General features: G+C 40.6%; 5 protein-coding genes across 6 annotated transcripts; 2 read left to right on the top strand and 3 right to left on the bottom strand.

The window, feature by feature from the left end:
- Nucleotides 1–5,016: 5,016 nt before the first annotated feature.
- spmip11 (sperm microtubule inner protein 11) lies at nucleotides 5,017–7,726 on the bottom strand. The gene is made up of 4 exons (XM_033630183.2): nucleotides 7,535–7,726; nucleotides 5,460–5,630; nucleotides 5,230–5,353; nucleotides 5,017–5,148 (listed from the first exon to the last, which is right to left on the bottom strand). Exons 1-4 carry the CDS (start codon nucleotides 7,623–7,625, stop codon nucleotides 5,100–5,102), a joined length of 435 nt encoding a protein of 144 aa, XP_033486074.1. The 5' UTR covers nucleotides 7,626–7,726; the 3' UTR covers nucleotides 5,017–5,099.
- Nucleotides 7,727–14,016: 6,290 nt separating this feature from the next.
- LOC117258731 (glucose-6-phosphate 1-dehydrogenase) lies at nucleotides 14,017–30,679 on the top strand. Of its 2 annotated transcripts, none has more exons than XM_033629843.2 (13): nucleotides 14,017–14,088; nucleotides 16,501–16,625; nucleotides 19,757–19,794; nucleotides 19,912–20,020; nucleotides 21,523–21,740; nucleotides 23,669–23,827; nucleotides 24,609–24,734; nucleotides 26,045–26,138; nucleotides 26,254–26,440; nucleotides 26,539–26,774; nucleotides 26,932–27,008; nucleotides 29,398–29,490; nucleotides 29,577–30,679. In XM_033629843.2, the coding sequence occupies exons 1-13, from the start codon at nucleotides 14,067–14,069 to the stop codon at nucleotides 29,665–29,667; spliced, it is 1,575 nt and encodes a 524-aa protein (XP_033485734.1). In that variant the 5' UTR covers nucleotides 14,017–14,066; the 3' UTR covers nucleotides 29,668–30,679. The 2 variants fall into 2 exon arrangements, with proteins under 2 accessions (XP_033485734.1, XP_033485735.1); XM_033629844.2 differs by lacking the exon at nucleotides 14,017–14,088 and adding an exon at nucleotides 14,132–14,287.
- A 3,903-nt stretch (nucleotides 30,680–34,582) lies between these two features.
- On the bottom strand, nucleotides 34,583–44,552 carry LOC117258704 (glycerol-3-phosphate dehydrogenase [NAD(+)], cytoplasmic). Its single transcript, XM_033629805.2, has 8 exons — nucleotides 44,400–44,552; nucleotides 41,256–41,433; nucleotides 41,012–41,152; nucleotides 40,710–40,848; nucleotides 39,472–39,584; nucleotides 37,260–37,496; nucleotides 35,777–35,883; nucleotides 34,583–35,671 (listed from the first exon to the last, which is right to left on the bottom strand). Exons 1-8 carry the CDS (start codon nucleotides 44,441–44,443, stop codon nucleotides 35,575–35,577), a joined length of 1,056 nt encoding a protein of 351 aa, XP_033485696.1. The 5' UTR covers nucleotides 44,444–44,552; the 3' UTR covers nucleotides 34,583–35,574.
- Nucleotides 44,553–50,452: 5,900 nt separating this feature from the next.
- On the bottom strand, nucleotides 50,453–128,828 carry LOC117258040 (acid-sensing ion channel 1-like). The gene is made up of 10 exons (XM_033628505.2): nucleotides 127,655–128,828; nucleotides 118,880–119,075; nucleotides 60,176–60,326; nucleotides 59,841–59,968; nucleotides 58,148–58,298; nucleotides 57,988–58,044; nucleotides 57,683–57,836; nucleotides 57,213–57,304; nucleotides 57,041–57,120; nucleotides 50,453–55,693 (listed from the first exon to the last, which is right to left on the bottom strand). Exons 1-10 carry the CDS (start codon nucleotides 128,014–128,016, stop codon nucleotides 55,574–55,576), a joined length of 1,491 nt encoding a protein of 496 aa, XP_033484396.1. The 5' UTR covers nucleotides 128,017–128,828; the 3' UTR covers nucleotides 50,453–55,573.
- Nucleotides 128,829–135,248: 6,420 nt separating this feature from the next.
- spryd4 (SPRY domain containing 4) lies at nucleotides 135,249–138,458 on the top strand. The gene is made up of 2 exons (XM_033628506.2): nucleotides 135,249–135,418; nucleotides 137,476–138,458. Exons 1-2 carry the CDS (start codon nucleotides 135,283–135,285, stop codon nucleotides 138,015–138,017), a joined length of 678 nt encoding a protein of 225 aa, XP_033484397.1. The 5' UTR covers nucleotides 135,249–135,282; the 3' UTR covers nucleotides 138,018–138,458.
- Nucleotides 138,459–139,481: the final 1,023 nt, after the last annotated feature.

Here is a 139,481-nt window from a genome sequence, read left to right as displayed (position 1 = left end):
TTAACCTCTAAACAAAATTACTAAAGACGACTAAGGATGTTATAAGATGGTGATATCTGAAATCTATATTTTTATCTGTGAGGAGCAGAAGTAGCTCCAGCTGGGATTAGGATCCTCTTCATCCTCATTTCATGTCAGATTTATTTCTTAGAGCTTGAGCAGCCAGTGTGCAGCTGATCTGCTGTTACAGTATCGTGTCATCGACTGCTCCTTCCCTTTCAGAGAAGTATTTTTTGGTGCAAACGGAAATGAAGGAACTTAGATCCAGAGCCATCGGGGGGGAAACCTCGGATTTCATCGCAGTGGTACCACACAGCCTGATTCTTCTATGAAGAAGAAATAGATGAAGGAAAGAAATATATATTGATTTTGACTGAATACTGTGCTTTGTAATCCTGAAGGGGCATAACTATTTTCACTGTGAGGTTTTTATGATACAACAAAAACTGCTTTCTTGCCAAACATAACCGCTTTGAAGCATGTCTGATTGTGGTATCCTGTTTTCATTTCTGTTTGTTTTAACGTAGGGTATTTTGTATCACTTCTGTATCCATCATTTGTATATTCTTAATGTTGTTGTTATTATTATTATTATTATTATTATTATGATGATGATTCTGATTAATTATTATGCTTATTATGATGATTCCATTCCAGTGAAAAAGGATCAAAGACCAGCACGCTTTCTTGTAAAATGCCAGTTGTTAAAAGCTCAAGCTCACTGGTACCAACTGATCAACTGCAGCCAATGAATTCTGCTGTTCAACTCTGATGTACAATACAGTATTTCAGCTGGCGATAGGTGTGATCATGTATAGTAAGTAATAACCATTAGCTGCCTTTGCAGCAGAGCCCGAGGGGTGTATGCTCACATAAGCATAGCAGTAAACACACACATATACAGATGATTCACTGTGCTTTTTTTATTTATGCCACTACTGCAGTATTGTAAATCTCAGTCAGGCTTTAAGGTGACCTCTCCCTCCCACACATTCACTTCTCAGTAGTAACAAATGACATCTCTGGTGTTACACCATGTGAAACGGATAGAATTAATAAACTCACACATATATTTCCTGTATTATTTCCCCCCGACTCAGTGGAAGTACTAATAGCTGAGTTTGATTGCCTTAAGTTAAACTAAATGAATCATAGAATAACACTGAACAGGAACAGTGCCTGCTTGCCCTGTCTGGACTGCTGATGTTTGGATGGAGAGAAAGGGATAAGGGCTCGTTGAGAATAATTCCCAGTGAACATCGTCGCAACAGTCTCGGTTTCTTCGGCTTAAACTTCTCTAATCGGGAGAATCAGCTCTGATTTAGCTCTTCCGCCACACTCAACACTGGCAACCAACAGTTGATCATGTTTGTACCAAAGCCAGCTCACGCAGCCTTGTGCTATTGGTTCCCTCCCATGCGATGATATTAGGCCTCGGGGCGTGGTGGGAGCACCAGAGGACAGTAATGTAATGGAGATCACCAACTATCAAGTGAACTGTGACCAATGAAGAGTGATTCATATAAGCAAAGGGTTTATAGAACGGACATGAGTTTATAAAAATGTGCATTGTATGTATTCTATTTCTATTGGCTGTCCATAGACTTGTGTTGATTGTTAACTCTTGGGATGTTTCGGGGGGAACAGGAGAGGGGAGGAGGGTTGTCCCCCATACTACTGAAACAGTGTTTTGCTCAGGCCTGATGAATCCTTCCGTATTTGTTTTTGTTTTATTTGTATTTTCCCTGAGTTGGAGGAGTTGAAAGGGGAGTGTTTTGCAAAGCTGAAGGACAAGAAGAGTTGAGGACTATGACAAAGAGAAAAATAACATTTCCCCTTGAAGAAAAAAATAAAAAAAATCAATGGCTGTTTTGTGTGTTCATATATTCATTAATGTTGTTAGATGTACTGCTGATATGTTTTTATAGGAACAGGCCCATCATAAATAACGCAATAACTTTATTCCTCATATTTACAGGACAAGTTAGTGGTTTACCTCCTAATATAAACGTACTTAAAGGAACAGTGTATAAAATTTAGGAGGACATTTAGTGACATCTAGCGGTGAGGATTGCAGATTGCAACCAGCTGAAACTTGTCCCATGTGCCAAGCGTGAACTCCTGGTCAGGATTCCTTCAGTGTTAATTATTCAGGTTTTTACCGGGAGCCGAATTACTTGCTGAGGTCTCTTCCTCTCCAAAGCAAACCGACCAGGTGATTTCAACCGGTAAAAATGCTGAATGAAGCAGTTTCATGTTACAAAATCAGCATTTCACAAATGCTGTTTGGCACATGTCATAGGGGCCATTTGCCCAGCACCTGGTCTTGTGTGCTAACTACTTTCTCTGATAACTTGGTGTGTGCTCTGCTTTTTGTTGATCCAGACATTCAGGAGGTTTTTACCAGGAGCCAAATTATCCAAATAGGTCTTGTGCTCCCCAAAACAAACAAGCAAGGTTAATAAAATCAGTAAAGACACAGAATAAAGCAGTTTCATGAATGAATGGGAAATGGTCCTATCTACAGACAGTGTTTGGTTTGTCTGTTCTGGGCTACAGTAGAAACATGGTGGTGCAACATGGCCATTTCTGTGGACAAGGACCTGCTCCCTATGTTGATAGATACGACCCATTTCTAAAGTAACAGAAACACGATTCTTATTTTCAGGAGATACGAACTAATAAAAAGCATACTTTGATTCAATTTCAGCAAATATATCCCTGGAAATCCTGCACACTGGACCTTTAGGAATCATCCGGTTACTCAAGATAATCCACAGACCTTGTTGTCAGCAGTACATGTAGCAATCTTCTTTCAACCAAACTACACCCACCAACTGAATCACTGCACAGAAGGAAGCTTCTGCTAAGCTGTAACATTAGCTAGCACAGTGGTGCTAGGTGAGCTAGCAGTTGTTGCACACTTCCTTCTGCGCAGTGCTTCAGTTGGTGGGTGTATTTCGGTAGATAGAAAATAGTTCCAACAGAAACTGCTCACAACAAGGTCTGTGGATTATCTTGAGTAACGGGGTTGAGATTTCTGGAAAAAAGAGTTTGAGCTTTGAGCACCCCAGGCTGAGTGCTGCCTTCTGTTATATCCAAGAGAAGGCAGACATCTCTACGGCAAATATCTCCAGCACTTGGCAACTCACACCAAAACAATTCAGACTGATAAATAGTGCTACAGGTAAGAGGAAACAACTGTAGTTTTGATTTGGGGGTGAACTGTCCCTTTAATAATTATATCATTATACTGAATATCCAGTGACCCTGTAAACAAATGTATTCTTCAAGTTAGATGACAGTAATTGTAAGAAACATAAGATTCCCTGTTCACTAGTCTCCAGTTTTACTGCAAAAGAAACAGACCTCATAATAACATGTACGTGTTTTTTGGCAGGGTCACCACCTTGTTTGGACTTATGGAGGGTTGGACTACATGCCACATTAATGGACCACCAACACAAGGATGCTGTCACTGGTGGAAGTCCCCTGAGACCAAACCAAATCAATGGTGTTCAACTGCAGAGCTGCAGGACCAGCAGTACCACAGATATACATGTGTCACTTTGCACCATCTACAGGCAAGTTATGGTAAGTAACAGCCTTTGGTGTTTGACACACTAATCTGACATTTCTGTTGTTCTGAATGAAGCCTATGAAGTACTTTTTGGGACATTTTATGCCTTTTGAAGGGTGAGGGTTAGTATTCAAATCCAGCTTGATCACCTTTGACTTCTTGTGTTACCTTGATGACGTGAGAAAACGAGCCTGTGTTCTTAATGACCTCCTCAGAATTCATTCCTTCTGCACTGAAATATCAGTGGCAGATTTCTTCAGGAAGAATTATGTAACATTGTTTTTGCTGCTGAGTGATGAAATGTTCCTGAACAGCTCAACGTTTCTCGATTCCTGTGTGAGCAACCATCTGCAAACAGTGTTATGTTTCCTAATTTAGAAAATCAGGACACCTGCTGTGACTCTAGTAAAGACCTCCTCATGGCCCAGTTACTAAACTCTGTTTTCAACTAATCACATGCAGACCAGTATCATCCAAAATTCAGACGTAATTATTTTTACTTCCTCTAGAGGGCACTAGGATCTCACTCTCTCTATGAACCAGTCCATTAGTGCCTTTGAACCTGCAGAAGAGAGGTGGTACGATGACTTTTTATCTTATGATGCAAAATATAAATGCAGAAATCAGTTTTGAATTTTTTGGGGAACTTTTTTTTTTGCTTGTTTAATACAGACATTTTTATCCCATTCAGCAGCCGTAGAGATATGTGTAACGTTTCCACATTTAAATGTCTTAAAGTGATTACACCTGTGTTCTATATTTTGTTGAGTTGTGCAATCACATTTTCCCAAAAGTATCCAACAACAATCAAACCCAGAGAAATCAAGGACACGATCTAATTGTGTGTAATTGTTGCTATCGCCTGACAGTGGCATCATATCCCCTCTGTGCATGCACATGAAGCTGTCATACATTGAGTTTTTAACCAGTTTAGAACCAAAATTTTACAATACGCTTCTTATATCTTGATCATTTTTAACTATATACATTGTACACATGAATGATTTTAGTTATCAGATGTCTGGATCTGAAATTATCAGAGAAACAAGCACAGATTTTTAACACGAAACTGCTTTATTTTGTGTTTTTACCTGTTTAAATCACCTGGTCTGTTTGTTTTCGAGAGGAAGAGACCTCTGCTGATAATTCAGCTCTTGGTAAAAATCTCCTGAACACTGAACACTGAAGAAATCCTAACTGAGAGAAACTAACTGCAATGAAGTTATTCCTCTGTTTGTTATTGTTTTGGCTGAGAGACCCCTAACGACAGAAAATATTGTACATTTAAATGTTTTGTATATTGACACCTTCAGACTTCCTTTATAAAAGTTGTGAGCTAAAGAGGTTGAAACCTATATTTCCAGAGAAACTACCATAAAAAACTACATTAAAAAAAAACATTAGTGAGAGGCAAAAAGTGGATCTACTGTCATCTACTGCCTCTGGTGTGTGTGTGTGTGTGTGTGTGTGTGTGTGTGTGTGTGTGTGTGTGTGATAACTGAAGACAAAGGGCTGTTGGTCAGAACAGGCTGAACTCTGGGTCTGTCGCTGACATTTTTTCAACAAACCTGTGAAAGCAACAGTTGGATTAAGCTCACAGAGATCTATTATAAAAAAAATACAATATTGAATATGGAGGTTTTGCCTACTTTGTCATCTCACTGTTCTTTTGGGGAAACCGTTTGGCTTGGGTCCATGGTTCAGGACTCCTGGACGTCACCCATCCGTACTGCTGGTTGTCTGTCAGAGGCATTATGTACAGCTGGTCAGGGGCTAGAGAAGAGAGGAGACAGACACCTATCACCAGGAGTACATCCGTGATTTGGATCCAATACAGTCCATCAGACCCTTAATGTGTAGTTTTTCCATGTCTACTTACATCTGGGTGTTTGAACCCGTTTGACCATCTCTTTGTATCGCTCATGACTCCCATGGTGTATGTCAGTGCTGCAGGGAAAAGGCTGGTAGTAAACGTTGCATGTGTCAGTACATCTGAGGGATCCCTGTTGTTCTTGAAGAGATGATCCCGCTCTGTTGCTCATCCCACCGTCTGTAAAGCAATATGTTACTTCAGTATAAAAAGATCATTATTTTGATTATTTTAATAAATCTGTGGCTATTACAAAAGATACAAGAAACTAATTTTAAAACTTGTGTGCTAGTATTTTACCATGCTTGAGATTTTATAAAAATACTAAAATACTGTATTTTTTATACAGTATTAAGGCCCTAAAAGACATGCATTTGAACACAACATCCTAATATTGGATGGGTTTATGTATGGTAACACCAAATACAGAAAGGTTTTGTGCATTGGAATAGTTGCAGAAGTTCATTAAAGTTATATGGATTCAGCTGGATTATTTCCTCTCCCTTTAAAGCTCCACTATATGATGACTCTTGTGATTGTTTTTATGAACTTGTTTTCTTGCCCTACACATGTAGCTCTTGTATTTATTCGTGGAAGAAGTATCCGTATCTTTTACTGAAGCAGAAATACAAAAGTCTTGGTAAAAGATCAGGATCCGGGTACAGATCCAGGGTTTTCTCCTTAAGTTTGACACTTAAGGCTCTTTAGCTGAGGGACCTACACAGTTGCGCAGAATCCCTTAAAAGATTTCCTATGTTAAGGAAATCAAGGAGATCGTTTGATTGTTTACAGTCGTTACAAAGTTGGCTTATAGTTAGAGAAAAAATGGTGGAAGAAAAGAAGACAAGAAAACCATATTGGTCAAAGGAGGAAAAGATTATACTTCTGGAGGAATACAATCATAGAAATCACAAACTACAAAGTAAATTTGATCCCCAAATACTAGAAAACAGAAAACGATTGTAGGAAGAAATTGCAACAAAAATTAATTCAGTCAAATCTAAAGTGTAAAATCAAAAGCGTATTCACTGGGTTGTCCTGGACGCAGAACACTTTTCTCTGGGTGTGTTTAGTTTTTCCATTTATCACCATAAACTTGGTCATGTTGCAGCTAAGATAGAGTCAGGGGTACCTAAGTTTTATTTTACCTTGCTTTGGCTGCTACAGTCTTGTCTAAATATTTTAGTGAATACTGTCAGGAAACCTTAAGGGGAAGCCTTAGGTGTGTTTTGTGCAACCAATTTTATTTTGAGGAAACCTTAACTAGGACTTAAAGGAAAATCTTAACAGAAGGTGTTTTGTGCAGCTCGTCCCAGGTCTTTTTCTCTATCCATGAAGAGGAGTTCATCCAGATACCAGAGAAGGAGGAAAGCCAGCAAGTCCATGCACTGATATCATGTTATTGGATTTTATGCAGTGATGCATATGTCTACATCACTTAAATGTGGCAGCTAGTAAAGGTGGGGGCTACTTATAATTAGCCTTAAATACTGCTGGGTAGTTTAATTTTATTTGTATATCATAATTTATTTTTTGTAAAGCTGCAAAGTAATTAGTTACTACAAGTATCAAATAAATGCAGTGGAGTAACAAGTACAATATTTGCAGTGGAGTACGCACAGGGTGACATACAATTGAAATACTCCTCAAAATTGTACAGTAACGTTAACTACTCCAGTAAATATACTTTTCTGAGTCGACCACTGCTTTTCATGCTGCTTGCTCTCTTGAAAAAGATATTAAGACTAAATAAAGTTAAATATTACAAGGTTAATTTTATTTGAGGTGTTCACATGTTGTAAAGGTCCATCCAGGGCAACTAACAGCAACTTGCTAGCTCATATTAGCAAACATTAACTAGCTGGACTGTCCTGTTTAGGCTACTAGTTAACGTTAGCTACATGTAGCTTGGTATTATTAAAACCTGCAGACTTTTGAGGGATTGAATAAGTGTTCCTGTCAGCTATCAACAAGCTAAATGCTCTTTTTTTCACTGTGGGTGTAGCTAAAGGTTAGCAAGGTGAAATATAAGTTAACCGACAAACGGTCAGTGACGAGCTAAGGGAGAGTCCAGCTCCTCTTACCCCGGGGATGAGACGCTGCTCTGGGACTCACTCTCAGTTTATCGCCCACTGGGTTCTGATAGCCCAGGTGTGTTAAACCGAAGAAGGCCATGGTGCCGGAGATCCGATAAACGAGATTATAACAGTCGAGACAGAGACAGACACACCAGAAACAGTGAGACAGACAGCCTGTAAATAAATCACAACTTTTGGTTTAGGTGTAACCGTGGCAACAAGCCCCGCCCACCGCGGTGTCTCGAGGGAACTGTTGAAAACTCAAGACAAACCAACTTATTTATATATTTAAATATATTTATTTTAATGTAATGTAATTTAATTTATTTTTATTTTACTTTATTTTAATTTGTTTGTTTTATTTTATTTTATTTTGTTGTATTTTATTTTATTCTATTTATCAGTGTATAACAGTTTCAATACAATGCATGTAGTGGTCAATACATTCATGACCAAAAATTACAAATTAAACTAATGTGACAAACAAGAACAAACTTCATAGATGTTATCATACAAGACCAGACAATAAATAAATGAATGAATAAATAAATAAATAAATAAATAAATAAAATACACACGAGTATACACACACACATACACACACACACACATTTTATTTATTTATTTTTTACTTTATGACAAACAAATCAAGGCACATTTTCAAGTCCTGCTCATCAAATACAAAATGAGGAAAATAAAACAACAAATGAAAAATACAAAAATAAAATATATACTAATAAAAGAAAAACAGGGCACCATCAAACCATTTAATTAAACTGAAATTAAAAAAAAACACATTTAATGTTTTTAAACCATACAGAGCAAAAGATATAGTCAATCCAAAGTGGGGTTTTTTCCCAGCTTACACTACCATTACTATAGCAACCCAATCAAACGTGACAGCTTATGCTATCGCTGATTTTACTTACAGTATCTCACATAAGTGAGTACATCCCTCCCATTTTTGGAAATATTTTATTATATCTTTTCATGGGACAACACCATAGAAATGACACTTTGATATAACTTAAAGTAGTCAGTGTACAGCTTGTATAGTAGTATAGATTTACCTTCCTCTGAAAATTACTCAAAACACAGCCATCAACATCTAAACAGCTGGCAACATAAGTGAATACACCCTACAGTGAACATGTCCAAATTGTGCCTAAAGTGTCAATATTTTATGTGCCAACCATTATTATCTAGCACTGCCTTAACCCTTTTGGGCATGGAATTCACCAGAGCTCACAGGTTGCTTCAGGACTCCTCTGCCACAGCAGGTGGATGTGAAGACACCTTGCACTCCTCCACCTTCAGCATGAGGACACCCCACAGGTGCACAGGTGAGTTTAGGGCTGGATACATACTTGGCCAGTCCATCACCTTCACCTTCAGCTTCCTCAGTAAGGCAGTTGTCATCTACTAGGTGTGTTTTGAGTCATTGTCATGTTGGAAAACTTGATAATGAAAACAGTGGACAGTTGTCTTGGTGCTCTTTCAGCATGTGTGGCACCTTGGTGAAGAGCACCAAGACAACTGTCCCTTGCTTACAGTCAAGTATAGTGGTGGCAGCATCATGGTTTGGGGCTGCATGAGTGCTGCCGGCTCTGGGGAGCTCGGTTCATTTAGGAAAACATGAATTCCAAGCAGAGCATGATCGCCCCTCTTCGGAAACTGAGCCGCAATGCAGTTTTCCAACATGATAATGACCCAGAACACACCTAGAAGATGACAACTGCCCTGCTGAGGAAGCTGAAGGTGAAGGTCATGGACTGGCCAAGTATGTATCCAGCCCTAAACTCACCTGTGCACCTGTGGGGCATCCTCAAGCTGAAGGTGGAGGAGCGCAAGGTGTCTTCACATCCATCTGCTCCATGATGTCATCATGGAGGAGTGGGAGAGGATTCCTGAAGCAACCTGTGAGCTCTGGTGAATTCCATGCCCAAAAGGGTTAAGGCAGTGCTAGATAATAATGGTTGGCACACAAAATATTGACACTTTAGGCACAATTTGGACATGTTCACTGTGGGGTGTACTCACTTATGTTGCCAGCTGTTTAGATGTTGATGGCTGTGTTTTGAGTAATTTTCAGAGGAAGGTAAATCTATACTACTATACAAGCTGTACACTGACTACTTTAAGTTATATCAAAGTGTCATTTCTATAGTGTTGTCCCATAAAAAGATATAATGAATTATTTGCAAAAATGGGAGAGGTGTATGTCATGGCTGCCACTTGGAAATCTTACCCTTAATGTGAATAATTAATGTGATGTGTAATGCGATGTAGCCTGGCCGGTTTATTACAGCTGAGGATTGAGTTCACAAGCTGGTTTGAACAGTTAAGGACACCAACATGGCTGTAGCTACAGGTTAAAGCAACATTATGCAAAAAAAAAGAAAAGCTCCTGCCTTGGGTTGAGGAATCAGTTGGTTGTTTCAAACAGGTGTCTGTTGATGAAAATGATGATATAGTGCCTGAAATGGGTAACAGTGTTGTCTTTTTCTGAGGGATCAGCACACAGTTAAAGTAAATGATGGAAAGGGACAATTAAGAAACAATCAGAGGGCCTGTAATCACTACATTTGACTATTAACCTCCGAGTTACACCCCTGGCTGTGAAGACTATTTTTACTGACAGACAAATGTCGCTCCTTTCAAGTCTGTATGCTTTCTGTTTTATAAGGGTTACATTCAGGAATATTTTTGTATGGGGTTTCTGGACTTCCTGATCAGTGGTGCACAGCTACGCTAACTTCTCTTACAACAGTTGTTCCCAACCTAATCGTCAGTTGTCTTCTGTTACACATAATGATTTCTATTTTCCAGATTTTTCTCCAAATTTTTGTTCTTTTCTTGTTAAAATACACAATACTTTCAGCCTCTCAGGACTATATATTCTCCAAATGCAACAATCTGACAGGGAAGCCAGTAAGGCTGAGAGTCACTGTGTTAGCTGAACATGATAAACTACAATAAAGGTGAAATTAGGGTCATGTGATCAGGTATTATTTTACCCCCTCTTAAAAAACACAATGTGTTTTCTTTGACACTGTAGTATTTTAAGTACATATTCTAGCAAGAAGTACAGCCCAGCCTTGACTTGTGTATACATGCAACCCCTCGTATCTCCTGAATGCTGCTGATTGAAGGGGGAAGCAGCAACTGAGCAAACGTGGATCTTCACCAGACAGGTACAACATATATTTCCACATCAACTCAAACCCTGCAGCAACTCATGTTACAACACCGCCCCAGCTGCACACGGAAATACATTTCCATTTCCTCATTCTTGTCACTGTACCTCTAAGTTTGCTTTACAGAAGATGTGTATCATAGAGTTTATGTTGTTCATCTCTGACAAACCATCTGTGTCTGTCGTCATCAGAAGAAAACAGAAGGAAATGTGCCTGCAAATCCACAAAAGCTTTATCTGACTCTAGTCAAGATTTTGTATATGTTGACTTTAGATCATTACAAATCTATCTCAGTACAATTCTCACCTGCCCTTAAGTACATTCAAAGAGTTATTGGTCCTTGTAACTGTTCCCCCTGTCCATACTAGTTGTGAAGGAATCCCTCCTAACGTCCCTCTGCTGCAACTGCCAAAAGAACCTCTGTCTAAACACAAAGAAGGGATTTTGTCACTTTATGTAAAACACCCTCAGGGTCTGATTAGCTCAGATTACCGAGGCCTCATATTAGTGTCAGCTGAACTTGAATAGGCATTTTTACACAGAATGGATGAGTCACACTAAGAGGGCATCACTTTACAGTCAGTATCAACAGGAGGAATCATTACAGCGCCCTATAACTCTTGCTTTCAGTGTACATTTGAGGCTGTAGGTATACAGTTTTTCAAACCAACAAAGATTCTACCACTACTACCTGTAGAGTGCTGCAGAAATGAATCCTAAAAAGAGATGAGCTTTAGCATTCCAGGTTCCCTCATCCCAGTGTCAGGAGTTTTTTTGAATGGGTTTGGTTGGATGCCTAAAATAAGGTCTGTGGTTGACACATGCTTAAGAGACTTTCTCTTTTTCTACTATGACATAAAATACATCAGTAAATGCCCCACACATGAATTCAGAAGCTTTTGTGTGTCTTAAAAAAGGGAGTTGCTAACAAGTGGCTAAATGAGACTACAGGATGACATCACGCTGAACAGGTGGTCATGAAGTCATGTGACCAGTGTAGACTGTTTATAACCTGATGTTAGCTTTTAACTTCTGGCAATTGCATCAATGTTTCAAAAATCATAAAAGAGGTTTTTTATTTGTCATGAATATCTTGCTGAGCAAAACATGTAAGTATCAGAAACTTTTGTTTGCCACAGAAGTTATTTTCTGCATTAACCAAATTTTCGTGGAGGGAACCAGGGCAATGCTAACTTCCGTGTTAGCCTACAAATAAAAATCAACCCTGCTGCACTTCATATCCTGCATAAACAAAGCCTGATATATCATGTTCCTCTGTGTCATAGAGCTCCATCCATCAATCAAAACATATAAAAAGGAAACATCTGTGAATTGCAATTTGTTGGTCTTTTTAATCTTTATCCTCCTGAGACCCAAACTTTTTTTTTTGGTATGCATTTTTTATTTCTCCTCGCTATTTGAGATCAGTAGGATCCGATAAGTATAAAAACCTAAACACTGTCAACAGTAATAAAGTCCCAGTGTCTTCAAACGAGTACTTACTAATTAAGTGTCTTAGCTTCTTACTGTTGCTATAATTAATCAAATTTGCCGCCATATCAAACTACAAACATTATTAATCACAAATAAACAAGTTTCAACAATAAAATGTGATCAGCTTTTGGACCTTGTCCACTTTTGTGTCGGGATCAGCTGCAGACACAACTAATGGCACATCAAGTGTCCACGAACAACGACAACAGGTCTAAGTTAAAGGATAACTTCAGTATTTTTCAACCTGGGCTCTATTTCCCCATGTGTATGTGTGCATATGATTCATAGATACAACTCGTTTTAAAATTGGCTCAGGGGGCGTCAGTGGCTTAGTGGTAGAGCAGGCGCCCCATGTACAAGTCTGTTGCCACAGCGGCCCGGGTTCAACTCCAGCCTGTGGCCCTTTGCTGCATGTCACTTCCTCTCTCTCTCTCTCTCCCCCTTTCACACTTGTCTGTCCTATCATTAAAGGCTGAAAATGCCCCCAAAAAATATCTTTAAAAAAAAAAAATTGGTTCAGTATTGAGGGAGGCGGATGCAGCTGGCAGCCGCGAAACGAGCTAAAACGGTAACGGGGGCAAATGCGTCCCGTATAAGTTAGCGCATTAAAAGTGCTTTTTTTTGCCACTGACCAGATGCTGAGCGCCGCTCAGAGTGGCGCTGGTTGTCCTGGAGAACAGTTGAGAGTTTTACTGCATCGATTGTAAACAATGGTTCGTGTTTGTCCTTATCCGAATTGCAAGAACAGAATGTCGCGCAGCTTTCATAGGCTGCCTTTGTTGGACAGCGAGATGCTGAAGTTGTGGCTAGTTGTGCTACAAATGGATGCTAACACTCCTGTCCAGACCCTGTGTCTTGCAGACCATCAGGTCTGCAGTGCTCATTTCTCCCAAGATGACTACTGCCAGCCGAAGAAGAGAAGACATCCAATCCTGAAACACCTCTTCCTCAAGTAAACGGCTGTCCCATGAATAGAGAGAGCTACAGACACAGTGGAGCAAAGCTCTTGTGAGATGACGTCACACAGCCCAGAGGTAAGGGAAACGTTTAGTATGTTATTTACAGAGATAACACTGGTGACCTGAACCGGTCAGTGGCAAAAAAAAAGCACTTTTAATGCGCAAACTTATACGGGACGCATTTGCCCCCGTTACCGTTTTAGCTTGTTTCGCGGCTCCCGGTTGCATCCGCCTCCCTCAATACTGAACCAATTTTAAAACGAGTTGTACTTATGAATCATACGCACACATACACATGGGGAAATAGAGCCCAGGTTGAAACATACCAAAGTTATCCTTTAAGTAGAATGAAGTATAGTGTCAAGTAAACCCAAAATGTGATGTGCACGTATGAGGACACAGTGTCTCAGAGTCAGGACTCAGGATTGCACAAACCCTAAGTGTGCCTTGGACTGCTTTTGAAAGACTTTGAAAAACTTGCATTTTATACTTTTTTGATTTAGAGTATACTTCACTTATGCAATGAGCCCTTCACAAGATGGAGTAAAGGATCAGAATACTTTTTCCACCACTGGATACAGATGATCACGAGCATTTTCCTTTAAAACAGACTCAAAACTGTATGAACCTATAATTTTTTTAAGTACTTTTTATGTGTTTATTATCAAATGGAAAGGAGTCACAAACTGAGAGATTGTAGGTTTTAAATAAAGAAAAGAAAAAGTTATTATTTTTTGTTTGTTTCCTTCCTCATTCCTCACTTTGTTTCCTCATACTCTTCCTCATTGTTGTGTTCCGGTGTTCATTATGGGCGCTGTGCGTGAGGGGGTGCGTACAGTTAAACCACGCCCACCTGCAGACTCCGTGACGTCACTGGACTCGACAGTGATGGGAACTCGAGCGAGCGCTGGTGAGTTTCTCCCAAACCAATAAAAATCTCTCGGTTTCTTCGTTGTCACTTGAACAGGGAAGTAACACTAGTAGGCAGGGCTCACACACACAGCCTCCACTATTGTCTGCTGTGAGTGTGTGTGTAAAGGCTGTACCCTGTCGTCGGGTTTGGTCCAGGGTTTAACCGCCGGGTTTATCTCCTCTCGTTAACGGACTTTGTGAGTAGCAGCACCTTTGTGGCGCTAACTTTACCGTTGGTTACATGTAGCTTTGTTAGCTAGGTGCTGTTTGCTAGCTGCTGTGAAGCGGCAGTTTGCTGCTTGTCAAGTCATGTTGGCACAACAGCCTGTGAAGCTAAGGGCTGAAGACAGGGCGGTTTTAGTGTTAGTTAGCCCAGTGTGCATGCAGCGAGGATAAAAGCTGCTGTAGCTCAGTTTAAAAGTAGCATTATGTGAGATGTTTCACCCTGTATGTTGGTGGCTAACTGTCCATGAGCAACAAAATGTCAGCCCGTGTTATCTTGATGTGTTAGCCGAACGTATCCAGCTTTATCACGGCGCTCTGCAGTAATGTTTAGCCCTCTAAATACAGGGTTTAGTGGAGGATTTGACTAATATCATTATGGTTTGTTGTGGGTCAGGCCGGGTCTGGGAGCTAGTGACCATCTGACAGAAATCCACGTGCTTTTCCTCTGAGTGTTGTTGTTTTATGGCAGTGATGGCATGTGTCTGTAACCTGTCATGACTGTGTGCAGCAACCAGTCAGATGCTGATAAAATATGCTGGTGGCTGCTAGGTTTGCTCCACTCATCAACCAAAATGAAAATCTGTGTTGATCTGTGAGTGGCTGTAGATTTTGGGCACCATCATCAGCCACAGTGGCAGGTAGACAAAAAGTTAATTTCTATCTCTGAATATTTGTTAATTGTCATAGAGCTTGTCAGAAGCTTGTCATTCACCACATTAAATGAGTCACAAGGAAATCTAAGTCTCAGATCTGTTGCTCCTTATCTATGGATCTTGGGTAATGGAGGAAGTAGAGGACCAGTGCCAGTGGCTGTTCCTGTTACAGCCCATTTAGAAAAAAATCACAAGTGCTTTACATCACAGCTGACCCTTTTTTAACAGTCATGCTGTGTTTCAGGTTTCAAGGCTTTTGTCATATGCACAATAACAACAGGGGAGCAGATGTTGGCAGTTAAATTCTTACTCTCAGGCTCACTTCAATGATGCTACTTCAAAATGTTTAAAAAAATATAATAAAAACATGCAAGTTAAACAGATACAAGATATAAGGCATAAAACATAATGTATAAGGTAAATACAGGAATGAAATATTTATTTAAAAAATGAAATAAAATATAATACTTCGTCTTCAGGCATGCATTGGTTTACATTGTAGTGATGCCACTAACTATTTTTTTTTTATTATTTCTTCCGATTGTTTTCTCAATTAATTTCTTTGTGTATAATATATCAGAAAATGGTAAAAAAAAAAAAAAAAAAAAGAAAGAAAAAGAAAGTCCATACCAATTTTCTCAAGTTTTTTCCAGAATGGAAAAGATTTTCAGTTTACAATCGTAAAAGAATAAGGAAACCAGCAAATATTCATGTATATGAAGCTGGAACCAGAGAACTTTGGTATTTTTTTTCTTAAGAGAAAAAAAAAGACTTAAAAACAATTAATTTCTGTTCAATCGACTAATCATTGCAGATCCAGGTAAATCAGTTAATAATAAGTAAATTATCATTTTTTTGATTAATCACTTAAATAAAAAAATCGGCAGTGTATTTATGTCTTTAAAATATCAGAAAATGTTTTTTAAACCCAAAAATATTCAATTCACAATTTTGTAAAACAGAGAAAAGCTGCAAATACTCAAACTTGTGAGGCTAAAACCAGGAATTTTTGTTGCTTGAAAAATAAACACTGAAATGATGAATCAGTCATCAAAATCTTTGATGCTTTATTTGTTGCCTTGTCTGTCATTTAACTGATTGATCTTTTAATCTAAGCAGCATTCAGTTTTTATTAAATCACTACAACCTTTATTAGGATGTTAACTGATTTTCATAATGTACAGAAGTAAATAGAAATCAATGGCTCCCTTGAACAGAAGGAAAGATGTATCCAAAACACTAAAACTGTTAAACATGTATTTGACAAAGGTCAGCCAAAATATTACTAAAACTTCACATTGTTGTAATTGTTATTATTGTATGCAACATAGTCCCTCCGCCAGCCAAATGTTTGTTAGCTTCCTGTTGTGTTACGTATTAATTGTTAAGCAGGCCTGGAGGAACTGGTAAATACCTGTTAGGTAGGATGCATTCTGTATTTGTCTTCTTAACCTTTGACCTTTGGGTTAACATGTAAAAGAATATTGTTAAATGTCTCTTTTTTTTGGACTTTTATTTTGTCTGCCCTTTAGAGAAGATGACGTCAAACATCCCCCTCTCTCGCTCGGAGGTTTTTGGGGAGCTGAGGAAGGAGCTGCATGATGACAAAGAGTTCCATCAGTCCGACGCTCATGTCTTCATCATCATGGGAGCCTCGGTGAGGGGAGGGTTGTAAAAATTGTAACTGATAATGCAAAGTACACTTGAGAATGAAATGAAAGAGCCAATGGTATGGATGACACAAACTGTAATACATGAATCAGAAAATGATTCAGCATGTAAGTTTCTCTGTGTTCCCTTATCATTATATTTGGCATATTTACAGTGCAGGTCACTGAGGCAAGAATGGTTGGCCATAATTACACAGAATGTGTGTTGAAATCTTTAAAAGTACTGCAGTAATTGCACACGATGTGTGTGATTTGAGGAAATGTTGAAACTGATTTCACCGAGCTTCTGCAAACAAGCACTCAAACATCCAAGCTTTCGAAAGCCTTAAATTGAGACAGTGGAACCCTTAAGGTTCCTCTTTGCTTATCGTTTCAATAGTGTGCGATACCTTTGACTGGCTTAAGACCTTACTTTGTATAATCAGAAACATAATTGTGTTTATTTAATGAATAAAACACATCCCTCCAGTTGTGTGTGACTGCTTTGCTTAACTGGAAACAGTAGAGAACTAGAAAAGTGCTCTCAGTTGAGTGCAAGTCTGCCAGGCAGCCACCTGAGCTGATTGCAATACTGGCAATATCAGCAGATGCACACGTTTTAGAGGCTAATAAAAATACACGCCTTGTCCATTTTTGACAAAGTTGTTGCATATTGCACGGAGCAGGTGCATTTCCTGATAACAGGCACTGTATGTGAAATAAAGATTCAACATAATTATGAGGGTGAATGTACTTTTAATGACTAAAACAAAACCACAAATTGTTGATCCATGTCATAACTGGACCTTGGACTGTATTTACTTTGTGTGTAGGCTACGGCACAACAAAGGAGGAATAATAAACAATACGTACAACTAAAAGAGATACAGAAAAAAAAACATTTAACTGCCTACTTACTTACTTAAGGTAGGAACACAAATATTAATGAAAAATGACCATAAAAAATCCCAAAATCTGTCAGGCAAAACCCTCCACTTCTAAAATGCTCCCAGTATAGGCTACTATGACATATGTGGCGAACAGAACAAAACTGGAGAGCACAGAGAGCTGTCCCTCCCGACTCCTTTACAGTTAAGATGGCGGAGAAGCTAAAAAAACAGGAACTGTTGGGTATGGAATTAATCTGCCGATGCTGTGGTTCAAAATAAGACCAAACTTTTCTATGGATGTCAGTTTTTGAGCCATGATAGAGGGTAAGGCTTCTTGTTTTTAGCCTAGCCGATTTCTGAAAAACTTGTGCCTCCCATTGGCCAGTTAAAAGCAATGAGGAGTCAGCGGTCTGTGACGATATAAAATTTTTCAACAATTGTGAATCATCACAACTACGAGAGATCCTTGAGCAAATAGTGAGAAATGTGCACACAAAATATTAGGCTGAATGGTCCAGTAGTTTGCAAGATTAGCTGCAGACAGTTGTACAGTACAGTTTACAGTAGTAAAATCAATTCAGTTATTTCTTGAAAATTATTGGTGATGCACATGCCTCATCTTAATCAAAGTTCATTTCTTTTACTGCTACAATAAACTGAATAATAAGTCGATCCACCGCAGTAATTTCAAAAGAAATTACCCTTTTCACTGCTTCACTGTTTCCTCATACTAGTCAGGTGTGAAGTTCAGGAACTAAAACCATTTCAGGCTTTCTGAAACTTTATAGACTTATTTCCTCATTTCTTTTTTTACATAATGTGTCTCTTTTTGCCTTCTCCTTTTCTACCAGGGCTGCAGTCTATCCAAATGTGTCTTTTCTCTTTCATTTGTTTCTTTAATTTAAATAAGAGATGCCTATCAGAATCATAAATGAAAACATTTTACAGAAACATGGCTGTATGTATGAGAAAATGTAAATGCTTTCACTGCTCAAACCATATTTTCTGCAAAATATGTTTCCAAAAGAACCACTTTCTTATCTTTTTTTGTCATCATTTGTGCGACACAGATGGTGTTGGTTTTGTTTTTTTGAACATGTAGCCAGGCTACAGTCATTTACTGGCTGTGTCCCTCTTTCTCTTGCACTGTTTGCTCTGGGGAAAAGAGAGTGTGGCGCTGTTGCTGATTTTTGCAGTGTCACTGACTGTCAGCGTTTTTCTTTCAGTGTGATACACAGCCAGGTCAGTGGGAAGGGCTGGGCTTTGTGCAGTCTCACTCTGGTTGTACTGGTTTCATTGATAGGTGTGCATGTGTGTGTGTAGTTGCAGCTGATTAAATGGGCTTGCTGCAAGCTTTTATTTTTTAAAACAGCTCTTTCATTTGAATACATACAGTCATGCCAAATTTTAAAAACAGTTACTTACCGCTACTAATTCAACAGTGAGAGCTGTTCAGCTTCATGATGATACAAAAGGTTTGTTTAACGGGTTTGTCCTTTGCTTCGGTTAGAGGACATTGTGCGTGGCACCAGATTAAATGAATGACCAACTTCTTATCTAAAGTGTGACATTAAAGACACATTTCTGCTCAGTATATTTCACTTAGAGTTATTTATAACACACAATCTTAAACAAAGACGCAGGGTTATAACTTGAGTTGAACTCCCAGCTGAGGAATAGTGTCTTAAGGGGAGACGTCAGATTGTGATTTAGGCCACAGGATACTGTTATGGGAATTACTTTTAATTAAGTTGACTGCTAATGTCCCTTGTTGTCCTTTGTATTGATTTGAGGTTTACCTCAGGTCATTTTTTATTTCTGAGCTCCTTCTCACAATGTCACACTGTCTACATGGCCTTGTGTTGTCTTGTTAAACGTGTCAAACACTGTCAGAAGCTGAATCTGTTAGCTGTCATAGTTAAAGCACTAAGCAACAGGTTCTTCAGCATGATTTACAGAACAGCGTTATTGTCTCCACTCTGTGTGTTGGGGGTTGGCACTTGATCTCAATGGGATTACCACTAAGGTTGCGCAATTCTTAAATAAGCCAAAGCAGCCTTCTTACCTGTTGCCAGATGGAGTGACCTGCAGCATCTTGTGTCATGGAAAATAATTACCACTCTGGCAGTGCACTGGATAAATAAGCTGCACAGTAACTCCAAAACACAGCGTCAGCACTTAATGATTGTGTTTGTGACCTGTATTTTTGAGGTGGAATCATATTTCTGACTGTGTGTTTGCATCTGCAGGGGGATCTGGCTAAGAAGAAAATCTACCCAACTCTATGGTGAGTGAACTTCTGACCCGGCTGAAAGGCTTTTATATCAGTAACACAGCAAAGGCTGAGGAAAGATCTGGACTGGGGCCTCTGAGGTTTGAACCATATGTTCCTCTGCTCTCTCAGGTGGTTGTACAGAGACGGCCTCCTCCCTGAGCAGACATATTTTGTTGGGTTTGCTCGCTCTGACTTGACAGTTGATGCCATCCGGAAGAACTGCATGCCTTACCTGAAGGTAAAACTTGGTCTTTGAGATTTTGACAGATTAAATATCAGACTGATTTTTATTACTATTATTATTTTGGAGGGCAGATGGAGGCATTCACAGCAGATAGTAGCAAACTAATATACAAACACTAGGTAAATAAAAACATCTCAAAGCAAGAAAATAGTGTGCTCATCCATCCATCATTCCTCCATCCCATCCCCTCCGCTCCTCTTCCCTCTGCCAGTGGCTTAATCTGTAAAGTGTTGAACCTACGGAGAATTATCACCTTAATCTGCAGCTCCACCTAGCTTTACGGAGCTTTATAGTGAGATTCAGCTCATTGTTTAGCTGTCTGGCCAGCAACTTTACTAGTTTGGTTAACAGCAAGCAGCTTTATTCAGCCAAAATGGTCTAAAAAGTTTACAGAGGAAGGATGTATTAAAAGGCCTTTATTGTAGTGGCTAAATTATAAAAGAGCCAACATGTTTGGACCACTGCAGGTCTTCATCAGGGCTTTAAAAAATGTCATGTCAACTTAAAAGGTGACTGTGTCAGTGTTGTTTTTGGCCCCCAATGTGGACAAAAAAAAATATCACTTATTGCAGGTTAACACTACGAGCCTGTCTTGGGTGATCCATCACAAGTGGACAGCTTTGTCAGTTCACACCTGGCATTACACTGTGTCCTCACAGGCGTCTCAAGTGAGCACTCGTGATCAGATCTCTTCCCCGCTCTGTATGCAAATAAACATGTAGACTACATCATATGTGTTTGCAAAGGCCATTTGTGTTGAGATGAGATAAGCCAGTGCACCCTGATGTCCCTCTGCCTCATTACCCACCACTAGGAGACTGTTGTCGTTTGAGTGTGAGCCCCATGGCAGGGACAGTTGGTGAGAGTCAGCCCGCACACACACAGTGAGAGGGCTAACTGTTGGCATCATGGCTAGTGCAACCAGACAGTATTAATGGTATAATGACAGAGCTGGGCTGTTTTGGTGTTGGTGTGAGTTTGTGCTAAACAGGCAGATATTGATCTGAGTGTTTGCTGGGAAAAGAGTAGCTCTGGAGTCCGTCCTTCAGCGATGCATCTGGGTAACTACACCAACAGAAAATGTGTTATCTAACATGGGGTTGTATCAGCAAGTACGTCAGCTGAGTCCTTAAATGTGGCCCAGGACACATTAACGTACACACTGCTGAAAGAATGTGGGCATATACATCCCAGACCACATTTGGAGGTGGTGGCAATTGGATCTCAAGAAGCATTCAGGACACATGGGTGCATTCACACCTGTATTTAGAGCTGTCCACTCATGATCCGATCACCCTAGATGCATGTTAATACCACATACAAACCGAGCCTAAGTCGGCTCCTACACAGAAACTCAGCAAATCTTTCCATCCCATATTTCATGTATCGTCTAGTCCTCAGTTCCCGGTGCCTCCGGATAAAACACACATGCGCTGCATCTTTAAACATCCTCTTTAAATCCATTCATGTGTAAATGCTCCCCCTCTCTGACCCAGGTGACGGATAAAGACGCAGAGCGCTTGTCAGCCTTCTTCAGCAGGAACACATACATCAGTGGTAAATATGCAGATGACAGTTCCTTCTCCAAACTCAATACACACATCCTATCTCTGCCCGGAGGACCCGAGGCAAACCGTCTCTTCTACCTGGCGCTGCCGCCCACCGTCTACCACGATGTTACCAAGAACATCAGGCACTGCTGTATGAGCACAAAGTCAGTACACGTCTCTTACTAGCTGCTGCTTTGTCACAATGTTGTCTTGTTGTTTTGTGCAGTGTGTCAAAACCTTGTTTTTTTTTATAAAGCTTTATTGTTATTGCATTTTAGTGAACACAAGGAAATCCCTCTGACAGAATGTGTTTATAGTCTCTACATCACGTAAGATAGCACGAGTAACATGGTTCATAGGTGCGAATTTTTGTGACAAAAATGAGTGTATGTGACACCTAAGGGAAATCTTTTCAGTCACATTATATATAAAGACCACATCTGAAATGCGTTACGGGGGTAATTATAATGAATTATAATGCTTTTCTTTCCCTTTCTTGCTTTACATACGACCTCAGTGTTCAACTGTCTGGGGTCTCCGGTTTTGCTCTTCATAATGTGCCACACATTTTCAGTAGGAATCAAGTCTCAACTGCAGGCCAGTCCAGTACTAGCACTCTTTTGCTATGAAGTCATGCTAATACAACACGCACAGAATGTGGCTTGGCATTGTCTTGCTGGGATAAGCACGAACGTCTCTGAAAAAGACTTTGTCTGGATGGCAGCATATGTTGCTCTAAAACCTGTAGGGACCTTTCAGCATTAACAGAGCCTTTACAGATGTGCAGGTTAACTGTGATGTCATGGGCACTAACACACACCCATACCGTCACAGATACTGGCTTTTGAACTTTGTGCTGGTAACAATCTGGATGGGCCTTTTCCTCTTCAGGCCACAGGACACAACATCCATGATTTTAAAAAACAAAAACAATTTGAAATGTGGTCTCGTCAGTCCACAGCACACTTTTCCATTTTGTGTCAGTCTGTCAGTCAGTCATGGTGTTTTTTGAGCGCTCAGCAACTTCCCCAGTCTTTAGTTGCCCCTGAGCCAACTTTTTTGGATCGTGTTGCCGGCATCAAATTCAGAATAAGTGCATTTCACAAAAAACAATTAAGTTTTAAGGATTTAAGGATTTGTAAATCATTGCATTCTGTTTTTATTTATGTTTTACACAGCATCCCAACTTTTTTGTAATTGGGGTTATACAAGTTCAAGTGTCTTATGGATGCTCTTGATTAGTTGTAAACTAGAGGTTGACTGATGGGGCTTGTAGTACATTATGACTACCTATACTCACACCTCAACATTTAGCTGTAGTAAAGACTCATAGTGTGCTATAAAAGTCCATGCAATATCAGAAGTTATCATTGCTACAGGGCCAGTGGTCGCAAGACTAGAAAGATGCTATTCAGGTGCAAGTCCGTTGTTTGTAAGTAAAGTACATAGTGATGCATCTATAATAATGCATGTTTTATAACGGTTTCATTTTTGGTGGTAACCACAGTGTAATGTATTTTAATGTATGTAAAGGAATTAATGCTGCAGTGATTATTATGCAAGATGCCAAATGTAAATAACCATCCAGAGAATAACAAGTAAATATCTGCTTCAGGAATGAAACCTCAAGTTATGAAACCTGTGTGATATATTCAAAGTAAGAAAAGACTAAATACTGTTTTTAAAGCTTTATCAGACGTCCCTCTCCCTAGCAATGGTTTCCAGCTCCTCCTGGGAGACCCCAAGATGTTCCCAGGCCAGATGAGATATGTAATCCCTCCAGCGTGTTCTGGTTCTGCCCCGGGGAACACCTCTAACAGGAGGCATCCTGATCAGATGCCTGAACCACCTTAACTAACCCTTTTGACATAAAGGAGCAGCGTCTCTACTCTGAACTCCCTCCAGATGTCCGGGTTCCTTACCCTATCTCTATCAGTAGAAATGCCCCCATAACGCACTGTAGCTGGGGTCCTTATAGAAAGTGTTACCACCCAATTTAAACTCGGCTGTGTCCCACTAATGTGTCGTCGTGTTGATGAGCACTGTGAGTTTATGTGTCCTTTTCCTTTGTGTGTGTGTGTCTGTTGTGTAGAGGCTGGAACAGGGTAATTGTAGAGAAGCCGTTTGGACACGACCTTCAGAGCTCCGAAGAGCTGTCCACTCACCTCTCCTCCCTCTTCACTGAAGAACAAATCTACCGTATAGATCACTACCTGGGCAAAGAAATGGTGCAGAACCTCATGGTGCTCAGGTGAGAAATCCACTTTTTTTTAACTTGAATTTATTTATTGAATGGGAAATTGTCAAATGCTGTAACTTTTGATGGTGAACATGAATATTGAGGAGCAAAATCTGACTGAACTGAATTCATGATTAAGTAAACTTTAAAGGAGATACATCCACTCTTAGATTATATTATAAGGGCATCTAGTAGAGTGAATACAAATTTATACTGGGTCACATATGTTCATTCATTCATTTATTTTTATTTTAGTGCCTTTCTTGGCCCAATCCACATGGGATTACAAGACACTGTTTTTTTATAACTGTCTTCCAGTCTTGCATGTACAAAACCAAAAATAAGGACAAGAAGACAAACATAAAGAAACACAAACAAATTGAAAGCAAAACAAAAACAACATCCCAAATGAACTGCTCACACAGACATTTACATTTACAGATCATCTCAATAAAAAGCCCTCTTTCTTTTCTCTCTTCTTCTTTTTCTTCATCTTCTCATCTTTCTACTGAGAGTTGTTGGTATTTCTCTCTGTGCTTTTTAATTCTTTGTGTTGACAAAAGAGAGAATTTTCTCTTATGATTTTAAAGTAATTTGAATTATGCAACACGGCTGCTTTGTGGGTTGGAAAAGCCTCTGTGAATATCATACAAAGAAAACAGAAACTGGCCTCAAACCAAGAACAAAACAGAAAAACATTTATGCATGTTGTCACAAACAGCTGTCTTTCCCTGATGTGTTTGAGTGTGTACGTGCTGCTGAGCAGAGAACAATTATGGGATGTTTATTACAGGTTTGGGAACCGAATCTTCGGGCCGATCTGGAACAGGGACAGTGTGGCCTGTGTGGTTCTCACCTTTAAAGAGCCATTTGGCACTCAGGGACGAGGAGGATACTTTGATGATTTTGGCATCATTCGGTGAGTGGGGGGAAAAGTTTGTCTTTGTACTGTGATATCAAAGCGTAATGTTTTTGTTTTTTTACTCAGATATAAAGTGAAGTTTAGAGAGCAGTCGTGGGAGCTTCTGTACTTAAACTGCATTTTTAGTTGTTGAATATTGTAAACAGTACTTCAATCTGTAACACTTTGCTTTAATGCCCTCCTATTTGATAGCAGTATATAGTCAGTGTATAAGATATAGTAGATGTCAGTCTGTGAACCCCCAGTTTGGAGAAGCAGCAGGAGTACCGCCATGGAAATTAAGCAATGTACTGCTGTAAAAAATAATATCACAATATTTCGGGGTATTTTTGCGATAACGATATTTGTGATGATATCACAAATTAGTAAAAAAGTATTTAACTATTAATTTAGGAACATAGAATTGCAACAAAATACAAACAAAATGATATAGTTTTACAGTTCACCTTCAAGTATGCAGTAAAAACTAAACAAAAATATTATCTCATTTCTTGAGTTTGTGAACAACAACAGTAACTCAGAGTGAGATTCAGATTTTATACAATATTAGCAATACAACTGAATAAAATCTCCACAAATTCCACATTTAAACAGCTCCCCAAAACAAAGAAATCCCCAGGGATGGAATCTATATTTAGAAATCAACAAGTGATTTCCTTCTTTTGGCAAAATCCTAAAGTTTTTTTTTTTTTTTTCACCTGGACCTTTATGCTCTGCCATTTCTCCTCTAATCATCACACTGTAACCGGCTGTTATGATAACACAACTGTCACACATTCACATATATGTCGTTTTTGTCGAGCCACGAGCGTCACATAGGTTTATATTACTAAATGTTTATGATAAAATCACTTGGTGACACCGACTCCTGTGTGTCCACTGTGGGAAAGGAGAGACGCTGAATGAGTTAGCTCTGATCAGTCCCTAAAAGAGTCTGAAAAGTCCGGGGCTGTTCATAAAACATTGAGGACGCCACAGTTTATTCCACACTACTGAAGCTGCTCCTCTTTTTGGAACCACTGCACCACTTAGCTTCCGGGGTGTTTCTGCAGCCTGCTTCTCCAAACTAGGGCGTGTTGACTGACATCTACTGTATGTAATGCACTGACTATGGTTAAGTACCTCACGCAACCCTGTTTCATCAGTGAATAAACATTAGCGGCTCACTAGGAGGCAAATCACACTTTAGATAATGGATAGATTTGACTTGTTTTAACACATCAGTTATTATTTTAATAAACATGTCCACATCACATTCTCACTTCCTGTCCTTTTGTTTAACCACCTGTTCCCTCTGTCCTGATCAGCGATGTCATGCAGAACCACTTGCTCCAGATGCTCTGCCTGGTTGCCATGGAGAAACCAGCTTCCACCAGCTCGGATGATGTTAGGGATGAAAAGGTACAAAATCATCTCCTAGAGACCTTGACGCTCTCAACACCTCCTCAAACACGACTATAGATGTGTGCCATGTTTCTAATGGAGGACATCTGCTCTGTGCTGTTCCCTCTTGTAGGTGAAGGTGCTGAAGTGCATCGCTCCAGTGTCCATGTCAGACGTGGTGCTGGGTCAGTATGTGGGGGATCCAGAGGGTGAGGGAGATGCCAAACTGGGTTATCTTGATGATACCACAGTTCCTAAAGGATCAACTCAGGCCACCTTCGCCGCTGTTGTGCTCTATGTCCACAACGAACGCTGGGATGGTAAACACACTGTGCGATTTACAAAACATATCCTGTTGATGTCATGTTTCCTGGTGCTGTTTCATAATGCACTGTCATTACAATGTGTTGCTCCTCAGGTGTTCCTTTCATCCTTCGCTGTGGAAAAGCTCTGAATGAGAGGAAAGCTGAGGTGCGGCTGCAGTTCACAGATGTCCCAGGCGACATTTTTGACAATCAGTGTCGCAGGAATGAGCTAGTGGTGCGTGTGCAGCCCAACGAGGCCGTCTACGCCAAAATGATGAGCAAGAAACCCGGCGTCTACTTCAGCCCTGAGGAAACCGAGCTGGACCTCACCTACAAGAGCAGATACAAGGCAGGTTCAAGTTTATGTAGCATGTACTTTTATCACTTTTACTGCAGAAAATAAATCCGTAATTCGAGCTAGTGATCTGAGTAACAGGGGAAAAAGCATATTTCAGATTTTTATGTCTAAAAAATGTAATGATGTAAATTTCTTGTCTTGTTTTCAGGATGTGAAGCTTCCAGACGCTTACGAGCGTCTCATCCTGGACGTCTTCTGTGGGAGTCAGATGCACTTTGTGCGCAGGTCTGTCTTTGTTTTTCACTACTGTTGTCTCATGTTACTACTTGTAAAATAAACCTGTCAGTAAAACTACCAGCATAGGCGGCCTTGCCTGTTTCAACCGTTTCAGTTGAAACGGGCCCAGACCACCAGGGGGCCCCCAACTGACTGACAAAAAAATAAATGCTGCAAGGAAGACACAATAATAAATCACTGCCCGCCATCACCTAACTAGCTAGCTAACATCCCTAACGTTACAAAATGAAACGCACATACCAGAGTGGTGCTGAAAAGCGAAAACTAGCAGACATCAGAAGGAAAGCTGTGAGCAGTCTTCTAAAAGTGACCTCTTTCTTTGCTCCTGCATCTATAACAGCTGCACCGACTACAGCAGCGGCTGCAGCCCACTCACATAACGCCAGCCAAACAACAAATACGGGAGAAGGTGAAAATAAAGACCTTTCTACTGAAACAGCTGGTGATAATGATGACCAAACATTATCGTTTGAAGCACCACATGATGATAGTCCCACAACTGAGACAGGTGAGGGAGATGCCACCACCAGCACTGTAGCCAGGGAGAAAGTCCCACTGCCGTTCACAGAGACAGACCCGGCATGTTGGCCAGAACATATTTCCAGTGACCAACGGATCGATATTGTTCGGAGAGGTCCCGTTCAGATAGAGGACTTTAACTTCCCACAGAGCCAAACACGGCGCCGTTTTACTAATGACAGATATTTCATAAGGATGAAAAATGGAGAAAAAATACGCAGGTCATGGTTAGTGTATTCAAAATCATCAGATTCAGTTTTCTGTTTCTGCTGTACCCTATTTGGCAAGCGAAATCACAGTCTCACTGACGGGGGTTTCAGAATGTGGGAACGACTCACTCTCACACTCCAGGATCATGAGAAATCAAATGCACACCGTTCCAACATGGACAGCTGGCACGAGCTGGAGACGCGCGTAAGAACGCACAGTGCTATTGACAAAACATACCAAGAAATATAAATGCTGGAGAAAAAACACTGGAACGACGTCATGAAAAGGATAATTGCAATAGTCTGTCACCTTGCAGAACGAAACCTTTCTTTTTTTTTCCTCCGTCTGTCTCTGTCTTTTCATGCAGGTAGTGAGCTGTCCACGGTGCTGAAATGACACGGAGCACTCATTATTTTTGTTGTTAATTTAAGTTGAGAATTTTGAATTTTTGATTTTTTGGCTGAATTTTGAAAACAAATCTGTAGAAAGTTGTTTCTCTTTTATTTCCGTTTCTCTGACCCAGAGAGTGCTCTGATCACAACTGGACAAAAATAACGCGGAGCACTCATTATTTTTGTTGTTAATTTAATTTGAGGGGATTGTAAGGGACAATAAAGTATCCATATCCTTATTTGTTGCAAACCAACCTGAATCCTCGCCTTTTCTGCTGAGTCCCGGTTTCTTGCCCCGGTTATGATTTTAACACTTGGTCACAATGTGTCGTTTTACATGGGAAAATATGTGCGTCCTTGGGACGCATGGATGACTTTACTGCGTTCTTTCAGCTTATAATGCGTCACGGACGCGTAGCTGGCAAACATAATTATGTTTATGTTTTACGTGGTAGGGCCCCATATTAAGTATTGAAACAGGCCCCCTGATGCCGAAGGCCGCCTCTGACTACCAGTCCCCACTAGATGGCGTTATAGTGCATCTTTTCTCTGCCTCAGCTTGAGGGAAACACGAGTTGTACCGGGCTCCAACTGCTTTTTCTGTGTACATATACTGATGCATGTAACTTCAGAATTACCTGCATCAGAATGTTTTACTGTCACAAACATTTTTTACTGGACTGTACAATTTGGTGCGCTTAAAAAAAATGATAATAATTGCACCATTTGGGAAGTGGTTAGCCTCACAGCAAGAGAATTCCTGGTTCAAACCCCAGGGTGGGGGAGCCTGTGTGGAATTTGCATGTTCTCCCTGTGTCACCTCTCGCCCAGTGTCAGCTGGGATAGGCTCCAGCCCCCCTGTGACCCCCCAACAGGATAAGTGGTTATAGAAAATGAATCAATGAATGCACCATCTGGTGTATTTGTCCTGCTTGCCTATATATATTTTAAGCAGTTTCTTATCAAACCTAGTATGGAAACATTTCCCCCCTTATGTTAGGACTTCTGTTGTGATGTCACATATTTAACAAGACTTATTTATCATGTGTTGTACCATAAATTGTTGCTGTATAGCGAGTCTTTCTTTTTCCTTTTTAACCACTTGAAGTATTGGTACCGTAATAGCCCGAATAGAGGTGCACCAAAACCAAGCGGCGGGCACCATGATGAAGTTAGTGTTAGGCTGTTTTCATTTCACACCTCTTCTATTTTATATGAATAATTTTTGTAAGCCAGCGAAATGTTTGTCTCTGCAGTGATGAACTAAGGGAAGCATGGAGGATCTTCACACCTCTTCTTCATCACATAGACAAAGAGAAGCCCAAACCTATTCCTTACAAATATGGAAGGTAGGAAACGAGTTCACTATGCCCTCATTTGGAAGACGAGTTTGATAGAGTGTAGATTGTGATTGTTTCTCTTTTTCTTCCTTCAGCCGTGGCCCAGCAGAAGCAGATGACCTCGCAAAGAGAGTTGGATTCCGCTATGAAGGCACTTACAAATGGGTCAACCCTCACAAACTGTGAGTTGTGATAAGATGAGGGAGGAGTAGAGATAGGGCAGTAGGAAGGGTGCAGCAGGGTGAGTGAGCCATGTCGTGTTCCAACGCAGGAGTGTCTTTTGTGGAAGGAGGCGTTTCCACTATGTGGATCCATCACAGTAGCAGAAACAGGCTATTATTTCTCAGGTATGGCAATAATTTGTTTGAGCCAGTTCATCAGACATTCAAGACACAAGAGAATAATACCAGATTCACTGGTAGTTTTTTTTTTTTTTTTTTTTTTAATTCATTCACAGAAATCTTCTATTTTGAGAGGTGGGACCAAGTCAGTTGGAGCGGGAACAAAAAAATCTGAACCAAGACATTATTGCGAACAAAATAACTGTCTGATGAACTGGCTCCATGTCCCTGTCTCTATTAATTAGGTCTTAATTTGTCAGGATGGTAAATGGAATAACTGAGTACCGAGAGCGGAGCAACAACGAAACACTCAGCTGAGTCATGCTCACTCAGTGTAAGCACTGTACCAAAGATGGTAACGGAACAACAGGAATGATTGTTCACCAGCTGTCGCTCTTAATAATTGTGATTGTAATACCATTATGCTTTGACTGCAGCTATTAATCACTCTAAGTGGAACTTCCTCTTACAACCTGCGCGCGCTCTTTTGGCCTCCTCTGTAAGATACGTAGACCCTGTGGTTTACAAAGGGCAATGCGGGCAGTTTCTCTTCGAAGCATTCGTACTGGAATAGTCTTAAGTGTTCTTACGGACAAAGAAAACAAGCTCTCTGTCTTGTTTTAGTAGCCTCCCTCTGAGCTTTATTCCCTCTTTGTTTACATTTTTTTTCCAGGTTTATTTAAGTTACTCATGTTCATTCCGTATTTCAAAGTATACGGACAGCAGCGGTGTCTACCACAGGTCAACAGTGAATGTCTTTGTAATGACGTGCTGAATACTGCTGTTACTGCACACTCACATGTAATGCTAGCTACATTTCCACTACTTGTAATAAACTAGTTTTGCTTCTCTGTAAATGTGTTTCATGCTGTGTGTTTTTTTATTGCTTCAAGCACTGAAGTCACTATGTTATGATAGACAGTGTGTACGTGGGATCTTAAAGTATTAAAAAGTCTTAAATGGACAGACATGTTCCTGTTTGTTATTTTTATGTATATATATATATATATATATATATATATATATATAACTCAATCATTGTGGAGCAAGGTGCACACACACAAGCCTCGTTTCCTCTCCCACAGGTAGCTATGAATGGATGTACAAACCCCTTAAACAACTATTTGCACATTAACAGTTGAGCCTGCTCCACCACTCATCAGACCTGTTAATGACAACAACAGCACAGAAGTGCAGTTTGTGGGGAGGTTCTCCAACAGCACCAGAACCTCAGTCATTATAGGACAGCGGCAGCTATTTATAGTACCAGTACCACCAATTAATCATAATAATGAAGAAAAGTTTACCTTGACTTTTTTATGACATACATTTTTATGAAATTGTTAGAAAGTCTTTTATGACATTATGTGGTATGACGTCTTATGATACTGCAACTTTTTTTTTTTTTTTTTTTAAAATTGAGGCATACTATACTACGACTTTTTATGAATTTACTATACTATACTATGGCATGTTTAATTTTTTTTTTTTTATCGGCATACTACACAACATTTTTAAATGATATTTTACAACATAATATACTATGACTTTACTATTCTGTGACACTGATTTTTTTTTTTACAACATACTATACTATGACATGATTTTGATGTTTTTTGTCAACATATTACCTTACGACGTTTTTATGACATTTTTTATGATGTTTTAACTACATACTATACTATGACATCTTTTTATAAATTTTTTTACAACATACTGTAGTATGACTTTTTTGAATAATTTTTGATGACATATACTATGGCTTTTTCAGTGATTTTGGACAACAATCTATACTATGACATTTTTTTATGATTTTTGACTACATACTTTTCTATGATTTTTTTTAAATTATTTTTGACGACATACTATACTATGACTTTTTTTCATGATTGCTGATGACATATTATACCTATAGTATGTTATTAAAAATCATTAAAAAAGTCAGTATAGTATGTTGTCAAAAACCATGAAGAAGAGTCATAGTATGTCGTTAAAAATCATGAAAAAATAAGTCATAGGATAGTATGTCAAAAATCATGAAAAAAAATCATAGTATAGTATGTCATGAAAAATCATGAAAAAAGTCATAATATAGTATGTTGTCAAAAACCATGAAAAAAGTCATAGTAGAGTGTGTCATCAAAAATCATGAAAAAAAAGTCATAGTTTAGTATGTTGTCAAAAATCATGAAAAAAAGTCATAGTATAGTATGTCGTCAAAAATCATGAAAAAAGTCATAGTCTGGTATGTTGTCAAAAATCATGAAAAAAAGTCAGTATAGTATGTCGTCAAAAATCATGAAAAAAATCATAGTATAGTATGTCATGAAAAATCATGAAAAAAGTCATAATATAGTATGTTGTCAAAAACCATGAAAAAAGTCATAGTATAGTGTGTCATCAAAAATCATGAAAAAAAAGTCATAGTTTAGTATGTCATGAAAAATCATGAAAAAAATTTATAGTATAGTATGTCATGAAAAATCATGAAAAAAGTCATGGTATAGTACAGTACAGGCCAAAAGTTTGGACACACCTTCTCATTCAATGCGTTTTCTTTATTTTCATGACTATTTACATTGTAGATTCTCACTGAAGGCATCAAAACTATAAATGAACACATGTGGAGTTATGTACTTAACAAAAAAAGGTGAAATAACTGAAAACATGTTTTATATTCTAGTTTCTTCAAAATAGCCACCCTTTGCTCTGATTACTGCTTTGCACACTCTTGGCATTCTCTCCATGAGCTTCAAGAGGTAGTCACCTGAAATGGTTTCCACTTCACAGGTGTGCCTTATCAGGGTTAATTAGTGGAATTTCTTGCTTTATCAATGGGGTTGGGACCATCAGTTGTGTTGTGCAGAAGCCAGGTTAATACACAGCCGACAGCCCTATTGGACAACTGTTAAAATTCATATTATGGCAAGAACCAATCAGCTAACTAAAGAAAAACGAGTGGCCATCATTACTTTAAGAAATAAAGGTCAGTCAGTCCGGAAAATTGCAAAAACTTTAAATGTGTCCCCAAGTGGAGTCGCAAAAACCATCAAGCGCTACAACGAAACTGGCACACATGAGGACCGACCCAGGAAAGGAAGACCAAGAGTCACCTCTGCTTCTGAGGATAAGTTCATCCGAGTCACCAGCCTCAGAAATCGCAAGTTAACAGCAGCTCAGATCAGAGACCAGATGAATGCCACACAGAGTTCTAGCAGCAGACCCATCTCTAGAACAACTGTTAAGAGGAGACTGCGCCAATCAGGCCTTCATGGTCAAATAGCTGCTAGGAAACCACTGCTAAGGAGAGGCAACAAGCAGAAGAGATTTGTTTGGGCCAAGAAACACAAGGAATGGACATTAGACCAGTGGAAATCTGTGCTTTGGCCTGATGAGTCCAAATTTGAGATCTTTGGTTCCAACTGCCGTGTCTTTGTGAGACGCAGAAAAGGTGAACGGATGGATTCCACATGCCTGGTTCCCACTGTGAAGCATGGAGGAGGAGGTGTGATGGTGTGGGGGTGTTTTGCTGGTGACACTGTTGGGGATTTATTCAAAATTGAAGGCACACTGAACCAGCATGGCTACCACAGCATCCTGCAGCGACATGCCATCCCATCCGGTTTGCGTTTAGTTGGACGATCATTTATTTTTCAACAGGACAATGACCCCTAACACACCTCCAGGCTGTGTAAGGGCTATTTGACCAAGAAGGAGAGTGATGGAGTGCTGCGGCAGATGACCTGGCCTCCACAGTCACCGGACCTGAACCCAATCGAGATGGTTTGGGGTGAGCTGGACCGCAGAGTGAAGGCAAAGGGGCCAACAAGTGCTAAACACCTCTGGGAACTCCTTCAAGACTGTTGGAAAACCATTTCAGGTGACTACCTCTTGAAGCTCATGGAGAGAATGCCAAGAGTGTGCAAAGCAGTAATCAGAGCAAAGGGTGGCTATTTTGAAGAAACTAGAATATAAAACATGTTTTCAGTTATTTCACCTTTTTTTGTTAAGTACATAACTCCACGTGTTCATTCATAGTTTTGATGCCTTCAGTGAGAATCTACAATGTAAATAGTCATGAAAATAAAGAAAACGCATTGAATGAGAAGGTGTGTCCAAACTTTTGGCCTGTACTGTATGTCATCAAAAATCATGAAAAAAAGTCATAGTATAGTATGTTGTTAAAAATCATGAAAAAAGTCAGTTTGGTATGTTGTTAAAAATCATGAAAAAAAGTAATAGTTTAATATGTCATCAAAAACCATGAAAAAAAAGTCATAGTATAGTGTGTCATCAAAAATCATGAAAAAAAGTCATAGTATAGTATGTCACAACAAAAATCAATAAAAAAGTCATAGTATAGTAAGTCATCAGAAATCATTAAAAACTTACTATAGTATGTCGTCAGAAACTATGAAAAGAATGTCAAAGTATCGTATGTCGTTAAAAATCATGAAAAAAGTCATAGTATAGTATGTTGTCAAAAATCACAAAAAAAAGTCATAGTATAGAAACACATCATGGTGTAGTATGTCATAAAAATGTTTGGATAGAAATGGGGTGTTGGAAGAGTAGCATGCGTCATTTAAAAAACAGCACAATATGAAGTGTGAGCGCAGCATGGGAGTGGTCATGCTAAAGTGACATTGGATGTGCTCAGAGCAGACAGGCTTTGGAGAACGGAGAGGAGGAGCTGCTGTGTGGTTACAATAGAGATAACTACCTTTCTAATGCAATGGAGTCAAGAATGATTCCAGTGATGATTTGACAACAGAATTAGTTTATTCACAGATACGTGTTGACATAATTTCCAACATACTTGGTGGACATGGGGTCAGGCAGGTTCACATTATAACAAATGGCATTGTTGACGGACATTAAGAAGTCTTTGGTTGGACAGAAAGAAAAAAAAAAAGAAAAAAAAAACAATGGCCAAGATTTAGCAACCGTGCATTCTAAGGCACTTGCATTTTCTTGTTAAAAACAGTTGCTGTGCGTTCGACAGTATGGTAATATACAGTACAGGACAGGAAATATAGTGGTTCATGTAAGACACTTTGAGCACACACACAGACATAATGAGGTGAGGTATTACATCTATTATTAAATAAGTTGTGATGGACAGGCATTCACTGGACGGCACCATTCACATTAGATAATGATAATCCCCTCTACAGAAGGCTTTCAACAGGTCTCTGCCCTGAGTGGTCGGCCCTGCCAAAATCTGAATGCATGATGTGGTGCCATATAAACACTGTACAAAGGTGTTATCAACTGAATGGCAGTCAAGGGTTGATTAAAACAAGAGTCAGCCAGAGACGGTTTTAAGAACATTTTGATATCAAGTCAAGTCTCTACATCTATATTAGTGTTTTAAACTTGGTTGCTGTCTACAAAAGTGACATCATGCATACTGATTTTAGAGAAAAAAAGAGATCTCAGGCAAAAAGAGCTCTCTGAGCGTCACACGGAGACTGAAAATCCAATTATCCTTCAAGTTTCATGTATGACAGGAAATAAAAGAAAGCACTTAAAAGAAACTCAGTGTTAAGGACAAAGTAGAGGGCTTAACACACAAATGTTATGCAACCTCTCCGAAAGAGTGAACGTGGACTGCACTCGCTGGCTGGAGTCGTTTGGTTGCACGACAGCTGTGGAGTGACTGGTCATCCCCCCGACTATTTGTGACGGGTAACAGGTGAGGAATGGTAATGTTCTCCGTTCAGAAGGCACTTGGTCAGTTTGTTGTTGTTTACATGTGCTCTGGGTGGTTCTGCAAACAGCTTATGAACTCTGTGACTGGATGGCCCTGATAGCAGATCTGATACACTGCGTTGAACAGCGGGAACCTGGGAGGAAGGAGGAGGCGTTGTTGAGTGCAAAAAATAAAGCTGGACTGATGTATTTCTGACCATCTGTGAGATTCTGTGTTTTAATGTTGCTGCTCAACTTACTTGTCCACTAGGTCTTTGTGTTTGAGGATGAGATAGACCTCGGCTGCTGTGGCTGGTCCCTGCAGCTTCTGACCGTTCAGCATCTCTTTCTCCAGCTCCTCAATGGACTGAGAAGAAACATGACAGGCAGAAGTGTGAACTCTTGTTACATGGGAACAAACATGTTCCAATTTTACTTTTTATTTTATGACTTCAATTTTACTACAGACTGTATAAAACAATGGACGTGGCCACTGTGACACCACCTATTGGTTTGAGAACTCCTGTTTTGAAGCCTCCAGTTTGGCATTTATTAACAGTCACTATCTTGGATTTTTGGAGCCAGAGATGACCATATTTTGACCAAAAGATCGGAGCCAACACTAATGCTAGCTGCTAGCTTGGTTAGCACAGTGCAATTACAGTCTATTTTAAGTGTGATAGTGCAAATGCTAATTTTCGCAAGCAAAAAACAGGCTTAAAACCATTTAAACAAAGTGTATTTATTGGAAAAACTGAACAGTCGACTCCTTTAAGGGTCGTTGGTACAATAAAATGCTAAACAAGACTTTTCTTGGGCAACAAAATTGTTACGATTAACTTTCATGAACTGAAAACACACTGAAAGAGCTACACCTGTACTCCGTTGGTTTGATAACATAGATATTTTGTGATGCCAGATTCACATTGTCACCATGGTAGTGACTTTTCAACAGACAGCACCAAGCTGTCACTCAAAGCAGCCACACCCTTAATTATGCGTAACTTTAAGCCTTAATAAAAGTAAACGAGTGCCTTATATAAACCCCCCCCAGCCCTACCAGGCTGTAAACATGTTTATTTCTGCTGTAAAGTTGAACATTTTAACATGGGGCTCTGTGAGGATTGACTCGCTTCTAGTGCCAGCCTCAAGTGGCCATTAGATGAACTGCAGTTTTGGGCACTTAGCTTAATTTTTCAGCCTCGGAGGGTGCTGCTTGAATTTTACAACCTTTGGTATGGTCCAGCATACCTAAACAATTTTTTTCCAAGTTTATTTATTTCATAAAGTATTTTACTTTAATGCTGCACTATTATTTGTCCCTTCAGTTATATTATAAAGGTTGGAGCTTTTATTTAGAAAGAGTTGTGCTAGTATGAAGAGAGTGTGTCTTCAGAGTAAAAGTTCAAAATGGTTTATAAAACAAGATATCACAGTTTGTGGTGGATTATTAAAGATAATAATGTTTTTATTTTAGTTTTCCCTCTAAGCTCTTGTCGTATGGTCCTGGGCTTAAACTGTGTACTTTGCTCTGCAATAAAGCTTCTGTGAAGCATCAGCTGAAGAGTTACATAATCACCCAGTCAGTGACACAACACAGACCACCTCTTTTATTTAGTTATTTAAAGCAATCATCATGTCTGGCTGCTGAATCTGATCATTTCTTAAAACCCACACAAGTTGGACAAATGTCCTTTTCTCAAAAACAGTAAAAGCATTTGACAATTGAATAAAAGCTCTCACCTTCCCCGTCTTCACAAAAGCTTCAGCGACTTTGCGGTTGCGGCCACCATAGCAGGTTGTAATGAGGTCGGCCACACCACAGCTCTCCAGGAAGGTTGCAGAGGACACGGGACCAGCGGTGCAAAAAATGCGGGCGAAGGCAATCATCTCCATCAGGCCCAACCTGATCACTGCTGCTTTTGTGTTGTCTCCAAAGCCCAGACCATCACAGAAACCTGCTCCGACCGCGACAATGTTCTGAGGGACAGACGAGGAGGGAAAGTGTTAGCAAAGAGCTAGAGACACAATGTTAAAAATAACAGTTATTTATTACCTTGTTCTTTTATATATCTCAATATGATGCTGAATAATGGCAAGAGAAGTGAAGCTGACCTTTGGCCTACTGGATATAAAATGTCATCACTTAATTATTTTATGCAGTTAGACATTTGTGTGAAATTTTGTCATACTTAGTGCATGAATTCTTGAGTTGTAGCCAAAACATGCTTTCCTTAAACCACCAAAATCTAAATCAAGTGAACGTTTGTGCAAAAAAAAATTCCCTCAAAGTGTTCCTGAGTTATCGCGTTCACAAGAAAGAGACAGATGGAAAACCTGAAAACATAACTCCTCCATCCACAGCTATGACGGCACAGAGGCATAAAAACAGAACAGCAGCAAATCATCATGTCTGAGAAGATGGAATCTAATCACGCTCCGTCTTTCTTGCTTAAAATTTGGTGAATCAGTCACTGTTATAAGTGTTTCAGCTGTAATTTGGTAAAAAGACATTAGAAACAAGTTACATCTATAATGTTAATTTCTATTAAAATGTGTGACGCCTGTGAGAGGATAAATGTCTAATGGCTTTTAACTCACCAGCTAATGACATGAAAAATGTCCCCTCGTAAATATGCCTGCTAAATTAAATGTAAATCTGTAAACGCGGGGCCTTTTTGAAATTGTAAGTACACTGGCTTTATGTTTTATTCAACATTTGGAGTCGGGTGTGTATCCCAGGAGAAGACTTATTCAGTCCGTGTTGCTGCTTAGATTCGAAACACGTCACTTTCTATGATTTGTCAGCATTCTCTTACTGGCAGTATAATCTTGTGAATCTAATAAAGTTGTTTTACCTTTACAAAGATGTATTGTATTTGACAGGAGTGCAGTGGTGGAATGTAACTAAGTAGGTTAGGTCTTTGTCTGGCTCCTGCTCAGCGTACAAAGACTCTCTCATCACTCATTAAACAGTCAATTGTTAAACTTAACGAAACGTTCCATATTACATAATCATAATTTAGTAAGATGACTCAGTGTGAGACAAACAGGCTTGTGTTCTGTTCAAAATCACATAGTAACATACTGTTCACACCAAGTAAGAGGTCAAAGTGAGTATGTAGTGCGTCAAACAGCAGAGTATGTGGATATCAATGTAGTTGACAACGTAGGATGACAACGCAGTTTTGCAAGAATTTCCGATTACAAGACGTGAGCTCACTCAACATACGTAACTGCCTTAAAATGCACAGCTGCTCTTCAGACTGTCCAATGGCGGACTGAGAGCAATTTAGTAGTTGTCTTTTTCTTCCACCAGTCAAAGTTGCTGGTGTATTCTAAATTCTACCAGCCACCATTTTGTAATCACACTTTTGAGTGTAACTAACTTTTGTGTATTGTTTGTATCACTTTGAAAAAATTAATAAAACAATATAAATTTCTCCCACAGTATTAATCCATTCATCCATCCATCCACGTATCTGGGGGCCGGGTCGCGGGGGCAGCAGGCCGAGCAAAGCACCCCAGTCGTCCCTCTCCCCAGAAACACTTTCCAGATCCTCCTGGGGGACCCCAAGGTGTTCCAGGCCAGATGAGATATGTAATTCCTCCAGCGTGTTCTGGGTCTGCCCCGGGGCCTCCTACCAGTTACCCATGCCCAACACACGCCCAGGAGGCATCATGATCAGATGCCCGAACCACCTCAACTGACCCCTTTTGGCACAAAGGAGCAGCGGCTCTACTCTGAGCTCCTTACCCTATCTCTAAGGCTGAGCCCACCAGTGGGGTGGGTGGATGACATGAACAGTCTGCTGGTAATGGCACACTTAATCATTAATTTAGTTGGCTGTATGTTGTACTGACTGTGCAGTATGCAGTACATTAGTATGCAATTTTAAACACAACCATGAGCCCCACTTCTGCAACATGCAGCTGTTTTATAATAAAAGCTCACCTTCAAGGCTCCACAGATTTCCACCACGTCATACTCTTCTACCACGGTGACTCGGAAGTTGTTGGTCTGCATGAGTTCCTTCAGCAGAGCCCCGTGGTTTTTATTCTTACACCCTGCAAACAAAAATAAAAACAGGTTATCTTATTTTCACCACCATTTAAATTAGTAGACTTTTATTAAAAGTCATGATTAAAAAACTGACTGCATCAGCACAGCTGTAATGCTCCAAGGCAAAAAGTGGTATCAGCCAGCTCTGATCCAATAAATAATAATCCTGTCACACACCAACAGTAAACCCATGAAGCATGTCGTCATGTGAGTACACATATGTTACGTGCCGCAGCCTGTGCTGTCTCTCTCTCCTGTCAGGCTTGTCTCCCTCCTCCCTCTGCCTGCTGCGCACCTGAGTGCAATTGGCACTCAGGTAGAGAGAGGAGGAGGGGATAAGAGGGACAGGGAGAGTAGAGACAGGGTTCGGCACACGGCACAGACACCAGCACATGTGGTGAGGAGTTTTTCCTCTTTTCCTCCTTTGTTTTCTTTCCCCAAGCAGGTTTTTTCCCCCATGCTCATTTAGGAGCTGGAGTTTTGTTGTGTTAGTTTGTTGTTGGCTGGAGATTACCGGTAGTTACTTTATTCGTCTTTTTGTTTATTCTAGGTTTAGTTCCTGTTCAGGTAGTTTAGGGGGAGATGCTGGGAGCGACAGCCCACTGCGTGGTTGGCTCAGCGTCTTCCCTCCTTCTGTTCTTTTTGGCCGGGGTCTCCAGTCCCTTTTGTTTCTCTCTTAGTTGTTTGTGTTTTGGTTAATATTTTGGGTTATAAAAATAAAGCTTGTGGGTAAGCTGTTATTTTTAGTGTGGCGTCCTCTTTTATATGTTGCAGCCTCCTGCCCCTATGGAGCCAGGATTTCTGTGTTTGTATGGAGGCCGTAACAACATACATGAAGAAAGCAAATATCAAACTGAACCAGCCCGTCTGTCATTTACACAGCAACTTAGAAGCTGATTAAGCTGTCACTTGCATGCTGACAATGCTAAAGGGCTGCGTGACACAAACCACAACAAACACGCTTCCTGTTTCAAGGGTAAAACCTGCTTACTGTAACTTTAAAACTGGACCAAAGTGCAACTCTGTCCTGATTAAACAAGAAACCTTCTTCAAAAATAACACCAACCCTATGCTGCGCAATCAAAAAATATGTCAAAGCAAGAAATAAAAAGCAACATAATCAAACTAACCAATGGTGGTCTCGCAGAACTTCTCATCAGCAACCTCATTGGCGATGTTGGCCCCCATCAGCACACTCATGGTGATACCGAGCTTCTCCTGAATCACGTCAGAGATAAGTTTGAGTCCATCAGGTCCCTCGTCGACGCCCTGGAGGAACACAAACACACAAGCTGTGTATTTACATTAAGCCACAGCAGGCTGGTATCTGGGTCAAAGACCACGGCTGGCTTACGGCTGTTCTAAACTCTGAGTCATGAAGAAGTGTTGCACCAATATTTAGAAACAAAAAGGTGAAATATTCAAGTCCAACCTTGATGAGCGATATCCCCAGTGCGTCTGTCTTTATCTTCCCCTTTATGGTGTCACACACTTTCCCAACAAACTGGTGCGGGATCACAAACACCAAAATGTCTGCATCACTGGACGCCTCCACCAGGTCTGGAACAGCCAGCTGAGGAAGAAGAGGAGGGTGAGGATGATGTTGAAAGGAGTGACATATATTTAAGTCTGGTGCTTTAAACACAGAACACTGTTAGAAACCAACGACTTCTTACCACGTTAGCTGGCAGCTTGTGCCCAGGAAGGTACTTCACATTTTCATGGTCAGTGTTGATGATTTCAGTCAGTTTGCGCCCGTTCACCGTCTCTTCAAACACCCACATTTTTACAGTGGTGTCAAAATTGGAATTTTGAGCAGCATTGGCACCCACTATCTTGGCGATGGCAGAGCCCCTGTGTCGTTAATAGTGACAGGTTAGTATTTGATCTACACAAGAGATCGTGCTTACATCCACGATGCATTTATAACCACTGTAAATGAAAAGTTTCTGCACTCCACTGATTTTGCCTTTTAAGTTTTGATGCTCAACACTTCAGAGTTATTTATATCATGTGACTGGTGGTGAGATCATTAGGTCGTTAATAGTTGTGGCTCCATGTGTTTTCTTTTTGGATCACTCTGGGGTTGCTGCTCTCTGTTCTGCAGCAGGATGACCTGGCAAGCTGCACTCATAAGCTGAAATATGTGGCCATCTGGTGTAGACAAAGCTGCACCAAACTCCACTGAGAATTCTGTTGGTTTTATTTTTACTCATAAGTAATGTTACATAATGCTTTACATGATTTTAAAGCACTCCTCTACTGACTCAGAGCCAACACATTAATTCAGCATAAGAACAACAAACACAGCAACAAGCTTTAACTTAATTTCTTTCCAACAATAGACTCAATCCCGAACAAACATTTTAAACATAAAAACAGATGTTTTATCTATATGCGTGAATTCACAAGAGGACATACAGGATTCATTCATGACTTGAAGTAGACTAGGTAACCTTAAACTACCTAACTGCTGAGTGGAGTTTGGTTTCACCCTGAGGAAACCACCCACTGGGGGCTTCTGTTGACAGGAATGTAGAGCTATGTTCATTGTAAATGACGGCTGTAAAATAACTGACATATTTCTACTCAAGAAGTGCTAAGGAGCGTGAGCCAACATGTTGCATAGCTGTTGTTGCTGACACAGTATGTCCAACTCAAGAGAAATCAAAAGATAAGATCCTCTACTCAACAGTTATGTCACTTTAGTGTTTAATATGATTCATCTCATAATTCAGGGCCACCACATTCATGCAGCATCAGAATATTTAAACCATAATGAGCGTAAACTTAATTTCTTTCCAACAACAGCTACCAAGCACTGGGTAAAAAATACAGACTTTTTTAACTAGGTTAATAAAATACACCTGTTTGGCTGATAAACTCAAGCTATGTACAGAATTACAAGAGGACTTTAAGGATTCATTTTTGGCTCTAAATTATGTTTATAATTCTGGGATTTTGAAGTACACAAGGTAACTTAAAACTACATTCAACAGTTGGCTGTTGGACTGAACCCAAAGGCTCATTAAAGGCTTCTGCTGGCAAGAATGTAAAGCCATACCCACTGTGGATAGGTAAAATAACATTAAAATATTTCTACTGTAGGTGCTTACATATATGCATCTAGCTGATACAGTATGCCAAACTCCATTGACAAACCTGCTTTATGTTAATTTACTGAACAGCAATGTTACAGAGTTAAACATAATTTTAGGTCACTCTTAATATAAAATGGGGCCAACACATGAATTCGGCATAAAAACAACACATACTGTACTAACGATCTTCTGGATTTCTTTAAAACAACAGCAAAATCCCTGTACTAACACAGTGTATAGAAACAGGTGTTTTAACTAATAAAGTAAATGAAACTTGGTTGATTAAACTAAAGCTATATGCTGAATTTACTTGGGGATATAAATGATTTATTCATGACTTGAAATTATGTTTTTATCACTCTTGGATTTTGAAGTAAACAAGGCAACTTAAAACTACATTCAACAGTTGGCTTTTACATGCATTTCTCTAGCTGATACAGAATGCTGAACTCCATTGACAAACCTGCTGATTTTATGTTTATTTACTTAACAGCAATGTTACACAGAGTTAAACATAATTTTAGGTCACTCTTAGTATAAATTGGGGCCAACACATGAATTCGGCATAAAACACATAATGCACCAGCAATCTTCTTGATTTCTTTAAAACAATAGCTACATTCCTGTACAAACAGTGTATAAAAACAGATGTTTTTAACTAATAAAGTAAATACAGTTTGGTTGATAAACTAAAGCTATATGCCGAATTTACTAGAGGACTTAAAGGATTCATTCATGACGAGGTAAACTAAAACTACAGTCAACAGTTGGCTGTTGGATGGAGTTTGGTTTCACCCAGAGGAAGCCATCAGTTTTTGCAGCTGACACATAATGTTGAATTCCACTGACAAACCTGGTGATTTTATGTTCCTTTACTTAACAGCATATTTAAAGGGTTAATCATGATTTTCAGTCATTTTTCTTATGATATGGGGCTCACACATGAATTCGGCATAAAAACATCAGATAAAACCCAAACTGTATTTTTAATTACTTCACAGAATGGCTACATTACTGTACAAGCAGAGTCCAGTATAAAAACAGATGTTTTAACTAATAAAGTAAATTAAGTTTGGTTGATCAATTAAAGCTATATGCCGAATTTACTAGAGCACTTAAATGATTAATTTATGACTTTAAATCATGTTTTACCCTCTTGGATTTTGAAGTCGACATGGTAACTTTAAATTGTAAGATTACAAAATGGGGTTTGGCGCCACCCTGACAGAACCATCCATTGAGAGCTTCTATTGGCAAATATGGAGAGCCATGCCCAGACGCAGGCTGCAAAATAATTTTAGCATATTTCTTTTGTAAAGGTGCAAAGGGGAGTACTTCCTTTGTTGACACAGTAACGCTAACGTGGCTAACCTTAGGGCAAAACCCCAGTAACGTTAATCGTGACTGGCATGTGGCCATTTTTCTGTCCACTCAGCTGGTTTCATAGCTCACTAATCAAGGTTAACACTGGCTTATCTCACAGCTAACTAAATGTCACATAGTAGACAGTGGTACAAGTCAAACTTCAGTAATGTCACCATGGAAATGTTGCTACCTGATAGTTAACGTTAGCTTGCTGGTTACCCAGTGATGCTAAATTGGCTAGCAACGGTTCACCGGGTTAACACGCGATGTGTCACACACAGATAAATGACAGCGCACAGCAAAGTTAGCCATGTTAAACAGTTCACACTTCAATACATTAACACATCGACTTGCCAGTTTCCGGAGCCGATGATGCAGACTTTCTTCGGAGCTGCCATTGTGAAGAAGTAAACCGATGAATGAGGGGTTGAACCGACACTGGCCGCCGCCGCTGTGGATCTGCAGTGTGGTTATGCAACACACAATCCAGGCTGCAAGCAGCGCTCCTGTTTTATTGGCCTGTTCGGGGGGAGACACTGACCCGCCCTTTCAAACATGAGCCAAGTCTGGTCATTCATTCATCCAGCTGACAGGAGGTCAGTGGGCTCAAAGTAAAGCGGACAAAAGTCTCAGTGTGAACTCAGCACACTTAATATTGCTTCATGTTTCATGGTATAAACAGCTCGGGTTCATGGTGTGATCACAGGATAACAACCTGGACAGCTCATGTTGTTAAAGTTGAACTTACAGGTCAGACATTTAAATACAGAGTGGTGGAAATGTACTGTACTTAAGTACACGTCTGAGGTACTTGTACTTAAATATTTCCATTTTCTGCCTCCTTATACTTCTACTCTGTCACATTTTGTGAGCCAAGATTGTGCTTTTAGCCAGTGGGGCTCCCAAGGAGGGGCCATGGTCCCCCTGATATAATTGTTTCCCCCACCCTGCCAGCTAAAATAACTGGAGGTCAGTATTGGGTGCTTTCAGACCTAGGCCATGTTTACATGGAAACAATCCACTGAAAACAGAATTGTTTCTCATTTTTGTTTTGAAAAAAGTTCAGACGACAGCGTTTTGATAACAATCGCTGAGCACACGGATCAGCAAAAACGCTGCAGTATACATGCCAGGCCAGTAGTTGGTGGTGTGACGCTTACGCTTCCTTCTACAGTGCAGTGATGTATAAACAAACAAAATGGCAACCGCACAAACGTTTGTCTGGATGGACGACGAGGTGGAGTTGCTACAGTAAATCTACACGTTGCTGGGGAAGCTTTGATAAATTCAATAGGGTGAGCAGCACAAGCAGAGCTCGGGAGTCTGCCATTGTTGTCGTGATGGTCGACTTTCTCGCGCATGCCTAGTGACTGGAAGCGTAATGCGCATGTGCGAAAAGTCTCCTTTTTCAGAGGAACTGCATATTGCAAGTTTATATGACAACGTAGACGGTGCCATTGCGTTTTCAGGCACCCAAAATGCAGCTGTCGTGTAAACAATTGGCCAAAACGCAACTAAAGTTTACCGGTTTCAGTTGAAATCGTTGTCGTATAAGCAGGACCCTAGAGTTGTCTTGCTTTGGTCCATATCAGGGACTGATTTTGTTACAAAGCTGTATAATTGCCTAGAGTTGGTTCATGTTCTCAAGGCAGCATTTACAAGCGGACCAGATAAAATGCCTGTGAGAAAGCTGCTCTTGATTGATCAGAATTTCCATGTGGGAAAAATCCAGGAAGTAAACAAATGTTGAAGAAGAGTACACTTGCAAGATAAATGTGACACTTTCTAATGTCACAATGGAGGGACAACTACGCAGGTTGATTTTAGCGCTGGTCATCGTGGACTATATTGCTGTCATTGTTCATTTTAGTCAAACCATACAGACCATACAGACCACCTCTTCAAGAAGGTCTCGGTCCGGTTGTTTTGATGTGTACCCGAGAGCGATTGCTGTTTTCACGCCTGCCCAAACGAACCGCACTTAGGGGGCAGACAAGCTTGAGTTTGATTGGACTGAACCAAACAGGGCAGGTGTGAAAGCACCCTAAGAGGCTGTCGAGCACTATTTTTTTTATCTAGCACAGTGGTAGTGGTATCGTGTGAAACTAGTATGGCTGCCCCCAACGAACAATTTTCCTAGTCAATCGATAGTCATCATTTAAATTCCCACATGGTCCAGTCATATAGGTTTTGATTTATTACTAGCGTTTGGTCCACTATCAGGGGGCAGCCCTAGAAACTAGATAACCTAAGGCATCCATTGGTACCAGCAATGCCAAAATATCTTGTCAGAAACGGGCCCTAGGTCAGGGATACTCAACCTGCTTTGCCTGGGGGCCACTTTTGCAAAATAACAGGAGGCCAGGGGCCAGCTAATAAACAAACCTTTAGTTGCAACATTGCTGTGACACTTCTGTGACACTCCATTGCTGGAGGCTCCAGAGATGGCCTCAGGACCTGGTCGTGCCTCCATGTGTACCATCCCTCCCCCAGTGTCTTCGAGCAGGTGCTCAGAATGTGTCCCAGGCTTGGAGCACAGTGGACATGCTGGTGACTCCTGTTTGCATGTTTGATGGGCTGGGAAGCTCAACAAACACAGCCTGTATGAGGAACTTGATCCTCTTGGGCTCTTCTTTCAATAGCACCGCCCAGGTCATCCTCCTCTCAGTGGCCTTCTCCCATCTTGTCCACGGCCTCTGTTGCCTCGTAGCTACAGTCCTTCAAGACCTGTCCTCTTCTTATAATATTTACCAGTGTACATAATAACACTGTCCTCATTCATCCAGTCGCAGCAGCCCCACAAAGGACAGCTGTACACAGGGGTGTTTCTAGGATTTTGGTGCATTCATGGCCTAGCCCAAACCTCTGTCAGGAGATCTTGGAGATCCTCCCCTGGCCCTCATTTTTTTAAAATCAACAAGCTCTGTTTTAATATTTTTTATGCACCCTGGCACCTTATTTACATTCAAAATACAAAGGAAATTCCCAGTGTGAATCAAGTTATTTTCATTGTGAATTAGAGAATGGTAGGCGGTCCACTTGGCACTCTAGTGCGGGCCAGATTTTGCTCGCCAGCCGCAAGTTGAGTATCAGTGGCCTAAGGAATGCTAAAAGTTTGACTAAATTTTGGTGAGGGAACAAATGATATGGCCATTTTCAAAGGGATTTAAACACCTCAATATCCTTACAGTCAATTCAATCCTTCAAATTAAAGCTGTATATTTGTCTTTCTAAGAAAAAGGAAAAGTATGTTTTTGGTGCTACTGCTTCTGTATTTTTACTTGAGTAAAACTTTACTTGCAAGACTTTTTACTTGTAACAAAGGATTTCTACACTGTGGTACTGCCACTATTTCATTAGTCTTTGAACAGAAAAAACAAGCCGCAACATTGGATCCTTTCAAATTACTATATATACTTGCAGTACTTTTACTTATATTTGAGTATTTTTACATCATAGTATTGCTAATTTTATTTCAGTAAATTATCTCAGTAAATCTTTGAATGCTTTTAATGTAATAGAATATTTTAACATATTGCTACTTTAACCTAAAGAAGCCCTGTTGATTTGCCTGACTGGTGTCCTATAAACCTTTCCATTACATGTCTTCTCGTTGCTTCACCCACACCACACTCACAGGATGTCACTTGTGCTGAATTCCCACTGTGCAAAATGTAGTCGGCACATTAAGAGTCACAAGAGCGACCACACAAAGTTTACTGTGGGAGAACTTATTTGGTCTGGAGGGCTCAAACAAAAGAGGAACTTGTTGCACAAGAGTTGGACCGAGCAGAGGAGTGGGAAGGAACAAACATTTCAGACTCAGCAGGCTGGTTCCTCTGAACAAAATCCAGCTGACTTTATTAAAAAGTGGGTTTACGGACAGTTTTCATGATTATATATTCATGAAGTCAAATGTTTCAGTGAGCTACAAGATTTATTATGTGATTTGTGGTCCAAACTTCACTTGCCTTGTTGATGATTAACAGTGACTCTCAACACATTAATGAAGTAATGCACTCTGATAAGGCCGCAGTCACTGTGCCATCTCGCTGCAGTGTTTTGAAGCTAAATACTAACGTCGACATGCTGATGTTGAGCAAGGCCCCATTTCAGAAAACAGGCTCAACAAACTCTGAGCCTAATCCTGATCTTCGAGTTGACTGAGCCTGAGCTATGAAACTCTCAGTTTTCAGTTCCAGAAAAGCTGATCAGAATCAACTCTGATTATGTTCAGCCTGAGCCTTATTTCACCCCAACTGAATAGGAGATTTTAATGACCGCAAATGTGGACTTCGAACATGTTTGAAAAAAAAAATACAGCAGCTGCAGCTAAACAGTGTGAGGTGTGTTGGCAAAAGACTGCAGAGGGTGTTAGTAAATAATGTGAAGTGATGTGTTAATACGTGTCTAATGTACAGAAAATAAAGAGACATTTTTATATCTTAACAGTGTTCATATATTTAAATATAATTTGCTATATCCTCTTATTTAGCTGTAATCTGATGGGGCCCAAACACACTGGGCAGAAACTCAAAATCAAACACAAATGTATTGTACAGACTGGTAAGAAATTTTGCTTATACTTACTTTATTCTTGCAATATTAGGCTTATGTTAATTGAAATGACTTCCTATCCATGCAATCTCCTTTATTCTCAGATGGGGCAATGATGGGGAGAGTCTCATAAATAAGCCAATTACACCGCAGAATCTTTAAAGATATGATATGTATTCATAAATCATTGTGTAAAGTATCCAAGTAGATTAATTTCTTAGTAACACTGACAACCCTGCAGTTCTGTGGAATTCCTCTGTGATAATCCGTTTTGATTTATGCCCAGGGAAAATCACGAAAACAGCAAAAGTCTTTTTGGAGCCTGAGTCACTTTATTAAAACTGCTGTCTTGCTGATGTGTTCAGTGTCTCTGATGTTATAAAGAAAACTGCCGTTGGCGAAGAATCGAAGGGCAATGCATAAAATTTGCTCAGTTGGTGATGCGGTATCTTTCATATAGACACTCCTCTGGGAACGATAAGACGTCCAAACAGGCAGAGATGGGGGCTCAAGTCATTGTGACTTGGACTTGAGTCGACTCGAGTCGCTGTTTTGATGACTTGTGACTTGACTTGACAAACTTGTTTTTTAATTTATTTGCTAACATTAACCCCAGAAAACGTGAGCAAATATTCCGACCGGTTCATCACAAGACCGGCTGTACGTTTTATGAACGAGCAACACAGGGTTAAATGAGCTAAATGGGTGATTTTGGCTGCTGCCTTGGTTAGTGTGTGTATGTGTGTGTGCAAAGTAAACATTGCAGCGATGAAGTCAGTGTTTACTGACAGTTACTTATATCTTGTCTTTTCACTTTATTAAGATCAGATTCTGCAGGTAAAATTACAATAATAAGGTGACTTGACTTGGACTTGACTGAACCTATTGCAGGACTGGACTTGACATAACCTGTGACTTGACTTGACCTGACTTACCCAAGAAAAAATGACTTGGGACTTACTTGAGACTTGAAGGTTAAGACTTGAGACTTACTTTACGTGTGACTTGGTCCCATCTCTGCAAACAGGGTCTAATCACCATCTCCTTACTCAACAGCCTCTGAATAAATTGTGCCTCAACGTCCACGACGTTATTCACAAAAGGAAACACCATGTTTCTCCTTCCTGCTACATGCTCGGCAGGCAGTTAGCCTCAGGCTTAGATGAAGCAAACCTGCCAGCCAGCAGGTTTGCTTCACAGAGTGAACTGGCTTTGTGAAATGGAAAACTCAGAGTTTCCCTCATCTCAGGCTGAACATACTCAGAGATTTCACTAATCTTGCTTTCTGAAATAGGGCCCAGGTAAAATGTTTGCCTTGTTTAGCATGTTAGTTTAGTGTTAGCATGCTAACATTTGCTAATTAGCAAAAAACACAAAGTGCAGTGACGCTGAATGAGTGTTGTTAGATGGGAAGTTATTTGTACAGGACAAATTTTGACTTGATGGTGCTAAAAAAAGTACGGGGGAACACCAAAGTTTTTTACAATTCATCCTGAGGAGGACATGACTGGCACTCCACCCAATAGTTTTTGAGAAATTTAACTCAAACCCACAGACCTGAACCTCATGGGGGTGCTAGAGGAAAAGTCAGAGGATCACCAAGGTAATTTTGGTATATCATCTGGGAACCATAAATGTCTGTAGAAAATTTTATGGAAATTGATCAAAGTGTTGTTTCAATATTTCAGTCTGAACAAAGTGGTGTCATGGCTGACATCCCCAGAGCCGTGACGCAAGCTGAAAATGGTAAACAAGTGCAAAACTGTACAAGAAATTACTGTAATTTAAAATAAAGTTATATCCAGTTTTCATTTCTGGTGTAAATAATGAGACAAACACCTTACAGTGAATAAAAGTAATGTAAAGTTAGCATTTAATCTTTGATATAACAACTGCTTCAAGTTCATTATTTATTTATACATCACCAGACTAAAATAATCATTCTTTCATATCTCAAAATCAAAATGGAAAATTAAAAAATGGAGGCAAAAATAAAAGAAAACCTGAAAGCATGGCAGCCGGACGACTTGTTTTGAGATGCATGACGTCATGCAGTGGACGCTGGAAAACAACGGTACAGCTGTTCAACTGATCATCATTTACAATAAAAGCAGCTGTGACTGTAGCAAAAACAAAAACAAAGATAGAGCCTCATACTTTACCTTTTGATAAATATACTTTAGATAAATAATATGTACAGAAAAATAGACACACAGCTAGCCTATATTAAATAAATACAACGAGAACAACGTCACACAGATCAGACTACGCTAATACACTGAGATTATTATCCAGTATTTACATTACATTACAGTTGATGGCATGATTGTGCTTGATAATAACACTACACAGCTGTACAGTTCCCATTTCCTGTTAAGAATAACATTGATCTCAATGGGAGTGAGTGCAAGTAGATTAACGCCAACAGAAAAATGTTTGATTTTTGTAAACAGAGTCAGAACAGATACAGTATTAAACATGCACCGCCACAGCCGACATGTTTACAGACTGACTCATAACAGATACAGTGTTTTGGGAACGAGGGCAGCGTTTCAGATTTACCTTATTCAGCTTCTGAATTTGGTGAAATGTTGTCACCACACACACACACACACACACACACACACACAAAAAAAAATAAGTAACAGACAACCACACACACGAACAGATGATGACACAAACTGCAGATTGTTCATCGACGGACCACGTTTAAGACGCCTACTGTACAGTGCTACATGCAACTGAGAGCCCCCAGAATATGGCGAAACACATTCAACATATTTATACTCATTAATGTCTTCTTGCCATGTGAACACACACCTCAAGATAAATTCTATTGAATGTGATGAACAGCATCTGCATGTATGACACTCCTTAAAATAATTGTTTTGAATTCCTGTCAGGAAACACGTTTATATTTTTAATGTCTCTACAGTTTGCAGTGATTGTCATTAAAAGGGAATTTGAAGGCAAATCATTCACTAAGTAGCACCACATGGAGAAGAGCTTTTTAAATACTTGTTCATAATATGGTTTGTGTACGTTAAATGTTGTTGCTGTGTATCCATGCATCTGCTTTATATGTTAAGATACTTGTTTTAGATCATCTGACATGAAGGGTAATGTCAGTATTTTTCAGCTTGGACCCAATTTTCCCATGTTTTTGTGTCTAAGAGACGAATGGAAACAACAGTTTTTATGTAGCGGCAGCTGTGAAACAGGCTGTAAAGTAATCACTTGAGGCAACTGTGTACTGTAAATTTACAGCTGCAAAAACGGTCTGTTTTGCTGCCAACAGGCTAAGACTGTTTAACAACAACAGTGGCAGTCCTTGTTCATATGGTGCCCGAGGCGAGCTTTCCCCCGCCCCCCCCAAAAAACATGTTGTTTGCTGCAGCTCAACGTTCAAAGTACTGCAGGTTTATTACTAAAATGCAAATTAACAACCTAGCTAACAGTAAAAAACAAAATAAAATATGTGCTAATTTGCTTTCAGTAACATGTTGCACATGTGTTGGAGTAATCATATAAATCATAAAATAATTCTAAATTAACTTGTTCAGAGGAATAAACAATAAAATAATATATGACATTGTAAAATGATAATAAAATGTTGAAATTAACTTTGTAATTGAACTAGGGATCTCCGATTATGAAATTCTTGGTCGATACTGATACCAATGTTTAAAATAACAATTTTGCCAATTGTTATTTCTTCTTTTGTGCCAAGGAAACACAAAAATCTACGCTTAAAAAAAGAAAAAAAAAAGAAATGAGTTTTGAAGTCATTCAGTCCTTCCTTACACTACCTTTAAATGAGCACAAATTCAATAATACACATTTATGAGACAACCTTTACATAACCTTCTCTCACATGAAAAAAGTTTTTTAAAAAATAAGCACAGAGCCTTTTTACTATATATGATACATGATAAGTGTAACGAGCTCGGGAGGGGAGCGGCAGGAACCCAGAAAAAAGGCCTCTCTATTATTCAGTAGGCTTTGCTATTTAGTTATGTTGTTGTGCCTTATGTCATATTTCAAAAATAAAAATAGTAATAGTATTAGTAAAGAATAGTAAAAGATAAACTTTTTTTTGTTTCTTTCCTCATGTGTGGAGCCCCCCATGGATGACCACATTCTTCGCATTCGCTTATACTGCCTACAGTATGCCACAGGCTGCACTGAACAACATTATGTCAGTGGAAAAATAAGCACTTTCAGGCCTGGGCCACACCGCCTGTGTGAGCAGTGTGTGTACGTCATGGAACCTCTTGTTTTTTTGCAGTGTCCATGTTAACAGGTTAGAGCAGCCACACTGCCCATATGAGTAGCGCTGCTCAGGTGTGAACATCTAGAGAGTCTTGCCTATTTTTTCTGTGGCGTGTGCAATATTCAGCAAAATTGGGCAGTTGAAAATGGTCGTTTGATAATCATATTGACATCATACCACCTTTAACTACAGACTACATATTGACATCATACCACCTTTAACTACAGACATGAAAAATTATTCTTATCTCAACACTTCCTGGTGACAACGTTTCTGTCAACAGAGCCCCTTCATCTGTTAACACAAGGCTTTTTATTGTGCATTTGTTGACGATGCAGTGGTTTGCACGGCTCCATGAATGAGTGGAGTGTCTGCTTTTAATTGTGGAAATACAGTTGTTATAGAAACACACAGCTCTGTAGCCATGCTGCAGCAGCTATATCATCTGTATAAACACTGCAGGTGCCGCAGCAATTCAGTGAGGCAGCTGTCACCTGCTGCTCACGCGAGCAGTGTGGCGCAGGCATTACAGGATACACACTGACTGTGTAAACATGCGTGGAGTGGTTACACTGCAGCCTGTTGTGCAGCAGCCCTCTTGCTCAACTGGACTGGTTTTAAAAATTAGTTGGACAAACATGGAAAATGGTGTCCAGGTTGAAAAATACCAAAGTTGCCCTTTTATGGCAAAAGTCACGTTTTGAGAAATATGTACGTCTGCTCTTTAGAGCAGGATGAGCAGATTGATATTGCTCTCATGTATGAGTATAATATACAGACTGTATAAAATAACAGACGTAGCTACCATGACATCACCCATTGGTTTGTGGACTGCTGTTGTAGTCACAGATCTCAGATCAGTACACTGAGGGTTAATCAGTTTACTTGGTCTGATATGATCAGTAGCTTATGATGGCAAACTTGAGTTAGATACTGCTGCACTATACTACATACTAGGGATGGACATGAGTACTCGAACACTCGTTTGAACGTCAGCATTTGTTAAATGTATTGAGTAATCACCGCCCAACCTCCCAGATGTGAATATGACTTTTATATTTTTTTTTTACTAGGTAAATTCATATTTCATTGTAGAGCTGCATGCAACATATTGCTTCGCTTAACACCTCCTACCCTGCTGTCGCTCTCTCTCTGGTTATCATAAGACACTGGGAGACAACTGCTGCAAGACTGTGAGCTTCATACTGGGGAACAGTTGGTTAAAGATCACCCACACTCACACATACAGACAGGGCTAACTGTTAGCATAATACAGCTAGCCTAACGTTATCTAAGGGTTATTAATCGGACAGAGGCAATCTGTTTTGGTGATGGTGTGAGCTGCTGCTGCTGTATTAGCTCGTGCTAACTGGGCAGATGTTGAAGTGACCGAGAGGAGAGCAGCTCAGCGACAGTATGTCAGCGCTGCATCTAACCTATGTTACGTCAACGGCAGCAACAATGGTTTAATAGGCTAATTGAAACCTGTCTGTTTAATAAATTCATCTCAAATTGCACTTGTTTTCCGTTCCTATTCTTACATTAGATTTTTTTTAGTACTTTTTAATAATTCAATGCAAGCAGTGGCACATGGAAGTTCCTAAAAACGTCCATCCCTACTTCATACCAGCATTTATTATCCTGGAATAGTCCTTTAACCGTGGCCTTTTTCACAGCGAACATTTTGACTTGTCATAGCAGGAAAAACACAGGTGCTATAATTAATACTATTAAAAATGGCTCTGTTCTATTCAAGTGTCCCACTAAGCCATGACAGTGTGACAGCGAGCAAGGCTACATAATAATGAGACCCTGCAACTGAAGTAGCTAAACAGAATTCAGCCATCATTAATTTTATTATTCCCACATTTGATTTTCCTACTGCGACATGTCAAAATGTCTTCTGCTAAAAAGACCTGAGACGGCTGCTCAGTAAGTGTTACGTGGGGGGTTCTTTTTTCAGCCTGTTCTTCTCATTTCTATACATGGAAATGACCTTTTTTATTATTAATTTGCTTGGCTTGTAAATTTTTAAGGGCGCTGTCACCCTGCGAGATGAGGTAGTACAGTATATCGGCAAAATGCTCAGGTTTTAACAAGGGGAGCCATCAGTCATAGCACAAGGTCGGATTACACAAATGTAAAAATGGAAAACTGGTGGAAAAGTTAAGAACAAAAAAGGTGATGAAAGCAAACCTCAAAGGGCAGAAATTAAAGAATGTGCAGCACTCACATGCAAATACAGAAAACACATCTAAAATAACAACATTTTGTGCGGGGAAACAAACCTGTCACAGAAAGTATTTTACAAAGAACTCCCCCAGATTGACAGATGACAAACACCACCACACAGCTGGGTATCTAATGCTGATTTACTGAACACAGATGAGCCTCAGCTCAGTTCATGCCCTCATTTACTGTATCTGTTACTATGTCTGGAGAAGCTGATGACCATGCAGTTATTCTGACATTTTTGAATTCAACATATTTGATCTCTGGTTTCTGCTGTCCTGCTGTCCATGTGGCTCCTCCTCATGTCAGCCACAAGCTGTATTCACCTCACAAACCGTAACCAGGCACAGTTAAGACACTTCCATCTGTTTGCTCCCGCAGTCTGGAAAACTGCAACGAACAAAGTCCATTAAAACCGCTCAGAGACAAGAGAGTGCGGCGGCTCCCTCCTCGCCGCAGCAGAAGCCTAATGAAAGTTACTGACGTGACACTTGACGTCGTCTAAGCTCAGGACCGTCCCCTGGTCATTGTTGTTGTTGTGCTTGTGCTTCTTATCGGAGCAGCGACACAACTTGTACTTTATCACCTGAGAGGGTTACAAACAGAGCAGGTCATCACGACAACCTGACATTTGTGGCTCAATAAAGTTCAAAGGAAAAAAGAGACAGCGTGGCCACTGATACTGAGGTCAAGTATCTACAACACAATAAAACATTTTATTCTCATAACTCCTTTAAATGCTGTTTCAAATGGAATAAAACAGTGGTGGAACTGTCTCCTCCGTGTCAAGTCAAATTTAAACATGGCCCCCTCACGTGTGATTCATAAAACATTCTATCTCGACCATCACAATGTAGGAATGCTCAGGCATTTAAATATCCTGCCCTAATATATTCTTGGTGTAGAGGCCTTGTCCCTAGAGTTTACTACGTGAAGAGGCATAAAACAGACAAGACGAGAAACTTATCTGAGGTAGAAATGTAAACGTTCACCCTAGGTCCAATTTAACCCACCAGTTCTATTTGGCAGCCTGAAAACTGGCATCAAAAGACATCGGAAAAACACAGTATGACATTAGCAGAACATTAAACTACAGAAGAATCAGTCAGGAAGGAAAAGGAGAGAGCAGCTGTCTGTGGTCACCACATGTAAAACCATTCCCTTTTTGGAGGTTGTCTTGCTTTTGCCTCTCCATTGCACCTGTTGTCACTTTCATTTGCACCAAAGCAGGTGAAACTGATTCACAATCACTTGTGCTTCCTAAATGGACAGATTATGAGGATTAAGTGTTCCCTTAATTTTTTTTTCTGTGGCCGAGTGTATGTTGTCCGCTTCCATTAGGGGCATAACAGGTGGATGAAGGAGGCACAAACACACCACCTGTGCCCGAGCTGGACACCGGTAAAAATGTAATCACCTAGGCTACTAGTATTTAGGGTTTATTTATTTCTCCTTAATTGTGTTTTAATGATAAATGATATTAACATGCTTTGGTCTGTCAGTGTTAAAAAAAGTTCAGATCAAGTACAACTGTGCACCAGTGGTGTTTAGCCTTTGCTCAGCTTAGAGCCCGTCCCACAGAGCCACGCAACTCTGAGCTGTCTTAAGAGCATGCATCGAGGTGGGCCTTTAAAACATATGTTCTCATAGGCTATACATTTTTAAGTGATTAATATGTGGCTGCAAATACTTACATACCAGTCAGAATACGATCTAATAACAATTCTGCGACTACAGCTTTGTTTTGTAAATGAGGGCCACTGAATCTAAAACTAGTGGTATCTGTTTTTAAGATACAACCATGTGTACATTTTACAGCTTCTCTAAGGTTGCTAAAACACCCACGTTCCCACCCACTACAAGATCTCTGCTTCCTCAGTGGTCCAGTAGCTACAGCTCTACATGCAGCGGGATTCTTCTGTCTGAGTCTCACCTCGTAAAGGTAGTCAAATATCTCCAGAATGGTGAGTATGCTCGCCCCGATAAAAAGTCCCATCTGACCACCGATATCACCTGGAGCAATAAGACACAAGCGGATTAAAAACTTCATCTAACATAAAGACAGAAAGATAACTTGTTCACAGTGTATAATGGAACTAATGTACCTAGAAGTCCAGCCACTTCATAAGCCTTCTTCTGTTCAATAGTTTCATAGTTGAGAGCCTCAAAAAAGATGTCTAGAACCAGAATGTTCTCCCTGTGGAGAAAAAGTCGGACATTAATATTCCACTGTAGGTAACAACTTTACTTTAAGTCATGAAAGCACTTATTAAATGTTTCTATACTGCTTATGTATGCTAAAGAGATGGTCTTAAAGTCAAGTATTAGCCCATCATATATTTGCTTTGATTCATAAATGTATTGTCTGTATTTATGAATTAAATATAGAATAATGTATGTGACATTTTTGCTTTTATATCTTGTTTTTTTCCCCTTTAAAGCCAAAACATATATTGTATAAATGTCTTAAGATTAAAAAAATAATGCAATGTCAGCAACAGAAAACTTTCATTTCATCATAAAAAATAATACTTCAGTTCAGTGTTTTCATTTAACCATAATGGCTGATTCTTACTTAATATACTGCTCAGATTTGTTGTATTTCTTTGCCAGATATTTGGCGGAGGCCTTGCTGGGGATCTTGACGAAGGACAGCTCTTTGCTGTATCTGGTCATGTTGCAGGGCGTCTCACACACGCAGAAATCATTGTCTCTCTCCACCAGGAAATCTGCAGAGAAGGAAACCAGAGCTCAGCTTGACCTTTTGAGATCAATGCGGCTGTGACTTTAAGATGGCATGGGATGATGTGTGTGTGTGTGTGTGTTCCGCATGTGTTCCTTAAAGATTCAGACCAGACGTGGACCAAGCGTTTTTCTTACCGAGTGCTGGGTCAGCACATTCTTTGTACAGCTCGGGGGTGCAGTAGGGAGCGTCGCCTGTAACCAAAGCAACACACATCCAGTCAGTGACATTTTCTACAGTAGTTTTTCACTTACAACGTCAATGATATAACACACAGTTAAATAAGTCTTTTCCTACCAGGCATGTGCACCATGCGACAGTTGCAGTTGTCCACCAGGTAGCGTGTTTCACAGTCGATGCGACAGGCTGTGATGCTGTAACTGTCAAAGAAGTCTGAATCCATCGCTGTCACCTTACAGTCTCCCCAGGGTGGAGGGAGATATATCAGCTGCAACAAACAAGCATCACTTACTATACACAAGCAGTTTACACACTTAGAAAGAGTGTTACCGATACAAAAATAAATGCAATGTATACAGTTGTTGTGAAAACTGAAAAAAAGGAGTTAAAAAAGCAAATGAAAGCAAATGAAGAACAAATATTCATGAATCAAAAACAGGATGCTGACAGTTTCAGAAGAAATCATGCAAATAAGAGACAAGAATAAAACAGCTACATTAAATTTAATTTGAATTTATTTCTGTTTGAATAGACAAGTGATTTTCTAATATCTTTTAAGGCTGTAACTAACAATTATTTTCATTATAGATCAATCTATCAATTAAGTAATCCATTATTTGAGTAAGTGATTTCTTGTTTGGTCTATGAACGTCATAAAATGATGAAACATGTTGATCAGTGTTTCCCAAAATCCTGCTTTGTCCACAACCCAAAGTTATGCAGTGTATTGTCATAGAGGAGAAAGGAAACCAGAGCATTGTACGGTGTCATATTGCGCTCTCTAGTGGGTGTGGTTGGTCTACCTGTCTCTCTTTCTAGGAGTGCAGCACCTGTGAGCAATTAGGGGGACAGGACAAAAGGAAGCTGAGGGGCGGACTGCGAGGAGACACACTGAGACACACAGCAACACATGCCTGCAGTAGCAGCAGCGCTGGAGTAGTGGGGGGGGTGGTTTTCTTCCCATTTAGTTCCCAGCATGGATTAGATTTCTTGGCTTTGTTATTTTAGTTTGGGTTGGAGATTACCACTAGTTCAGTTTCTGATTTTATTTGGATAAGTTTAGTTCAGTTTAGGTAGTTAGGGGGATGAGCTGGGTCCGACAGCTCGCTACATGATTGGCCCAGCAACTTCCCCATCTTTTGTTTCCTCCTTTGAGTTGTAAGTATTGTTTCATTGTTGTTAATAATAAAACTTTGTTTGCCTGCATCTGGCGTCCATTCATATGTTCGGTCTCTAGCTGAGCCTTTGTCTGCTTAGAGAGGCCATAACAATCAGAGAATGTTAACTTTAAGAATTTAATAGCTGACAACTGATAAATAATGGATTGACTGTCTTAGCTCTAATATATATGGCCATGTCCTAGAAAACCTAAAAAACTAGGGTGTCTCCAGTAACAGCTGACGGAGGGATCCCTCCTCAGTCTCTTCTCTTTTTCCCGGCTAACAGGTTTGAATATTTATTCTTCGAAGTAATAATAAAATTTTATTCACTGAGTTAATTCCTGAGAGACAGCCACAAAGCAATACAGCGTTTCTAGCTTGAAAACATTAAACATTTTAAATAGGCCCCTTTGAATTTCCTGTTGCAATGTTTGTTAATGCAGTCGCTGACATGAGGCCAAATCTGTTCCCCTAGCAACAGAGTAGCAATGAAAAGGTCTATGCTGCTGAAAAGAGGTCCAAGAGGGCGAGAAACACGAGCAGTCAGACTATCATACAGGTGTTAGATAAACACCAGGTTGGGCAAACTTATTTGATAAATGTCATGTAGGTAAGATATATAAAGATGATTTAAGTGCAACAGTTTGTACCCTCTGTTCCTGGCAAGAAACAAACGTCTGGAACCCGGGCGCCACTCCAAACCCGAGTTGGTCAATGAAGGACGGCTCATCCTGACTGTGGATCTGAACTTTGACTCCGGCTTCAAATGAAGTCTCATCTGCAAGGAGTCAAAGAACGTGGGATCAGAGCAGCGAACTGTGAAAATGTGTTTCAGGAATAAATCCAGACACTTTGCAGAGTTGTGTCCCTGAGTTTCACACTGCGGGGTACTTACACCTGCCCACACACCTGCCCACACACACTGTGACAGATAACCAGATCTGCCAGAGACTGAATGAAGTAAATGACGTCCCCCTCCCCTCACCTGTTTCTCCCCACACAGGCAGGTATTCATCCTGCTGAATGTCCAGCATGAGCTCGAGTCCATTACCCATACCACCCTTGGTGGTGATGAGGGGAGGGCGTCCATCACCGCCAGCGTTAAAGGTGTAACACTTCCCATAGCGAGTGAAGACCTGAAAGAGACATGAAAGAGATTTCTTTCTAGCTTTGCAAAACTGCAAAGGTTTCTTAACAATCCACTGGAGGTCAGTGTTTGACTCCATTTCTGATGTGTGTGTGTGTGTGTGTGTGTGTGTGTGTGTGAACATGTGTGTGTGTGTGTACGACAGAGATGGAATGAGATAAAAGGAGAATGTGTGACAGGAAGAGAAAGAGGTGAGACGGGGAGAGTGGAAGAGAAAAGGAGAGCGAAGAGGGAAGGGAAGCCGTCCTGTGAGGTTTGTGGGTTACACAATCAACCCAGTGAGGTGATGGAGACTGGCAGACTGGTGATTTAACATTCCCTCGCACGCTCTTTATGGCACTTTATAATGGACCTGACGTTACCATGGAGACCAGGCATTCCAGCCAGGAAGAATGTAGCCTTAATTTTTTAGGAAAGCCAGGACGTTAAGATGTTAGAGTGAAAGCTGTGCGAGATAACAGCAAGAGCCCACATGACATGTTTAAACAGCCATGAGTGCACGATAGTAAATAGAGGGATGAATATTGAGCTTTCTTTGGCGGAGAGTTAATCTTGCATTAGAGCGTTTAGTATCGTATGAGTCACATAACCCATGCAGGGAGGATAAGGGAGAGAGTGGGAGAGCAGGGAGTAACGGAGAGCAGGGATGTAAAGTGAAAGAGACAGACAGAGAGAGGGGGAGAGAGAAAAGGGGAGTTTAGCTGCTAACGCTTGGAGCAGGCTATTGTTCAGTGTTATGGCACAGAATGACATATCTATGATTAGAAAGAACAAACCAACCAAGTAATTGTTGAGAAAGAGTTTGGGTCCTGCCAAGGGCAGTTTAAACATTTCGCCCATCTATCATGTAAAGTCAGCCAGAGACTGCTGGTTGTAGGAGCAAAACATCAATCTGTGAGTGTGGAGGAAAAAAAACATTCAGCGCCATCGAGAAAGGCAAATGAAATGCACGACAGGCCACAAACAATATGTGTGCAAACAAACTGACAGACCTGTTTCTTTGAGAGGAAATGTTTGTTTCACGTAAACAAGACTGAAGAGTCTGCAGCTGTGAAGCCGTACCTAAGGCGCCACTATACTTTATCACAACTGCTTGTCACATGGTTGAATAGCTTTCAGAAACCCCTGCCCTCCTCCACCTTTCTGGCATCTGAACCTGGCAGGGCGGTGGCCTTGCTGTGTCCGACCATTTCTGAACTCTCTGAAACCGACACTCCAACATTCACACCCACTTCACACTGTGACCAGCCAGCTGTGCAGAGGTTAGAAAGGAGCCCTCGGTTTTTACATGTTACACAACTATTTCTGTCATTTTTCACGTGAACAAACGAATGCAACACGATTTATTCCCTCCAGGGGAGACTCTTCAAACAAACTCACAAATCACAGAATCGCCTTTGAGTGCAGCTGTTCAAAATGAAGCTCTGTCAAAAGTTTAGTCAGGAAGACAATACGTTTGAATATTTAGGCCTGTAATTTATTTCTCATACCATCTGACATTCACTCCTCACACACATGCTCACTCATAATTTCCTGCTGTCACTGTCAGAGGCTGTCAATTAAGACATCGGCTGTTTTATCAACACATTCTCAGTCCGATCTCGTCACATATCGACGTTTCGTCATGGACTTTCCACATCCACATACGATGCAAGGTGCAAGGTACCCTGGGTGCATTGGTTGTTGACATTCTGGGACACCGTTTTGTCAAGTTCTGCCTGTTACATGCATTGTCTTCTTTCAAAATACACTTCTGTTTTCAAAGGAAATTTACTGTTTACATACAGTCTCTTTCAAAATAAAAGCACTACATCAGTAAAACACCACAAATTGATGTTTTTTTTCCATCAACAACAAACACGTGGTTGGGTTTAGGAAAAAGAACAGGTTTGGGTTTAGAGTCTTACGGGATGTGAACACCGCTGTCTTGGGTGAAGGACAGCGTTTGCTGGACACTTCCACCACTGCTCCCGCCAGCCCCAATTGGACTTTCACCACCTTCACTTTCATCCTTCTCCTGCCACGTTTCCCTCTGATGCTGCCAGGCACTGTTAAACTATAACCACAACTTCCACTTCTTCTGCAGGGTGTGACCTCCAGATCTCCACTGATCCCCCTGCTGCTGTCTGGACCTGAAACTTTAAAGTCTTTTTGATACAGACCTTGTTTTTTCACAGGTTTTTAAATGAATATTGTACTATGTGAATCCTTTGTATTTGTGTGTTGACACACTCAAGAGGCATCGTGCCGACATGAAAGGAGAGCTTTTTTCATTGGAGTGAGACCGAGTTCACCTTATCAGCTGATCACAAGGAAAGGGATACTTTGCCAATTTCTAACCAGCTTTGTAACATACTGTAACAATGTCCGCCGTAATTGTAAATGAACTGGGGTAAACTTCCCTCCATCGAACCTGTGCCCCGATCTCCCTGCTCCCCTCCCAGCAGAACTGCGTCATCTGGCGGAGTTTTGCTGCCTCTTAGGCTGCTGCTAGAACTACAAGCTGTACTTTTGCATTTTCGTATGGCCCACACCACAGACACAAGGAGCATAAAGCTGGATTAAAAGACACACCCAACCCTATTTCTCTTTCTCTCTCAGACCAAACTCAGATCAAACTGTGCTGATCAAATATAAACCAAGATTACGTTACTGTTTTGCCTATTTCTTGCCTAAAATGTCTTCAGAAACATATTTTACTGTACTGTTTCACTGTAAGAGTGAGCGTTTGTGAACAGGAAGTGGGCTCCATACTGTTTCCTGCATAGTGAAAACGGAGGCTGAAAAAAATAAACCTAAGATTTATTCAGCCAAGATTCTGTTACTGCCTATTTCTCAACTAAAATGTTTTACAAACAAGTCACCATTTAGCTGTAATACGAGATTCTTTGTTACGAGCTGGCCGCCATTATGTCAATTGCATGAGTTCCCATTATGTCACCCACCAGCGGGGGTATTTATTGGTCAAGTGCAGTGCTGTGCATTCTGTCTACCTCTTCTCTATTCTACCTCTTGAGCAAAAGAGAATGTTATAGTCCTTTTTCTTTGTTTTCTCTGGTCATGTAGCACCAATTTCATAAGTCCAGCAGTGAAATACTTCTTTAACCAAAAGCACGGCGACACACCTTTATTGTTAGTCTATCATCATGCTGCTCCTTTTTTGTGCACCGTCCACCGTGTGTGTGTGTGTGTGTGTGTGTGTGTGACAGAGACAGGGGAAGACAAGGTGGAAAGTGAACTATTGCACATAATGTTTCTATAAGTCATTAATAACAATGTGATTCACAACAGCCAATCGACCAGCGCATCCCCAGTTGCCCAACCTTACAGAAGGACAGTAAATGCTGTCAATCAATCAGTCAGTCAACATTAGACTGTCACTGCACACAATGGCCAATATATCAGATCAGATAGATCAGGCAATTTGAGCTTGCTGTCCTGGAAATATGGACTTTATTTTTCCCCTCTTGAGATCAAGGACAAATCAGACCTATAGTGGTGAGCTGTGGTTTATGTGCAGGACTTGAATTGCTGTGAAGGTTACAGAGGATAAACGTCTGTAGAACAGACCTACTAAAACACATCTATTGTGTTTTACTACTCACTTTTCATCATGGTGATAATGGGTACAGGCATAGATAAAATCTTACAGTTGACTTTTCTCTGACTTCCACAGCAACACTCAAAAGTGTGCATTGATATGAGAACTGAGGCAAATATTTAAAAACAAGGCAAAAGTTACTTTCCCATGTAACTAATTGCTTTCAAATGCAGTAACTGGTGAAGTAATTTGATTACTTATGAGAAAAGTAACTAATAACTGTAACTAATAAGTCATTAGCCACCACCACCTCCAGTATATGGACTCTATGGGGAATTTATTTTGCTGTTGCACAAGTTTAGCCTGGTAAGACCATCCTGATGACATGATCAACATTGTGTTTCACTCTCTGTGCCAGTCTGAATTCAGTGAAGCTCCAAACACTTTCAGGGAGTAAGTATTCCCCTTTCCAGACAAACTCCTTCAGCTAATCAGTGTCACAAAACACCAGGGAACATCTTCTTCATCTCCAACAGAGCCAGTTGATACATCAAGCTTTTGCCAAATCCAGTTGGAGGAATGATAAAAAAGTTTTTTTCCTCCAAGGACCTTCATGAGTGCACACTCTTGTTCTCGTTTAATTGTTGTTACTGAGTCTGTTTCTGCCATAACTTCACTCATTGCTATGTTTATTCTGCTCATGTTAGCGTTAGTGTTTGTTGCTTTGGGAGCTGCCATTATTGTTCTGCAAGCTGCAGCCTGTGTCAACTACAACGCAGTCCCTTAATGGCTGCTTATGTTGTCAATTACAATACAGATGCCTGATTTGCACCGATTGGATTTTAATTTTAGAAAGCATTTGGGCCGGCATCGAGTCCAGACTGATACAGAGTCATCACGCCACTGGTATCGTCTCACCAGGCTCTGATACCCCTGGATGACAGAATTTCCCCATGGAGTCTAAGCACCAAAGTCTGTCTGTCAAATCTTAATCATCACAACATCTGTTATGTCTGTACACTTGTAATTTGTAATAAACATTTGTCTCTCCTAATTGATTGATTGATTTCCACTAAACACAAATAAAAGCTGAAGCTATTTTAGTATTTAACCAAAATGTTGGACATATCAAAACACTGACTTGATGCTGCCGCAAGAGGAAAAATCTGAGGATCACCAGAGTCCAGTTAAATGCATGCTTTTTCAGACCTTTTATTTTGAAATAAATTTAAGACTGATTTTTGGGCAAATCATCTTTTCCTCATTCAAACATTGCAGGTAAGCAGTATATGTAGTACCATGCAGAGGCAGGTATTATGTATAGGTTCAGTGGCAGGTTAAAGATTTGTAACATTAGAAATGTGGACTTTCATGTATTAAGAGTTTGGCTCATTTTGATAAAAAGTAATTAATAAATGGAAAAATAAAATGTGATGAAATGTTTGTGGCAATAAAGACCTCACAATTTCAAACTTAATGACTTTTAAATGACGGTCACATGGTGTGAAGAGAACCATCTACAGCTTAATGTGACAAACACAAAGGAGCTGGTGGTGGATCTGAGGATGGCAAAGACGCCACTGACCCCAGTTTTCATCCGTGGGGTCATCATGGACATTGTTTAGGACTACAGGTGCCTGGGGTTGGATATAGACAATAAACTGGACTGGTCCAAGAACACTTGAGCCCTCTACAAGAAGGGCCAGAGCCACCTCTATTTACTGAGGAGGCTGAGGTCCTTCAACATCTGCTGGACAATGTTTGAGGATGTTTTATGAGTCTGTGGTGGCCAGTGCGACCCTGTTTGCTGCTGTGTGCTGGGGCAGCAGGTTCAGTAAACTGATTCAGAGAGGAGAGGAGGATGCTGTCTATTCAGTGACAGACTCATTCCCCCAAGATGCACCACAGAGCGCCACAGGAATTCCTGCCAGTTCCCATCAACCTGCACAACTCCTCCCTCAGAGTGTCAGCTGCTCTGAGTCAGTACACTGGCAATCTGGACTTTATTCACCTCCTGAATTTATAATTCATAATAATCTACTGGGTGCAGATATTCAACTGTGCAATAAAATTTCGAGTGGACGTCACAGCAGTAGTGTGTGCATACTCGTGGCAGAAAAACAATGGACATCGGAGAGAAACAGTTGACATACCTGGAATAAAAATGTCTACTTGTGCCGCTGGATGTCAGAACACAAATACAGAATAAGATAAGCTTAATTTTTAAAGATAACCGTCGCAGAGGATGTCATAGTAGAAAATAAAGTTTTGTCTCCAGTTAATTATAATCTTGATATTCAGGCTATAATCGCTGCTGGACGCTCGGTAGAGGAGTGTGTGTTTGGCTTAAATTAACAGAATTACTGATGTGGTGAAAAACAGTTCATATAAGGAATTGTAAAAACTCACATTTGTTAAGCATGAATTTGGCTTATTGTCCTAGGTTAAAACTTGTGGAGACGTCCCCATATAATATAATTTAATGGCGAAGTAACAGTTAACCAGTTAGCTAACACTGTCTGTTTATGAATTCCTTGATCATAACAGAATATAGTAACTTTCACCACTGCTCATTTTATAAAGGACACCACAAGAAAACATGTTTGTTGTTAAGTTAATAAACGGACAATGGATCATTGTTTGTTTCTATCTGTCAGCAGTCAGCCATCGGTGGCACACTATCTACTTTAGTTAATGGTAGCGTGCCTTTCATTTTCCCTGCCTGCATGTAGTTGGGAACCTATCTCAACGCACATTATAGACTATACATTAACATAAACAAAAACGTGTTTTCTTGCGGTGGCCTTTCTAAAGTGAGCAGTGGTGGAAGTTGATATACTTTGTCATGATCAGGGTGTTAATAAGCAGACAGCGTTAGCTAGCTAGCACGCTAGCACGTTCATAAACTGTACTTTCACATTAGGTTACATTATATGGGGACGTCTCCACAACTATTAACCAAGGACAATAAGCCAAATCCATGCTTAACAAACGTGAGTTTGTACAATCTTTACGATGATTTATCCTACGCCACGTCAATAATTAAGTAATTCAAATAAGCCGAACCTTTTTTTTTCCACCACACATCCTACTATTAAATGGAGACCCTCTGTCCCTCCTTCCGTCCCTCCGTCCGTCCGTCTGTCATCATCCGTTTTCCTCCTCACTGCTTTGACCTACTTCTCTGAACTTGCACATAGGCTTTCATCTTGGTCATGTGCAGACAGCCACAATGCTGTTTTTGCTTTTTTCTGACATTTCTACTGTTTATATTTGTGTTTTTGTCCACTACCCATTCATACTGTGAGCACCATTAGCAGCGCAAGCTGTGCATGCACGCTGGGACCACAATTTGGCTGGGAAGCCTTTATCTCCAACACTTGCGGATCGAAACCTATATGTGTGTACCTGTGTGCCCGCGCTCGCACGTGCCTCCATGCCGTCAGCCAAAACTATGCTCCATGTATTTTGCCATAAAGCATGTTTCTAAATACAGTGTGCATTGTTTGTCTTACATTAATATTTATTACACAGTGCATTTACAGTGCTCTGATTTTGCATCTCCTCTAATATACTGTTTTTGATTTCTTATTCCTCTATACATAACACATCCCCGGGTATGGACTAGTAGATCATAAAGTCAGAAATATAAAAATGAGTTACTGCAATTGGTTAAGAAATATAAACGTTATAGTGCTTTTTATGTTTCCGTTGGCGCTCACACTGACACCACTACTGTCCCTTTCTGCCACAAATTCGGTTCCACCCACAAAATACGTCATCACTGTTTACAAACACAAAAGGGTCTATAATTTTCTTACTTTATCATCATTATCTATTCTTGTTTATTCAGTTGATGTATATATGATAGTTAAATTTCACACTTGCAGCTTCAGCACAGACAACATATATTTATTATTTTTAACATTTTTATATCTTAAGTAGTAGTGTTAAATGCTGTAGCATTAGCAAGTTCTATTTTTTTATTTCAATGTACATTTTCATTTCCATTTTATTTTATTTCATTATATTTATATATTTCTATGTAATACTCTCTTTCTTATGTCTTATAATTCTTTATTCTCTAACTTGGAGCTACTGTAATGAATCAAAATTTCTCCTCTGGGATCAATAAACTACTTCTGATTCTGATTTTAGGGCCTAATATTTCTAAAACTGAATTTAAGACACATTAGGGACCTGCAGATACCCTGAAGTCATTAGGAATTGCCCTCTGGAGGCCATCAACGTCTGTACAAAATCTCATAGCTAACCTTTTAATAGTTGTTCAGATATTTCAGTCTGGGACAAAGTAGTGAACTGACCAGTGAGAAGACTGACATTGCCACAATGCCATCCTTGGAGTTACGCAGTTAACATGGCTGACAAACATCCAGTAAACAAATGCCTGGTTAAACTATCCACTCTCTCTGTTTTGTATCTCGTCTTCTTCAACATGCTGCATGTGGCCTTCACTACACACTCACTGACTTATTGTGAATTCTGCTGGCTCGTTAAACATCTGTAAGAACTGACCCAGCTGTCAGGGAGGCTCAGCCCATTACGCCATAAATGGAAGCATAAATGTGTCAGATCATACGTCTGCACTTACTGTACCTCATAAATAAATCAATCATTACATAAATGTAAAATCCATGTGAATGACAGGAACATGATGTTCAGCCGTATCTCGATCGATATGGAGGAGTGAGGTGACGTCGGGTGACACTTGTTTCTCTGCCTCTTTTTGAATAGTTGATGTGACAGAGGTGGTAAGAATGAAAACATCAAACATGTATAAGCCCGCACAACATGCATACTGCGGCTGCTTGTTCTGCTTGTTATGAGGGATGAATAAATCATTGTGCACGTATGAAAGTGGTTTTCTGCAGCAAAAATCATATGGAACATGAAGGGTTACAACAGAGAGAAACTCTGACAACTGAAAGTTCATTTTACTTAATTGTGATGTGAACGCTTTTAACACTCTTTTACAGATAGTAAGGTAAAATCAATCCATTTCGGACAGAATTTAATACATTACTTACTGACTGAAGCTTACACAGGCTATAATCTTCAGAGCTCTGTGATCAATAAAGCTGTCACTCACACACAATTTCCCATGTATTGAAAAGCACTCAACAGAGCTCTGCTGTAATTAATCATTATGCACATAATTACACATATCTGTTTTTAGAGCCACATCAGATTTTGAAAGAATCTCTGAAACACAAATCCATGTACTTTCCCATCCATTTAGCAAAGTCTTGCAATCTGTGAGCAGCTAAAAAATGTCTCAGCAGGGTAAGTTCAATCCATTAGTGCTCTGTTGTTTTATGGGAATGTTTTCAAAGACTTTAAAGCCGTCGCCGTTAAGTGCCAACACTTTCACTGTTATTATGCCGCACGCTTAAACAGCTATCACTGGGAAAATGCTATTTAAATGCAACAGCGAGCAGACAGCAGCCCACGGTGACCAGCACTAAAATACATCCACATTTGTTGCATCCTATTGTGCAGCTTGTGTAATTTAGGACTCCTTAATCCGACAAGGATTTCAGTTGACCTGGAAAAACTGTACTGGGTGCCTTCACACATGAATAAACTTTAGGAAAATAAATAAAGGGATTAATATTAATAAGACTAAGAGTCTACGGCCATGCCAGTAGCTCTGTGAGGTTGTACTCAGAACAGAGAGACGTCAGCATAAGAGCCTGACTCATATATCAGCTGGCCGATAAAAAAGGCCATTATTCAGCCTTCACATATATATCTGTATCAATGTATATGTTGTCCGATATGCAGCAGTATGAAAACTTTCTCTTTTTTTACAGAACATAATGCAGAAAAAGATACTTGGGATAATTTATAATGTTAAATCCCCAATGAAGTATAATGTTTGAGTGCACTCATGTCATTTTTAACAGTAAAGTTAATTGTTAAAATGTAAAATTTCCTGTCTCCATCACACATCTTTGACACAAGTGTATAAAATTACGGTGAATTAAAACTCCAGTACCAGCTGACCTCTAGTCAGCATGCTAACATGCTCACAATCACATTGTTAAAGGTATATTATGCAGGATATTCAGTTACTGTTTGTTAACACGCTTGCCAGCGAAAATGAAAGTAAAAGCCAACCTCAATTTCACCCCTGCTTGGCGTTTCGCTTAGCTGTATTTGTGTTTTTTTTGGTGCTGTGTCTCTTGGATGCCTGCTGCTTATCGTCTGGCACTCGATCACTACCTTTTTATAAAGCCACGACCTCAACTGAGTGCTGTGGAGGTACATGTCTGTAAACATTACAGAAAATATGAAGAAAATAAAAAAATTAAGGCAGAGTCTCTGCAGAAAAATTCAACGCCACACACTTCTGGTGATGATTAAGAGGGATTATGTCTATATGAGTCTATACAATAGTATACCTTTAACATGCTGTTATTCAACAGGTATACTGTTTACCATGTCCACCATCATAGCTTAGCAGGTTGATAGCTAAGTTTTGATAATGACTATTAAACACAAAGTACAGCAGAGGCTGATAAATGTCTGGTTTTTCAGGTATTTCATCATAAACTTAAGTATTGGGCAAAATCTAAATTTTCCCTCGGGTGGAGAGATGAAAAATACATTTCCAATGTTGTAATCTTGTGTCTGTGTTCACTGTTCATTCATCTTTTGTGCAACAATGGAGGACTCGCACACAGAGAAAACAAGAGATTCAGACTTGAGTCTGGATTTTCAAATGCTTCTATATAAATCTTAGTGCTATACAGACAATGAAAAAATGTGTAAACGTTTATGTAAAACAGAAGTGCAAATGTTACAGTCCATGTTGGACTTGTCTCAGTGCAAAATAAGGCATGGATGATGAGTCAATATGTGGGTGACTCTACAGGAGCACCTGTCCTCAAGGCTTGACTGAACCCACTTTAAGTCGATTGCCAGCAACTCGAGTCATTACAAACACATCAACACAACTCCATAGCATTCTGACACATTCACTTACACATACTAATAAATACACTGTGAATCACTCATTTATCTCTTGTTACATACTCAACATCTGTTAAAAAGAAAAAATAATTTTTGTATATTCATTTCAAATTCTCCCTCTCTATTCTCTTCCTTAAAAAGGTCAAAATATTTTGATGACTCCTCTTGAATTCAGGGGCTTCAGGGGCAGATACTAAAATTCATGAGCTCAAATGTAATTTGGATCAACAAACTAACTGCACCCATCACATAAAACCTCACTCGACTGTTACCCAGTTGGTACCAGCAGAGCAATATAATAGCCTGAGGTGGTTGTTTGGATTTGTGCTAACAAAACTTTTGTTTCCATTGCCAAAGAATGTGGTTAAGGTTTAATTTATTAACCTAACCCCTGAAGCCCAAAGAAGCCCAAACAACCTTAAAGTGTCAGACACACGTTTTGAAGTACACACATACATTTAAAAGGCTAAACACACACCAAAAGTGTTACGAAATGTGTCAGACTGCTTTGACGCCCCTTCTTCAAACCTTGTTTTTCGATTTTGAAGCGTCAAATGAGGACCCAGCGACCGAAGCTGTTTTTTCTGCAGCTGCATTACCTGTTTAGAGAGAGCTATGAAAAAAAAGTGAGGATATTTTTCCCTAGAGAATATTTTATTAAGTGTCTTGGTAGGCCAGACTGCCATTAATGCCGCGGGTCTTTCTTTTTGTTTTTAAAGTGTCGTCAGCACATTCAAAGCTTTCTACCACGTGTCTCTAACTGAATGTGGCACTGTGTTCATGGTGACACAGGACAAAACATTGAAATGTAGAAATGCAGCCCGTGGCCTTTTGCTGCATGTCACTCCCTCTCTCTCCCCCTTTCACACTCACGTGTCCTGTCAATTAAAGTCTAAAATGCCCAGAAAAATATCTTACCATACCATGAAAGTTGGTAGGATACATTGTCTAGGAACCATGAATGTCTGTAGAAGACTTCAAAGCAATCCATCCAATAGTTGTTCAGATATTTCGGTCAGGACCAAAGTGATAGACGGATACATGATTATTTAGATAGCCTGCTGTACGTGTTATAACCAAAGGAAATCAGCTACAAGCCAACAAAGCTTTGTGGACCGGTGACTGACTGCAGTTTACACTCTTTACAATGGGTGATTTTGGAGTCAGGTCACTAACATTTGCAGCACAAAGGTAAAAATAATTCAGGAATAAAAACATCGGAGCCAAATCACTTCCCTCCTGAGTTTGGTTCTAAATGAAAAGCTGACTCACCATGCTAATAAACAGTCCTGAGTAGAACAAAGAGCCACTCCAAAAAGAAAATAAACTATAGACAGGAGATTGAAAGCCAGGGGCACAGTGGGGATTGTGTGTGTGTGTGTGTGAGTGTGTGTGTGTAATAACGATGCCCTGAAGACAGAGTGAGACCCTGAGTCACTGGTTGTCAAAATAAAGAAGTCAAGAGGCAAACAAGAATAGGTAGAAACAAACCGCAGGGCTCCTCTGGGATTAAGGATAACCAAAATGCTTCATACAGAAACTCCTTCTCTTAATTAAGAGAGCAGAGACCAAAGGTCCGCCTGCACAGACAGAACTCTACAGAGATAACTGCTGCATGAATATCATCTTAGTGCCTCAAGTTTCAACATGGTCAGAAAATAAGTGAGAGCCTACGAGTGACTGCTTTATATTCATATCTATATTTTATGCAGTATGTATCTTTAGACTCATTAGCAGTGTAGCTCTAGGATGGCTGTCTGTCTGTTGAGTGGTTAGTCCACCTGTTTGGTCCAGACTGAATATAAAGGATAGATTGCCATGAAATTTTGAACATACATTCAGAGGATGAAAACAGAGGATGGAACCCAGTGACTTTCCCCTCACTTTTCCTCCAGTGCCGTCACCAGGTTTACTTTTTTGTTTTTTATTTAAATGTCTCAATAACTATTAGATCAATGGCTGTGAAATTTGGTTCATGCTCACCTCAGGATAGATTTTAACCTTGGTAATTCCTTAACTTTTCATCTATTTGTTGAGACATTGATCTTAAAGCCCAGTTCAGACCAAAGAATCGTGACGAGACAAAACCATTTTAGAACGCTGCAGAGAAAAGTTGCAGCAGTGTGAACTGGCTATCTGAGCTTGACTCAAACCAGCTGATGGTGTCACCTGCATCTCCGCGAGTCAAATAGCCGGTGGCTGGATTTAAAACGTAAAGCACGTCACCTGTTTGTACAACCAGTCGGCTTATCATGAAGTCCCCTGGTCAAGTCAAAATGACCGCAGACAGCGTGTTCACTTGCTGCAGCAGGTGCTCCGTTCCAGCTAAGCCCTCTGTTTCTGTCTTCACAGTGTGCCGGTGTCAGACGGTGGGTTGCTGCTGCTCGCTGTATGTGCTCATGACTGACTGATTATGAATACAGTCCATCTTATGCTCTTTATGTTTATGTTTTTCGCCATTTCATCACTACTACAAATGCAACTGTAGCTAGTATCTCACTATCACTATACTCATTCATATTTTAGGAGGCTACAAATTATATTCAGCCACTAAATAAACCTGAAATGCTGGAAATGATAACAAAAGTACAGAGAGTTGTTGCATAGAGATGCATTGCAACTCATCTCATCGCCAATCTTTTGTCTAAACTGGGCTTAAAGGGCCCTATCTCACTTCTAGCGCAAAGCTAGTTGGTGTGTAGATCTTAAAATGAGTTGTGGTCAGGCACATTGTTGTATTGCTATTTTTGAGGCAACAGATTGTGCCATTGACAAACAAAAACCTGCTCTAAAGTCAGAATGGCACTGCTATTTAAAGGTCGCATTATTCAGATAGTAAGATGTGCCTACCTGGCGGGTTCACAACGTGCATACACTTTGCTTGTTACACACACAGGCCCGAGCAGATGAGTTGCAAGTGGGTGAAATAATGCATCATGAATGAGGAAAATATTAATTACATTTTCTAAACTGTGAACACATCAGAGAGCAGAGCAGAGCAGAGCTGCTGCCCGACTCCCCATTAAGAGAGACGATACGCACATTTACTCACAAGGAGCACTGTAACTTTTGGACGTAACATTGGTTATTTCAGAAGCTGGAAGTTTAGTTCTGTTTCCTCTGTCAAGTTCGTAACTACAGTTTTAAGTTTTGCTACTTAAACGTTATCTGCTGCAGTGACATCACTGCTCTTACTGCTTTACTCTGAGCAGAAAACCACTTGCTTATCAAATTTGCCAAATCCACCATGTAAATAGCAATGTGCCAGCTGTAGGCACACTTGACTTTTAAAGGGCATGGAAGATGACACCAATTGGTTGAATTCAAGTTATACCCATAATCCACATATGATTAATTAAGGAACTAAAAAAATAACCCTTTATTCCTTATGTCTTACTTTGTGCCCTGATTATGTGCAGTTGAACTTGCAAAAGTGGAGATGGACACGCCGTAAATGCACTTGCACCATGCACTTTAGATTTAAATAGAGTGCAAAATCATGGTAGGATTTATCTTCTGGTAAACATGAATGTCTATACAATTTTTTTGTATTGTACACCACTAATTTACAGAAAAAGCTGGAAAATTTCCATAAAAAACCTGGGCACGGTTGTTTCTAGCAAACATACCTGAACAGAGGTACACTGTGTATTTGTTGGGGATTGTTTTCAGGAGTTAGCTGTGTCAGGTTCTGTCCACACAGTGAATATTTGACCAATATTCTGCAGAACTGTAAAGAGGCTGAACCCCTGTATTTTTTCTGGAGGTCAAAGTCTGAATAATGAGTGAGAATTGATCATGCAAATCAACACCATCATGTCCAGAGCATTGACTGTTGGATGACACCTTGGGGTGGTGCAGGCTGCAGGGCAGGGAGGTGTAATGATCACCTAATCGGTTCGGACGGCCGGTCCTCCTGTCGTTATTGACAACAGAGGAGAATACAGGGGACATGAGCTGTTGGCTAAACCTTTTCAGCGCTTCAGGGATATGAGTCTGAAATCAGTTTAAATGTCAGAATTCGATATTTCTAGGAAATCATCATCAGTCTCTATCTTACCCTACCTGCTGCTTTATGGATGAAATATCATAAAAACCTCCCCCACTGTCGTGTGGGGATTTTTTATCTATCATATTCGGGATTTCAACCAGCTCCCACACAATAGAAACATTTCTTTGCCTCCTACATTTCCTTCCTCCCTGGTCTGCATCGCTCTTCCCTCCCTTGTGTCTCCTGAACTATGATGTTCTTTCCCCCGTGGACTCCTCTCCATCTCCTGCCGCACTTCCCCACCCGCCCCTGCTTCATTTGATGAATATTTCACAGGCCAGTAGAGACAGTCCTCCTCCTCTCTCATCCTACTCTCAGACACCGTCCGGGCTCTCAGTACCTATCACCTTCAGAGACGATAGCATCATAACACCGAGTAAGGGGCACCTCAGGAGACCGGAGGAGAGCGGGGAGCATATCATATGAAGAAAAATGAAAGTGTGTATTCACTTAAGTTATATATGCCTCAGAGAACTGCCTCTATCTAAAAATCAGGACTGTGCTGACCTTAGCACTATCACAGCATGACAGAGTGAAGATGAGATTTGCGTTAAATCAGGCAGGTGTTATGATATAAGACCGCAACTTCCAGCAGGTGAGAGAAGAGGTTGTTTATAGCCTGAATGGATGCATAAGGATAATATCCAGAGGTGGAAGAAGTATTCAGACCTTTCATCTTAGTAAAAGTAAAGTCCTGCAGTCAGAATCTGAATTAAGTACAGAAGCATCAACAGCAAAATGTCCTTCAAGTATCAAAAGTAAAAGGAGTAATTCTGCAGAAAATTGCCCCGTGACTTATATATTATTACAGGTGTATATTATATATTATGTATATCAATGCAGTAGACTGAAATGCTCAATACTTTCCTCTGAAATACAGTAGAGTACAAGTATAAAGCAGCAGGAAATGGAAATACAAGTAGGCATGGGATGATACAAAAATTTTATGTCTCAGTTATTCTGACCAAAACGATTGTGATTCATGATATTATCCCGATAATCATCAAAATATGCTTAAAACTCTCACAATGGCACTAAAACACTTCAGGTATCACTTTTTAGTGAACATCCTTTTCAGTGAAAAACAATCAAACAATAGCCAGGTGAGGTTGGTGTGTATGCAGCCTGTTTTGCAGAGTCTCTTCTATTGTTGGGTGCCCAGCAGTCTCTCTTGGGATGCTGTTGGCCACAATATGCACAATGATTCTCAAGATGCAAATTCACCATTAGTTACACCTGTTCAACTGCTCATTAATGCAAATAGCTTATCAGCCAATCACGCGGCAGCAGCTCAATGCATTTAGGCATGTAGACATGGGCAAGACGACCTGCTGAAGTTCAAACCGAGCATCAGAATGTTGAAGAAAGGTGATTTAAGTGACTTTGGACAGGTGGCATGGTTGTTGGTGCCAGACGGGCTGGTCTGAGTATTTCAGAAACTGCTCATCTACTGTTTTTTTTTTTTAATCCACAACCATCTTAAGGGTTTACAGAGGATGGTCTGAAAAGAGAAAATATCCAGCGAGCAGCAGTTCTCTGGGAGAAAATGCTTTGGCAAGAGTAACTCAAATAACCACTGGTTACAATCATACTTGTATCAACGGTTCAGGCTGGTGGTGGTGGTGTAATGGTGTGGGGGAGATTTTCTTGGCACACTTTGGGCCCCTTAGTACCAACTGAGCATGGTTTAAACGCCACAGCCTACCTGAGTATTGTTGCTGACCGTGTCCATCCCTTTATGACCACAGTGTACCCATCTTCTGATGGCTACTTCCAGCAGGATAACGCACCATGTCACAAAGCACAGATCATCTCAAACTGGTTTCTTGAACATGACAATGAGTTCACTGTACTCCAGTGGCCTCCACAGTCACCAGATCTCAATCCAATAGAGCACCTTTGGGATGTGGTGGAACAGGGGATCCCTCCTCAAGTGCTGTTACCCCTCCCCAAGTGTTGTTACCTTGTTGGGGTGGGGAGGCTTGTGTGCTTCCATGACTCTGTGCCAGAGGGGCTCAAACCCCTGGCAGGTTCAACCAAGCTGGGCAGGTTCCAGGGGAGAGGCCTGACAAAAAACAGCACACTGGCCCTCCAGGTTGGGGATTTGGCGTGGGGCTAACAACCCCACCCCGGAAAAAACAAGATGTTACAGAAACGAAGACAAGGGAACAAAGAGAGAACTTTGACCCGGGAGGGAAAGGTTCTTCAATACGCAGACCTATGACGTTGAGTGGTGAAAGCCAGGAGCTCCTGGAAGCCTCAGAACTGATAACCCTTCTCTCAACCCAGGAACAGGAGATTCACATGATGGATGTACAGCCGACAAATCTGCAGCAACTGTATGATGTCATCATGTCAATATGGACCAAAATCTCTGAGGAATGTTTCCAGCACCTTGTTGAATCTATGACACGAAGAACTGAGGCAGTTCTGAAGGCAAAAGGGGGTCTGACCCAGTACTAGTAAGGTGTGCCAAATAAAGTTGCTGGTGAGTAAATTGAGTATTGTAGTATTTTCATCGTGGTCAGTGATTAAATTGTCTATTGTCCCATCCCTGAATACACGTACCTGACAACTGTACTTAAGTTTAACACTTGAGTAATTATACTTATACCACCACTGTGTAGAAAGTAGGTGTCTTCCACTGACACACTATAATCTGGCCTCTAGTTCAAGCTTCTCAAATGTGAGTATTTGCTAGCTTTCTTATTCTATTATAGTAAATTCAACATCTTTGCATTTTAGATTGTTGAAGAGGTCAAAACTCCAGCAACACTTGAAGTGTATTGAGCAACTTCAACGTATGATAAACACGTGTCGCCTTGTGGCATTCACTGGGGTCAACCCTGATCCCAGGACGACCCCAATGAATGCCACAAACCAATGCGCTGTTTATTATACTTCAAGTGCTGCTGGAGTTTTGATATCTTTCCCTTCTCCATGCACCTTGAAAGTAGGTGAAATGTTGCCAGAAACCCCGAAACTGCCTCTTCAGTTTTAGATTGTTGGTCGGATAAAACAAATTGAAACTGAAATTTGAAGACTTCACCTTGTTGCTCTGGGGAGCTGTGATGGGCATTTTTCACTATTTTTTCTGGCATTTTATAGCCCACATAAAACATGAATAAATCCACAAAATAACAGGTGTATTAATCTGCAATGAAAATAATTTAATAATATCAGAAAGTGGCAGAAATTTTTCATAACATTCGGATGGCTGTGTCACACTGGGATCTAAATCAGCAGAGAATTAAAGAGGGACCTTTCCCGAGGAAAACAGAGATTCACAACAAAACAATATAATAGCTGATGAAGTGGAAGCAGCAGAACCTGCAGGGCCACTATCTGTCTCTGAGGACAACTAATTGTTGGTTTAATGCAATCCCTGGTGTCTATGGTGGATGGAGTTGCAGTGGCTCCACATACTGAGAGGAAATAACACCCCGAGGGAAGGTTCTCTGTGATTCCTCCCACCTGCTATTCGCCGAAATGAAGAGAGGGGGAAATTTTTGTTCAAAGGCTAATTTGAATAACTATTGAAAAATGATGGAAATGGTCTTGTGAATTTCGATGGGGGACATAAATGTCTTAGAATTGTCAGTTCATATTCATTCAAAGCTGTTCAATTTTCTATAGAGGCTCTTGCAGTTAGCAGCCTCCCTCTTATTTTCCCCCAAGTGAGCAAAAGTAGAGTAGAGTGAGATGGTAAATGGCTACTCTGGAGGACGGAGACATTCACTATCAGCCAGTTATGTGATGCAGTTATACAGTACAATTTTACGATATAATTATATAAAATTAAATCGCTCTATGGCAGTTTAAAAGTACTTGCACTGCTTGCAAATTGTGACATGTAACATCAATCTCAGCATCATCACCCCTCTCCCCCTCCTCTTTCCCCATGCCTTGTGCCAAACCTTGATGTACAGCAGATCCATATGGGATGTTAAAACCTCCTCTGCATGTCTCAATCATCACAGTCGCCTACAAATCTCCTGCCTGTATGCTTGTGCCAGTCGTGTGCAGAACCCACGCTCGCAGGGCAGGCAGAGAGGCCATCACAGCAGCAGCTACAGTAGCTGCCCTATAACTCCAACGTGCACCGCCGTCTCGTCACGCACAGCTGAGTAAACATCGAGGGATAAACAGCCCCGGGCCCAGTCAGAGGCCACACTACAGCTGAGGGCACTTTAAGCAGCACACAGCAGGGTTAACAAGGATTAAATCCTCATGTGTCAAGTGTAATGTGTAGGTTGTGCTAGAAAAAATATGTACAAAATGTAGCGCGAGCAATGGAATGCAACATTAAAATGGAGTTTCAAAGCACAGCCAGGAATGAAGTGGCTTCATCATGAAATGAGGAATGAATATCAGACATTATAACATGACATTGAAACTGAACACAACCATTTAAAGAGCCTGAGAGAGGTAATAATGAACTTGAAATGGACTGCTGGTCCAGCAACTGACCTAATATTGTGACTAAGCATAAAGTCTCTAAGGAAAGTCCATGTAAAGGTGTCTGACAGTTTGAAGAAAGAAACTTCTCCACAGAAGCTTGCTTTCAAGGTGCAGTAGTGCAGCAGAGAGATGAGGCCATTGTTGGGTTGGCTGGTGTCTTTTTTCTTCCCATTGTCCTGCAATGCTTGTGGTAAATGTGGTAATGCAGTCCGGATGGAGTGCTGTGCTGACGGCACCACCCTCAGCAGGGCCTCCCGGGTGCTGTTCCCGAACCAGTGTGAAATGTTTCCTGTCAGGAAGCGCTCAGTGGTGGTGTTATGCCCACCATACAGTAGATGACTTTGAAAAGACATTTAAAGGACTAAAGCCTGACACCTTGTCATATCCAAAGACAATGTGAGTTTCCCATCCTGCTCCTGGTGGAAAATGTTACACCAAACTCTTTAAGAAATATGTCATATTAACAATTACTTACATGTCCGCAAAAACATGTAACTCTGGAAACACAAGATAAAAGTTGCCATATGTTGATAGTATTTTTGTAAATTCGGCATCAGCCTCCGAAAGTTACCTGTGCTATTTTAGTTTAAGCAGATGGAACCATGGACAATGGAAGACCATGGCAATGACAAGTGAACTGTTTTTTAAACAATTAAGACTTCTCACTAAATAAGTTGTGGTTGGTGGATCAGATAGATGCAGAATTAAGCACTGACTCTTGTTCACTTAATTACTTGACCAGTTTCTCCTTCTTTTCCACAGTCCGAGAGAACTCAGACTTATTGACGATGTCCACATCACCAAACTTCACTATTTGCAAGAGCCAAGACTAAAAACTTCTGATAACAGAGAGAAAACAACTGACTTGAGACAGCTTGGACTGAGTTTTATGATCACCTAACACCAAATGATCGCACCAACTGGGATAAACTTTCATGATTTTAATACAGCATTGGAAATTGGTCTGCAACAGTGAAATTGCTTGAAATGTCTTTTAGTGTAAGGCCGGCATTTATGACAACCATGCAAAAATCTTTGTTGGTTATTTTTCAGAATGGAAATGGGACTATAATTACATGATGTCACAAAAAGTACAACAGCTTTTGTCAACAAATAATAAATACACAACAACATGAAGGACAAATGGATGAATTATTGTTTTGATGCAAAGTCTTATTCAATGACCTGCATGCGTTTGCACCAACCACACACTCTATTGTATGAAACATATATGATATTATATACTGTGGTTAGGGAGTGTGTTCCTAACTTTGAAAGATGAATAGCAGGCTCTGTGATACCAGGACCGAGGCATTTGAGGTATTTATCATAGACTGCAATAACAATTGAAAGTTCAGAGACATAAAAAGGCCTGATAAGGTCACCAAATCAACTAGGACTGAAATAATACCCATGCTTTTATTGCAAATATATTATTTGATCTTTATATTATCTTATCGTTGGACCTCTGTTGCTGTAGCCCAGATGGGTCTCCATTAATTATCTCAATGAGCCTAATAATAACGGGTCATTTTGGGTGAGTTTAAATTAGTTTGCGCAGTCAGATGATTGGTTGTCCGTCTAGCTGCAGAGACCATGAAAAAAGGTCATCTGTGAATTACTAATGATTGGCTGTAATGAGCGGTGATGATATAGTTCTGGCAGTACAGCATGTACGTGTGTGCATACGTCAATCGGTCTGTCTCTGCAAGTGTGATCATTTGAATATTTAAATTTGTGTGAATGCCTGCTCAGTGCATGGCTAATATTATGCATTGTATAATAACGAGCTGTAATCACCCTCCAGCAGGATGGAGGAAAATTCACTCAGGAAAGCCAAAAGGCTGTCACCCAGCATTTTGCCTGACACCTGATTTTAATTCTCCAATGGCCCCAGAAGGGTCTCAAAATTGCAAGTTCAGTTTGCACGTTCATCCTGACTTTTCTCATAATTTACGCCGACTTAAATCGATACCGTCTTCACCCGCTTAATTAAATTGTATATCAGGCTTAAAGTTGCTTTTAATTGCTTTTTTCTGTCTTCTGAAGCAGACAAAATAACTTAAGTCAAATCCACCTAAAAGAGCCCACTTTCCTCACAGTGTTGCTGAGGTGCAGTGATGCCATTGTGCTGCTAATATGCGCTGTGAGAGCTCGACAAAGTGGACACCCTCCCTTTAAGAAACACGGTGGACGCTGTGCAACAGTGAGACGGCTTCCGAGGAAAAAGCCGCATCAATAAGTAAAACACAGTATGTTTTGTGGTCAGATGAAGACCATAAGTAAGCATGGGCATATGGTAATGTGTCAGACGCTAACAGTACACAAACATGTAGAGATGCACAATGGGGATGCGCTGACAGATGATGCGTGACATGCATGCATCTTCATTCCCTCTGGACTTCCCTCGTAAAACACACACACATAGTTCAGTTGGACAATAGAGTACTCATGGATTTACTTTAGGAATAGCGCCATGATTCAACATCTGAGTGGTTGTAATAAAGTAGTTGAGCTCCTTGGGGGGGGGGGGGGGGGGGGGGTGGGGGGGAGCTGAGACCAGCTCATACAGTAGCTCTGCCCCTGGATATAAACTGGACAGCAGGAAGAGTCACTGCAGCCCTGAGCTTTTATTCACCAGCCAATGTGATCACCGGGGACTGAATCCCAACAGAGGAGGAGGAGGAGGAGGAGGAAGCCATCACCCTCATTAGTTAGAAAACATCAAAAGACAGATAGAGGTGCTACTGGCAGAGCACCTTTTTGCTTCTTTGCAGCTAACAAACCCCTCTTTCATCAACTGTATTTCATTTCACTATTCCCAAAATACCACCCAGCGAAGGTGGGACGAACCTCAATTAATGAATGCATTCATTATGAGACTCCTGTCACTTTTTGGTGCAGTTTAGAGGGCGGGAAAACTGTCAGGAGGGAAAAAAGGCCCTGCAGCTCTTCCCCTGGAGTGAACCTCCTCCGTGTGACAAATTTCACACTCTGCTGGGAGAAATCCGCTGAGGCTTTAGATTTCCCAGCCTGTCACATGCTGTTGCTGAATACCAAGAGATTAATTCATTCCGCAGATGGTGCATGTAAGCAACTCAGACTCCCAAACATGCAGCGTTCACACCATCACTACCTGCCCAATCTCAAAGTGACAACTAGGGAAGTTTCAAGCTGGGAGGCAAGATAACAGACAGCTCACCCAAAGGTCAATGTGTCAAACAAAATACCCTGATTGTCAAATGAATCATGTTTAATATACAGTAGGCTGAATGGCCACAACATGTTGGTCAAACTAATGTAGCAACTTCAAGGTATAAATGAACAAACATTTTTATACTGACATTGTAAGGGGTTGCTTATTGTTGAACCTACAGAGAATTATCAATTGACTGTGCAGCTTCCTTCGGCTTTATGGAGGTTTATAGCAAGTTTCTGCTGTCCGGGACAAAACTTCACTGTTTTAATTCACTCTCAACACACTTACCTGTGCACAACTCATTGTGCACCACCTGTTTAACACCACACAGGATACAGACACAGTTAGCAGCTAGCTGGTGATCATAGTGGAGCATTTAGCAGCTAATAAGGTTTAAAGGTATTTTTCAACCTGGACCCTATTTTCCAACGTTTTTGTGTCTAAATGACTAATGGAGACAATGATTTTTGAAACTGGTCCAGTATTGATCGAGAGCACTGCAGCCGCCAGCAGCAAAACAGGCTGCAATGTAACTACCACTGCACCATCAAGTTACGACTAGCCACTTACATGTTCGCAACGTCAATTTAAGTCCACTTTTTTGCCATTGAAAGGCCTAGATTTTTACAAAAGTGTCTAAAAAAATTATCCCTACAGAAACAGAACTTTTTGTTAAAGAGTAAGATCCAGAAACAGTCCTGAAATCATTATTGCTAATCCCCCCTGACTATAGAACAAGCAAAAGACAAAGCAAGACAGCTCTTGTGAGTTTTATTTTATTTCTGTCATGTTTGAATGAAGTGTGTTTTATTATAGTAATAAAACTACTACAAGCCAAAAAAAGCACTTTTATACCCCTTTTCCACTAAAATAAGCATGTTTATGCAGGTTTTTTAAACATGGGTAAACTGGCTAAACTCCCTAAAAAATCCCACTGCCAATGGACTAGAGCATGTACAAGGCTCTGCTGCAGACGAGCATACTTTTCTGTTTGTTTTATTTTATTGGTGCTTCACATTCGACTTCATGGACAGGTCGGAAAACAGGTTAGTAAACAGTGGAAAGCATAATGGAGGCCAGTGAAAATGTTACAGTGTTATGTCTTTTTATATATGTCTTACTTATTCAGTCTCTTTAAAACTTGGTGCAGACTAATTTTGTTCGATGTTCGCTGCTTAGGCAGAGACAGATGGGAATTTGTGGTGGCATGTCATTGCATCTTGCTGGCAAAGAGGCTCAAATTAGTGCGTTCCCCTGGATGTTGTATTTCCATCAAAGCTGATCAGAGCCGGAGCTGATAAATATCTAAGACTACTGCAGAGTCATAGAGTGTGCATAGTAATGAGTCCTAAATCCTGGAAATGAGTTGCCATTTTACCGCTCACGGTTCCCTCGTCTCGAAGTCAATGGGCTCTTTGAATGGGTTTTTGATTAAACACCTGAAATAAGGTCTGTGGTTAACACAAGCTTAAGAGACTTTCCCGTTTTGTTCAATGTCATAAAATATGTCAGTAAATACCTCACTTGTGAACTTCAAGGCTTCTATGGCACAGTCACTACCTGGAGCTCACATAAACGGAGCCTGGGTTTGTTGAAGGTGGCAGTGCTGTTTGGGCTGAGAAAACCCGTACGTTTATCTTCTTTTTCTTCTATAACACTAACCTATATTGGAGTTATGATATGTAGCATGTGAAATAGAGTATCGTGAATGTGCTAGGAAAGGTAGTATCAGCACGGTCACTACCTGGAGCTCGCATAAACGGAGCCTGGGTTTGTTGAAGGTGGCAGTGCTGTTTGGGCTGAGAAAACCATGTGTAATGTAAGGTAAAGGAGGTTGTTGGGTTGGTGCAGGGAGCAGTGAGAGCTGGCATTAGGGGAGTGTCTCTGGGACGCCAGAGATCACTGTCTAGCCTCCTGGAGGTGTCGTGGGACCAACTAGACGAAACACTGGTGAAAGGAGGTTCCCACCTGATGACCCCAAAGACATGTTAGTTATCACTGCTCATTGGTCTGTATAGTTAAGCCTTGCCATAATAGCTTATCATAGGGCTTAGGAAGTTATTCACTGAGCGCTGATCCTTTATCTAGAGCACAAATTTCTTTTATTTATTTGAACTGTCTTGAAAAAGGTGGTTGCTAACAGGCTAAATGAAACTACATCTTGTTATGGTGGTGGCGTTAGGTCAGGCAACTGTAGTGTTGATAGCTTTTTACCTCTAGCGATTACATTTAGGTTTCAATAATCATGAAAATGGTGTTCATTTGTGAAGGTAAGTGTAAGTATCATAAGCGTTAGTTTGCCTCAGAGCTTATTTTCAGCAATAATGCAAAATCCAATGGTAGAATCCCACAGGCTTCTTGACGAGGTAACCAGTGTGATGCTGATTTCCACATCGGCCTACAGAAAAAAACGTCACCCCTGGAGCACTCTATTTGACCCGGGTGTGAATGCTGATTGTCACCTCTCCCATTACATTGAAAAGCCAGATGTTAGTGAGTGTTAGCAGGATTATTGTGCAGTGGGAAAGAAGCTTTAGTGGATGTAAACTGATGGTGCAAGTATACCCCGAGTGGTTACATTGCAGCCTGTTTTGCAGCTGCCAGCTGCAGCAATCTTGCTCAAAAATGGACCAGTTTTAAAAACAGCTGTTCCTATTTGTTACTTAGACACACACACAAAAAAAATAGGATCCAGGTTGAAAAATGGTTCAGTTACCCTTTTAATTACCAGGTCAACAGAAACATGACTCCGGACAGACTGTAATGTTGCTTCATAACTGCTGGATGTGAAAATAAGCAACCGTTTGCTAACAAGTTTGCCATATCAACTTCAAAGTAATAATATAATTTTTCATTTTCAGTTTGTTTTTTGCTGCCCCCAAGTGGCCAAAAGAATCTGTTACTGCCAGTACAATTTTTTAATGATTAACTACAGTTGCAACTAGGGTTGGGACTCGTTAGGATTCCGATTCCTTACCGATTCCTTCTTAACGGTCCAATTCCTTACCGATTCCTCTTACCGATTCCTACATTATATTCATTATACTTGCTATAATTAAACAAGTATATAATAAACACAAATGCAATCATACAAATACAAAAACTTTATTCTAACTGTTGCACAGTACAATTAGATGAAAATACACATTTATGTGTGGTGTGTATTTCAGATTTAGAGCTTGTATCATCTCCCTGAGAATATATAACAACAAAAAGTGATTCTCTGATTTCTACAGTAACAATATTACCTCAAATTAACCACAGCAATGTAATAAAAAATACTTATGTGCATTCATGCTTGGGCACTGTTATTTACGTGACAACACCTGAACATAACACACAGACACACATTGGCTGTTTGTTTCTACCGCTCCCCTCGCTGGAAGCGGACCTCCCGCTGCCAGCCTCCGCCTTGATTAAACGCTGAAAATTAAATAAAAGAGGGAGACAGGTTTTCCTATTTTATCTTATTTTGTTATATTTCTCCCGCTCCCCTCGCTGGAAGCGTCGGACCTCCCGCCGCCCGCTCCCGTCTCAAACACGGAGGTCTCCGTCCCCACGGTGCACGCCCGGCCTGTTAAATAGCCTGTAACCATGACAACTGTGTGACACAAACCCAGTACTTTAGTGGTTAGATAATGTCGGGCTCGGTCGGGTTCGGACAGAAATATGCGGCCGTGCCGCACTCTAATGGAAATGCACGTGACGTTTTTTTTTTGTTGTTTTTTTTTTACAATCTAGGAACCGTTTGCAGGAACCGTTACGCCAAATGTAATGGAACCGGTACTGGAACCGGAACTTTGGACCCGGTTCCAAAAAAGCAACAATCATTACACAGAATATAAGTGTATGCCTTGTCTCTTTTTCTATCAATTGAATATTAGACCCACAGAGAGTTTTATTAAAGACTCCATCATGCTTTACACAGAAGCAGAGCTTAGACAGCAGTCAAAGTATATTAGAAGATAACCTTTCAAAGTCTTTGGATGAATGTTTCTCCCTTTTAAAGATACATCAGTAGTCTACACGTCCACACCCTTTGGCCAGCTAAGATTTTGTGTTACCCCTATGCTGGAGAAACTGAAAGAAAATATGTTTTACTTCCAAGAGGAATGAGCCATAGTTCAGCCATTTGTTTTTGTGTTGTGCATGGTGTTTCAAATAATCAATCCTTTTTTTATTTGCCTCACCCTGCGTGTGTTTCTTTTGTTGGCTAGATGGATGTGAGTCTGTGGGGGGAAGGCTGGTGTGTTTACTGAGGACTCAGAGAAATAAACACTCAGAGAGGTGAAATAGGCCACCCTGCTGTGTCCTCTCAGAGACAAAAGGAGGCAGGCCATGACACAAACAGCAAATGTGTACTAACAAACACTTCACATTTAGTCATCCCTTCCTGCAATCAAAAATATTGTTTTGTAAATGTGTTGATAATTTGTATTATTAGAAGAGAGAAAAATAAGTTGCTGGGGAAATATCAGAAATGCTCCTTTTTGTCCCAGATATCTGGAGAGGCGTGTCAATGTCTGTGTTTGATTGACAGCAGCAGGCAGGCTGAGCACCAGAAAAAGTAAACTACCTTGTGCTGCAGCTTACAGGCCACATGCAGACAGAGTAGCCTCTTTCTCATGGGACAAAATAGCCTACTATCACCCACTAACATCTGGCTTTGGTATTTCATGGGAAAGGTTACAATCAGCATTCTCTCCAGTGACAGATGACTCTGCAGTCGTCACAGGTATTTATCGGCTCCAGCTCCGATTGGCTTCACTTGGTGATGGAAATATGAGGTTCATTTTGACCCCTTTGCCAGTGGGATGCAATGACGGGCCGCAACAAAACACTGTTGGTCTCTGCCCAATCAGTGCTCGAAGGTGACACACCAGAAATAAAAAAGAGAAAGGCACACTTACCTACTGCAGAGCCGTGTATGGCTCTGGTCTGCTGGCAATGGGAAAAAAAGTCCATCCCATTTAACGAGTTTTCCCACTTTTAAAAAACCTGCATAGATGTGCTAATTTGTCTACAAGTACCAGACATTTACATTAATGCTTTTTAAGACATTTTCAAGATCATTTTAACCACATTTCTGACAGATTTTTGAACACGGCTTTTTTTTCCTTATTCAAAGATTACAGTCCCCTGTAGAGGTAGAGGTAGGTTGTGGGAATATGATTATTAAAAGTTAGATGATTTAAAGTCATTTCCATTTTGCCAACAGGTAACTGCAAGTATAAAGTATTAGGCTCAGTGGTAGGTTTAAAGATTTACAACATGAAAAATGTGCACTTTCGCGCAGAAGATCTTGACTCATTTTTACAAAAAGAAATTACAAGATAGAGGAATGACATTAGATAACATGTTTGTGGCAATTAAGCCCATGCAAATGTAAATTTGAGACTATTTATAATACATACTTCATAAACTCCAGCTGGTCCTGAATTCAGCTGCCCTTATCATTACCAAAACCCCCTCCATAGATCATATCACTCCTGTGCTCCAGCAGCTTCACTGGCTTCCTCTTAAATATCACATTGATTTCAAGATTCTGCTTCTCCCTTTAAGGCCCCTCACAATCAAGCCCCTTCCTACTGTACCTGTCTGAACTCCTTCATATCTACACACCCTGCTGTACTCTTAGATCCTCTACTGCACTCCAACTCACATCACCACCTCCTTGCTTGACTACCATGGTTTTTAGAGCCTTCAGCCATTGTGCCCCCTGCCTCTGGAACTGTCTCCTCCAAACTCCCTCTCCACCTTCAAATCCCATCTGAAAACACACCTTTTCAAGCTGGCATGTTCGGTCTGATTTAATGGTGACAGACATACTGAGACTTGCACTGATGATGACTTTATGATGATGATTTCATACCTAATATTTCTAATTATGATTTTTGTCTGGGCATTTTATTAGAGTTAGAGTTAGATTAGAGTTGTTTGATTTTTTGATCTATGGATACACTGCTGCTTGTTTTTTCAGCTGTGTCTTGTAAGGTGTCCTTGAGTGCTTTGAAAGGTGCCTATAAATAAAATGCATTCTTTTTCTTATGAATATTATTGAATGACGTTTAAGGCCTAATGTTTATAAAATTGAATCCAAGACATTTTAAGTTTTTTACAGGATCTGCAGACACTCTGCACACCAGCATCTAAACATACCAAAGTGACATTTGCAAGCAAGTTTCTCTGGTGTTGCGTTGCAGGATGCGTGTTTCATGCTTTCTTTCTCACCCTGCCATTCACTCCTTGCATGCATGCATGCTCTCTCACTATCTCTAGGTGTCATTGTCTGGGTAGGTCAATTGAGTCATCAGCTGATTCACAGTCCACCACTGTGACACACCTTCTCTGCCAGCCTATCATCTTACTGCTCCTCATTTTAAATATGGTTCTTTCTCTGCCCTAGCTCTTTCTTGTTGCCATCGTGCCTGCCCTCCACCTCCCCGTCACCACCTGGTCTTTACGGATTCATCAGCCTCATATGCCTCAGCAGTCATCAGCCTCAGAGTCAGCAGCCACCACCACCAGTGTCTGGACTCCACGGGGGGGGATTTATCTTGCTGCCGCTCAGATGTCCCTCAATCACAAAATATCTCCCTCTGGTAATGTTCCTTTGAATTAATACAAAAACAGGATGACGCCATGATGAAACCAAAAAATATCCCTTTTGAATTCGGATTTTTGCTGAAAGGAAAACACAGGACGAGTGATTTACAGATCAGACATGTATGCTGCTGTGACAGACAAAAAAACCCCACGCAATATGATTTGAGTTGGACAGACACAAACAGTTTCAACATACAGGAGGCATTCAGGCTAACAACCACAACTGCACTGTCAAATGAGTCACAAAGAAAGTCAAAATAGTTGCGTGGTTTAAAGCTGGAAAAGAACCCTGATGTGAAAGTTACACTAACAAGACAAGGAGTAAAAAAAACAACAACACTGCATTTGTGACTGCGGGTGTTAAAGATTCAGTGCAAAACAAAATGGCAGAACTATCCAAGTCCATTTGCAAAACATTCCCCCCCCAAAAAATGGAAGCTGTAGAAAACCATTTCAAACAGTATTTCACACAACCAGTAAATGATAGAGGGGAGCAATTATAAACAGAGGCATACCAATCTGTGACAAATGGATATGAAATTGATTTGCATCTGTAAACGACTGTCTCTTATAAATTAGTTCTCCTGATTTGTCTCCCTCGAATGGCTATTATGGATTTCAATTCTTTTCTTATCAGTTAGAAATGGTGGGTGGAAAAAAAGCTTTCCGCTGCAGTGCTTTTCATTTTTACTGGGAACTGGTTCATTTTAGAAATCCCACTGAGCTTACAGCAAGTGAGTAGTGTCGGTGAAAGTTGAGGGTCAGGTCTGTGCTGCCTCTTAACAGGCTAGGGTTGCCATGGTGACCTAAAAATGGGGGGATATTGGGAGGCTAACAGCTCGTTTAGACAGAGGTTCACCGTAATCCTAAACACCAATCCTCCAACAGGTGTCAGATTATTGCAGGAGGGCATCTCTGTGTCTATTTGTTCATTTTCTGTGAGTAAAGATGTTTTCAAGGTATCCTACGGGGGCTGAAATAAAAGAGACACTGCAGCCATCCTCCTTGTCTGGAGGAGCAGCCCAGGTCTGAGGCGCAGCTAATGAGAGGCATCATTCAAGGCGATGGCATTGAAATACACGATGCAATCAAATGATGACTTGATGAGCGCCTCGCTGCTGCACAAATCAAGGGAGGGAGCACAGACACACAGCACTCTCTCTGGAGCAGCATCTGCATATTGACAATTTGCAACTGCATGTGATATTGAGGCATGTTCTGAACAGAGGGGAAGTTTGAATCCAGCTCTTATTAAAAACATCAGGATCCAGCATCGAGACTGTTAACGCCAGCAGCGTGAAAACTAGCTCAACACTGCTGAGGATTGGATGAATTCTCTTGAGAGGAGAGCAGGAAGAAAGCAGAGAGATTTCAGAAACATATGAGTTGTTGTCCATCGGTGGTTTTTACAGGCCTGGCTGCATATAAAGTACTCACTTCAGCTGAAGCATCAACTGGCTCCTTCATACGTTTATCTGTCGTATCTGCTAACCGCTGTTCACTTTTATCACCACATTGACATTCTCTGAGCGTCCGAGAGCAGCGGTGCACAGTATCCTCGCTGAGCATATGTCTGAACCAGTTGGTCACGAGCTGGTCTGACTGTTCGTTTACAGGAACTGGAAGGAAACCTGAAACTACTCTGAAAACTAGATAAAAAAGTCCTGCTCTGATTTTTCTTTTTCTAGACGACTGCGAGATGTTTCTTTGAAGCTTCATGCTTCTGTAACACATTAATGTTCTGCGCAGTATGGTGGCTCACAGCAAGACAGTCCTGAGGGTATCCCAATGCATGCTGGGATATACAGGTCCTTTCCCATCTATGACCGTGAATAAAAATAATCTGGTATAAAAAAGAGATATACAGGATTTTTCAGGTTTTGTTAACCTTCAGTTTAATCCTTTTTTATTCTAATTTAAAAGCCTTGCACACCTACTCTGTTTAACTTATTCTGGCTGATTACACCTCTGCTCTGGCTGAAGAGGGGTGCAGCTGATGCTCGCTCCACACTAGAGAATAATTGGGCAGATTTTGAGTCTGATTCACCTCTCCTGACAATGGCAGCGCTGTTCCCAATACAAGGCTGGCCTCAACAAAATATGATCCTATAGTGAGAGGGGTTTGCAGACATAATCTTAATGTACTGACTGGAGCAGAGCCTCCATAATTTCAAATCATCAACTAAATACCGTAGTGTGAAAAGGCCAGTGATGGAATATTAAGCAGAAACCCGCAATAGCCAATGACAGCCAGCTGACCGGAAAGCGTCCAGGGTTCCCACACATTTTCATGGACAAAATTTCCATGACTTTTCAATGACCCATAAATATTTTCTTTTCATGCCCAGCATTTTTCAAACTGATTCAAATTATATTAAAATATAATCTCTCAAGACAGATTCTGCAATTTACATTGTAGAGGAAGAAAAAAAAAATCCTTTTTTTTTTTTTTTTTTTTAACCGATGGATTTCCACATTGAGCCTTGCCATAATAGCTTATCATAGGGTTTAGGAGGTTATTCACTGAGTGCTGATCCTTTCTCTAGAGCACAAATTTCTTGCGTTTATTTGAATACAAAATTAAAATGAAAAGACATAGAGTTCAAGTTAAATTTCAATCATGTTTTCCTGGTCTGGAAAACTCATAAAATTAATAAAAAATGACTGAAAGTTTCTGAAAAATCCTAAAATTTTGTTGTGTGTAATGAAGTTGTTACAGTAATCATGGATACCCTTCTATGCATAGGCATTGGTGCTGAAGCACCCCTAAATTGAATCCCAGCACCCCTAAAATTTGAGAGGTTTTTTTTTTTTACTGTATGTCCCTTTTTAACAAGCTAGAAAAGTGTCAAAACCATACAGTACTTGGTTGCACCGTAATATTTTAACAACAGAAATACAGCAGCATCCCCCTTGCCTCAAAAATGGTTTGATCCACCCCATCCCTCCCACCTTTCCCGACTCGGGCTCTGAGCGCTCTATCTGCATAGAGCAATGCACTGCCTTCCAGAGTGGGTGATATGCAGTAGTGGTGTAAGTACCTGGCTTAAACCAGGATACGTGGCACATTTCTTAACTTCTACCACTCAATACCAACACATTATTGTCATTACCAGTCCTCATTTTTGCTGCATTTAATCGTAGGTCACTGTTTATGTTGTTAGGTAGGCGTTAGCTGACGTTTTTTCTAGCTAGGAAACGTTACAGGTGGTCAGTACCACTGTCCTCTGTTTGAATTGGAATGAGAGAAGCTAGCTGTTGTGTCATGTGCATGTGTTAATATTAAAGCCAAGGTGCTACTGACTAGCTAACTGACTGGATGCCCATTAACATTATAACTCCTATTGTGTGTATTTATTATTATTATTTTGTAGATTTCAAGCACTTTTCTTTTTTGAAGTGTATTTTTATTTATGTATTTGTATTATATAATACAGACAAGAAGGAAAAAAGCAGAGACAAACACTGAAAAAGTCAATTACTGTTAATATGTTAATGTTACATGTTGTGCATTGCATTTCAAATAAAAGTCCAAAAAGTAAGTCCAAGGTCCATTTTTGGTATTTTTGGTACTCACTATAGGGGGCTGGTTTACTCCAGAAACATACATACTGTTTATGTGTATGTTGAGGAGCTGCTGTATCAAAATGAGTTATCCTCCCCCAGAAATTAGGGTTACGATATGTTTCTTTTATGATTCCAATCCATTCCTCTTTTGCTGTGGCTCAGCATTTAAATAACCTTTATCAGATTTGATGGTTTAGTCACAGACTTTCCCAAAAAGTGTTGTGCTTTTCTTTCACAAATGTGGGAATGAAAATGAGTTAAAATGTACAAAACAGTGAAATTTATCTTGCCTGGCCGGGCAGCTCTCTGGGTGCTCAGCACCCCTAAACCTCTGATCCTAGAATCGGCCCTGCTTCTATGTAATGTGTCGGTGAAGATTCTCAGTCATCCAGGTCATGGTAATCAAAAGTGTTGTATCGTAGGCAACTGGACTTGCTTGCGTTTCTTGAAGACGTTTCTCTTCTCATCCAAGAGGCTTCTTCAGTTCTAAAGGACTGGTGCAGAGTTGCAGGCTATAAACCCTGTGTGGGTATGAACCCTTGCAGAGTTGTAGGGGTCACATGTGTCGTAGCCTTGCAAGGGTTCACACCCACACAGGGTTTAAAGCCTGCAACTCTGCACCAGTCCTTTAGAACTGAAGAAGCTTCTTCGATGAGAGGCGAAACGTCTTCAAGAAACGCAAGCAAGTCCAGTTGCCTATGATATTAGCACTTATGATTACCATGTAATGTAATATAATGGCAAATTTATTTTCTGTAGCTATCAACTTAACATAATTTGCGTCAATGTCGGGCGATGCTTTATTTACCATCACGTTCATTTCTTCATTTTCTCCCCACGTTCTTTCTCTCCCTTCATGTATGCCAGTCAGCTGGAATGATGTTGTTATTTTATTTATTTATTTATTTATTTATTTATTTATTCTAGAACTTCATTTTTTATTCAATAAAAATACAGTGAATACATTTCCTTTTTGGATCCATGTATTGTATGTGGGAGGTTCTGGTTTCAGCCATCTGATGGTTACACACTGCTGTAAGTAATATACTGTATGTAGGAGGTATTTCTTATTCCTCACATTCAGACTTTCAAGGATAACACCCAGTAGTACTACTGCGGGGTCTTGTGAAATATCTTGTTGAAAGACCTCTTTAAGGGCATCAAATATTTCTCTCCAGTATAAACCTAACTTCGGACATTGACAGAATATATGTGTGTGATTGGCAGTGCATGTTCCACAGTTTCTACAACACGAGCTCATTTTAGATACTTGGAATTATATTTTAATCAATCTGGAAATCCATTGGTTAAAAAAAAAAAAAAAATGAAAAAAATGTACTCATGAAGTTGCAGTGCTATTTTTGTTGGCTCTGGTTCTGGAAGTAAAAGTCACAATAATTTTCTCTAAAGACAACGTACAATCGGTACTAACTGCATTAGAAAACACGTAGTTCTGTGTACCTACAATAAAAGGTTACGACCGCCAAGGTGCATTTTGGTAAGAAATATCCCATCTCAGAGCTTATAATTCTGGTGCATGCCCCTTTAGTTGCCCCTGGGTGGAAGCTTAAGATTACTTGGTTGAGAAAACTGAGGAAACAGTCTGCAGCCCCAATAAATTCACTTCCAGATTCTGGGTCAGCTTTGGATGACTTCAGCAACTGTGACACTGTGTGCAACAATAAAGATATCATTAAAAGAACATTTTGAAATGGGAATACAGAATGAGGAAAAACACTTCTGCGACCGACTCTATAATGGTGCCAAAATTCACTTCCCATTAATTTTTTATGTGGAACATGGCAAGACACATGCGCTTCCTGTCACTAATTGACCTCGCTTCTTTCCTTCCACGCCAGCTCGAAATCACAGGGCTCTCAGATGTCCAGCAAGGTTGAGAGAGGTTCATTAGAGTTTAACTTTTATCAAAGAAATATTGATTATATTCTTGCTTTGTAACTGTGTGATGAGATAATATGGGCAGCTGAAAGGACAGTGACAGTGAAATTAATGAGTGAAGTGTGTGATAAGAAGCTGTGTTTATTGTCGTGGGCTGGTCTTGTTAGACTGATAGATATGTTAGCTCCTGCAGTTTATGTTTACAGCTCGATATTCATCTGTGTGTTCTTTTATGAATCTGAGAGAAGTTTTTTATTAGATGTTACCAAAAGGTACAAACTGGACTTTACAGCAGAGGCTATCTGATGCTTTCCTTCCTGTCACCTCTCTTCTTTCCCTCTTCCCCCCTGTGTCTCCCGCCCATCCCCTCTGCTAGTTATTATGCAACCCTTTCTCCCTTTTCCTATCTGAACCTGCGCAGCCCACTTCCACAAAGTGGAACTCATTTGTCTGTCTTCAGATGCTAATAGAACACATAATGAACGCCACTCAAAATTATCTCCACTCGCTGATATCAGTGTATAATTAAAACAACAGTGTCTTTAATAAGGTGTCAGAGGTGATAACGCGGGGCACTGATAACTCTTTAAAGACACACATACACATGCATGCACCCAATCACTCCCTCGTTACCAGGCAACAATAGAGTTATAATGAGAGGGACCATCAGGCCAAAATTAATTTCCAAGCATAAGGACTAATGCTCTGATTGCTCAGTGGCCTTCCATAAGTAGGTTATTGTCTTTAGTTATTTACTATTTTAATTAACCTTTTTTTTCTCCCCAATACATAATTTCTCTTAAGCATACTTTACATTATGTTATGGCTAATTTCGAATGATGGTAATTTTGGCTTAACAGTTATATTATTAAGCTCTTAGAGTTCATATAAACTGCTATAATCAATATTTCTATACTAATGAAAGATTACGTGACTACTTGCATGTGAAAAGGGTCACTCGAATAGACAAACCCACAGAAAATTATCATCCAACTTTCAGCTTGTAGTTTCAGTTTCCTGATCTGCAACTGTTTTAGTTCACTCTGAACAAGGGCTGGCACATTATCAGATTTCCACTACAGGACTACAGGCCATAGCCATTCCGATAGGAAGACAGACAAAGTAAGCGACTAGCTGGTGAACACAGTGGAGCATTTAGAGCCAGATATTTATTCCAGGAGTCAGTGGAGCTCAAAACAAAGATAAAAGAAGATGCAATATTGGACTTACATTCATCAAATGGACAGAAACACAACTTCAAATAAATACTGATCTTAAGATAAAAAACAACGACTGGCCAGCTCACTCAGTGTAAGAGGCAGTCTAAAAAGTGCATCTGAAGCACTCTGACTGAAGTTATAAATCCTTGACACCCTGATGAAGACTCTCTAGTTGAAACATGGTGGTTATCCATGTATTAATAAAGGACTCTGAGTGAGCTGGCCAGTCTTTGTTTTTTTTATCTTTATGTGACTTTTTGCCCCATCCTTGAAGAGGACCTGATTTTTTTATAACTAACTACACAGAGCCTTCACCCAGTGCAGCACTCCCCATTTTTTTTTACCTCAAATACTGCTGGATGTGTAAATGAGCAACTTTTTGCGAAAACGTTCACTGATACTAGATTTTTTTCTGCTGTCCCCCAAAAATGATTAATGCAGGCTGCAGCTTTAGCCAGTTTCTGCTTCCAGAAGTAAGAAAACCTCATTCAAAATCCTATTGAAACTAATAAACACTATTAAGAAATACAGGCTTGGTGCGAAATCTTATTCAACAGTACGTTGTGTGGTTAATCCTATATGTTGAGACAAAGATGGTAATTTTAAAGAGGGCAAATCTAATATTGTTGTTTACACAATATTTCAGTATTTCAGTGACTTTTAATGAACAGCGTTTTCCACAAGCCCTAGACCATTGCAGGTTAAATGTCACAGCTCCATGGAAGAGATGAGTCCATGTCAGCTCAGACATTATCTGTAATAACAGCAACGTAGCGAGGTCTGAATGCTGTATAAGTTTTATGCCCAGCTCAGACCAAAGATAAGCGATAGGATGAGTTGAAACAGGCAACTGCTTGCAATGCTCCATTCTGCAACGTTCTAAAACCTGCCGGTTCACACCAATGCAACTAGATGAGATGGTGCATCATCTCTATGCAACAACTCTCTGTACTTCTGTTTTCCAGCTTTTCAGGCTTATTGTGTGGCTGAATATATTTTGTAGCTTCTTAAAATATGAATGAGGATAGTGATAGTGAGATACTGGCTTCAGTTGCATTTGTAGTAGTGATGAAATGGTGAAAAACATTAAACGAGCATCAGATGGACTGTATTCATGATGTGCGATGATGAACGTTCAAAAATGGTTTTGTCTCGTCGTGGATCTTTGGCCTGATGTGGGTTTTAGGCAGCACAGATTACAGCTACAAAGTTTAAAAAATGGCTTTAGAAGAGAGCGTACCCATGTACAAGTACCCATGCTGTTACCCTTAAATTACAGTTAAACAACATTAAACAAAGCTTTCAAATCCTGACAGTAACTATGGACTATGGAAAATAAACTCCAGGGAGAACATGCTTCATTCTTTTATAAAGGCGGATAAAATTACCAAAGGAGACAATACTGAGCTACAGAAACTCTCTGTAACCTTCTAATATCAGGTCATCTTGGGAAAGGGTGTTAACTTTCTTGCATCACTTTGCTGACAAACACTGGGCTTTGAGGGCTGCTCACAAGATTTAAAAGGCAGAAGCTCTGAGTCATGTCGGAGGTTAGAGCCAAAATTACAACCTGAGGCTGCCTAAGAAGTGTGACACACCGTTCCATCAACCTTGTTTTCTGCTGTTCTGACTGAAAACATATTGCTTGATGCCTTAATTGAGCAATGAAGTGTCATTGAGGTGGAGAGGACGGAGAGTAGCTGGACCGGTGGGGTCTTGCGGGGCAGACAGCAGCATCTGCACCCAGCGAGGACTGAAGACTGGAGGAGCATAATAAGTTTCTGCTGCTACTTTAAACAGGTGTGTCCCTGTCAACCGGAGGACACCAACAGAGAGAGAGAGAGAGAGAGAGAGAGAGAGAGAGAGAGAGAGAGAGAGAGGGAGAAAGAGGGAGAGAGAGAGAGAGAGAGAGAGAGAGGGAGAGAGAGGCAGAGAGAGGGAGAGAGGGAGAGAGGGAGAGGGAGAGAGGGAGAGAGGGAAAGGGAGAGAGAGAGGGAGAGGGAGAGAGACAGAGAGAGAGAGAGAGAGAGAGAGAGAGAGAGAGAGAGAGGGAGAGAGAGGCAGAGAGAGGGAGAGAGGGAGAGAGGGAGAGGGAGAGAGGGAGAGGGAGAGAGACAGAGAGAGAGAGAGAGAGAGAGAGAGAGAGAGAGAGAGAGAGAGGGAGAGAGGGAGAGAGAGGAGAGAGAATTTTATAAACACCTTAAAACAAGTGACCCCAACTCCTACCACTACAAAGCTCTGCAATGCCAAGAGGAGAACATGGAGAAGAGCCCCCTCAGCCAGCTGGTCCTGAGGCTCAGCTCCTCTAACAGCACAAGACCTCAGGACAGCCCTCACACAATCTGGACCCACCAAATTATAGAGAAACAAAAAGAACATTACATTAACTATTGGACATCGACCACAAAAATGCAAAGCAAACTTCAGTGTTATTTGGTTCTAAACAGACAGTACACGGTGGCAGAATATCTGAGCACCGTGACTGATGAGAAACTGAGGAAGACTTTGACCATGTACAGACTCAGTGACCACAGCTTGGCCATAGAGACGGGCAGACACAGGCAGACCTGGCTGCCCAGAGAGGACAGGTTGTGTGAGCTCTGTCCACACAGACAAGCGGAGACAGAGACACACTTCCTGTTGCACTGCAGCAAGTATGAATACATCAGAGCCGACTTCCTCTCAAAAATAAAACATAAAGTCACTGACTTTGATTCTCTGCCTGATCAAACTAAAATGCAACACATCCTTGGAGAGAACAGAGTCAGCAGCTTAGCAGCAGCAAAATATGTCAGGTTATGCCACAGCCTGAGGGACAACCATCACAACACCTGACACACCTGTCTATATTTACAGTCCTTGTAACTCATAACCTACATTTTTCTTTATTCATTTTTTTTTTCTATATTATATATTGGTGTATTGTATTGTAGATTGGTGTATTTTGTATTATATATCATATATTTAATCTTTTTTTTTTATAGTTTTCTGACTTACTTTTATTATTGTACTTTATTTGTAAATTTTTAATGTCTTTGGCAATATTGTTAATCTACAGTCATGCCAATAAAGCTTATTGAAATTGAAATTGAAAATTGAGAGAGAGCCCGGCCAGACAGCACACACCTGACAACTCGGTCACGGCTTCAACTTCAGCTGCGCTCCACTTATCAGAGCAGCAGAAAAACAATGACCAGCAGAGAGTAAACAACAAAACGCAAAGCCAATTTACTTTTTCAGATATACCTGTCATTCCCCACTGAGGCCGCACACCGCAGTGACTGATGTCCTCTATTCTGGGTGGCTGTCTGAACATCACTCACTAAGTGGTAAAGCCTGTTTTACCTTAATGCCAATGCATAGCTGGATGAGTGATGCGTTTCATTTAATTCATTACACAAAGAGAACAGTTGTATCATATTTACTGTGAGCGTGTAGGAGGTAAACGGAGGAGAATGTTCATTCATCCCAGTAATGTGTTTGATATTCAGAGATAAAAGGACAAATCATTTCTCCGCTCTTTGTTTGTATCTCACCTTGATGAAAGATGTGATTGTTGTACAACACTGGTGAGCCCACGTATTTGTCCTCAGTGTCAATCCAGAGTTATTTCAGCTCTTCACATCTGACATGAGCAGTGTATGGATCCACAGAATAACAAGGAATAATAGCACGTTAAAAAGTATTTGTACACATGGAGGTTAAAGGGTAACCTTTGTTTTTTTCAACCCGAAACCTATTTTCCAATTTTTTTTATGTCGAAGTCACTAATGGGAGCATACATTTTTTAACTGGGCCAGCATTGAGTGAGAGAGCTACAGCTGGCAGCAGGCTGCATGTAAGCACTTAAAGCACTTGTGCACCATCAACTTACATCCACTAGAAGTGCTTGTTTTGCCGCTGACAGGCTCAGATTATTATTCTAAGTGTCTGACAACACTATGGAAAGGATCCCTACAGAGATAGACCTTGTTGTTAGAGAATAAGATTGTTTTTATTACCAGGAACAGCCCCCAAATTGCTGCTGCCAAACCCACCAGGCTCCATTTATCCATCCATGCATCCATCCATTTTCATCTCTTATCCAAGCCAAGCAAGGCACCCAGATATCCCTGTCATTAGTGACGTTTTCCAGCTCCTCCTGAGGCGCTTCCAGGCCAGATGAGATATGTAGTACCTCCAGCATGTTCTAGGTCTGCCCTGGGCCTCCTACCAGTGGGACATGCCTGGACAACCTCTAACCGGAGGCGCCCAGGAGGCATCCTGATCCGATGCCTGAACCACCTCAACTGACCCCTTTCGACGTGAAGGAGCAGCGGCTCTTCTCCGAGCTCCCTCTGGATGTCCGAGCTCCATTTTAATAAACAGTAATTTTATCATCCAAAAACACACTTCATTCAAAGGTGAGAGCAACAAAATAAAACTCACAAAAGCCATCTTGGTTCGTCTTTCCATCTTTCCAACTTGCACCAACTCAGGTTTGGTTGAAATAAACCCCTAATTCCCAGAGTTAGATATTAATATTTGTCTGAATGGAGTCTGGTGAGGCTGGTGGTGGAAATTTCAGAGCTGTTTCTGGTTAAACAAAAAGATCTATCTCTGTAGGGATCCTTTCCATAATGGTATCAGACACTTACAATAACAATCTGAGCCTGTCAGTGTATAAAACAAACACCTTCAGTGGACGTAAACTGAAGGTGCACAACCACCTGTGTGTTAACACTGCAGCCTGTTTCACTGTTGCTCACTGCAGCACTCTCACTCAATATTGGACTAATCTAAAAAAATGTTGTCTCCATTAGTCACAACACAAAACATGCAAAAAGGGTCACATAGTTACCATTTAAGTGGACTAAATTGTTGTGTAAGCTTTCTTTTGCACATGTTATGATGAAAGACACACACATGTACTTGTTATGATCAGTAATCAGAGGAGCAAAGAAGAGTAACAAACCACACAGATACAGGTTTGACTCTGATTAATCTTTTAGAGCTGTTCAGTCACCACACTGCTTCTCCTTCTCCTTATTTAAATCTGAATTTACAACCTGTAAATATCTAAAAAGTTGATAAAGCAATTCCAATATTCACTCTCTTTTAGCGCTGAATTTGCTCTCCACAAACCCCTGAGGGAAATACCTGGCTCCACTGTCTTCAGCAAGTAGTCTCTAAAGGTGTCTGCATGCCGTGTGATGCTGGACAGGTAGTGCAGACTCAGCATTGAGGGCTTTTATACTGAAAACAGCTGGGCCACAATGGCACATTTACTGCTGCTGCAACATGTTGCAGATCACACCCTGAGGACGGAAAGCATCTGCAGGACCATGTAGATCTTTCTGCAGAGAGTGACGAGGGCAAGCCCGTCCCCCTACAGTGGTCAGCGTCTCTTTTCTGTGTTTGACAATATACATTTTTTTGGCCTAAGATTTGAGATTGACGTGCTCTTCACTGAATACAGCTTTCACTGGACAAGGACGAGCATCCCTTGCATCTTTTTTTTGGTGTAATGTTTTACCCGCTACTGATGCTACTAAATATGACAGCTTGTTTGGCATTCACCTCCCGCAGAAGTGCCCCCACTTTAGATCTATTTAAGTTTTTTGTTTGGCATCCAGTTCCCCAGACTTTGGGGCATTCTTGACTTAATTCTCTTAACTTCTCTTTTCAATTTTTGTGTGCACACAGCCCTGCAGTCTGATGCCCTTTAATGGGGATTTGTGGGGTGTTTACCTATGATAATCAGGATCAGCTGGCACAGACTTTCAATTTACGAGGACAAGGGGATTCACCATTATAGGAGCACAGGTGTGAGCAATTCTGCAGTTTAAGAACACGTCATGAATCTGACGTAGACTTTCTTGGGACTTCTCAAGAAGAAATATAAGAAGACATTCAGAAAGATATTGGTGTATGTATAGGTTATGAATATAAAACAGCTCATTCAAAGGTCAGTAAAACACAACAATCCTTATTTTCAAGTAATCATACACTGATGAAAGCATAGTTATGAATATTATATACAATTTCTGCCAATAGACGCTCCTAAATCCTACATACTGGACCTTTAGTAGGATTTTGAATGTGTGACTTTTGCTAGAAATAGAGTATTTTCACATTGTTATGTCAGTACTTTTATTTAAGTGAAGGATCTGAGTGTTGCTTCCACCCCTGTGATTAGTGCAGTTTGTTTTCATCAGGTGGATCAGGATGGTTAAAATCTCTGACATGATGTGCTGTGATGTGCAGGCGGTTATTGCAAGCCCACTGAAGTTTATGTTAAATTCAAGAAAGGACTGAATGTTTCCAAGGTTACCATGTCAGACTGAATCATAATCACAAGACTTTTTCATTTTGATGTAACAGCACAGCCATGAAAACATGACACACTGGGTTTTAATATTTCTCTCAGTGTAAATGTGATACTGCTTTAATGAAGCGCAGAAACGCGCAGATGCAGAATATATGAGATATTGTTAAACAGAGTGGAAAAAATGAAGCTGCCTAACAGGAATTTAAGAGGGACATTAGGAGCATTTTTTATGGTTTAAAATAGGTTATCCAGTCAGATGCACAGGAATGCGCAAACACACACACACAAACACACAAACAGCAGCTCCTAATAATCCCATACTGTCGGGGAACACGCACGGTAAACACAGCTGAAAGATAGCAGACAAGCGCAAAACCTGTAAACAATCAAATAATCCTGCCACAGTACAAACGGCGCTGACAGAGACACAAACACACAGAGAAGAAGAGAGTGAGAGGCAGCTGCAGAATAAACATGCTTTTATGTCTTTCTGTGTAAATTGCACAAGAACTGTGTGCAGACAGACGGGGGCTCAGTGTGTGACGAGGTCGCAGAAATGGACGCAGGGCAGGACGAAGTGAGAAAAGACAGATGGGAGCATTTCTAGTGACAGGTGAGGATGCAGACTGTAGTCACTGTAGGTGTGAAACACAGTGCAGAAATGAACTGAACGAGGCAAGGACACATGGATGAAAGAGAGGGGAGAGAAGAAAAGAAAATGAGCTGGAGGCATGTTATTTAGAACAAAAAAATGAATGTTATAATGAGGTGGTTTTGAATGGAAGGAGAAAGCGGCGGGAGATGGGAACAAGTAGGGAACAAGGACGACTCCTCTCTGCATGTCTTACTCTGACACCGCTATAATGAGTCATTTATTTTAATGTGCGGGGAAGATCCTGCCCAAATTTACTCTGCTCATATTAAAGGTTTTTATTATTGTCTGAGGGAAAGTAAGCGATATTAATTTCTTTGACAGTAAGATCATACATAGGTGCACTCATGCAACACACACAAACACAAACCTACACACAGATAAAATGCTGTGTGCAGGAGGCGGTGGCATTCACAGCAACAGCAGCAGCCTCCCGGGAGAACAGCCTGGAGACTTTGATTAGTATTTCCTGGATGTGCTTTTGCACTTTTATATCAACCTCAGACTGGCATTTCCACCACAATTACTGAGCTAATCAGTTAACCAGCTCTGGCCTGCAGCCTGAGTTTAGCAACATTTCTCTCTGTGTTGTTTTTCTTTTTTTTTAATGTGTCTGTGGGAAATAACGGCACGTCAGCAGGAGCCACAGTTCAACGGCCGATGTATGTGTGTGGTGTATTGTTGATTGTTTGAGGCCTTGGCTCCTCTGAATGCTGCACTTTCCTGAAAGATTATCATTGTGACATTTTGTGATTATCGCACAGAATACAATGCAGGCTGGCAGGAGAGTTGGGAGACAGATAGAAAGACATTTACAGGCTGACAGGGAGGGGGAAAGGGAAAGGACAAAATGGCTCAGGGAGACTGTTCAATAACTATTAATAATGCCTGAAGTTCACTTATTGGCTTAATTAAAAATTATCTCATAAGAAAAAAATACATTTCTTTTTAATTCAGTGCAACAGAATTCAAACTAAAGTTACCAAACTTAACCTGTTCAAATTTTACTGACGTTAGGCACTTAAGGTGTTAACTGCTCATGCATGTGCTCAGAACCTTTTGCTGAAAATCACATATGGTTATTGACACTTTCGGTAGATATCTACACAGGGAGCAGATCCTCTTCCAGGGAGTGCACCTTGCTGTTTCTACAACACACTCTCACTCCGACCTCGTCACATATTGACGTGCCAGAGAGGCCAGAAATATTGGAGGCCACTGGTTTAATCTTCAATAATACACTGTTTTCTATAATGTAAAATCTTAATCTGAAGAGTAGCTGTCAGACAAATGTAGTGGAGTCCAAAAATGCAATCTTTCCCTATGAACTGTAGTCGAATAGATGCATTAAGTAAATGTTCTTGGTTATTTTCCACCACCCAGCCTCTTTGTCACATCAGAGAACTTTATGTCTCCCAGCCAGCCTCTGGAAACACACAATTAGACTGATTTCGGGGTCAGACGAGTACAGAGGAGCTCGACGGTCTGAACTGCGGCATCATCCCTCCTCGGTCTCCTCCTCCTAAACCCCATCCAGTAGTCTGAGTCACAGCTAGCCCTTTGCCAGCCTGCCTCCAGCCCACACAGAGCTCGGCCCTCAAGTCACCTGCACTAATCCTCAGGATAAATAAACCATGTGCAGAGCAGTGCAGCCAACCCGGGCTATTTTCAGCCCTGCTGTGCTCTTTTTCTTTCTCTCTCTCTCTCTCTCTCCCCCTCCTCCTTCTTCCCCGGTCCAAAATGTCTTCATAAAAAGCGTTTCCCCCTCTCAGGCCCGGGCAAATAGAGCGTGCTTGAGCAGCATTACTGATCCGTCTAGAAACCAGCTGGAGTCATGGAGATGCTGTGTGGCTGTCCGCCCTTTAACAACATGGGATAAGATATCTCAGGGGTTTAAGATGAGCAGATTTGTTTGGGGTTATTAAAGTGGGAGTTACAGTGAAAGCATCGAAAAGAATGATTAGGCTGTTAGCATGCTAAAACAGCTGGTGATGTTTTGAAGCTCGCTGATTACAGATGATCAATCTGGTCCTCCCGCTCTCAGTGAAAGCTGATTTTTGCCTTTCATGATAAAACTGCACACCTCCTACCTTCCTTCATCCTTTTATTTCCTTTTACCTTCACTGCTTGATGCACTAAACATCCCCCGACTATTCCTTAAAAACCCTCTGTGGGTCAGTTTCCCTGGTTTCTATAATGGCATGAAACGAAATTGTTTTTCTGCAATACGGGGAAACAAAGTAAGCAATTAAAAGACAGAAATGGAGAAACGGAGAGGAAAAAAGACAGTAAATGCGTTTCCATCCAGCTGTTTTCATACAGATTTTCAATTTGCACATAAAAATACCTGATTGAAAAGCCCAGACATTAGAAGAAAAGTCAAAACATCATATTAGTGCATGAAGAGTCTACTTAAACGTAACTCGCCATTGAGGAGATGAAAAATGGTACCATACAGAGACATCTAATCTGTGTGGACTAATGACGAGACTGCAACCTTCCTGATAATAATACATGAATCAAACATGAATGCCACATTTTTCAACATTTGAGGTTTGACTGGTGCTCTTTTAAAAAAGTATTTCACTGCAGGAAAGATGGTCTTTTCATAAAACCAAGCTGTGTGCAGTAGAAAGATGCAAATACTTTTGAAATTGGTGCTATGTGACCAGAGTAACAGAGAAAAAGGGCTGTGGCATTCGCTTTTGCTCAAAAGGTATAAAAAACCTGCGACTAACAGAATGCCTGCACCCCACCGGACCACTTAACAACCTGCTGGGAAATGAGAGTTGCCAAACAGCCACTGGCAACAAATGGTCTTGAATCACAGTTAAACAGCGCACAAAATATGTTTCTGAAAACTGTCTAAGAGAGAAATACGCAATGCAGTAACAGAATCTTGGTTTATATTTGATCGGCACTGCCTAGTTTAACCATCTGATCTGAGTTTGATCCGAGTTTGAGAGAGTAGACAGTGGGAATGCGCGCGATTAGCGGTCTGAACGATTAAACGTCTGCCCCCTTGCTAGTCGGCATCAGAAATATTAATCGGTTAAACCAGTTAGTGTTTTAATCACGTACAAGGCTGCTTAACTGTCATGCAGCCACCCGCCACTAATGGGTGCTACAGAGCTGTCAGACAGCAGTCCCCGTCCCTGCGGTAATGCTCGTGTACAGCGCTGGGAAATTGGAGAGATGTCCTCTCGCAAAACCAGCGCAGTTTAGTAGTACTTTGATGGAGGAGATGAAAACAATGTAGGCTGTGTCAGAAAAAAATGGCATATAATCACTCGATTGCAACCACATTCAACTCAAGCATTTGGATGTTAACCTGCACGGAATGACGGCCGCTGCTGCTGGGTCCATGTCATTGATCCGACAGCCCATTGGTCCGACATCCCATTAGTCCGACGGTCCGCGGTGCTGAACGGCTCCCGGTGGGCGTATTTCTACCTTGATGGTGCGCCGCGACCAGGTCAGGGTCAGCTGGGAAAGGCTCAGGAAACCCACACCATGATCTTTTCCTGACCCTAACCAAGTGGTTTTTGTGCGTAAACCTAACCAGACCTTAACCACAGGGCATCATGATGATTTCAGAACAACAGGACTTCGGAACAATAGGTTTAATATGGTTGGAAAAATGGGATATCGGACCAATGGGCTGTCGGACCAATGGGCAGTTCCCCTGCTGCTAGCGGTGCGGGCCACACACCACCCAAATTGACATCATTCACTCAGAGACGCTGTGATCCCACCCAGTCTGAGAGGATAACACAGCCCATCACGACAATGACCTTGCAAGATATGCTTCCACTTAACTTTGTTAAAGGTAAAAGCTTCAGGAAGTTAATAGAATATGTTAAGCCTGAATACACCGTGCCGGGACGCAGAATGATAACCTCCAGGCTGGAGCACATTCACCATAAAGTGTGTTCGTCTTAATTAAAATTTTCATTTAGTCAACAGGGAAATTAGTTGCCAGGAACATCCCTAGTAAAAAGGGGTGGGCCTCTCTCAGTTTGCACCTCTACTGTTTGTATCCGGGTTGGCAAGCATACCAAATTGAGGAAGTACAATCTGTAGTTCAGGTAACAGCCCTAGAGCGAGTGAAGGATATGAGCACGGAGATCTAGGCACTGGAAAGATGGAGGGAAGTTTCAGTTCATTAACACATACTACCTACATTGTTATGATACAAAGCTGGTTGAAAATTGATGAAGTATCCCTTTAATTACGTCATCTCATTAGGCCTCTTCTTCTGCATTGTTAAATGGCACCCGACTGGAGAATTAGCTCCACCAGCTGTATTCATCACTTTGCCCAACTCTTAATATTCCTCAACAGTCCTGGATGGAGACACACATTAACTCACATTTCCTTTTGACACTTTTCTGGAAATTAGGTTAAAATTTGTGCTACATTCGGATGGAAACTTGACTGCTGAGGTTTTCTCCGAGTTTAGGGTTTCACATAATAACTGAAGTGGCACGAGGGAGGCTGGCAGACTTGTAATTTAATATGGCTTTAAAATTGTATGCATGATGGGTCTAATCTGTCGGGATGTAAGGAGGTGAATGTTTATTAAAGTTCCTTTTTTAAAATACGCTCAATAAAGTTGCACTTGAGCTCTCCTGCTGCGTTTGGCAGTCTCACTGCTGACAGTCGGCTTTCGTGTACAGGATTACTCTCCATTATGAGCCCTGAGTATTCACCTGCTGATCTGGGTAATATGGTTACTCTGGCCTTCAATCAGTCTTTGGAGGTGGTCAGCACTAAATACCCCTCGTTCAGCACTGTGGGGCGAATATTAATTTAATCCTCAAAGTGTGTTCATACGTTCATCACAGTGGGAATACATTTAAGAGGCTGTTTAAGTGATTCCTTGTGTACTTATTAACTTTACCTATCCTCACTTCATCAAAATTTCTTTTTGCCTCGTATTTTTTGTTTTCAAAAAGTCAAGGTTCTCAAGTCAGGGAGTGAAAGGGGGATGTCATGGGAGCAAGGAGAACAAAGGAAAGGGCATAAGAGTGAGGGAGGGAAAGGGAGAGGGAGCGCGAGGAGAGAGGAGAGAGCACGACATGAAAACATAATGAGGATTGTCATGCCCATGGGGGTTGATGTGAGGGATGTACTGCGCAGGGGTTGAGACGGAGGAGGAATGCAGAAAATTGCTAAAGAAAGGAGGGAGCGAGAGGATAAAAAAATGAGGATAAACACCGTGACCGAGAGGTGACATAACTTTGCTGGCTCAGCGCATGAGTATGCGACAGGTTCAGGAGCCAGGATGTGGAGCGCAGCTGTGCTGACCCACACGCCGCTGGGCCGTGTGGGTGGTGGCTGTGCTTCACATCTGTCGCTTCAGGCCACAAAACCCAGAGGAAATGCAAGCCTAAGTATATTCTTGCCAGAGGAAAAAAAGGGCTGTTTCCCCCCCAGGAGTCTGGTTCTTTTCCAGCTGCCAACATGGCCGGAGTTGTCGGAGAAATCTGAGCTCATCGTCACCCTCTGGGTTGCTTTTAGAGAGTTCAGGTTTGGGCTAAAGACCATCAGTACGCAAGCTTTATAGCAGTCTAACTAGACGTGAAAGCACATGGGATGTGTTGCAGCTGCAATCCTGCACTCCAGTGACAACATCACAGAGCAGAAATGAAACTGTATTTTGGATTTCAAGGGAGCACAGCGGTGGTTTTGTATGGTTTGTTCCATCCCTTGAGGGTTAGGGTATATTTTACAGTACTGCTGACCATTTTTTCCACAGCATACCATACATTTTAGATTTCCCACCTTTCAGACAGCCATTAGACTCAGGTCATGGCAACACAGTTTGAAAATCGACTTACTGAAACTTGAGGAAAGTGATCCAAATGTTCACCTTTATGTATTTATTTAATGTCAAAGTTATGCAACTGTGAGCTGTAACTACTTTTAAGCTGCAATGCTTTGGGAAATCGTCATTAGTAGTCTAATTAAGATATACAGGATTTATAGGGAACAGGCTAAAATATGCAGGAAGGGTTATATAACTGTATTTCTTAAACAGACTCCCTTATACATTTCCAGCAGCACAGCTTTCAAATGATAAAAGTGATACAATATGCAGTGATTCTCGTACTGCCGAGCTGTCTCATCCCCTCTCCGAGGTACAGCATGTCTCACGTTTTGTCTACAAAATCTACAAATGCATGTTGCCTTCTTGAGACATGACAGCAGCGATCAGAGTACAGAAATTATAACACAACTGTCACGACAGCAGTGTGCTGGGAGCTCGCAGACACACACACCTATTCCCTGGGTAGAGCTGTCAAAGCCGGGGTTTGACAAACAAAAAAGGGCCAAGCATCAGACCAAGGCAAGCGCTCGTCACGAGTGGGACTCTTGCTCTGTTCTACTTTGCTAGAGTTCACTGCTGAGTGGGTTTTTAAATAAGCACAGTTTGCCGTCTACTTCAGAAATACCTCTGAGTCCAATTAGCAGTGATGATTCTCTGCAACTGTTGAGGAGCAGAAGGGGAGCGCTGGGTGCTTTCGATAACTCCGTAATAACTGCCGGAGCCATTTATCCATTTCTCAAAGTGCTTCTCTGAGTAAAGGATCGCAATAACTTTTCACACGAGTCTGATTGGCTTTCCTTTTCACTCTCTTATAAAATTAAATCAATCAACAGAGGAATATTATGTAAGAATGATGGAAAAACACAACAACAACAATGAGAACAGTTCTGCCTCTCTTGCTTTGAAGCTGTAATGAGGTGTTAAACATTTGGGGGATTTTACTCTCTGGTGGAGAGTAAGATGAGGGTAGTGACACAACCCTCATCTTACTCTGCATAGTATATAAGAAGCTGCAGCCAACATGAAATGCCATATTTTGCACTTTGGTTTTTGTCCAAGTTAAAGAGAGAGCTATAATGTGTTAATTAGCAAGTTTTAGAGGTGCTGGTACGCTGATTTTGTTATCTCTGGGCAGTGCCAGGCTACCTGTTTCCCCTGTGTCCAGTCTTAAAGCTGAGCTAATCTAACCAGCTTCTGGCTGTTGTTTCATATGAACCATACATAGTGGTATTAATCTTTTCATCTAACTCTCATACATACAGTAAGTGTATTTCCCAAAATGTCCAACTATTCTGCTATAATTATGTACTTTCAGCCTGGGCTCATAGAAATACACAAAATGGACGGTGAGCACAAAATGTGTGAAAATTAATTGCTGGCAACACTAAAACAATGCAAATGAAAAGTCAATGAGGAACTTTTGTTGTCAAATGAAGTACATAGAGTGAGAAAGTCCATGTAGGGCGGACAAGAAGGGTGCTTGATGAGTCAAACAAACATAGACTCTCAACCGGGAGACTGCTGTTTGTGTTCTTTGTGAAACCAAAAGTCACCATGGTTACCTGACTTTCTGAACTTAATGGATAATTTCACCATTTTTCAACCTGGACCCTATTTCCCCGTGTAAATTGATCAAAGAGACTGATGTGAACAGCAATTGTTCCGGTATCGGGGCAGTTGGCAGTGGGCGGCAGCGGTAGAATGAGCTGTGATGGAGGCACATGGTTATTTTTCCCACAGAGCAGCTCAGATTGTTATTATAAGTGTCTGAAGTGTCTCTTTACCTTTCACTTGATCCCGTCTGTTTGTTATTGCCTCGTTTAGCAGAGGTCTCATTCGTAAATATCACAAGATATCACAAGATGTTACTTGTTGCAGGAAAACAACAGTGGAAGCTTGTGTGAGTTCTAGAGAGAGCATTTTACAGTAAATGTAGTTTTGTGTTATCTAAAATATATTTAGTGTCATGGATGATTATTTATCTGATTTCAACAATGTGACAGAGGCTTTTGAATTTGACCGCTGCCCATATTTATGTGAACATAATAGGGTCCAGGTTGAGAAATGTAAAAGTTATCCTTTACTGTAACGACAAAGTTTGTAAGTTTACGTCACTTGCGTCCCATTCAAATTTATTTTGACCAAAACCACAAACTTTTCCTAAACTTAACCAAGTCTTTGTTGTTCTCTAAAGTGTTTTTCTTTCTCTATACCTGACCAAACTGCGACCACTCGTAACAGACTTTGCAATGGCATTGTTTTCTTGTCACTAGCATGTAATTTTAACACATTTTCGTGTCCCCGTCATGCCTTGTTATGTATATTCCACAAAATGAATGATGATGTGTGTCACTCGTAGTGGTGAATGCCACTCATCAAAATCTGCAGCTCCTTTTAGCTTTATGGAGCTTTACTTTGACTTTCAGCTCATGTTTTAGCTGTCAGGACCTCAGCTTTTCTAAACTGTTTCACTAACACTGCTCTCATCTGGTTAAAACATTTTGGCAGAAAGAACAAGAATTCTTTATGACAAAACCCCAGTTTTTAATTAAACTGAAATATAAAATCTCAGAAGAATCCTGTCAAAGCGAATCTGGATTTTAATTGGACACAATCAGGTTTTAAGTTTTTTTTGTGAACAGCAGATGTTCAAACAAATGCTGCTAATAATTCCCTTTTTGGGGGCCAACTCTCATCACACTGGTATATCATTAAAAACTACCTCAGCAGAGGAGCTGTGAAGACACAGAAATATGAACTGGTACATTTGTAATTCTGTGACAGGAGATGACAAGGTATCGTCAACTTTCTGTGGTTGCCATCAATTGGAAAAGTTTCTCCCTGAGGCATCTTACAGGTGAAGAATCGCTCCTTTGTTTTCCACATAATATGGTATGAAATTATTGTTTAAAAAAAAGAAGTGATCCTGTCAATTCAGTTGAGCGCCGAATCTGTATTCTTATCAGATACAGCCTGAAATAGTTTCTTATCTTTCCTTCTTTTGATCTTTTCACAAAGAACAGTCAGTTGGGATATACCTCTTTCCTTATTCATCAAGCACTTTGCAATGAAACAATGAGAAAAGATTAACAATGCAATGCATCAAAGACGGTCTTCAAAGGAAGTGCATTTTCCAGTTTTCTGGAGCTGTGCGGTGATGTAGATAACAAAGGGAAGTTGAGAGGAGAGAAATGAAGGCCTTAAACCTCTCCAGGGGAAACACCTCTCTGCTGCCACTATGTTCTGGCCAGATGCAATTTCCTGAACGCCGCACTGCTCTTCAAAGAGAAAAGAAATTGCTCCATCACAGTAGAGAGCTGAGAGGAGGGGGTGGTGTGTGGGGTGGGGGGCAGTTTAAGAAACAGTCTTGGACTTGAGAGCTACATAAATTAACTACTACATAAATTATCCATCCCCCTCAAAGTAGACAAAAACACGGAAAGGTCAGTAAGACGCTTGAGTGGGTGTTAGGACACCACACACACACACACACACGCCCACACACACACACACGATAAACAACCATTTACATGCTTAATATGTGTGCATTTCATATTCCACTGCGGAGATGAATTATTGAGGCAGCAGTAACCAAATGTTTGGGAGCATGTGCTCAAAACCAGAAGGCTGTGTTGAATCCTATCGGGGAAAAGTCATGATGCAATGTTTGGGTTTCGGAGAAGGGCACTCTGCTCAGCCAACAACTACTGCATCATTAAAGTGTCACAGAACCACAATCTTCACCTCTCAGTGCAAGGGACTGTTGTGTTTTCTCTTCTTATTTTGAGGATCGCAAACTCATTAAAGGCCTTGTTGTGTTTCTGGTGGGTGGGTTTGAAGGTGGTCTTGGCCAACATAGTGTTATTAGACAGCAGATATTTTGACTTGCTTTAGTGGGAACAACTCATTAACCATGGCTGCGCTCCCAGTCAGTGAGCCAGCGTGCAGAATACCAGGACTCTGAAAACTGAGGCAGCTAAATGGAGTTCAGCCGTCATTAATTTTATTTTGTAAACGGTTTCACTCCTTGATTATGATTGGCTGTTTGAAGCTGTCATAAAATACTCTATAAACACACAGCTGTGACTGCATTGCAATTTCAGCATTACTGTGCCAGTTAGTCACCTATTGTCATATGGGACGCAGAGCAAAAGAGGGCAACCGCCAACTGAAGCGCAAATCATTTATTATCTGCCAGGATGAGAACAGTCAGCGTTACGCAACACTGTCATTCAATGAAGGTATAAAAAACCATAAAGATGCTGCTAAAGAAACAAAAACAGCCTCCAAGGATTTTATGTTTGAGCAGCCAGGGAACTCACTGTGTCCTGTCACTTCGTTGGAGAAATACATGCCTCCATCCTGTGTGGACAAACTACACCAACGATCTACGGCAGTTAACAATGTAACTTCAGTTCGCTCGCATGTTATCTGTAGCCTGTAGACCCTGGAGGCAAAACCTGACTCTCCACCACAGGGCTGTAGGCTACATAGGAGTCATAAAATGTTGTGTTTTTGGGAGCCAGAATAGAAGGAGTCATGGAAACTGGTTAAATGCGATAAGACGAAAGGACTGGACGGAGGTGATTATCGAAAATAGTTGCATGAGCTGCGCACACTTCATATCAGGTTAGGGAAGGAGTATTTACTGTTGTAGTGATGAATAATGTTATGTATATTAAAGGTTATCACCTAATCAGAAATAGAGGAGGTATTAAGAGGAATATTGGATTTCTCTGTAACACTAACTTTTTAGCGCATTAGCTTATGTTAGCTTCGATAGCAAAACAAAACTAAGGAAACCACTCAAGTGTCGTCCTCCTTTGTAAGATTGGCATAGTAATCAACCACAAAGCCGGCCATCCAACCTTCAGCAATCCTGTCAATCAACTGAGTGAGAGCACACGGGTCGGCCAGTCTGGTCTTGCTGGTCGGTGTGAACGTTTCCAAGTAACACTTGCGGTACCGGAGAGTTAGGGATCTGACCTGACTAAATTCAGTCTGATGTTCGACACTAAAATGAGAGCCTTGTTGGTCAAAGAAACTGGTGTTATATTTCTATGTGAAATAACGAATGGTTAAGTTAGTCACACATTCACTCCGCTCGAAGCTCTGCTGCTGTGAGAGTGAGAGCACCGACAGCACTCCGAATTTATGAACGGTCCAGATTGTGCCAGAGTGTGCTCTGAGTGCGCTTTTTTGTGTCTTATCACAGATAAGAAACAATAAATTGCGAAGATAATAAAGATCCCACAAAATAGCATTTGAAGTCTTGTGTGTGATTTATCCTGGCTTTTTATGATTAAAAGAAAAGTCTGTTAGCTGCTAGGCTAATTTATGCAATGGGAAATGTTGTAGGCTTATGCTAATACCAGAGATGGGGACTCGAGTCATTGTGACTTGGACTCGAGTCGACTCGAGTCGCTGTTTTGATGACTTGTGACTTGACTTGACAAAAAATAAAAGACTTGAGACTTGACTCGGACTTCGAAGTTAAAGACTCGGGACTTGACTTGACTTGAGACACGATGACTTGAAAGACTTGAGTGTTATTCACATCATGTTTTCAGTTAGAATATAAAATGAATAAATTCATTTAAAAAATAATGTCGCTTACCTGGTAGGAGCGCAGGCTGAGAATGGTGTTGTCATGATTGGATCACTACCCTGTCAATCAGTCATGCCCTCTCTACGTACCTTATGTGTTTATTGGAGAAACAGGCCCTCTTATATCAGATAGCCTGTTTCTCCAATAAACACATAAGGTACGTAGAGAGGGCATATGTGTTTATTGGAGAAACAGGCCCTCTTATATCAGATAGGCATCAACATGTCAGCGGGAGGGGTACCGAGAGTCATCGTCTTCGGCTTTCGGAATTATCATTATTACAGCAAAAGACGAACAGCACAGTGCAAGACATGCGGCATAAACATCTCGGACAGCCAGGCGACAACTTCAAACTTTGTTCATCATTTGAAGAGCCATTCTGCCCAGTAAGTGCTTGTCAATTAGCTAATACTATCTGGTTAGTTGGTAGTTAGCCAACGTTAGCTTATACCATACGGGGGTGGGGTGGGCGGGTGGGTTGGTTTGGTGGAACTTGTTTTTTAATTTATTTGCTAACATTAACCCCAGAAAACGTGAGCAAACATTCCGACCGGTTCATCACAGGACCGGCTGTACGTTTTATGAACGAGCAACACAGGGTTAAATGAGCTAAATGGGTGATTTTGGCCGCTGCCTTGGTTAGTGTGTGTGTGTGTGTGTGTGTGCGCGCGCACATGCATGGGGGTCGTCCCTGCAAAGTAAACATTGCAGCAATGAAGTCAATGTTTACTGACAGTTACTTATATCTTGTCTTTTCACTTTATTAAGATCAGATTCTGCAGGTAAAATTGCAATAATAAGGTGACTTGACTTGGACTTGACTTGACATAACCTGTGACTTGACTTGACTTGACTTGACTTGACTTGACTTGCCCAAGAAAAAAATGACTTGGGACTTACTTGAGACTTGAAGGGTAAGACTTGAGACTTACTTGAGACTTGCACATGTGTGACTTGGTCCCATCTCTGGCTAATACCTTTAGCATGTTGTATTTGTGGAGAAAACATCTTAAGCAAAAGACAAGCATTTTGTCTCTAAACCTTGCAAGTTATAATGCAGCTGAGGTTTGTATTTTGTTTCAAGTTATCCCTAATTTTGTGATATATACATGATAAATTTCCATTTTGTATTTTAGGTGTTTGTTGAATTAATCATACTTTATTGTCCTTCACAGAAACACAACACAGTGGCAGAGAAGCTCCACCTCTAACTAGGGTTTTGGCTGTGTAATTTGGCGACCTAAACACACCACTGCACAGATCAATCATAGTACAAATGCTCACAACTGGGTAGGCCACTTGTGTAGGCTACAAACATTAATCAGCCTTTACCAGGCAGAGCAGATGAGGGGTAGCTTGTGTTAAATCAAGCAAAAAGGAGCTTGATGGGTGGGTACAGCTCCACAGAAAGCATGTCCCCTCTGGTGTGTGACTTTGTCTAGTGTTTTGTTCTTTATTTTAAAATGCATTTACATAAATTTTTCGCCTGGGCTGCAACAGTGGGGCCACCTCTGACAGTCCAGTAGGCGGAATAAAATATTGGCATTGTATGTTTCTGAAAACCATGGATGTGTCACATTTGTATGTGTCATATAAATCACATCAACATGTCTACAGTGACATAGTTCAGATTACATGTATATGAGCTGAGTGTCCCATAAGGAGGAGGAAGGGATGGTGGATGGCATGACACTCTGGCAAGATTGCCGCCAAGCTTCAGAGAGCAGCAAACCAATGTTAAAGAGTGACAAAAGCGGGTACCTTTTAACCACACATTAAACATAGCATTGTCAAAACAAAAAAATGAAAATTGAAACATAAAGAAATGTTAAGTTTTAACATAACCGCTACATTAGACGCATACAAATGTACATATCCATGGTTTGCAGGGATGTACAGTGCAAACATTTATTCTAGCGATTGGGTCTTGTCTGACTGTGTAGAGCTCTAATAAAAAAAAAAAAAGACTAGAAAGAGCCTCGAATTGAATTCTAAATTTAAAGAGGAGCCGTTGCAAAGAAATCAAAACACATCAGAGTTGGTACTTACTAGCAGAAACATCTAATAATTGAGGTGATCCAGACTGATATCACTACTTCAAACTGCATACAGAGACATAAAAAAGGCTTCCAGTGGTTTTCTTTTCACTGGGTTAGTGAGAAAAATAGTAAAATTGCCCATGAGCAAAAATATCACTTCAAAGCTACTTCAGTGCAGCTGCTCCAGTAAGTGGCAGCATGTAGAGCCCCTCTTTGGTGTCACTGTGGATGAATGCGTGTATTAATGTTCCCCCCCAAAAAATAAATCTCTGAGGCCAGCCTGTTCTTAGTCAACTCTGCTGGTTAAATCGAGGTAAGGACCATTTTGTGCTATAATATGTATAAGAGGATCTACAGCTGCAGATGTCTACTGAAGATAAACAGGAATCTTCCTGGGGAAAGAAAAACTACCAATAAACTTAATCTAATCTATTCAGCGCGGCTGCTGTGTGGAATGATCAATGTTCAGCTCCAAATTAAAAACCACGTCTGATGCCAGTGACCGTTGGCAACAGTCTCTGGGTGCGCCAGCAGCAACAGCAGGCGTTTATGGCAGACATTACAGCCCCTACTTTCTGCTGCAGGAAAAACTTACATGGGCATCAGTCACTCACACATGTATATATACCATCAGTGGAACGTTCAAACACATTCCTTTGACCAGCTCCACTACATTATTTTGCATCTTTTTTACACAAGGGTTTAATTTCAAAAGGACATAGCTGCACAATGCCGCCTCTCCCTTGTTTTAAAGTACAAAATTATAATTAAAAGATGAAAAGGGAGATGTAAACATTTACTCAGAGCTGTGGGGATTAGTTAAATAAATAAATAAACAGCTCAAAACAATGTTTGATCATAAATTTTAACAAGGACTTGTTAACACAGATTCAAAAAACACATTTTATACGCAGACTGCCATCAACACACCCCAACGTTATTATCATAAACTAAACTAACTGAATCACAGAAGTGCACTACTGATTTTGTTTCGTAAATGTGTGGGGAATAAAAGACATACATGTTCACACAACAACACGTACTGTGACATATTTACACCAGAGAGGGTTTCGATTGAAACCAGCGGTGTCCACAGACAAAAACACAGCAGGTATCTCCAGGTTAGAAAACTACATGTCTTTCCGTTCAGTTCACTCAGAGGTTTGCTCTGTCTTTGCTGTGGGGGGGGGGGGGGGGGGGGTGTCATTCTTCAACCCACTATAAATAGATAACCCTATGATTTATAGAGTATGTGTCGTCTGCACTCTTCCATTCAAACACGGAATAAAATGCACTATATGTTTTAAAAATGGCCTAGATTTTAAAAGATAAGGCTGCTGATCTTCTTTAAGAAAATCTCATGAAAAGACCAAAACAACAATGTGTTAATCCTCCACATAACACTTTCCGCCTTCCTCTTCTGTAGTGCTCAAACCCCAAACTGATTTGTCCTACTGAAGATATAAATCTTTAAAAACAGGTCATAAAAATATGTTTTCAGAAAAATCCTAAAATATCTGGACAGTGTTATTTTTAGAAAACATTACTCAAACAGGATTAAACTGTGCTTTTGATGAGGACTATTTTCGTCATTAGATTTGGACCACTATCATTAACCTTTTCTTAGTCATGTCTGTCATTTTAACACTCCCAACTTTACCTCATGAGTCAATTCATTGCTTGGTGTTGTGATTTACATCATGGGGTTATGTAGAGAACATCTGGTGGGAATCAGTGCTAACGTCAGAGCTGCAATGATTAGTTAATCAATCAGTTAATCAATCAAGGCAATTATTTTGATGAACAAATAATCGTTTTAGTTTTTTTTAATGCAAAAAGCCAAACATTTGCTGGTTTCATGCTTCTACATTTGTCAGAATTTGAAGCTTTTCTTTGTTATACATGATAATAAACTAAATTGCTTTTTTTTGGACTGTTGGGCCTAGTCTGCTATGATACACCAAGCCCCTCCCCTTCTCTCCTTCCCTCCTTCTCTCTCTCCTTAGTTTCTGAAAAGTTGGTTCTTCTTCATCTGCTAACATTCATGTCCTGTTACTGCACATCGCTAACTCGGCTTTACTGCATGTCACTAACTCGGCTTCTTCTCCGGAGTCTTTGTGCTCCACTGTCTTGCAGGTTCTCTGTATCACAGCTACGCCTGGAACGCGTGACGTGGTTGTGCTGCTGCCGTGGTCCTGCTGGTGAGTTCAGGAAATTACATCACTTTACTGTAATGCAGCTTTTAAAACCAGAAATAGAAAACATTCACCGTATTACGTCACCCGAAAAATAAGAGGATATATAATCTCATATTACGACATTGATACGATGTTGATATATTGCCCAGCCGGAGCTGCAGTGTCATTTGAGTTTATATTTCCTTTCACATAAAGTCTGAAGTTAGTTTGACTTTAATGGGAATAAGAGGAATATTCTATATCAGACTTTGACTACACAGATTAAGTCACTGTTGGTTTTGGTCTTAAACAGGATTTGTTGACAATCACCAGACTTATCCTTTAATCGTGATTGGATAAAATTTTCACAGGAGACAACTCACCACTTTGAAGTCCTCCGCTCTGCACTCGGTTCCATGAAAGTGGCAGGCGAGCAGCATGTCATTTATGTCATGTCCGGTGCGGTCGTAGAATTCCCGCATGTTGAAGGGTCGCGGCTTGAAGTTATGGAAATCAGCTTTAACCTTCAGGCTCTCCAGGACGCTCTCCTCCACAAGATGTATGTCCCTGATCTCATACCTGGGCAAACAGACAGACAGACAGAGAGGTCAAAGAAATATTTCATACTTTTCAAGTTCAAATTTTACGTCCAGTAGGCTGGTATGGATGGATGAATTTCCTTGAGCAGGACGTCTTCACAGTGAATAATCACTGCCTTATGATAAAGTAGACTTCATATAAAGTGAATCTCAGCCTTGGAACATTTTTTTTGCACACTTCAGGAAGGTTTATGAGTCTTTATCTGTGAACCCTCGCTCCTCTCAACCATAGCTAAAAATAATACAGTCCAGAATGAATCACAAGAGACAGAAAACAGACAGTAAAAATGTACGAGATGGGTTTTAGGTGGCATTTTCCAGCTCTGAACTGATGGTACTACCAGAGTGTAACGCTTTATTGTACAGTACATAATAAAGTTCAGAGACAAGACCTGTACAGGCCCATAAAGCTAGTCGTCCATTTACTGTCAATGCAGCAGCTTCAGGCTACACTTCAACTCCAGTCTCACTCATCTGGATTCAGACGTTGAGAAAAATGTGTTTATGTTGATTGGATTGTTTTGGCCATGACATTTAACTTTCATGTGAGTATTGTAACTTAGAGGCCAATCTGACTAAAATATTAAAGGTATGGCAAGAAGAGACAGTCTTTTTTAAGGGAATCGTGTTTCTTTGGACTTGGAGTGAATTCACTCATTACAAGAATCTCTGCTCATTATTTTTGTCAGTTTCTTTAATACATGATACATTTCCATGAATCAAGGTATATGGTGTATGTTATACTTTGATGAAAGTCCCACATAAAACTAAATAAGAACATGTATGCATGTATTTATACTTGGGCAGTGGTGTGTCTGTGTCACTCTGCAGTTACACTTCCAAAACACTTTTCGGTATCAGGGTTTCTGTGAAGTGCTGTAAAATTTAGTTGATTAAAAATGGTTTAATAGAGATAGTTTATAACACAGGTACACAAATCAGCTTCACTATAACTCGCAGCATTCACAGACAAAGCGCTTGTCTTTATCTGGACAAATTTTCCCCACAAATACAACATGCTAATGTTATTAGCACAAGCCTATGGCATTTTACATTGTATAAATTAGCCTAGTGACGAGTATAAAGTACAAATCCCCAAAGGATAAATCACACAGAGGACCTATAATGTTATTTTTGTGGAGGCTTTACTGTCTTCACAATGTATTGTTTCTTATCTGTGAAATTAAAGCAAATTAAAGCTTTGTTTCTACTAGAGGAAATGGTTTTGGTTTACAAAAATAGACATGATGTCTATATCACTGCAACGTATAGTTACATTTCTGGGGAGGTGCACATGTGCTCTACGTTGATGCAGAGCCTTTGTCGTAAGTACGGTATCAATGCGTCGCAAAGGTATAAATCCTGTATTAGAAGTCCTTGATCATGTTTGTTTGTTTTTTGTGTATCATTATAGATTTTTTACCATGGGTCTAAGGACTTCAATGTTGGTGTATCAGTCTACCACTTTGTTCCAGACAGATATATCTCAACAACTATGTGACAGATTGACATGAAATTTGGTAAAGACATTAATGGTACCCAGATGTCAGATCCTAGAAACTTTGGTGATTTCTTGGCTTCTCATCTAATGACACCAGCAGGTTAAAGTTTTCACTTATTCTGAGAAATAACTCAACATCATTTGTTTCCTCGATTATGTCTCTAATTACTCTCATGATGCTTAGACTTTTCCTGTAGCCCCACCATGAGGTTGACATTTATGGTCTTAATTGTCTTGATATTTATTGGAAGATTTGTCTTGAAATTTGGTAAAGACCCCTATGTCCCCTTCAAAATGAATTGTAATTATTTTGGTGATCCCTTCCTTTCATCCTCTTGACTGTCCAATACTTTATTTAATGACCAAATACCTGACAAACTAATGACGTAGTCATTAGTCTCTGCTGTACTTTGTGCTTGAATCTGCAATAATAATATATCATCACTTTTTAATTTGACATGGTAAATTTGTTAGCAAACGAGTACTTAATTACACATCCACCGGTTACAGAGCAACATTAACATGCATTTGGAGTCGTGTTTCTGGCCACCTAGTGAATACAAGTCCAGTATGCACTCTCTCTTAGCTCTGTTTCTGGTCTCATATATTTCCTGAGGGAAATATCCTGAGGGAAATATCTGGCTCTTTAGCTGCTAAATGCTCAATTATGCTCACCAGCTAGTCACTAACTGTGTCTGTCTGCTGTTTGGTGCTGAGAAGGTAGTGTGCAGCAGGTTTTGATAGGGTTTTTTTTTTCCTTCTGAAAATAACGCTATAAACCCTTTTCCGCCAACAGAGAACTGGTTCTGTTTCAGCTCCCGCACCTAATTTTAAACCTTTTAGAGAATTTCAACCAAAAATAAATTGGTTCAGAACCTGAAAATTGGATTCTCAGGTGGAACCAAACTACACAGCAGGTTTGTCTTGACCTGAAGTGCCAACTGTGATGACATAAGTGGGCGTGTCATATTCTACAGGTTGGAAAGAGAAGATGGAGAGAGTGAGTATGAAATAGTCAGAAAAAAGGGCGTGCAGTGGTCTCAATAGTTCGTCCATGCTTGGTTTTCATCTGTAATAACGGAACAAAGTTTGCAGGTAGTCACTGTAATTTTGCTTCTACTGTTTATATCCGTTGTGCATTGTGCAACGCCCTCCATTGGTTATACATCCTTGATTACAATGGTTTTACTCATAACTGGTGGAAATGCGGGCACTAACAGGAATGAAAACAGTGAAGATGCAGCAAAACAGCTCAACAATGTGCTGAAACTCACTATAAAGCTCCGTAAAGCTGAGGGGAGCTGCTGATTCAGGTGATAATTATCTGTAGGTTCATTTCTTCCAGCGACCCGCTTCACATTGTCACATTATTTTCAAGTTGTCATTTGATACATTGCTATGATAAAAAAAAAAACATAGACTACAGCTGCTTTAAGTTGATTAGCAAGTGTTAGCATGCTAGCACCCTAAATTGAGATTGGTGGTAAACATTACACTAAAGATGAGGGGAAAAAACATGCAATAAAGGATTTTTAACTTCAGTCAGAGTGCCTCAGATTTGTGTACTGCCTGCCTGTACCATGGATTTTAACACTGAGTGAGCTGACCAGTCATTGTTGTGTTTTATCTTTATCAAACCAAAGATACTCTATGACAAAAGATGAAGCATTACAAGCTGCTAAGTGAGTGCAGTCGTCTCTCTCCCACATCCCCCCACCTCATCATGAAGCATTGTGAAGGTCGTGTGGATGGATGAAAGCGTATTCAATACAACACTATATACAGTACAAATTGAATGTTTGCTCCTCATTTGCCACTCGTTTTCATCTGCAAGCTTAACATCTGATATCAGTAGAGTACAAGATCTTATCAGTTGTTGCCAGATCTCACAAGAGTGTGTTGCTGAGACAGAGACAGGTCACAAACAAAGTTAACTTTCTACTGATTTGTCTGGAAAATGCCATTCCAGTATCAGAATGTTCAAAAGATATGTGACTGAGGTAGACTCAGGACATGCCGCAAGCCTGCTAAAGGTGCAAGGCAGGGGCGAAACCCACATGACAAAGTTACAGGAAATGCCTCTAAAGTGAGCTGTCTCCTTTCTGACTGGTCTCTGATTACACCAAGCCCGCAAGAACAACCAACCTCTAGGTCCATTATGTGATGCCACAGGGCCCAAAATAACTTTTTCCCATTGACTTACATTGTGTAGGAGTAAATCAGCAGATACTTTATTTTTGAGCATCACAAGCCCTGCAAAATGACTCATTTTAAGATTGGGATATGATCCTTTAGGTCTGCTAACATTATGAAAGTCTAGAAGAGCCGCACCATTAAATCATTTTATCCCGATTCAAGTTAGCGGCAAGCTAAACCAGAAGTTAGCCACTCATCCACCGTCAGTCTCTAATGTGTTTGCTCTACAGGCCCCACAGTGTGGAGGATCTGGGTAATTTCATACTGCAGGGGCCGAGCTTTTTTGGCTTCATATGGTACTGAGCATCTTTCATCGGATAAACGGGCCCCAGTTCCCTTCATTTATCCATGAAAGTAAGCGGTATCCTTTCTGATCTCTGATTACACCTGCTAAACATCAGCATGTTAGCAGAGCTAGCATGGGTGTATGTTGTGTTTGTCTATTAGAGAGTCTTTACAAGCAACTGGAAGGTTTGTTTTTTATATCTGTTGTGCTTATTTAATATACATGTAAATATGATATAATATTGAGATGTTAAGGTGGCCTTTCCCTTGTCTTACAGTAAAGACTGTATTATTGTGAAATGATATAATGTTTTCAGTGTATTAGATTGCTCAATGAAAGCAGCAACGAGCGTGCCCTCATGTTTCATCATATATCTATCACTACTGATACATTCTCAATGGTTTTCTTGTGTGGTAACAGCCAAGTCCTCGACATCACCACATTATTGATAGCTTGGTATTCTGTTACACTTCTGTAATATTTCATTTTGTCTGCATCACCAGCTGCAGCCTTTAAAAAAAAAAAAAAAAAACTACATTAAGAATAAAAGGCGAGTAACTGAGTGGCGAGCCAGACAACCCACATCACACCCGGCATTATCGGTGGCACTGGGAAATTTCCTTTCATTTAATGGTGCTCGCAGAAATCTGACCACGCTGCCTCGTATCAAAAGAGAGCAGAATAGCTGTAAATGCACCCAGCCTCTACCCTCGCTGTGATCTCCCGCTGTGCTATTATTAAAAATGTCACCATTTTAATGGACTCACCAAAGAGCAGACTGTGTGAAGGTTCTTTTTTTCAGAGCACTGCCTCAAATGAAATTTTCTCACATGAATGTAGCCACTCCTGTATGAATATAGTCCTTATTGATCTTTTGTGTGACATACTATTACTGCACCCCATGTGTTTTCATGCACCACATGAATAAAAATGACTTTCACTTTTACTTATACAAGGGCTTTTAATGTATGATGCATAATTACAGCATCGCTACTACATTTCCTGTAAAATCTGTAAGTAAATGCAGTAATCCTTTTGTTTTTCATGAGGGCAAAGGGACATTTAACACTGTAAGTGAAACATTTCAAACATTAAATCAATAATAACAAGCCTCATTCAGGTTCAGAAATTAGTTCATAGATTATTTTTGTGACATTAAGATCAGACTGAGCTCCATTATAGCAGAGGCGGGGAGTGTTTTTGTTTGATTGAAAGAGAACTTAATTGAAGAGAGGCAGTCGCTCCCTACTGTTTGTGTAGTGGACAAACCTGCCAAGAAGGCACTTATGAGATAAAATCCCCAAAGAATGAGCCGACAGAATCAGCGAGGGCTGACACTTCAGGATGTGTGCAGCTTAAATATCATGCCACAAGACATTTCCCAGACCAGTGACTCCAAACATGGGAAGTGGGCGGAGAACGGTTTTTAAATGGATTCATGCCACAAGCACTTTCATTTCTGGCCGGGGGTATAACAGCTAAGTGTGCCGTTGCATCGCCTCTCTACCTTGCCAAGGGAGGCAGGATAATGAGCACTAAACCTACTTCAGAGTGTAAGAGTTGAGATGAGTACATGGAGAAGGAAACTCAGCCCCATTTAAGCTTTGGTCTCCAACTTTGAAAAGTCTTCCTTGTGAACCACTGCCTGGAAATGTGAAATTAGGAGATGTATTCCTAAAAAAAAGAAAGGAAAAAAAAAAAATCCAGATGGCAAGTGTTGATCATCAGTCACACCAGCGTCACAGAAAAAAAAAATGCTAATTTTAGTGTTCATTCTGGGATCTTCATTAAAGATTTAGTATAGAAGTTGGCTGTATATCCTCATAAAAGCAAAGCCACCAGGGGCCTTCAGCACTGTATGCTGCTGAGCCCTGTCCTTGATCTCTGTAACTGACAGCCTGTCAGACGTCCATATCATCTGAGGCGAGTTTTTGATCACTCAGATGATAGGCGCTGGTCATCAGATGTGGTAAATAGGGATGGGACGATATATGATTTCATCGCGGCTCTCGATTAAAAAAAAAAAAAACACTCACAAGGTGTCTACACATCAGACACTTAAATGTAATGCTTTCTATGACCTTTTCAAAACAATTCTTTGACAAAATGTACGCCTTACTTTTGGACAAATCACCTTTTTGTTATTCAAGTACTGAAGGTTAAGTATATAGGTAAGTAGTATATATGTGGTCCTGCACAGAGGTAGGTTTTATGCAGGAATATAGTTATTAGAGTGAGTTAAGTTAATCTACACTTTGCCAACAGGTGTTAAAAAAAAGACAACCTGCAGACCCCCTGCTCTCAACACGTTCATTGTGATTAAGTTCCATTGTTGAGACAATAGTGAATATTGTGTCAGGTAGCATCTGAAGAGACTGCTGGGCAACCAACAACAAAAAGAGACTCTGCAACAGGGATCCTCAGCTTGCAATGCCTGAGGGTCACTTTTGCAAAATGACAGGAGGCCGGGAGCAGTAGCAGCCTGCATTTGTATGCAGGGGCATTTCTAGGATTTGAGAACATTTGGGGCTTAGCCCAGACCTCTGTTGGAGAGTTCAGGGGATCCTCCTCTCGCACTTTTTTAAGAAACAAGCTCTATTTTGATACTTTTTAATGGCATTAGTAGTAGGGATACACAATTAATTGATCTATCATCAAAGTCGTAATAGGCTACGGCAAAGTGCAATATCAAACTCACAGTAGCTGCAGTTTTTTTGATAAAGGTACAATGTGTCACAACAGACCATATAAATGAAGCATTGTGGTGCTACAGAGCTGCCCAGGCCTACAAATCATATTCCAGACATAAGGAAGTATGCTTGTTTGATTCAGACCCCAGCAAAAATCCCATCATCATCATTTTTATATTTTTTAGTGAAGATGTAATGCGAAAATAACCACTCCCAATAAAATCGTGACTCATATCGCAATATCTGTCAAAAATAATAATTACAACAATTTCTTCTCACTGTGATTTAGAAAATGGTTATGGGGGCCACCCACCACTCTATCAGGGGCAAAATTTGGCCATAAGCTGGGTATCACTGCTCTGCAATAACAAGCTGCATATGCACCAAACTTGAAAAATACAAAAGATCTTAATCAAGAATTGACATTTTTCATATTGAAAAATATGATGCCATTTCAAATAGTTATATACTAAATAAATACTAAAAAAAAGTCTGTGATGCAAGATTTATTTTCTTTTGCTAAAATGTGAGGTACAGTGATTTTGGTGTTTTGGTGCCATTTTAAGAGTTTAAAGTATGGTGGTTGATGACTATCAGGATAATATTTTGAATTATAACTATTCTGGCTAGGATAATCGTGGCATGAAATTTTCACAGCGTCCCATGCTTAGTGGCAAATGACAACATTTTGCTGATTTGTTTCATTAACGCTGCCTCTGCTGACATTTGGGACAATATTACTACACCACAGGTAGAGCAACATGTTTATCAAACAACTTTCAAACCAGGAATAGTCAGTTTCTCTCTGGGAGGTCCTTCCTCATTCACCTCGGCCTCTCTGGCAGCCCTGTGCATCATCTAAATCAACTACCAGTCCAGAGAAGTAAAATCTGTAACAGCTCAGAAGCAAAGTGGATTAAATGTGCAGCAGTGGAGTTTTTCAGCAGCCCTGCTGAAGCGACAGTTACATGAGGATTTAAACGCATAACCGACAAAGACACCCAAAGCATCTGCCATTTCACTTGTAATCAAAGGAAGCAGTCTTTCTGCATCTTTTCCTCCTGTGCATACACTACACGCTGTTGCCAGCTCCAGTATCCAGAGCCCTCAACTGCACCAACAAGACGGCTGCCGTTCTCTGATTATGATGCCTCACTTAATTCAAGCTTGACAAGCCTGCTCTCCAAGCACTGAATGACTCAACAAGGTAGAAACTATTAGAGCTTGCTGGATGAGTGGGACACAATTACCAGTAGTGGATGAAGTACTCTGATCATTAACTTAAGTAAAAGTAGAAATGCAGCACTATAAAAATAATTCATTATGATTAAATGTCCTGCATTAAGGATATTGTTAAAATGTATGTTATTATCAGTCAAATTAAATGTTTAAAATGCAATAAATGGCCCCTGTGATGGCTGAAATGGAGCTACTTTAACAATTTTGTAACATTATTTTACATAAATACTGCAGGTTTTGTGTCTGGATCTTAATATGCACAGTATCTAGTAACTATAGCTGTCAAATCAATCTGATAGTGGGTCAATATCTGCCTCTGAATTGTGGTGGAGTAAAAGTATAAAGTGGTATAAAATGGAAATACTCAAGTACTGTACATGCAGTACCTCAAGTTTATACTTGGGTGCAGCACTTGAGTAAATATAGTTAGTAACATTCCAACACTGACATTTGCAATATGAAAATAGTTTATGTATTTATAATGACAGGGGAATGGGTGGCAAGTTTCTAAGAGGATACTCTTCCATATTAAAAGGGAATATAAAGTATTGATGATAAACAATAAATAAATAAATAACCACATGCAGAAGCAGCACTGAATTATGGGCTTCATTTTGCACTTTTTTAAAACTGGTTAAACTGGTTACCTCTGGTTGAGCAGGGCCAGCAGCTCCCCTGCGTGGTACAGGTCATTGCGCGTCACCCGGCTGAAGCGGAACGCGTTCAGGTTGCAGAAGGTGACCGCGGGGAACGTCATGATCGGGGTCGCGACCTCATCCAGTTTGGTGACGTGCGGGTACTCGAGGTAGAAGTGGATCCTGTCCACGCACACGTACAGCAAGAAGGTCAGAGAGCCCAAGAAAAACACGACCCACAGGCAGCGTTTGATGCAGACCCGCTCGTACGTGAAAATGTGCGAGATTCCGTGCAGAGTCGAGCTGTGCGCAAAAACTTCTATGGGCGGCGGTTGATTTGTGTCCATTTCTTCGGTTTCCACTTTGAGATCCATTGTCACTGTGCAACAAGCTCGATCTGAATGCCAGAGTCAGAGAACAGCTTCAAACACCCCCCTCGCTGTTAAGAGAAACTGAGCCGATATTCATTCACCTGTGGCATAAACTGTCATTATCCACCCGGACAGGTGCAAACGTGCAGATAAACACTCTTGGAGTTTGGTCGCCATCCCTCATGCAGACAGATGGAGAAACATTTTGAGCATCCGCCGCTCTTTGAAAAAGTCACACGAGCAGGAATTGTGTGCAGAAGTGATGCATTTCACAAAAGCAGGGTGACTGACAAGCGTGCATCACCAAGATGTCAAAACGAAGGTCCATCACCGCTGCACTATGTGGTGATGTTGTGCAGGTTTCTCGCTGGGTTGCAGTAACGCAAAGAACAAGGATTGGCAAAGTGTTTCATCAGCCTGCGAATCGGCTGCTCGAGTCCAGTGAAGCACGCATCATTCCTGCACGCCAGCCAGAGGAAACCCGGAGACCGAAAACACAGAGAGAAATCCTTTTGACACTTCAGCTCATTTATTAAGAGTTCTTCTGTGGCGGCGCTTTACGCACGTCCCTCTCAATCCGCAGATTACCAGGTCAAGTCTGGAGATCTTCTCTACTCAGGAATCACAAAACGTGTTTAGGAGTCAGACGCTTGGTTATTCTGGTCGGTGGTGAGTCGTGAGCTTTTCCTCAGCTCGTGAGTGTGTGTCTGCCTGGCAGCAGCGGCAGTAGACGGGAGATGAGAGGAGAGAGGAAGAGGAGAGGAGGGTGGACTGGACTGAAGCGCTGCCGTTCACCTGTGAGTTAGTTTCACATCTTCACTACACAAAACCGCAGCCCGGGTAAAAACAGAGAGAGGGAGGGAGTTTCTTGAAGGGGCTTAGAGCATGTGGCTGGATTTACTCCCATTATCTATTGTGGTGACAGTTTGGACAGCATCCTTCTGCAACATGTTCTCATAAGAGGGAGAAAGATGGAGAAAGAAACAACCCAAATATAGCCAAGGAAAAGGAAAAGGAAAAGGAAAAAACACCACCAGGCATAAACTCAAATGCTATATTTAGATCTAAACAGATGATACCAAGAGGAAGAAAACAGCAATAAGGGGTCCAACAACAATTTAGTTTTGCATTTCCATAAAGTTGGGGTCCTCACAAGAGATGGATTTAACATAGAAAAGTCAAAATAGAAGCAGCAGAGGCAGAAATATCCTGACTTTATTCTTTATTCCTGTTAATAAGAGTCCTGCCCTTCCCATCATGCAACTCAAAAGTGTTTTAACTTTAATCATGATGATGCAGCCTGTCTGTAAATCAATGCAATCTCTCATTCAGCATTTCTTTAATCTGAAAATCTGAAATCTGTGACGTCACCCTTTGTTTTGTTTTTTGACTGCTGTTTTTGAACAGGTACAGATACAGGCAAATTAAATTTAAGACTTTTTAAGACCTTTTTAATACCACCTAATTTGAAATTTAAGACCAAACCTGCAATGGAAATACACATTATATAAGTGTGTTTGTGTGTGTGTGACAGACATGTGTAAGTACTCTTTCCAAGTAAACACACTGATGTCAGTTCAAAATGAACAGTAAGGAAAAATGACAACAATTGGATGAGTTTAAGTTTAATGTGTTTAATGTAAAAATAAAACAAAATCTCATGGCAGTCATAAATGCTATTTATTGTTGCAATTCTTCGGTCTGTCCAATGATTGTGAACAGTCATTGAGTCTGTCAGGCTGCAGAAATTTTCGTGATAATGTGACGTAAAATATTTAACACCCATCGAATCTGAATGTAAGACTTTTTAAGGACCTGTAGACACCCTGTTGAAGCATCGAGTTCAGCATTTTGGCGATTGCTATCTTGTTTTTTTGGAGCCAGGAATGAAAATGTTTATTTTATTTTGGGTAAAAGGTTTGAGCAGTGGCGGAGCGAGGGGTGAATTTGACTTACAGACTGTAGCGACGCCTTGCAGACGCCTTGCAGACAGCCTGTCGCTCAAGTGGCTCCACCCGTACTTATGCATAAATTCAAGCCTTAATAAAATGCACAAAGGTGAATTATATAAAAATACATCCCCCATGGAGTTGTCATGAATGTTGAGATTAGCTACAGACCAAAACAGTTTTTTTGTACCAGGCTGTGAACATGTTTATTTCTGATGTAAATTGGGCATTTTAACACGAGGGTCTATGGGAATTTACTGGTTTCTGAAGCCAGCCTCAAGTGGCCATTAGAGGAACTGCGGTTTTCAGCAATTCACCACTTCCAAACAGAAGATAGAAGATAGTATTATCTTGGAGCCTCACAGTGGAAAGTTTCTCCTCCTCTGTGACGGTGCATCACATCTGCAGCTGTCTGTACACAGCAGAGCACTGAGGGGTCTCTGACTGATGATTCGAATCCCCAACTTTCAAGGGGCAGCCCTACTGCATTGGCTTAATTTTCCAGCCTCAGATGTTGATGCTCACTCATGACGAGTAAACTGAACTTCATGTGTAAAACTGGTGGCATGCCCCTTTAACCAAACACAGACCGAGTGCCCACTGCCCTGGCCACTGAGACTGGTGGACCAAGACAAATCTGGCATCTCATAGTAAACAGACTGTGTCAACATATGCCAACTATAAGAGGCAGAGACAGAGCAACACTTCCTGCAGACTGTAGAGACATTAAATATAACTCAGATACCAAGAATTCAACACACTGTCACACCAAAACATAATTCTATATTTACTATGGGGCAAAAAAATAACACTGCAGTAGATTTAAGTCGGAGCATGTCACAGCCTGAAGGAAAAACAACACATGATTAAACTATACTGAGTTCCTTCAAAGTCTATCTACTCAATGTTATTTTGATTTTATCTGTTTTCTTCTATGGTTTTGATACTGCAATTACGACATGAATCACAGTTTTAGCGGGAATGGTATTTTTTGCATTTAATTTTCACTGAAAAAAAAAATACAAAAATTAATGATGATGTGATTTTTGCTTGGGTCTGTACCTCACAAGCACATACCCTCATATCTGGAATATGATTCGTAGGCCGGGCCATCTCTGCAGTATCACAATGCTTCATTTGTAACGGTCTATTGTGACACATTTTACGTTTATTAAAAAAAATAGCAGCTCCTGCGATCTGGATATTACATTTGGCCTTTTCGCAATTTTGATAAATTGTACACCCCTAATTACCATTTTGTTACTAAACTATATCTCATTTTGTAATGTATACTGCGACTGCCACTGATAATTATTTGCATCATCAGTTAGTCTGATTATATTCTCTATTCATCATTAATTGTTTGGTCTATAAAACATCTAAATAAAATCTAGAAAATCTGGTCCATGAAGTGAAATAATCACTTTACTGTTTTGGACTAAAAAATGAAACGATATATGAAAGGATATATTTAAATCTGAGAAGGTGGAAGCAGAGAATTTTTGGCTTTGCTTAAAAAATAGAAAAATGATTTAATATTTTTCTTTCCTTATAGTATACCATGCAGCAAAGTTGCACAGTATAGTAGAGTTTCATTTGTTTTTTAGTCTATATGACAGTCGTGACTTGTCCTTCTTTCTTTACATTCTTATTTAATCAGAATTGTACTGATGAAACAGAAAAGGAGATTTGCATGTGACTTCACCACACAGACTTTGATTGCGAGCCATACACATCTATCAGAAGTGCAGAGAGGTGAGGGTGTATTAACAGCTAAGCTCCAAAACAAAGTCATCATCAGGCACTGCAAAGCAAAATAATGATATGTGCTATGTTTAGATTGGACCATGAATAAACAATGACATTTAGTCCCCAGCTGGATACTGGCGTGAAAAATGGAGCCGGCTGTGCAACAAGGCTGAATCAAGCTTTGTTAATATAACGAAATATTTATTGCGTGTCATTAAAGATGCATCACCCATCTTAAATGCATCAGCATGAAAAAAAGATTCTTATCTGTGACATTAAAAGTCCTCCTACAGTTACCACTGTGCCCAGGAGCAAGTCTTATCTCAGATCCAGCATAAACAGCTGTAAGTAATGCAGGGATGTGTATTAAATTTGATATATTTATAAAGCCCGAGCAAACTTTTCCCAGAGCTGTCTGGTTTTAGATATGCGACTGTAACCAAGTCATTTAATCAAGCTCTGTATTTTACTTAACTAAATTATCTTTATCTGTCCTCCACTGCTGCTGTAGAGTAACAAACAGTTGTAATGATAAAGCAGAGACAGAACCATACTTTTTGTTATCAAATCCAAACATGAGTTTTAAGTATTCAACAGCTGTCCTAACCCACAATCCTCTCATTTGAAGCTGGCACTTAGTATGGATCCCCACTGCTTTTTGTTTACAGCCAAATGCCGAACATTACCTCTATGCGATTTTCAGTTTGCAGCTGCCAGCGGGACTCTGAGGTCATTATTTTTTTGCTGTGAATGTGGGAGTTTTCAACAACCTGGGGGGAGATTACACTCTGCAGTTAAATACTGCCACTTGGTGACCATTCCTTGCCTGGGTCTAGACCTTTGAATCTGTCCACTCCACGCAGATATGTAACAGGCAAGAGTATTGAAGACTTTTTAGATTCAATATCTCTGACTTTGACTACTTTTAGCTCCATTAAATGAACAAATGAAGAACCAAAACATAACTTTTGAATAGCTTTGAAACAGCATTTAGATCCTTTCGGTATTTTGGGAAATAAAATGTTAAACTTTATTTTACAGGTCAGTATAATTTACTAAAAATATCCAATAAGGTTTGGATGCAATCTGGTTATTCTGCTGCCACAGGTTGATTTCAGTTGAACGTTCTGTTGCTAGTAGCAACCACTACTCGCAGGGTGCAATAGCAGTTGAACTGACATTATTACATTAAATATTTTGTCAGTTGCCTAAGGTCTGAACCCAGGCAATTTTATCAGATCAGTGTCCAAGCAAATACTGACAGGCATTTTTATCTACTTCCCAAATGCTCTCGTGAGAGTGTTACTGATTTGTATTACAGCTGTTATGCAGTTGTTGATTTGAGATTTAGTCAAAATTTTTGCTTCATCAGTTTATCACTAACTAAGCTAGTTACCACACTTACCTAGCTGTCTGAAGCTAATGTGATGCCAGTACAACATTATAAGTGACTGTTGAACTACTGTTGGGATAACTGCTCTGTATTCTATTTTTACTGTTATGGACTTAATGTATATGTTTACTAGTTTTTAATACTTGACTACTGTTTAGCTCGCTGCATAGCTGTTTACCTGCGTCATAATGAAGGCAGAAGGTACAAAATGCTGGGGAAATTATAACAATGTTACCTGTGAGACTGTTATTCTATTTAAGAGTTTCATTAGTTGAGTTTGAGAACTCATCACACCGTGACCTCCAGCATGCACTGGGGCGGTTTGCAGCCGAGTGTAAAGCAGCCAGGATGAGTGTCAGCACCTCAAAGTCTGAGGCCATGGTTCTATGCTGGAAAATGTTGGACTCCCCCCTCCAGTTTGGGAGTGAGTTACTGCCCCAAGCAAGGGGGTTCAAGTATCTGAGGGTCTTGTTCACGAGTGAGAGTAGAATGGAGCATGAGATGGATTGGCGGTTTGCCACTGTGTCTACAATGATGCAGGTGCTGTGCTGGACTATCGTGGTGAAGAGGGAGCTTAGCAGGAAGGCAAAGCTTTCGCTTTTACTGGTCCATCTACGTCCCAACCCTCAGTTATGGTCATGAGCTCTGGGTAATGATGGAAAGAATGAGGTCGTGGATACAAGCGGCCAAATTGAGTTTCCTCTGTGGGGTGGCGGGGCTCAGCCTTAGAGACAGAGTAAAGAGTAAAGCCGCTGCTCTTTCATGTTGAAAGGGGTCAGTTGAGGTGGTTCGGGCATCTGATCAGATGCCTCCTGGCCACTACCTGTTAGAGGTTTTCCCGGCACGTCGAACTGGTAGGAGGCCCTGGGGCAGACCCAGAACATGTTGTGGGTATAACATATCTCATTTGGGCTGGGAATGCCTCGGGGTCCCTCAGGAGGAGCTGGAAAGCGTTGCCATGGATAGGGGAGTCCGCAATACTTCGCTCAGCCTGGTGCCCCCGCAAACCGGCTTCAGATTAATGGTTGAAAATAGATGGATCTAGTTTAGAAGCAGTTTTGAATTCCAGAGAACTGATCAATATAACCCCTTAACATCCAAGTGTTCCCTCTTTATTTCCCTTTAGCTTTAAGGTTGTTGAAAGCATCTTATTGTTTGTATCATACTATGGTATTACACTGTACATTCTATTTCAGCTTTATGTCATTCATTCATTCATCCATTATCTGTAACCACTTACGTACAGTGCTGCAGGGGCTGGAGCCTATCCAAGCTGACATTGGGTGCAAGCCAGGGTACACCCTGGACAGGTCATTAGACTATCACTGGGCTGAAGCTTAGAGACACGCTCACAATCACATCTACAGGAAATTTAGAGTCACTGATTAACCTAACATGCATGTCTTTAAACTGTGAGGAAGCCAAAGAACCCAAAAAAGTCTCATGCTGGAGAACATGCAAACTCCACATGGATTCGAACCCAGAACCCTCTTGCTGTGAGGTGACAGTGTTAACCACTGCATGCCATGCTGCCGGTAGCTTTAGGTCATTTTGTGAGCAGAAATGCCAAACAATAACTGGCTTCAGCTGCTCAGTTGTGAGAATTTGCTGCTTTACTTTTATTTTATGTGATTATAAATGGAATATTTATGGGTATTGAATTGTTGGCAGGACAAAATAGGCAAGCAAATTACATCATTTTGTGATGTTTAATAAATCTAAGCATTAATCCATTGTCAATAAAACAATTAGCAGCCCTGAAGTTTACATTGAGTTAAACTCCATGCTTTTTTTAAGACCCCATGTTTAGTTTTTATTTACTATTTGTTTCAAGACTGCTGTGCTCAAAATTCAGTCAGATTTATTTAGTATCTTTGGGAGCTTTGGCATCTCTACTAGGAATTTAAATACAGTTGTGTGGGTTGAACAGTGTTTAGCTGTGGGTCAGGGGGGTTTAAGAGGAGTACTTACTGAGAAGTGCAACTCTGCAAATGTTGAGACATCACAGTTTTGACAGGCTGTCTGCTGTCCTTGGTGCTGATGTGTCTCATTGGTCATGAGGGTCTGGGTGTTCCCCTCCGGGCCTGCAGGGGGTGGCAGAGTGCGCTGCTGCTACATTTCCATACCCTGGGGAAAAAAAAAAAAAAAAACAGCATGTGAGCGGCAGCAGAGAAAAACATGGCGATGGCCGCTAATGCAGCCCGTCTCTGTCGCCTGGCAGGACGGAGTATCACCTCCCTGTCGGTCACCACACACAGGCGAGCTGTCAGCCTGCAAGCCAGGAGATGCTATACTGCCACACCAGCGGGGAACAGTGAGTGATGTTTTGTAAACGTTAAAAACACAGAGTTGTTAGCTTCTGAGCTGCTCATCAGAGGGCAGAGTCCCATCTGACAGCTTATGATTTATGTGTGTTATTGTTCTAGACTTCTCCTGTTACAACCTGCCCTGCTGCTGCAACAACAAACTCAGTGACTGGGCTGCAGCCGTAGTAACAAAGCAACAGTTAGCACGTCTTGTTGGCAAAATAAATAAGCAAATGAAAGCTACGGAAGTTGAGGAAACATTAAGCAAGTTTGCACGGGTGGATACATTTGTCAGATCTCTTTGAGCAGCTCCTCAGCTGGCATTGTAGTCTGAAGTGTGTGTGTGTTGTCCCTAAAACTGAGTGGATATAGTGGCGGTTTTAGGCAGGAAGACAGGGTGGGGCAAATAAACGTATTTCGACAGATACAGCACTAGAAAATTGCGCAATATTACAGTTTTACATAATGCGCTAAGATGTGTCCCACACAGTTTAATACAGATGATGACGTTAGTCCGGCTGGGCACATGCCTGTTCTCAGTCTGCTGTTCCAGTTACTCCTGGTATGCGCTGTCATTTTGGTCAATTTAGCAAGTCCAATTTTACCACGCTGCCATGCTGCTTTCATGTTTAGTAATTCTTTCAGACAGATATGAAGTACTTAAAGTCTGTTCTTCATCAGATAGCATCCCCTTCGGATAACACGACGGCAGGAAAAAAGCGTCTTCTCCGACAAGCTAGCTGTTAGCCATTTTTTCACGGACAACTACTCCACGTTAAATACGATTTTTTTTAACCAGCGGTTTGATTTATTATAATATCCCGCAGCTGATGGACAACGAGATATGAAATCTCAAATTTCTCTTAAAAAAAGACTTTAAACTGAGTGCTGAAGAAGCTAATCTACGTCGTTCATCGTTCAGCTACCAACGTCTGTCAACTACCGGCAAATGACGTCAACAGGCAAATAGCCAATGAACTTGCAGATGGGCAGTTTGGAGCATGCGCATTGCTGTTTTCCCGCACTCGCTGCACTTGGCATCACAAGCTAGCGGCCAAGTATAATAACAACGTCATTTTATAGCTAATGTTCAGCCCTTAAAATTGTAGAACACTGGAAAATAACGGCAGCAATTGAGGAATTTTTTATAGCATGCATTATTCCAGAATTATATTAATTTCTAAGTCACTCAGCGCCACTAAAACCAAACTCTTTTGTGCCGCCAGCAGGTGGGGCTTTACCCAAAATAACCAGAGGCCACTTGATGAAATTTGATGACTAGATTTTGACAAAACCAGAAAACCCTGCAACGTGAATCTTTGTAAATTTATATTTAATTTAACATATTATTACTCTCAAAACAACTCAAAACTCAAAGTTTAGGACTTGGGACTTGAGACGTACTTGTGACTTGCCATAAGTCATAATCCTACCTCTGGTGGCCTCTAGCTAATACATGATGTTTACGCACACTGGTGGCTCAATGAGTGTTTGGTTGTTTAGATTTTCATCTGAAAATACATTTTAATTAACAGCTTTTTTGAAAAGGGATGTGTCCTGATTCCTGACTTTCCTACGGTGCTGTGCACAGACTGTATTAGTGACAGTTTGTCCCTCTCTATATAATACGGTATTCATCTGAAATAATAATTAACAGTGTGCTAACAAGATTACAAAACAAAAAATACAAACAGGTAAATTACCCAAAATACTATGTTGAAAAATACACACTTATTACAGCTGTCAGCGTGACCTAAAATGTGATATGTGCAGTGGCAATTGAAGTGAAATTCCAAATCAGGTCACAGACTGTGTTGGGTCATTAGTAACATAAGGAGTCCAGTTTTCTCGAAATAAGATTCAAGAATATGGACTGTGTTTCTTTTAAACAATGTCTCTCGGTATGTTTTGTGCAAATGAAAAAGGCAAGTAAAACTTGACAAACTGACAGTTACTTCAAAGGTTTTGACCGATGTGTTCCCTTACATTTCTGTCCAGACTTTGGTGGTAACAAAGATACCAATGAGACTTCTAAAGCATTTTGTCTTCTTGTTATTCTCTGCAGATCTTCAGTTCAGGCTTGATGAGCGAACAGCTCACAGCAGTCTTGACCTCTTCAAGAAAAATACTGGCGTCATCTACCGCATGCTGGGCCTGGATCCCAGCCACGTGCAGGACAACCCAGAACGTTTCCGTGACTGGGCCGTGGTGTTTGGCGACGAGAAGATCAGCAGCGGCCGACACTACTGGGAGGTGACAGTCAAAAAGTCTCAGGAGTTTCGTCTGGGTGTGGCTGAGGCCGGGATGTCCAGAGAGGACTGTGTTGGCACCAACAGCTCCTCCTGGGTGTTTGGATACGCTCAGCGCAAGTGGTTCGCCATGACCAATAATAAAATAGCTCCCGTGACACTGGTGGGCAAACCAGACCGCATAGGCATCCTGCTCGACTATGAAGCAGGCATCCTGGGGCTGGTGGACATCAAAAAACCCAAAATCATTCACACCGTAAGGGCCCGGTTCAAAACACCCCTCTGCCCCGCTTTTGGACTTTGGGACGGGGAGCTGCTCACACACTCAGGTCTGGAGGAGCCTGAAGGCCTGAAGTGAAGCAGGATGAGTGGTGATGGTGGTGTTAGGGTTTAGGGGGGTGTTAGGTGTTGAGGTTGTGTTTGGTATCAGGCAACATTTATCACAACAGTACATCAAGGAAAGCAATATCTCTGCAGAAGTCATTTACAGCTTAATTACAGGTGATGGTTTATTTTCCGTGGTCCAGCTGGTGCATAATAATGACTCATAACAATGCAAGTTCATACTTTGTGTATGTCATTTATCCTCAGGCAATTGTATCACAGACACGGCATTGTGTGTACCTCATGCATTACCTCTCAGACTAACTGATGTGAAACGAATGTTTCTGAGAAGAACATTAACTGCCAAGTTTTTTTTGTTCTCGTATTACTCAGTTACAAAGCTGAAATCAACACAAAACCTTTTTCAGTCTCATGTTCATACTGTATATTGTTTAATAAAATAACTTCAATTAAACTACTTTGACATTTCTTGTTTATTTACAGCAGGATGATACATATTTACAGTGACGACTTAATCTTAAGTTGTGTCAAGGAATCACTTCACTGAGTTAAATGAAATAAAACACAATGAATAAAATGCAGTCATTTGAGATGACTTGCAAAATAATACATTTTTATCACGACTTAGTCGAGGAGGTTAACTTAGCTGTGTCTGACTCTCTCAGTACACTTCATACTAACAAGCAAAAGCTTTGATTTAATTATGTCATTTGCATAACTTGAATTATACATTTTTCATTAGAGTAACCCAGATAGGCAGTGTTCCCAGGGCCTGAGACATGCAGATACTAATGTGATACACAAGTGACTAGGGATAGGAATTGAGAACTGGTTCCAAATTGTCTGATCCATCAGAATTGTATACCTCTGCTCTTATGAATTCCTGTTATCAGCGCCGGCATGTTTATTTAACAGTTGCGCATTGCAAAACAATGACATCAAACTCCTGCGTCTACGCTGCTGGAAACAAGGAACAAGGAGCCATCACAGAAATGCAGAAATGGTCCAAAGTGAATTTCAGGGATGCCATTTATTTGACACTACGCATAAGTGCCACAGCCTCCCGACTGAGCAGCACTGCAGCTACTGGAGTAAATATCCTCTTATATTAACATCAGTGCAGCGCAGGCAGGCTTAGCAGGTTTTTTTTTAACAAAGAAAACCTAAATAAAACAAACGCTGTACAAATATGCTCTCTTTTCATCTATACTGCATTCATTCCCTGAGATAATTAAACGGCTGCACTGACAATTAAACCTGTGTAGGCCTTCTTTTTACCACCACACAGAAAACTGAGCAGGAGCCAGTAAAGGAATTAAAAAAGAGTCAGACCAATAAGAATCAATAATAGCATTGGTATTAATAAATACTTACCAATTCCCATCTCTACAAGTGACTAATGAAAAGAGTTCACATTCCTCCAATAATAAAACAATCACGATGTTAACACAAGGTATCAGCAGTGAATAAACTGGCC

This window comes from Epinephelus lanceolatus, chromosome 8 (genome assembly GCF_041903045.1).
Source record: "Epinephelus lanceolatus isolate andai-2023 chromosome 8, ASM4190304v1, whole genome shotgun sequence".
In the NCBI taxonomy this organism is placed as follows: Eukaryota; Metazoa; Chordata; class Actinopteri; order Perciformes; family Serranidae; genus Epinephelus; species Epinephelus lanceolatus.
This window is presented reverse-complemented; position numbering and strand designations above follow the sequence as displayed.

Bases quoted from the DNA above. Each gene is read 5' to 3' on its own strand.
- spmip11 (XM_033630183.2), bottom strand. From the start codon at position 7,625: ATGGCCTTCTTCGGTTTAACACACCTGGGCTATCAGAACCCAGTGGGC. The intron at 5,354-5,459 runs GTAAGTAGACAT...TCTCTTCTCTAG, and splicing joins ACGGGTTCAAACACCCAGAT to CCCCTGACCAGCTGTACATA. The intron at 5,149-5,229 runs GTAGGCAAAACC...TTGCTTTCACAG, and splicing joins AAGAACAGTGAGATGACAAA to GTTTGTTGAAAAAATGTCAG.
- LOC117258040 (XM_033628505.2), bottom strand. From the start codon at position 128,016: ATGGATCTCAAAGTGGAAACCGAAGAAATGGACACAAATCAACCGCCG. The intron at 60,327-118,879 runs GTGAGTTGTCTC...TGTCTCTTTCAG, and splicing joins GAGCGGAGGACTTCAAAGTG to GTCTTCACTCGCTATGGGAA. The intron at 55,694-57,040 runs GTGAGACTCAGA...TAACCCTCTCAG, and splicing joins TATTTGACTACCTTTACGAG to GTGATAAAGTACAAGTTGTG.
- spryd4 (XM_033628506.2), top strand. From the start codon at position 135,283: ATGGCGATGGCCGCTAATGCAGCCCGTCTCTGTCGCCTGGCAGGACGG. The intron at 135,419-137,475 runs GTGAGTGATGTT...TATTCTCTGCAG, and splicing joins TGCCACACCAGCGGGGAACA to ATCTTCAGTTCAGGCTTGAT.
- LOC117258704 (XM_033629805.2), bottom strand. From the start codon at position 44,443: ATGGCAGCTCCGAAGAAAGTCTGCATCATCGGCTCCGGAAACTG. The intron at 40,849-41,011 runs GTTGGACTTGAA...GTGTTCCTCCAG, and splicing joins TGGGGATATCGCTCATCAAG to GGCGTCGACGAGGGACCTGA. The intron at 35,884-37,259 runs GTGAGAGCTTTT...GTTTCTTCTCAG, and splicing joins CTTTTGTGAAGACGGGGAAG to TCCATTGAGGAGCTGGAGAA.
- LOC117258731 (XM_033629843.2), top strand. From the start codon at position 14,067: ATGGGAACTCGAGCGAGCGCTG. The intron at 27,009-29,397 runs GTCTGTCTTTGT...TTGTCTCTGCAG, and splicing joins CAGATGCACTTTGTGCGCAG to TGATGAACTAAGGGAAGCAT. The intron at 29,491-29,576 runs GTAGGAAACGAG...TTCTTCCTTCAG, and splicing joins ATTCCTTACAAATATGGAAG to CCGTGGCCCAGCAGAAGCAG.